At 34.4% G+C, this 144,179-nt stretch overlaps 1 protein-coding gene across 1 annotated transcript; it reads right to left on the reverse strand.

Moving 5' to 3' along the window:
* Positions 1 to 35,632: 35,632 nt before the first annotated feature.
* On the reverse strand, positions 35,633 to 65,725 carry LOC129743468 (uncharacterized). Its single transcript, XM_055735504.1, has 3 exons — positions 65,692 to 65,725; positions 35,987 to 36,352; positions 35,633 to 35,928 (listed from the first exon to the last, which is right to left on the reverse strand). The coding sequence occupies exons 1-3, from the start codon at positions 65,723 to 65,725 to the stop codon at positions 35,633 to 35,635; spliced, it is 696 nt and encodes a 231-aa protein (XP_055591479.1).
* Between the last annotated feature and the right edge of the window lie 78,454 nt (positions 65,726 to 144,179).

A 144,179-nucleotide genomic window follows, 5' to 3' on the forward strand; every position in this document is an offset into this window, starting at 1 on the left:
TTGTGATTTAAAAAAACGAACACACACATATAGGATCTCAGTGAAACTTTTTGTTTCATTGAAAAGATCTAATTTACTTAACTCTAAGGCGTACTTCTTTCAAGGATATGTTGGCTAGCATCTTACAAATGCTAAAACCACCAGACCATGTTTATATGCTCCAAAAGGTAGAACTATACATGAACTCGTAGGTGAACTAAAAGCATTTACGTAAGACTTAAAAAAATGAATATTTTTAAAGTTAAAAGAGACTTGATCCTTTACTAAAGATTGAGAGTTAATCCTAGGTGAAAAATCAAGTGAAATCCGAAAATAAAAGGACCATTGACTTCTTTTTTGCCATATTAGTTCTTATTTCAAAGTTTTTAAGTATCAGACAAAGATAATTCTAAAAGTTTCTATACTACCCTGGAGTCATTACATACTTAAAGGCGCAATATTCTAGTTTTTAGATAAACACAGATAAACACAGATAAACAGATAAACACTGGATGAACATTAGTTATTTTTCAGATATTAGTAATTTCATGGTATGCGATGATCACGATCACCATGACCATCACTATGTGATGATCATGATCACCAATGTACAAGATCCATTCAGAAGAAAAATAGGGGAGAATGAGGATACTTGATCCCTGGGGATACTTGATTCCTTAGCTATATCTCGAAACTGGAATGTCTTACAAAGATCAAATGTTCTTGTAGTTAAAAAAAATTGAACAAAATAATTGTTTGAGTAATTGAACTTTGTTTGAAAAATTTCACTAAATGTAACTTGAAGATCTTTTTTCATCACTTTAAAATGTTCTTTACATAGGAAAATTATGAAAAAAATATTTGTTCAAATGTATCAATCGTTCGAGCGTGAAATGAACTTCATAATGCCATATTTTCAAAGTAATGGAAAACTCTCAACTTTTTTCAGGAAAAGTTTTCTAAAATGTTGATTATGGATACAATTGATCCCCTAGAGTTGGGTACAATTGATCCCCCCTTCCAAACGGTATATTATTCTTCTGAATTGATCGTTATGATGGCTGATTACGAAATTACTAATATCTATCCAAAAACTAATATTTATCAAACAATTGTCTGAAAAATAGAGCAAAAATAATTAATTTTCTCTTAATTATAAAAAATAGCGCCTTTAAGTATGCAATGTTATTAGCGTTGAGACAAAGTTATAGAATTTTCTTCTTATGTCTGCTATAAATTGTGAAATGGGAACAAACATGACCAAAATAGTCAATTAACATTCTATCTTGGGGTTTTGTTTGATTTTTATACATGGATTAGGGCTTCCTGAATAAAAGATCAAGTCTCCTTCAGTAGGGGATCAAGTCTCCCCTAACTTCAGAAAAATCGCAATTTTTTTACTCCCACGAAAATGCTTCTAGTTCATCAACGGGTTCAAGTATCGTTCTAATTTTTGGAGCATAGAAACTTGAAGTTACAAGCTGTCAGAAAATGTCAAAGACGGCGAGTTGCTAAATTTTTCCAAAAAGATATGGTGAAAATAAGAAAAGGGGATCAAGTATCCCCACTCTCCCCTACATATTTTTGGATTCTTAGAATCAATAATTATTATATCCATAACATACATTTTGGAAAACTACTTGAAAAATTGCATGTTTACTATTGCTTTGAAAATATGGCATAATGAAGTTCATTTTACACTCTAACGATGGACATATTGGAATAAACATTTTTATGATAATTTTCCATGTGAGAAACATTTTAAAGTTATCAAAAAAGATCTTCAAATCACATTTTGTTGATTTTTTCAAACAAAGCTCAATAACTAAAACAAATATTTTTTTAAATTTATTGAGATAACACAAGGTTGCCAGAATTTTTTCAGCACGAATCCGGGCCGGACAATCCGGGCAATTTTCTTAATAAATCTTAGTAAACTCCGAGCATTTCATCTCTAAGTTGACGTAAATTTTTTCAAAACCCAGAAATTACTCAACAAAAATCAAGATAAAAATATTGGAGATAAAACTTCTTTCATCAAAATTTATAGACAGATTTAAAATCGTATTTAAGGCTACGAAAAATCTTGTCAAGACTATGTTTTGCGAAATCTGCTAAAAAATTTTTCATTCGGTGACAAAATAGAAAAAATTACAACACAATTAATTTTTTTTGTTTGATTTGACAAATAAAGTGAAAAAATCCAGACAAAATCTGGGCATTTTTCAATGAAATCCGGGCATCCGGGCCGGGCCGGACTGTTCCCAAATTTTGTAACAAATATCCGAACCAACTCGGACAAAACCGGACAATCAGGCAACCTTAAGATAACAGCATTGTTGTTTTGTTCTGTTTGGCACATTTTTCTAGAACATTTGATATTTGTAAGAGATTCCTTTTTGGAGAATAGATAGCGAAGGAATTAAGTATTCCCAGAGATCAGGTATCCTCATTCTGCCCTAAATATTGTGTGGATTTTTTTTTTAAATTAGATGTTGAATTGAATTAAATATTTTCGTTTGAGCTTTCATCATGTCGTTTGCCATAAAATTAAAAAAAAACAGTTTAATTACAATTAATACAAAAACTGGCAAAAACTAGTCGCAACTCTCTTCCATTTAGAACATTTGTAATCTGGACAACATATTCTTTATGTGAAATACGAATTTTAAAGTTGTTTTGATAACCTTTGGAGCAGTTTTCTGTGAATTCCTAAGATGTTTCATATTACCTAATGAAAGCTCACGCGAGAACTGAAGATAAATACTTATAAGTGTGTCGAAGTTTTTCCTAAGAATTTTTGCTTCAGAACATCAGTTTAGAGGTGCTAAAAAACAAGAAACCAAAAAAATATTCGTCGTGATAAATTTATGACTTTATGAAATTAGGTAAGAAAAATACTCAAATGCGTTCTGAAATTCTGATGAATCTCAAATGTTTATAAAATAAAGCAAGAATAACATAAAAAAGCAGAAGAATAATTTTGAAAATGTACTCAAAAACGACGAAAAACAATTCAACTTCATAAAAAAATAAACAAGACTAGAAAAGACAATGAAATATTTTAAAAATACTTGTTACAAAAAATAGTTCAATGTTTGTTTGGTACATGATAACAAATTTAAAAAAATACTAAAAATTATCAAAAATTGATGAAAATATCGTTAATAATATTAACGATGGTTTGTTATTAATGATAAATAAAAAAAAAGTTGATGAAAAAATCGATCGATTTTGGCACGGTTCGATTTTGGCAACACAATCGAGTTTTGGAATGTGTTGCCAGAAACAAAAGGGGCCAGTACCTTAACTTCTCTTTAGAAACTTTCAAAATATTTTACTCAATTACGTTACAAACTGCTCGTTAAAACCTTATTGTTCAGTATTTTGATTAAAAAATAAATAAATACTCAATTCAAATGTTATTTCATTGGACTAAACCTTCACACATGAATCATTATTATTATTATTATTTAAACAAATTATGCCTTTTTTAAATGCAGGATACCGAAAATGTGATTAAAAAAATTTGCCACCAAAACCCCTCCGACCGTCCTAGCTAACAACTTTAATTTTTTTGAATATCGATCATGATATTGTGCAACACTGGTTTTAATAGACATTTAGGTTTATTTAAAAAAATGTTTTGATTATCAAGTTTTGGAACTTAACTTCTAATTGATAGATTAACTGGTATAATATGCAACCTGGCGTCGGAAATTAAAACATCACCCCATCCTTTACCCTTCCTTTTACAAACATTAATCCTAAACCCCATCCCCTATTCCTCCCTTCTCCTTTCCTTAGAGACAGTTAACCTTCCAAAGCCGTTCGCCAAATATCCGTTTCGGGGAAATTTGAGTTGTAGTTTGATTTCGTTCTCGTGGCTGTAAATGATAACCGAATTTTATGATATTATATTTATTGTGTAGGTAATTTATTCTAATTACTCAAAATTTCAGAATAAAGTCGATATGTATTACCAGGTTATCAGAAACTGGTTCAGAAAGTAAAAAGTCCGAAAGAACAATTCTAGTTTTGAAATACTCATAACTTCTAACAGCTTTTCTGTATTTAAGTATTTCATTGATGTTCGAAATTGTCAAGAATTCATCTATCCGACAATATATAGACATGTTGGGGTTCAATGACAGTTTTGATCACTATCTCAGATCTTCCGGTAGAAAAAAATCTTACTTAAAAAAAACGACATCCAATTTTGGCTTTGCTTAGCTGTATTTCATTTCCCAATGAACCGATTTTCAAAACTGAAATTTTAACATTTTGTCGTTAATTTGATCATTATTTTCATAGAACATACTTGGTCTGTCAAAATACCCAGTTCTTCTGTATATTAGAATGATGATGGAGTGGTTTGAAATGAGCGTTTCGGGTCATATTGACCCGAACAGCTTTGGAGGGTTAAGAGAGTTTAAAATTTAAGTAGCATTTTAGGAAAAGCAAACACACACTACACTAAGAATAGTATCACCGTTTAAAGACAGTCAACAGTTTTCAAACTTCTTCAGTCGTAGTAAAGTAGTAAAAAAATACCCAAAAACTGCAGTATTGAAAAAAATTTTAACTGCATAAAATGAATATTCATCGAACAAAACCATTTTTCAAATGGTTAAAGCAACACACGCGTGGAAATATATACAGATTTTGCATTTTTATTTTCCTCGCAAGCTTTCCCAAACTTTCGCAAAGCCTACTGCCAAATCCTCCCAAACATGAAAAGAGGCAAATCAGGAAACTTTTGTAATCTAATACACTTTCCCGTTCAAAACTCGCTACGGGTGTCAACCGACCTGTCCACATATACCAATTCCTAGATCCAATAGATTTTTATCTCTTTCCAAGACATGTGAAATAACAAAGCGAATGTGTCCCAAGCCAAGCCCGTCGAAAACTTTTCTGCCCTAAACAAAGAATGTCGCCTAAACTGTTTTGCATTTTTTCAATATCCCCATGCCATGGAATTGGTTTTCGAAAACTATGAATGAAAAATATCGAAGCTCGAAACCAACAGCGGCGGAAAGTTTTTCGACGGCGAAAACAGAAAATACCTGCAGTTGATTAAATTGATTCAATGGAAGAAAGTGGAAAACTTATCCTTCGGCGAATAAGAGGTTCGAAAAATAAATTTCAAACCACCAACAATTGGGAGCGGTTTTATTGAGACGGATCGAAGTTTTGATTCCTTTTTTGGTCCCTTAGGAGAAAAGTTTTCCTAGACTCTGGTTGAGGAAAAGTTTTTTGAGGTTTGAAAAAAGGAATCGAAAACTGCTGAAACCATTTCATAATTTTAAAGCCATGAGGCAAAAGCGTAGTTAATTGATTGGTTTCGAAGTGTATGTCCCCGTGCTATTCATTGAGCCATCTTCATTACGGGTTGTCACCCTCTGCTGCATCCCCTGCAGGCAATTATAATAATTTGTGTAAATTGCATTAAAAATTCCATCTAAATTATCGTAATTAACCCCACTCGTTTCTCTAGTAGATCATTTCAAGCTTTGGCATGTGCAGATGTGGATTCATTTCAATTAAAATAACTAACTACACAACCACATATCCATCCGGGGTGGGTTTTTCCTTTCCACCAAATCCGCCATATAACACATGAGTAGATAGATGTAGGATGCTGTAAGCCAACTTCATTGCAGAAAGATTCTGCAAGGGGGTCTGGATGAATGACCCGGTTCAAAGTGCATCATCCATCGTAGGTTTCCATCATTTTCCGGTCAGTCGACGAAGGCATGAAAACGCGCAACAAACCGTGCACAAAATGATGGGGTCCATTTGTAAGCCAAACGAAAAGTGAATGGAAAACCTTTTATTTTTATCCTTGGCGAGTACTGAATAAAGCAAAATTGGATGGTAATTTACTAGATTGGCTGAAGTTTTTGGTAAACTTCAAAATTATGGTCTTTGGGATGAAACAAAACTTAAATACTATCTTAGATTAAAGATTATTTTTTAATCGGAAAAAATAACTATCAATACATTTCGAAATAAAGTTCCCAATCTACAAATAAAAGCCTCGTTAGCAATTTATATGCATGGTCGTTTGAACTTCATAAAAGGGAACAAAACATATGTTAGTGAATGGCTACTCCGTGTAAAGTTTCGAAATGAATGATTTAAGTTTGTTCCGCAAAATGATCGGATCCGGATGGAGGAACTGTCTGCATATCCTGATTTCACAGAACCACCACTGCTTGTAGGAATTCCAGCTACCAGTTAAACACACAGGAATATGTATGCCCATTCTACTGAATAACATCAGTCTGGACCGCAGAATTGTTTCCCGTTTGGAGCCCTATTCGCTCTTTGGAGTTTTATACTCCATCCCGATACGGTTTTACATCAGTAAATCAAAGCTGAATTGCTACTCAAAGCCATTGCGGTTTGGTTCGGTATTTATTAATTATGGTTTATGACCTCCACCACTTGTGTAGACCATCCCTGAATAAAGATATTTAAAAGGCCATGTATTTTTCATATTTACTTAAAACTAATGCTAACTCAAGTATAAAAACAAAAAAAAAATGATGGTGAGAAGAGGGGAAGGGGGGCGAGACTAATGAGAAAATGGGGTTGAAAGTCAAGAAAAATCTTAATATGATGATAATTTTCATACATTCAGTTAGAAAAATGATCTCTAAACGACTGTCATAGCAATTGCTCACCAATGTTGCGTGCGACTGAAAATTATTGTCAATTTTCAGCTCCCACACGTCTCAAAATCAGAACTAACCTAACTACAACTATTACCTGGAGAGCAGTTTAGCTTGAAACTTATCTGGCTGCCTGCCTGGCAAAACCACCTAACAACCGCAGCTGATTGGGCTAGTAAACAGAAATTTAGATCCTCATCAAATTGTCACGCAAATGTGCGATGAAATGGCTGCACGAATTGACGGTATGCCGGTGAATTGTTTTCATCTGAAAGGGCACAGGCGGTCGAAAGTTTGTGATATTCGTCACCACACAAGTATAAGAGAAACAGCAATGAATTTGATTTTTTCTCTTCGAAATATTGTATTTATTTTACTAATATGGAAAGTATTTTGCTACCATTTTCCTGAAAATCACAATATAAAAATACGCCAAATTTATGAGATGAAGATTATTAACCCTAATCCGCTCTTGAGTGTCAATATGTTACTATTGGAAGATTGTTGGCTAGTTTCTTTATTCGGGTGCATCAAAATAGAAAAAATCTTCGAGGACCCTCAATAAATTATTGAAATCTTTTTTTACAGACGCACCTTGAGAGCCCTAGAAAAAAATCATCTTAAAAGACCTAAAATTGCGTTAAAAAAGAATGGAATCGCATACAAACATCCGTCCAAAAAAGAATGAAATCGTTTGTTGGGTGTAAATGAACCTGAATTTCAACCCGGCACCATTTTTGATCACGTTTATCGATTTTGACGAAACTTGGCCTGTTATAAGATCAAACATTTTTACATCTTTGGACCAAATTTCAAGGTTTTTCAATCAAAATTGTCGAAGATACAGCAAATTTAGTGAAGTAAGTCTTAATTTCCCTTTTTACGGAAAAAGCTCTATCTTTGTTTCCAATCATTCTGAAGACTTCCAAATTTGTAAAGTGTTAGTTGGATAATTGAACTAGATTGTGTAAGATTTTCATGAAAAATTATTAACCGAGAGAGAAATGGAAGTAAAAAAAGAAGTGAATGCGCAGCTTCACGCGATTTCATTCCTTTTTGAATGCAAATGTAAGTGTCAATTTCACACTCCTCGCTTAAAACCGCTATATATCTCTTGTTTCTCAACCGTTTTTTACAAAATTTATAGATAACGGATTAACTTTTAAATTTTGATTTATATGAAACATACTTCAAAAAGTATTGCAGCCCTTATTGGCTTTCTGGTGAATGTAAATTAATTGCAAAAATATTGCGAGAATACATTCAAAATCCAGTCTAAGAAAATCGAAGGAATTGCACAAAGGTTCGAAAAACAGCTTCCTTTGAAAATTCGTCAAAATTTCTGTGTTTCGTATTTTGAGAATCTAAAAATAACATATTGTGCCAAATTACGTCATTTTTTCAATCCTCTGTTCCAAATTCATCTGATGTAATTTTGACCATTTTGACGGTTCATTGATTGAAAAGTACGGTTTTTGCACCACTTTTTTTACATTTTTGTTGTCATGATCTTAAAAAATAAAAAAAAATTGTATCATTGTGTGCAACGTACAGTTTCTAACTTCTGACTCTCTAAAAAACTAAGTGAAATTGTTTTGAGCATTTCTTACCTGATCTTTTTTTTTTAGACTTTGTATAACACAAAACTGAAATTTTGTTGCTGAATATTGTAAAAAAAACATATTTTGTAATAATACAAGGTTTCCGAAACTAAGCATTTTGTAAAAATCGGTTGAGAAACAAGACAAAATGGTTTTAGTCATGAGTGTCAAAATGACACTCCAGAGAGTGTAACGGGTAAAAATTTCTGAGACGGATGAGAGTTAAGCCAGTTAAGCGTCGAATGTTGCCCATTTTTTCAAGTTCTTGAATTTATATCGGTAAGCAGTTTTGTTTTCTACTCGACTTTGCATAATTTGTAACGCAACACAATATCTGTTTACCCCTTCGGATCTGATTTCTCACAAAAAAAGTCTTAAATTTGGAAAAAATTACACGGAAACATAAATGACAAAATATAATTGAATAAGGTGGTTGTAAACTAGGTCAATCTAATAGAAATTCGTTGCAGCATTTTTGCACCATATTTTTACTTTTCAACATTAAAATCAGCACTTTTTGAAATGATTTGTAATCGTTTGGCTAGCTTAGCTTAGCTTGATTGACTACTCACATCCACCTTAAACCGTAAAATCCGAAATGCTGTTCTACTATAAAGTTGTATGAAAAAATGTTTGTATGAAAAAAAAGGTTAGATTTGTTGAAACTTTACATGTTTAGTTGAGTTGAGTTTTCAATTAAGGCAAAACGGTAATATTCAAGGAAAAATAAATTACATATAGCATTTTGAATCCCACGATCGCTGGTGTGGCTCAGTTGAATAAATTCCACATCGCCAATGGTTGCTACTCCGTGATTGACCGAGGCCATCAATTTTGTACAAGGGTCAAAAGAATGGTACTTGAGATTAGCCCATTCTCAATGTACAAAACTTATGCTCTCTCTACTTTTTGAAATGATTTGTAATCGTTTAGGATAAAAACTCGTTCCGGAACCAAACAAAATCAACAAAGCTATTGTTTCATAGATGAGGCATGCTCATTTTGGTGAAACTTGTAAACTTATCCAATGCAAAACTGTCTCAATGGCTTAAAAAAAGTTTTAGGAATGATCATTCTAATGCAACAAAATTTGATACCTGCTCACTGGTCGGTGATTTAATCAGATCAATTTGACATTTAAGCGCTTTTTTTTGTTTTTTTTCTTTTTTCCACCCATGGGTTGTAAGCTGAAAAATTTAAAAAATATGAAAAAAAAACAGTTCGCAGATGGTGGTAAAATTTGAAAAAAAAAAAAAACAACAGAGCACAACCAATCTGCTGAACTACAAAACAATTCAGGTATCAATCTATTAAAAATCAACTATTTGAAATTTTTTTCGTTTTGTCCATAACTACTTGCTGTCTTCTAAAAGTGGTTTGAAGGTTAAAAGTCTTCGGTTTACAATTTTTAACAGTGTTGCTGGAATTAATCAAGTTTTTTTTTTTTTTTTTTTTTTTTTTTTTTTTTTTTTTTTTTTTTTTTTTTTTTAATTTCTTTGTTTGAACAGCTCAGAGATAGAAAGTCGGTAGTCGCGAACGGTCGTCATTCATTTGGTTGCGCGTAAAGTTTTGTGATTTCTTAATAAAACGGTCGTGGGGCTGGGTTTAAGTTGTGACTAGTGATGTCTAAAGGGACGAAGGCCTGGAAAATGTTATAGTGGGTGGTGATCTGCGCTGTAAAATAGATATTTCGGTGTTTTAATCAGTCGTTTTAATTAGCCAAGTGAAACTAAAATGGCTACCTGGGGTGGAAAATGGGAATAATGGTAGTAGTGTGGTCTATACCAGCAGCTGGAAGAAGAGCAGCTACCGGGGATAAAATTGTGTAGTGTGATAGATTCCAGTAGTATGTATTGGAATGGATGATGGCCGCCGAAAAACAAGAAAAAATTGGGAAATTCATCATGACAAGACGCCTATGGAGCTCGGTGAGATCAATCCAATTATATTAACCTTTTCTTTTTGTTCTAACTTGTTTCCATTGCATAAGCCAAATCTAGGTTTTGAATTCTAACCCTCTACATACACAAGTTCGAAGAATGATTAAAATTTTTCCTCTCTCGATTTCTGTGGGAGATCGTAAGTAGTTGTATTTGTTTAATGGTACCTTTCAATGCTTTCAATTTGCCTGAACCAGTAGCAATGAAACGAACCATGAATCGGTCGCTCGAGTTAATATTTTAAAAGGGACAAAGTCTCGGATTTTTAATTTGTTTTATCCATGTTTTCATTCATTTCAACCTATATATAGACTTATAGATGCGTCAATCAATGTGCGCATTCACAAACTATGTTTTATTTTTGTGTTCCAAAATGAAGTGATTGCTGATTGAAGTTTTCTTTCAGTTCACACTAAAACTGTTGATCAAATTAAGATTGAACGCTACGTTATTTGTCGTCCGGAATTTTATTTTTTTTCTCTCAAGTTGCGCCCTTTTTAATAATGGTTGAAAACAGAGTGTCAGAGAGAGAGTTGTTTCCGAGCCTACTGGTGTGTGTGTGGTTTTGCTGTAGGAAACCTCATTCACATTTAATTTGTTTTATTATCCACACACTCACACTAAAAGATCTGTTCCGCGAAGTATTCATGAGAATCAAACCTGTGGTCTGGGGTAACGGGAAAGATAGCATACTATATCAAGCGATGACTGGGGGAGTTTGATGAGAAATATTTCAACACCACGTAATATTAGATCCCCAATATATTTCGATCAAATTCAAATTTGTAAAATTTGATGGTTGGACAATGAAATTTGTCTCAGTAGGAACAAAAGAGGGTACTTAGCAGTTCTTTTTTGCTTGGGAGTTCAACAAGAGGTTATGTTTTTCTTTTAAAAGCTGTTTAGCTATCAAGCTGATTTGGCAATTAGAATTGGTTTTTATATCATATACTCCTGGAGGAAACAACACGCAATCAAATGGTGAGATTCTTAATCAAGTGCCGTTACGGAGTGTGATGGATTTCAATTAGATGTATTGGTATGAATTGAGTTGCGTTCCACTAACACCACTAAAGAGGGGGTGTAATAAAATTTATGCGAACAAAACTTTCCACTGTGTATGTGACCCAAAACTGCGCCCCGATGCAGTAGTTAAGCTAGTTCAAACCTCGCCAATTATATGGGGGTTTGAGACAAACTGGCGGTTTACTGGTTACAATATAGTACATTCGCAACAGAATCTTTTTGCAATAAATTTGCTTATAAATTAAGTAACGACCAGTTATATCAAGAGTAATTTTTATAGAACACTGACTTTTGGCCTTACAGTCCGTTCAGGCGAGCAAATTACGAAATGCAACATATGATTCACTATGCTCAACCTTTTCTGAACCATTCTAATTTTGATCTCTAAGAAATCATGTGAGTGTGTGACATATAAAATAGACCGCAATTTCACATACGCACACCTCTACATTTGAGAACGGTTTCATTACGCATGCTCACTGTATGACAGGAAAATGTAACGGTACAGAACTGTTAATAAATTCTTATAAGAAAAACTCGGGTGTCATTTACTCGATTGAATTATTCTGTCAAGACACGTGGCACTTCCAATCGTGGCAGAAAGTCGGTAGTCGCGAACGGTCGTCATTCATTTGGTTGCGCGTAAAGTTTTGTGATTTCTTAATAAAACGGTCGTGGGGCTGGGTTTAAGTTGTGACTAGTGATGTCTAAAGGGACGAAGGCCTGGAAAATGTTATAGTGGGTGGTGATCTGCGCTGTAAAATAGATATTTCGGTGTTTTAATCAGTCGTTTTAATTAGCCAAGTGAAACTAAAATGGCTACCTGGGGTGGAAAATGGGAATAATGGTAGTAGTGTGGTCTATACCAGCAGCTGGAAGAAGAGCAGCTACCGGGGATAAAATTGTGTAGTGTGATAGATTCCAGTAGTATGTATTGGAATGGATGATGGCCGCCGAAAAACAAGAAAAAATTGGGAAATTCATCATGACAAGACGCCTATGGAGCTCGGTGAGATCAATCCAATTATATTAACCTTTTCTTTTTGTTCTAACTTGTTTCCATTGCATAAGCCAAATCTAGGTTTTGAATTCTAACCCTCTACATACACAAGTTCGAAGAATGATTAAAATTTTTCCTCTCTCGATTTCTGTGGGAGATCGTAAGTAGTTGTATTTGTTTAATGGTACCTTTCAATGCTTTCAATTTGCCTGAACCAGTAGCAATGAAACGAACCATGAATCGGTCGCTCGAGTTAATATTTTAAAAGGGACAAAGTCTCGGATTTTTAATTTGTTTTATCCATGTTTTCATTCATTTCAACCTATATATAGACTTATAGATGCGTCAATCAATGTGCGCATTCACAAACTATGTTTTATTTTTGTGTTCCAAAATGAAGTGATTGCTGATTGAAGTTTTCTTTCAGTTCACACTAAAACTGTTGATCAAATTAAGATTGAACGCTACGTTATTTGTCGTCCGGAATTTTATTTTTTTTCTCTCAAGTTGCGCCCTTTTTAATAATGGTTGAAAACAGAGTGTCAGAGAGAGAGTTGTTTCCGAGCCTACTGGTGTGTGTGTGGTTTTGCTGTAGGAAACCTCATTCACATTTAATTTGTTTTATTATCCACACACTCACACTAAAAGATCTGTTCCGCGAAGTATTCATGAGAATCAAACCTGTGGTCTGGGGTAACGGGAAAGATAGCATACTATATCAAGCGATGACTGGGGGAGTTTGATGAGAAATATTTCAACACCACGTAATATTAGATCCCCAATATATTTCGATCAAATTCAAATTTGTAAAATTTGATGGTTGGACAATGAAATTTGTCTCAGTAGGAACAAAAGAGGGTACTTAGCAGTTCTTTTTTGCTTGGGAGTTCAACAAGAGGTTATGTTTTTCTTTTAAAAGCTGTTTAGCTATCAAGCTGATTTGGCAATTAGAATTGGTTTTTATATCATATACTCCTGGAGGAAACAACACGCAATCAAATGGTGAGATTCTTAATCAAGTGCCGTTACGGAGTGTGATGGATTTCAATTAGATGTATTGGTATGAATTGAGTTGCGTTCCACTAACACCACTAAAGAGGGGGTGTAATAAAATTTATGCGAACAAAACTTTCCACTGTGTATGTGACCCAAAACTGCGCCCCGATGCAGTAGTTAAGCTAGTTCAAACCTCGCCAATTATATGGGGGTTTGAGACAAACTGGCGGTTTACTGGTTACAATATAGTACATTCGCAACAGAATCTTTTTGCAATAAATTTGCTTATAAATTAAGTAACGACCAGTTATATCAAGAGTAATTTTTATAGAACACTGACTTTTGGCCTTACAGTCCGTTCAGGCGAGCAAATTACGAAATGCAACATATGATTCACTATGCTCAACCTTTTCTGAACCATTCTAATTTTGATCTCTAAGAAATCATGTGAGTGTGTGACATATAAAATAGACCGCAATTTCACATACGCACACCTCTACATTTGAGAACGGTTTCATTACGCATGCTCACTGTATGACAGGAAAATGTAACGGTACAGAACTGTTAATAAATTCTTATAAGAAAAACTCGGGTGTCATTTACTCGATTGAATTATTCTGTCAAGACACGTGGCACTTCCAATCGGTACGCCTTGCAATTTCAGTTTTCAGTTTTAAGTTTGTGCGAGTTGAAAAAGAGTGTTTTTGGAAAATGGAAGACATGGAAACCTTTAGTGCAGTGGTGTCAAATGGAAAGCACTCCATCACCTATGTAAGAACACCTCCGGACGGAAACTGTCTGCCTGCTTCGATAGTTCGTAGACTGGAAGGTACGTAACTCTTATTTTAAGGTTAGTTAAGAAATTCAACATCCGGTTTCTAATCTCAAATTCATAACCAGGATCGTCATTCGGATCTGAATTACATATTCAAGCTGTTCGGGAACTAAGGCGTAAATGTGTTAACCACATTCTACAGAATCTCAACGAATTTTATTATATGTTGCTCAATGAAATTTGCGAGTTGGAACATTATAGAATGGAAGATGTTCCGTTGAGTGCTCAGGAGGAATTAATCAATAATTACATTCAAAATTTATTGAATGATCACGCATGGTGTGGAAGTGAAACAATTGCAGCAGTGGTTCAAATTTACAAGGTGAACATAATTGTTTATACCACAGATTGTGATCCGCTGTGTTTCACAAATGAATTGGCATGCAGAACCGTTAATTTATTTTATAGTGGTGAAATAATAAAAAACCATTATGATTTAATTGTGAATGTAGAAAACATGGGTATGATGAGCTATGATAATTCGTCCGTAGAAGTTCAACATTCCTACATTCCTTTGATTATCAATCGAACCCCAATATTAGTAGGAGACCAACTATTTTCATCACTCATAGCAGGCATTAATGAAAACTCCATTAACTCTTGGCATTATCAGATCCTTATCCTAAACCTTAGAAGAGCAACCATAAAAGAAATATCCAACAACATGTCAACTTATTATCATCGCTTCGAAGACACATACACCATGGAATTGTTTTCAGACATGCTGACGCACTGGAATGAGGCTGGTGAAATCGTTGATATCAATATCTGCTATGCCATAGCGGAGATAATAAAGTGCAATATTATAGTGAAAAATACTGCTCATCAATCCCTAAGGAAGTTTGCACCCTTAGCAGGTAAAGCTGGGAGAACGCTTGTGCTAGAGGCAGATGGAGACAAATACCGACTAGGGGACATCCTCCATTGTCAGCTTGAGACGAATTCGCAGTGCACATCCGAAACAGTATCCAAGAAATGTATTAACCTAGGGAAAAATGGGTAAGTTTTAAAGACGGCTTCAAGAATGAAAAAAAAAAAAGAAAAAAAAAAGAAAAAAAAAGAAAAAAAAAGAAAAAAAAACTTTGAAAAATACTACTAATTACTGTTCAATCCACCTTTTATTATATGTTCTCATGAATCAGATGTCAACCGCTCGCGACACAATCTGGTAAATGTGTTGTAGCAACCATCAATGTACGTGGATGCGCTACGCACGACAAACGAATTAATATCGATGCTGAACTCAGAAGAGATCATGTGGACGTATGCGCCTTACAGGAATCCCGAACAGCCTGGAGTTACTTGGAAACAGAAAACTATACATGGCATTTAAGTCCACCAAAAACTAAGACCAGCCACCGGGGTGTTGCGGTATTAATAAGTAAAACATCAGGCATAATGCTCAACACATTCCGTGCACACTCAGAAAATTTGTGCTCGGCATGGATTGAGAAAAATGGTCTTAGTTTCGTGCTGATTGTTGTTCACGTGCCATCGGAAAATGGTTCCCCTGAACTTTTTGCTGAAATTTCCAATTTGATCGCAAAAATTCCATCCGACAAAGAATATGTTTTGGTTGGGGACTTCAATGCTCGTATTGGGAAGAACCAAATTCATCGAGAGTTACAGTGTCATGTTGGATCTCAACTTCTGCACGACGAGAGTAATGAGAATGGCCTATTTTTGATCCAATTTGCATTAGACCTTGATCTCAAAATTGTTAACACATTTGCGAGGTTTAAATCGGTCCTGAAGACATGGAGTAATAGCAATACATGTTCACAAATTGACCATATACTACTGCCACGGAAAAGTGTAATGAAGGACCAAGAAACCTGCACAAGAGCGCATGACACTACCAATTTTCTATCAGACCATCGAATTCTCATCACTGTAATGCGATCTACAGTCTACAAAAATAAAGAACAAGTGTATCCCAAACCAAACAGCATAAAAAACTGGAACATCAAACTGTTATCAAGCTCGAAAAATCAAAAGGATTTTTCAACAAAAATTCAAAATTTAATTGGTAAAACCAATTTGCCAGATAACATAACTGAACGCTGGAATATGTTGAAAACAATCCTGGAAGAAGCAGCCTCGAAAGCTATACCAAAAAATGAAAAAACACCAATGTCCTCTACTGTGAAACGATCATTCAGAGTTCTCCAAAGAAAACAACACAGGAAAAACATGTTTCCAGATGTGGAAAGATTTACCTTGGAACTACGTTGGGCAAGGCACGATTTCGAGCAAGCGAAGTTAGAACAAACGTGGGAGATGTGGAGAAAGTTTTTCGGAAATATTAACAGTATTGACCCTTGTCAACGCATGAAACAAACTTACGTTTTTCTGAAAAGTTTCCGTAAAACGACAACTCGCAAGAAGAAAAATTTGAAGATAAGTCAATATGAATGGATTGAATCCTTGTATGAGGCTGTAGTGGAGAATCAACAGCTATGTGCATTGGATGAGTCACATACTCTTGTGCTTGGGCCATCCTTGAGCGAGATGAAGGCAATTCTAAACCGTACAAGAAACGGCACATGTCCTGGGCCGGATAACTTGAATATCGAGCTGATCAAACATGCACCAGATGTATATCTGGAGGCTCTACACAAACTCATTCAAGATTTTTGGTTTTCCAACTCTCCTCCTGACGGTTTCATCGAAACGGCACAATTTCCTATCCCAAAAACAGCTTCTCCAAAATCAGTTGATGAGTATAGGAAAATAACTCTTTGCAACGCAATCTATAAAATTCTTGCAAACTTCATGCTGGAAAAGCTTGATTTTTACATGGAAACTATTCCATCCTATCAAGCTGCATTTTTGGCTAACCGTTCTGCTCAAGATCACATTTTTACATGTAAAAGAATAATGGAGGAGTATTGGAACAAAGGAACAAAATTATTCGTTTTTTCGTTGGATATCAAACAGGCATTTGATTCAGTAAGCCATGCGGCTCTCGTAGAATCTCTGACGTTTTTTAAGATACCAAACTATCTTATCAATCGAATCATGTTTTTGGGCCTGTCGGAAAAAACACACATCATATGGGGGCGCTGCAAAACACCTTCGGTGACAAAAGGAAAAGGTGTTAAACAAGGTTGTCCGCTTTCACCACGTCTGTTCACAATAGTCCTTCACTATGTTTTGATAAAGCTGAAACAAACTTTTCCACAAATATCTTTTGGCCTAGAGGAATGCATTTCACTTCCTATCATCCTCGCGTATGCAGATGATATTTTGATACTCTGCGAAAGGAATGATCTTTTGGCTCAAATAGTAACGGAGCTTAAAAGACTGCTAGAGTGCGTGGGCCTCCAAATCCATCCAAATAAATCTGAACTTCTGATTCGTGATCCGTTTCTAACGAAAACGGCGGTTGAGGAGCTTTTCAACATAGGTCCCTTGAATGTTATGTCATCAAAAGTGATTCGCTATTTGGGAATCTTTTTGACAGGTACCGTAAACTGGGGGAACTTTGATCAGCGGGGTAACTTTGATCAACATGAAATTTTTGCACATAATCATTATTAACTAAGTAGGAAGTTAATATATCTTAAAACTGTTTACTACGTTTGAAAGCCTGTAAATTAAGTTTCAAATAAGAAAAGTTTGGTTTTTATTATAAGATTTTTTATGTTAGGTAAAATATAATTTGAAAATCTTAAAATATCTGGTTTTTTGAAGGCTCACAAACAAACATCTCTCCTGATCAAATTTAAGCGTTTAGGGGCAAATGGATTGATTAATGTGAAAGTTCAACTTTTTTCTTGGTTAAGGTTAAGTTTCAGAGTTATTTTTATGGTCATTTGATGATAATTTTCGGATATTGAAAAAAACAGTCTTTTCCATGAAAAAGCCCGTATAGAAAAAAATGACTAAAAACCCTATCAAATGGTTAAGTTTGAAGGAAAAAAAAACATGGGAACAGTACGAGGACTTAAGGAATTTCATGAAGGTAAAATTTTATTTTTTTTTAAGCCAAAAAATATTGAGAAATGTTTAAAATTTTTGCCCCTAAATGTATGCAGCAACATTGTCCATCTTTCGAGTATATTTGTTTTTGAAAGAAAACGTTGAAAAATTCAATTGAGTCCAAACAAAAAATTACTGTTATCGATGTTTTGAGCCATCTGTGCTTAATGGCATCAAAACAATAAATTTGAAAATGTTGAGATACATAAAAACCATTGTTATCAAAGTTACCCCGAAACTCGAAATCCGGTTTTGTAACAAACATTTAATTATAACCACCAATGTCGTTTGAATTTACTGCTATCAATGATCATGTTTAATACTCCTCACCTCAGTAAGGGTTTTTAAGCTTTTAGGTATTACGAAATGGCAACCTCTTCCAAAATATTCAAAAATGAATGAAAAAAGTGATCAAAGTTCCCCCAGTTTACGGTACACTGAACCGCCCGGAAAATGTTCAACGCCGCTGTTTTCAGGGATTGAGGGCAAGTAAAATGCTACTTCCTTTTATACAAAAAGCTAAGCCTCCATGGAACATAATACGGCGAATCTACGCTACTGTCATCGTTCCTACAATTGTGTACGGACTATGTGCAATGGCGTTGACAGCAAGTAATCGGCGTAAGCTGCGAAGATATGAAAGGAGAATCATCCAAGAATGGTTTAAGGCAAGCGGTGGAAAAGGGGACGTTTCTACCAAACATCTGCTACAACGTAGAACTATTACAAAAAAGATTAAAGTATACAGGATATTATATTGGGGTCATATCCACCGAAGAAGTGAGAATCATCTTCTTCAAGCTGCCTTAAAATTTAAAATACCTGGCTCTAAGAGATTCTGCCGCCCATGTGATACCTGGTTAACCTCACTAGGAAAAGATATTCGTTCATGCGGAAAAACTACTGAGGACTTCGAACACTTGTTAGAAGATCGCGGAGCTCTACAAAAAGAAGCAGTTAAAATTTATTTAGAACGAGAATTCTCGGACAGCGAAGTGTCGGATGTGGAAGATGCGACTACCGAAACAGATTCTGGAAGTGATGTAGAAGACAGTTGGATGAACATGCATCTGGACGATGGATAATTTTCTCTATTCGATTTGTTTTACCTATTAACTACTCATTATTAATATAATTAAGAAGATATGTTTGCATTTTTATAAAAGGTTTACAATTAATTTTTTGATCAATTAGGAACTCTTTTTGTTAATGATGACAAATGTAGGAAGAAAAATAATGTGTGTTTATATGTGTATGTATTCCTTTTGGCGCTGAAATCTCTTTGAATGGAAATATTCTAAGGATTTCGGACTGTATTAATAATTTCTCTTCTTTTTCAAATCTTTTCAAAAGCGAGCAATGGCGCTATAACCATGGTCGATGACCCGAGATGAAGGTACAGGGATCCAAAATTAAACAGTGTATGGTGGTCAAAGAAAAGTTTCTTTAATTATTGTATTGTTAAATTTTGGACTTTATGTAGAAAAACCTCATTTCCATCCCCTGAAGGAAGAATCGCAAGGCCCAACACCAAGGAGCATAGAAATATCTTAGCATCTATGCTCCCAACGAATTAATATCAAATAAACATGGGAACGTATGGTACTGTTGTCCACGTTTCTTCCTCCCCTGGTTCCAGTTGTCTCTGCGTCCAATACTGCACAGTGGGCCCGGCCTTGATAAGATGAATAGTGAATGTATTTTTGCTATTCACCGGGATGCTGACAAGTTCTGGCTGTGTACGTATCATAAGCAAGCATAAGCATTTCTTTGTTTGAACAGCTCATACCTTGAGACTTTAAGGGGCCAAACTGGTTTAGTATATTTGCAATTGCTTGCTTAGGTCTAGATAGTTACTTTTTGAAGAGAACAGGAAATAAATGGGGAAATGTGAAAATGAAAAGAATTATAGACAAAGATCATAAGCTTTTATTTAGGAAAACTTATACAGACCCTGTTCGGTTTTGGCAACATGCCCGAAAATATTGTGTTGCAAAAATTTAATGTTGTCAAAATTGAACTTTTTTTTCTCAACTAACAACTCTTGAAAATAATATTTCGTTATTTTTAGATCCTTTTAGGTCATTTTTTTATTTTATTTGTCATGTTTTTAATGAATCAACACTTTTCTTGTTTTGTATAGAGTAGTTGTTTTTTGTTGTCATATTTGCTATTTTTGTCATTATTTTCAATTTGCAGTTGTTTTTTTTGTCATTTTTGATTGTATGTATGAAATTTTCATCATTTTAACATTTTTCGAAAGCTTATAATTTTTTTGCCTAATTTCGATTTTTGTTGTTTTATTTTATCACCTTTTAAGAACATAAACATGTGTTTATGGTGTTTATCTTAACTAAATTGGTAATTTTATGATGAAAACTATAAGGCAAGCTTGTTTCCAAAAACCGTTCAATATTGGCAAATGTGTCAAAATCGGATGTTGAAAAAAATGACAAAATGTAGAGTAGTTTTCCTCGAGCAATTCAAAAGAAAATTTTTATCTTAAAAAAAAACAATTTCAAGTTGTCAATCCAAAATGTGATATTGTACAGGGGGTGGAAGCAGTGAAATAACGGCTCTCAAAAGCTTCTATATTGCTAAGGGCCACCCTTATGAATGTATTTGAATACTCAAATAAGCAGTATCTTATAACTGGATCTGTTGGTGTTATTATATGGTTTAATTTTATTGTAAAATTCAGATTTTTTTTTGTCAAAAATTGTGATCAACATTGTGTAACATTTCAAAATAAAAATTAAGAATATAATATTTCATACATCATTAAAATTGATACTCAGAATAATAATTTTCATGATTTTATTCAAGATATAAAAAATTAAATACAAAACATTAACCATCCAAGACTGTTTGTAAAATATCCGTTTCGGGGAAATTTGACCAGCAGTTTGATGGCGTAAATGTTAACCGACTTTGATGATATAAGATTCATTGTGTAATTTGTTCCAATTATTTCACATTTCAAAATAAAGAAAATATATATTACCTACCAGGTTATTTTTTTCCTTTTTTTTGGAAAAACCTACTAGGTTATCAGAAACTGGTTTTGAAAGAAAAAAAATTCGAGAAAAAATTGTCTGAATATACACATAACTTCCGACATCTTTGCTGTATTTAAGTACATATTTTATTGATTTTTGAAATGATCAAGAATACTTCTTTTTATCGATGTATAAATATGTTGGGGTCCAATGATAGTTTTGATCGCTATACTTATAAACATGAAATCCAACTTTGGCTTTACCTCACTGTATTTCATTTTCAAGAACCGATTTTCTAAACTTTAATTTTAGTTTTGCGATTAATTTGATTATGATTTTCGTAGAACATATTTGGTCTCAAAAAATCACAGTTCTTCAGTATATTTGAACGATGATACGGATGTTTGAAATATGCGCTTCGGGTCATACCCAAGCAAACAAAAGTCCCATAAAACAGGTACAAAAATGCTTCTTCTTGATACTTTTAAGTTCCAAAACAAGTCTTAACATCTTCTATTCAGCTTCCAAAAAAAAACGTAAAATGGGCAAAAAATTCTCTCTCTACCCTTGGCATCGATTTATATCACTTTCTCATGATTATACACACGCCGGTTTCAAACTCCACAAATTGCTTAATTGCTTCTTTCTTACATTTCCTACATGTATCGCATCAGAATGGTAACTCAAGTACCAAATTACTTATTGAAAAAAAAACTTGCCCGGCTTGGGATCGAACCCCGACCTTAGTGATGAGAATCAAACACGGTACCACAAGACCACGCCTACATGATATTCTAGCTGAAACTAAAACGCGAAATGGTTGTGGTATTCTGATCTGAGTGTGTAGCCTATCTGACTTCACCTGTCAATCGGGCAGCACTGCGTCGCCGACGGGGCCTTCGGGGTTGGGCAAAATAAGTCACATATAACGTCCATATCAATCACTTTTGCAACTTTCAAGTTCATTAACGAGTACATAAAGTCCACTCAAGGGAATTGGGCAGTTGATTCTCTGTGGCAGCAAAAATATATCTTTCAAAGCCTTCATTCAAGTAAATATGTGACTTTTGGTTGCTTGAGTATTGACCCGAACAGCATTGGAGCATCAGTGCATTTATAATTCACTTCGAAGTAAACAATAAACCCTTGCACTCAATTTCGCTGAAAAAAATCTTACAAAGTTATTTAAAAAAATAAGTTTGTACCTGTTGATTCTATGTTACACCTTTATAAATGTTTGCTGGGAAGGTTGCCAGATTCTCCGGTTTTATCCAGGTTTGTTGGGATATTAAATACAAAATTTGACAAAAGTGCGGTCCAGTTTTTCCACTTTATTTGCCAAGGCAAACATATAAATCAAATTGTATTGAATATCTTTTCGCTTTTCGTCCACTACGAAATTTTTGAGCAAATTTTATTAAAATTATCATTGAAGGTTTCTTAAAAGCTTGAAATACGATTAAAAACTACTGATGAGTTTTGATGAAAACAAATTATTTTTTCGAGTTTTTTTTCCTTGACTTGTGTTGCATTCCTGGGTTTGGATAAAAATTGCCCGGATTTTTAGTCTGCAATAACTAAATCATAGCTCAGATTTTGCCAGGTTTTTAGAAAAAAGCCCGGATTTTTCTGGCCCAGATACGTGCTGGAAAAACTCTGGCAACCTTAGTATATAACCAAGGAATTATCCAGATATTTACTTTGTTTCCAAATTAAGAAAGGACAGTCTTTTATATGCACACAGCTTTTAATACTTCTAAGTAAGTGCTTGCAAAATGGTCATATTTTCTTTAAGTTTAAATTCTCGTTTTAATAAATTGAACCTCGCAATCTGTAAATACTTAAATGATAAGATTAAAGATCGTAGATAAAGACATTACATTGAAATTTAGAAATGAAAAATAAAACAGATCCATTTAAGTTAAGAAAGTCATGTTAATGGGTAAGATATTAAATCCAGAACAAAAGATCCAAAATAAACTGAATTCAAAAACTTAATCAATTTCAGAATTGCCAATGAGGACTCATAGTTGATCGTAATTCATGAATATAATAGGTAGTATATATTGAAAAAATCCACCATACTGAATGTCAAAATGTTCGTTAAAAAAAGCTTGAAAACGTCGCTTCTACAGTTATTTTTAAATTTTGAAATCCCGTGAAAAAATACTCGAAGTTTTTTTTAAAGATATCTTTCTATCGGTGTTTTTATTTCACCTTTTTTAGTTTAATTCAGTGCTATCAGTCAATTGGCTATTATAAAACCATAGCTCAGTTGGCAAGTCAGTTGCTTCCTGAGCCGATGTTCGTGGGTTCAAGCCCAAGAGTAAACATCGATAATTGATGTACCGGATAAGTTTTTCAATGACTGTCCGCCAACTGCACCGTTGATATAAATTGCGAATGACATAATATAGATGTTAAAACGACTATAAGCGAAACAAAAAAAAAATATAAAACCAAAAAATATATAAATTTTATCTCATTTAAACAATAAAAACTCTTGAAATATAATTTTTTACATATATTGCTTAGTTAAGGGTCAATAAAGTTATTTCCGTTGAGTGTTTGAATCATCTCACAAGTAACCACAACATTTTGATCGTTGATGTACACGCCCACACCTTGACAAACTGTAATGAAATAGTGAATGATAAGAGACCGAGACCGAAAACAACTAGCCAGCATGGGGGGCATAAATTGATAATTTTAAACACTTTGCCGCACAATTAACGACACTCACCGGTTGACATCTCGCTCGACACCGACCGTATGCTGCTGTTTGTTGGATGGCGGTCATGCGATTCTCATCACATTGACTCTCCCCCATTAATGGGTAGTAGATCAGTGGCAATGGAAGGTGGTGAAGAAGCAAGTTGGGGTTGGGAAGACTCATCCTGTGTGTGAGCGTAACCATACATGTGAATATTACATGCACATTACACGCTTTGATATCCCGTGACATGGCGATGCCTCAACTTGGCGATTGTTCCTAGGGTTGGGAGATTTTTTTAGGAGTTGATGGAATACAGAGAAGAAGAAAATATGGGTTTTCACTGTTTGGTTGCAAATTCCAGATGAATATTTTCTATAACACACATCTTAAGGTAAAAAGTTTTTGTAAACATTGCGACTTATTTTGAATAACAGAGCTTGACAATGAATCTTCCATACAAAATGAAGAACGATTAACGACAGTTTTACGTAGTTGTTGATTGAAATGAGTGCTTCGTTCCGCGAAATTTCTTCCAACTCTCCAGGGATCGACGCCCTGCGAGCAATGTTTAGACTGAGTTGTTTTTATTGTTGTCGTCGGGGTTTGTGTTTTTTGCGGATGAGCTCAAATGTATAAAATCAAAAATTTCACGCAAATTACCGGCAGTCAGTCTCTCGGCAGGCAGCACCATTTAGCAACCGATTTACCATACAGTCAGCAGACGGTATTCGGAAACTCAAAACAAAACCCACCCATCACACGGTCTAGAACGGCAAAAGGGGAAGAGATCAATGCCATGTGTGAAATTTCCCACGGGGCAGTCCTCAACCCTTGCTTGTGCTTCATGAGGCGTGTCATCGAGCGTTATCCAGAGTACTTAGCTAGATAATGTCTCTGAAATGAGCGTTCTTACTCTTTCCCTATGATTTGATACGCTCGCTCCATCTAATGGTTTCGCAATTTTATTCATATAAATTCCGGCATATAGCGAGCTTGTAGGTATCTTCATATGATATCGAACGAGCTACCGTCTGATGCTGTGGCGTGTGTAATTCATGAATAAATCAGGCTTGTCACTGTCAATTGCGTAAGTGGCACTTGTGAGAGATGATGATGATGATTCCTAACTGTTGTTCTACTCACTCGTACGAGGTAGTCGGAGACTGGCAGAGCGCCCCAAAATGATGGATGGATTCCCCGAAGGATTCCGGGAGACAACGACCGGGTGGAAATTGATTTATCTGGTTTTCGGAAAACTGACAAACTCAGCTTAATCTCGTGTCAGCAGGATTTAGGATTTTTTTTAAATAAATAAAAGACTTATAGGGTGTCATATGGATGTTAAGATTTGAAACTACATTTAGCAATTTTGAGAACAAAGATTTGAAGCAGGTCTTGCCGAAATTTAACTATTATCTCAATCCAAACCCTTATGCTTGTTATGTGAAAAAAATTGATTGCATTTTAATTGAAAAACAGAGTTTTATAACTCCTTTTATTGAGCGATTTGCAATAACATCACGTATCCTCACGAATTAAATCCTAACCCCTAAAATCGAGGTGAGTTTATTTCACCAAACGATTACGTGGCGACTCGCATCGTTGCGCTTGGATCACGGCGCTTGGTCCAAGATTTATGTTATTAGGTTTTGTTCATGGGAAGTTAATAAATTTAAGCTTTTTTCTTATTATTGAAAAATAAAAACCTACAAATAGACCTGTAATTTACTGAGCTTTCCGGCCAACGAGTTTTTCCTTCTCCGCCACACACCGGCCCAAATAAATATAAAAGCGAAAACGTGTGCGTACAATTTCGGTTTTTCCGAACGTGACTTTCCTTCATTCCCGTTGGTTGGCTCGTGTGGATTTTCCAGCGGATCCACATGAAACGACCGGTGTGAATTTTCCCCATCTTGCTAACATAAACACCACCACCGAAATCTGTAAAAGCACAGCGTGAAGTGGTCCAAATAATAACAAAAGTTTTTATTATACCTATATAAAAAGGTTTTTCGGATGGTTGTTTTCTTTCTTCGTGGTGCCGAAAAATAAAATCAACTTTTTGTATTGATTCGGTAAAGTCTAATGTGGGATGAAAGTTTTCGAAAACTCACGGAGAAAGTGCTTCAAAATTTACTAGGAAGCATTACGATGGATTAACTAGCCTTCCGGCAGCAGCCACTTTACGTCTGAATATCTGCCAAGTAAATCTACGGAAAAACTCACTTTGAACGTTGATGCTTTGGGAGTTGATAGCCCAGATTTTCAATTTTAAAACAGAAGGAAATTTTATTACAAACAAGAAGAACTATAGAAAAACATTCCTCATTAAAGTCATGTTAAGAATCTGGAACACAAATCACAAGATAAACTTTTCCAAGAACGAACCAACTGGAGAAGTATAACTCGTTTTCGCTTAAAAGATTCTAAACATCTTAATAACCTGTGTATTCAATAATCCAAGCATTATTTTTTGCCCTTTCCCATAACACAGCCAAGGTGAAATGGTCCTGCATTTACCCACCTTCTGGTAATCTGATTATTTTTAAGATTGCATCTTAAAATGTATTTAAATGTATAAGCAGCATACAATGAAAAAGATCGAAAACAATTAATTTAAAAATAGGCCGGAACAGATTCCAAATCCTCTATTGTCACTTGGAGTAGAAACATCGAGAGGAGGAATGATAAAAAATAATGATAAAAAAAAACATTGTAAAAAGCTGCACGAAAGCTTGTATTTAACCAAATTGCATTCCTTATCTGTTGAAATCAAAGATTCAACACAGGTCTCAGTGGTGGAAGGTTAATTCTTATTTGCTATCTCAGTAAATAAGTTTTTACAGAGCTACATTCTACTCTAGCGATCGTCAATACGCGAATTGCCTAGTCGTGAGTTTCAACACCTTCCTTCAATTCGCAGATTGAGAATGTTGAAAAAAATCATCGATTGTTGAGCTCTCCCGTAACATCAATAACTTCTTCCAGCCTTCTAGCGGAATCTAGTTGCGTGCTACCCAAAGCGTAGCTGAATGTCGCCAAAACAACCTTCCCCAACGAGCCAGAATACCCTTCCAGCAGTTGGGTGCGAGTTCACGCATACTGACCGCAGCGTAGCACCACACCACGAAAGTATCCCTCTCGGTGGTCATCTGCTCCTGGCTAACCAACAGCTGGACCGATCGATGTCTGCTCTGACCAATCCTGGTTTCGGATCCAGCCAGAGTCTCCTTTTCCCGGCCGTCGGGAATGTATTCTCATGCTACCAAAGGCAGTGTCGCGACCAGTGACCTGGAGCTTTCGTGGCCTCATCGCTGGCTATCCTCTGCGCTGTAGGTCCTATGTGGTTGGATCACCTTACAAGGCTGACCATAGCGCACAAACAAAGCACGAGAGAAACCCTCCCTTGTTTCAGCTCCACCCAATCGTGCCGGAGTGGATCTTCGTGCTAAACCATTCCAGTAGCGGATCTGGGACTCTTCCTGGTCGACCCTCCTTACCGCAAGGTTTAAAATTGAAAGTACCCCTCTCATTTGCTCGTTTTCCAATTTTCCAGCTGTAGGTATCTGGGCATATATCCTGTTGTTCAGTGGTGGAATAGAGATAAACTTTATTTGCTATCTCAGTATGCTTACAAGGTTGCATTCTACCCCAGCGATTGCTACGTCCACCAACGATCGTCAACACGCGAATTGCCTAATAGTGAGTTTCAAGAATATCATTGCACAAAAAAGGCTGGCCAATGGTGGATAATGTGCAACACGAGGTCCCATAGTGGTCATATTACCTCTTATTCACAACTCCTATCTCAACTTCAACCTAAACTGTTTGAGAGCTTCCCCCCTTTTTGCACTGAGTCAAGCGTTTAGATCAAAGCAGTCACAGTGAGCTTTTCTCGCAAGCGTGTGATGCAAAGCTCGTGTGCTGATCGGATTCTTTGCATAACTGTCGGCGCAAACATTTCTACTACAACGGCCTTGAAGCCACTTATACTTATATTTAATTTGCCTTTTATTATGCAACTGTAAAGAGTTGAAAACTTTTAGTATCGGCTGTTTTAGACCATTATGGAAGAATGAGCAAAGTCTTTAAGTTAAATTCCTGGAAAAAAAAAATCGACAAACTTCATTCAGGTAATTATGCTCATTTAATGTGAGAATCACATTGTCACAAGATAGGCTGTCGTAATTCTGCGTGAACTTCTCAGTCGTTTCTTATATACTATACAACCCCTCTAACTTGTTCAATGCCAACAGATTTATTTTTAAACTAAGGTTCTTAAAAATACTGCGAAAATCATAGATGAATTTTACACCAAAACGAAGCTTTTGGTGTAAAATTCATCTATGACTCCAAAATAACTCAGTCTACTGTCTCGACAGCTATATTGGCATTAGAAGGATCCAGTTAATTTCCAAGTAAATTTCGTACAACTAAAATAAACCCAAATGATACAAAATTCTTACCTAGCAATCAACTGGTGCTCCAATAAATAGTACATACTGGCCAGCCTGCTTCTAATATTAACGCGGGGTCATCATCATCATAGATCAGCTTTTTTACTGGTCGTAGTCCTGTCGCCCGGGATGCTTAGAAGACGCATGAAGTCTCCGCATTAGAAAGGATCACTTCGAGCCGGGGGGATAATCAGGGAAGCAAATAGAACTGGCTTTAGAGAAGCAACGCGAGATGCACTTTCCCGTTACAGAGATCAACGCGCGTTCAAAAAAAATTCCAGATCATCCTGAAAATCGTCTTCGGTTACCAAATCCAAGAGTTTAGACTAGGGTTACCATACGTACTCTTTTAAGAGTACATGTACTCTTCTTCGATCGAAAAATGAGCGTACTCTTCTTTTTGTGAAATGTAACGAAATGTATTTTTTGGTTGTTGAAAGACTTTTAATCAGAAAAACCATCGTTTTTCTTTCATATAGTGAAGGTTTTTTCACTTCTAATGCAAGAACTACGAAAGGAATACAAATTACAACAAATTACTTAAACATCTTGTTTAATCGAAATGAACAGAGCGCGATATAACCGCCTATGAGTATACAATCAGCAATCCATATGCACAACATTTAGGCAATGTATACTTAAATGACACGTACATAAAACAAATGCGCACATATCTTAAGTGATGATTGTAAAAGAAATGTTCACGGGAAAACTCTCTTGAAATGCATTAAATTATCTTCTCTTTTGTGGTTTGTCAGCATAACAATTAATAATGCTCTCCCTTCGAATCTGCCAACTCTTTCACTTTTTCACTTTTTTTATTTTTTTTATAATTCTTTATTTAAAACGGCTCATACGATAAAGTTTTAAGGAGCCAAACTAGTTTTCTTTGTTTTTACAATCGTTTTCTTAGCTTAGCACTTTTTTTAAAAGAAAAAAGAAGATAGAAAGGGAAATATGAAAATAAAATAGAATTATAGACGAAGATCGATAGCTTTTAGAAAATGGTAGATTTCAAACATGTAGTCTAAATCTAGCATGGTAATCTTGGCCGCAACTACACATATTGCTGCCAGCAATATCAAAACGATAGAGTACCGCGTCTAAGGAATAATGATTGGACATGAGACGGGAAAATATACGAATAAAATCCCGACTCAGGTCCAATCTATTAAACCAGGGTTTAAGGCTTACCTTTGGGATAATCGAGTGGATCCACCGACCCAGCTCGTCCTCGTCCCATTTGCGTTGCCAGTTGACAATTTTCACTTTTCAATAGCTTAAGGATATTAAAAAAAAGAACGATTTTCAAGCAAAAAAATCGACAGTTTTTTATTTTATTGAAATATTTTAGTTTGAAATTACAGTAGGACCCCGCTTATCCAAGGTAGTCGGGGAAATGACCCGACCCTGACAATAAATCTTTTTACATCTGTTCTGCATACCATCCGGGCGCACAGCTCGGAGAATATATAGATTTTGTATGAACCTGGTGGCTCGAATAACGCAAAATCTCAGGTAACAGGCGCTTGGATATGCGGCATCTACTGTATAACTTTTCTCTCGACTTTTTGGAAAAATTATCTCAATGTACTCTTTTTGGTCTCGCGGGATATGGTAACCCTAAAAAAAAACTTTAGACCCAGTGGCGTGTCAGGTTGTTTTTTGCTACTAAATAAGAGGACAAAAGCCGCAACTGAACACTGCACTGCCAAAAATCTGATATCGTCAAACGGGGCATCATGCAACAGCGGGGTTCGATGCAACATTTATATAATACCACACTGATTCAATTTTTAATTTATTATAATGAGATAAAGTTATTTTTTCATATTTACAAAATGATGATGACATAATTTTGTGTATCCTAAGAAAGTTTTTTCAAGTTTTTGATTTTCATTTAAAATTTGAAAAATCGAACAATAAATGTACAATTTTCAACATTATTCGATGCCGAAAAAAACTTTACCAGTATGACGAATTGGCTTAGTAATATCACCTGCAAACTTTATACTGGTTTCCTCATCCTATACCAACACTGTTGATGTAAAAATATTTTTCGAACGATCACTCAATTTTTTTAAATAAATATTTTTATAATTCAGTTACCAGTCTGGGGTAAAATGCAACAAAATGCAAATAAAAGAAAAACCTTGTAAATCTCATTTCCATAAACCGGAATATGATTGTTTTGCATCATGCGTTTGTCAACATTGAAATTTCTTTCTTTTAAAAATTATTTTTTAATGATTTCGGCTTTTTGAATTTTAAGTAGTATTGTTTAACCCTTAAATGTATGCAGCACCCTTATTTTCAGAAAAAATGAGAAAATAAGTATTCACAAAACAAAAAAATCACTGCAAATGGTGTTTTCATGCGTAATGATCTTCAAGTCATCGCAAATTTATCGAAAATTATACATTTTCATACTTTTTTTTTAAAATTTTTCATCAAAAACAAAGTTTGTTGCAAGTTACCCCATTTTCTGAGTAGGATGAAAATCGCATGTTTTTAGTAAATTAAAAATAACTGAAGAAACCAATAATTTTTCTGACTACGCCAATTTGATGTCCCATCAACCTTAAAACATTTGATGTATAAGGGGTACAATTAACTGCGAACATGAGATTTTTTTAGATGCCATTGAAATTGAAAATTGTTGCATGTTGCCCCAGTTGACGGTATAATAGAATCAGGTCGTTACTCCACGTTTTTGTAAAGTCAAAGATATCTTAGCAGAAACACGAGGCGGCGACCAGAGATTCAATCAAATTGAACAAATGTTATTAGTTCGTTAAGCCAACAGGAACGACTCCCACTGCAAAGTCGAATCACGCGGCGAAGATCAGTTAAGTTTGTCATAATTGTACGATGATTGCAAGATTTTGATCCAGACTTTCTCCTTGTTGAAAAATTTGTCTGGATTTTCTCTCAATGCAATGCTGCAACTTCAATCATAAACAATTAAACCATCTCGTCCGTGCTTCCGACGAACCGAATCGATTAACACCGAAACAAAGATTTCAATCGGTTGCTTCCGATCAATGACAGAAGCCTCTCTAAAGCACACACACACACAGAAACAATATCTGAGGTTCTGGCAAACTGCAAACAGTCCCAAAAGTCCGAAGAGCTGGAGCTAGAAGGTTCTCGCTCCACTGCTCTATAATTTTTCACCCAAGGATCCTGCTACCGTGTTTGCCATGTGTTCGATTCGTTGAAATGCGCTCTTCATCGATCGAACGACGGACGGCGGACGTTCCGAATTCAAACACATTCATCAGCAGAAGTAGTATCCGGAACAACCAAAGTGCAAATATTTAATCACGCATCCGGTCTAGTGAATCTAGACCGACGCCGGATTTGGCAAAGTTGCCTTGTCCTCCTTTCTCGTTCGTCCGCCCGACTATGTGGTGAGCTCTTTGCAGTAGTGGCCACAAATTGAAAATTTTGCTTTGCCCGATTCTCGATTGAGTAGGAAGGATGAAGGCTCACAATCGATCTGGCGTGGAGGCGCATATTGATTTTGACCTAATCTTGTTTTCTGGTAGGTACCAATGCATTAACTACAACTTGGTGCTACTTCTAGCTTCTAGTACAAAATCACGACTATTGCTCCTACTGGTCGATACTCTTGGATCCGATTTCTATATCGAATTTCATTTTCTATCATGTAGGGTAAGGTAAACAACATTTGAAAAATACCAACTCTTGATTTTTTGTTAATATTCCTTACTTTTATTTTTTAAGTAAAAGTTAAGATTGGCTGTATTGTTGTAGAATAATTTTCTAGTTACAAAACTTCCAGGACAGCCACCGTAGTCCGATATAGGTACAGAATGGTAGAAAGTTGCTTGAACATACAAGCCGATTTTGGCTGCTGTGCAACGTTCGTCATTATCGGCATCAGTGGAAAGTTTGATTCAACAAGCATCATACTGAATCGGTATACTGTTGATTGGGATGGTAGTGAGAATGGACTTCTTTTTTCTAAAAACAAAAAATAAACATTTTCAATGCCAAATACAAAAAATGCATAAAGTGTCAAGAAGGTGTTGTTATTTTTTAAATTTTAGAGACTCAAATCACTTTAATAATTAATATTTGTCATTTTTGTAATTTTTGTTATTTTTGTCATTTTTTGTCATTTTTGTAATTTTTGTAATTTTTGTAAATTTTGTAATTTTTGTAATTTTTGTAATTTTTGTAATTTTTGTAATTTTTGCAATTTTTGTCATTTTTGTAATTTTTGTAATTTTTGTAATTTTTGTAATTTTTGTAATTTTTGTAATTTTTGTAATTTTTGTAATTTTTGTAATTTTTGTAATTTTTGTAATTTTTGTAATTTTTGTAATTTTTGTAATTTTTTGTAATTTTTGTAATTTTTGTAATTTTTGTAATTTTTGTAATTTTTGTAATTTTTGTAATTTTTGTAATTTTTGTAATTTTTGTAATTTTTGTAATTTTTGTAATTTTTGTTATTTTTGTAATTTTTGTAATTTTTGTAATTTTTGTAATTTTTGTAATTTTTGTAATTTTTGTAATTTTTGTAATTTTTGTAATTTTTGTAATTTTTGTAATTTTTGTAATTTTTGTAATTTTTGTAATTTCTGTAATTTTTGTAATTTTTGTTATTTTTTGTAATTTTTGTAATTTTTGTCATTTTTGTCATTTTTGTCATTTTTGTCATTTTTGTCATTTTTGTCATTTTTGTCATTTTTGTCATTTTTGTCATTTTTGTCATTTTTGTCATTTTTGTCATTTTTGTCATTTTTGTCATTTTTGTCATTTTTGTCATTTTTGTCATTTTTGTCAGTTTTGTCATTTTTGTCATTTTTATCATTTTTGTCATTTTTGTCATTTTTGTCATTTTTATCATTTTTGTCATTTTTGTCATTTTTGTCATTTTTGCCAATTTTGTCATTTTTGTAATTTTTTTCATTTTTGTCATTTTTGTCATTTTTGTCATTTTTGTCATTTTTGTCATTTTTGTCATTTTTGTCATTTTTGTCATTTTTGTCATTTTTGTCATTTTTGTCATTTTTGTCATTTTTGTCATTTTTGTCATTTTAGTCATTTTTGTCATTTTTGTCATTTTTGTCATTTTTGTCATTTTTGTCATTTTTGTCATTTTTGTCATTTTTGTCATTTTTGTCATTTTTGTCATTTTTGTCATTTTTGTCATTTTTGTCATTTTTGTCATTTTTGTCATTTTTGTCATTTTTGTCATTTTTGTCATTTTTGTCATTTTTGTCATTTTTGTCATTTTTGTCATTTTTGTCATTTTTGTCATTTTTGTCATTTTTGTCATTTTTGTCATTTTTGTCATTTTTGTCATTTTTGTCATTTTTGTCATTTTTGTCATTTTTGTCATTTTTGACATTTTTGTCATTTTTGTCATTTTTGTCATTTTTGTCATTTTTGTCATTTTTGTCATTTTTGTCATTTTTGTCATTTTTGTCATTTTTGTCATTTTTGTCATTTTTGTCATTTTTGTCATTTTTGTCATTTTTGTCATTTTTGTCATTGTTGTCATTTTTGTCATTTTTGTCATTTTTGTCATTTTTGTCATTTTTGTCATTTTTGTCATTTTTGTCATTTTTGTCATTTTTGTCATTTTTGTCATTTCTGTCATTTTTGTCATTTTTGTCATTTTTGTCATTTTTGTCATTTTTGTCATTTTTGTCATTTTTGTCATTTTTGTCATTTTTGTCATTTTTGTCATTTTTGTCATTTTTGTCATTTTTGTCATTTTTATCATTTTTGTCATTTTTGTCATTTTTGTCATTTTTGTCATTTTTGTCATTTTTGTCATTTTTGTCATTTTTGTCATTTTTGTCATTTTTGTCATTTTTGTCATTTTTGTCATTTTTGTCATTTTTGTCATTTTTGTCATTTTTGTCATTTTTGTCATTTTTGTCATTTTTGTCATTTTTGTCATTTTTGTCATTTTTGTCATTTTTGTCATTTTTGTCATTTTTGTCTTTTTTGTCATTTTTGTCATTTTTGTCATTTTTGTCATTTTTGTCATTTTTGTCATTTTTGTCATTTTTGTCATTTTTGTCATTTTTGTCATTTTTGTCATTTTTGTCATTTTTGTCATTTTTGTCATTTTTGTCATTTTTGTCATTTTTGTCATTTTTATCATTTTTGTCATTTTTGTCATTTTTGTCATTTTTGTCATTTTTGTCATTTTTGTCATTTTTGTCATTTTTGTCATTTTTGTCATTTTTGTCATTTTTGTCATTTTTGTCATTTTTGTCATTTTTGTCATTTTTGTCATTTTTGTCATTTTTGTCATTTTTGTCATTTTTGTCATTTTTGTCATTTTTGTCATTTTTGTCATTTTTGTCATTTTTGTCATTTTTGTCATTTTTGTCATTTTGTCATTTTTGTCATTTTTGTCATTTTTGTCATTTTTGTCATTTTTGTCATTTTTGTCATTTTTGTCATTTTTGTCATTTTTGTCATTTTTGTCATTTTTGTCATTTTTGTCATTTTTGTCATTTTTGTCATTTTTGTCATTTTTGCCAATTTTGTCATTTTTGTCATTTTTTTCATTTTTGTCATTTTTGTCATTTTTGTCATTTTTGTCATTTTTGTCATTTTTGTCATTTTTGTCATTTTTGTCATTTTTGTCATTTTTGTCATTTTTGTCATTTTTGTCATTTTTGTCATTTTTGTCATTTTTGTCATTTTTGTCATTTTTGTCATTTTTGTCATTTTTGTCATTTTTGTCATTTTTGTCATTTTTGTCATTTTTGTCATTTTTGTCATTTTTGTCATTTTTGTCATTTTTGTCATTTTTGTCATTTTTGTCATTTTTGTCATTTTTGTCATTTTTGTCATTTTTGTCATTTTTGTCATTTTTGTCATTTTTGTCATTTCTGTCATTTTTGTCATTTTTGTCATTTTTGTCATTTTTGTCATTTTTGTCATTTTTGTCATTTTTGTCATTTTTGTCATTTTTGTCATTTTTGTCATTTTTGTCATTTTTGTCATTTTTGTCATTTTTGTCATTTTTGTCATTTTTGTCATTTTTGTCATTTTTGTCATTTTTGTCATTTTTGTCATTTTTGTCATTTTTGTCATTTTCGTCATTTTTGTCATTTTTGTCATTTTTGTCATTTTTGTCATTTTTGTCATTTTTGTCATTTTTGTCATTTTTGTCATTTTTGTCATTTTTGTCATTTTTGTCATTTTTGTCATTTTTATGATTTTTGTCATTTTTATCATTTTTGTCATTTTTAATTTTTGTCATTTTATGGCTTTCTATTTTTATCTTTCCTACGTTAAATATTTTAAAATCTTAGTTCTGAGCACACGAATTTTTAAGAAATAATAAATATATCAACAGTCGGTTTTTGTGCTGATTTTCGACACAATTTTTATTGAACTCTTGAATCTTTCGTTTCTTTTTTAAGTACTTGGGAATACGTCCTCGTATTTCAGGCCTTGGAAAATGGCAACATGAATTTTGTAAAGGGTATCCGATACATGTTGTGAGATTCTGGGTCTAACTCTGTCCAGAATGAAACCGGGATTGAGATTGATGACGTCATTTCCAAGTTTGTTTGCCGCTTTGTCTCCACCAAATAGACCCGTCAGTTTGAACTTCGAGGGGCCGAACTTGATTCTGGTTTCAACCGTTCCGATTTTGAGTAACCCTTGGGGATCCTTCAGGAACTGTACTCGGATTTCTGCCTGGGTATTATCTGCAAATAAAAAAAAATTGTACCTTGTGTGGAATATTTGACTTGAAATTTATATTACTTAGATCAACAATGAAATTTCCCTTTCCAGTCAGAGGGATGACGGAAATTTGCGTATTCAGGTCGTATAATCCAGACACCATCAATTTCGGAAGGTTCAGTTTCAGAACGTAGGGCGAGTAATTTGGAATTACTTGAACGACCTGGAAGCCCGAAATGCCCTTGATGTAGGTTTTCGATAAGGTCAGCTTGAAATTTGGTGGCTGATCACAGTTCAAATTGTCAATGTAGTAGGGTTCCAGGGAGGGGAATTGACGACCATCGAAGAATCCCGAGGAAATGTTAGCTTTGATTCCATAGATAATACTGGTTACACAGGCAGCATAGCTACGCGGCTCGGCCGATTGGCATTTTTGTATTCCACCAGCTGAAAATATTTGAAAATGATTATATTTCTGAAAAAAAAAAATCAAACGAAAACAACTTACGAAGATCAGCAAATGCAACCTGGAAAAAAATCACTCCAACTATCCCAAACAGTAACAGCTTCATATTGTTTCAGCTCCGCAGGCACAGGACACAATCCTAATGAGCAGCAAAAAACGGCGGGCTTTTATTGGATGGCGCTATCAAGTCGAAGCGAGTAGAGAACGTGCTAAGCTAGCCAAAACTTAAGCTTGCGCAACTATTTCATTCAGGTCAAGTAACGCGATCGGATATAGAAACAGCGCCGCATCACGCACCTAGCATGAATTGTTTTTCTTAATTATGTTTCCGTCAAAGAGCCACACGTTGATTAAATTGGTTGTCGGTTCGCTATACATATTTATTTATTTTTTACCATTTCGTTTATTTGAAACGGCTCTGACCGCTTGTTTTAAGGAGCCAAACTCTTGTTTTTGTATTTACAATTCAGAAAAATTTTAGGTGAACAAACAATTGAAGTTTAGATAGCTGCTGTTGTTCGTAAAAAATAAACTAATAAAAATTCATATTTAGATTTTGACTTTTGGACAGGTTTTGGGTGAAATACTCCTGAGTTAGCGATTCAACTAGTGAACCTTACCTTTCATTAAGCAATTCAGAACATTGCTGTATAAAATGTCCAAAACTAACGAAAAATTACCTTAAATCAACACTAATGGAAAAAAACATTGAAAGAAACGACATTAATAATTATTTATTTTTGGTACAAAACCAATTTAAAATAGTTGAGAAAACAACTTAACTGTTTGGGCTTTGTTTTACAATCAAAAATATCTTTTATATCGTAAAAGAATTCAACTCAATCCGAGTTACTTTACCAGAAATATTGAGGTCGTAAGATTTAAAATGTACCACAGCATCTTCATGCATATACAACCATCTGACAATGTATGACTAATTTGCAATCGTAAATAAAGGTCTTCCACTTATTCCTTTCATACTATCGAAGAATCGTTGGTTCATGAGAATTTGTGCCACAAATCCATCTGTTATAACAATCCTTTCTTCCAAACTGTTCGACATCGATATCTCGATATTCAACGAATCCGACAGACAAACATTTCTTGGTATGTTTTTCTTGCTGCCTAGAAATTAGCAATTCAGAATTGAAAATTGGAATAAACTCATCTGAAGGACTCCCAGTTTCCAGCATCAATGATCCGAGTACCAAATTACAGCCGCAATCCTCGGTAGCTCCATAACAGATGTGTTCCTTTCCCGAGCTTTGATCTCCGATATCAAAAGTATACTATTCAATGCATTTGCAATAGGGGTTCTTTTTTTTTCTTTACTTCAGGTGATCTTTATTCAAAAGTAAACTTTACGCATTTTCATTAGCATCGTCAATGAGAGGATGTCTTTCAACCATATCAAAGATTTTTTTTTTCCTAAGAAGGGTTCCGTTGATGATGTGAAAAAAGTTTCTGATTAAGAAATTTTAAACTCATAACAAAACCATCTGCTGATAATCTCACTTAAAAAAGCACTAAAATTATGAAAACCACTTCGTAAACTGTGATTCAAACAAAGCTTGTAACATATGTTACCAAAATTGAGCAAAATGATACACAAATGTTTTTGTTTCGCAAGGAAAAGTTATGTAAGCTAACCTCAATTCGGATTGAACATATTGTGTTCGTCGCTGCTCAGGATTGTTAATTCATATTCCAGAAAAAAAATCCACCCACACGTCTGATGGAGCGCACCATTCCAATCACCTACAAATGGATATGAATCCTTTGTCTGGCTGAATATCAGTGCGTTTCGCTGATTTCCGTCACAATTTTCATCCCCGAATTGGGTGCTTCTGTTATAATTTTTCACGTGCCAACGAGCAGCACAACAGGCGGCTTCTCAAATTTCGGCTTCAGGAGAACGAAGGGGTTTTGGTCCCAGTTTGGAAAAGGGCGCTAATTACTTGCATGAAACGTGCAATGAATTTTACATTGCAAAGTGAGAAATTGTTTCCACTTCTCTCGCCGTTTCGCGTATGAATTGCTGACCAGATTGCGAAAGTGCGAAAACCCTTCTCGGTCCATTTTGGCAAAATGAATCCGGATTCAGGCTGGGGGCACCGAGGCAATTAGCTTAAACGCTGCCCGGTAAAATCCCAAAAGTGTCGGATCCCATCAACGTCATAAACCGATCATCATTTATTCACCGGATGGAATTGGCAGCGAGATCACAATGTTTGGAGTTGTTTTTCGGCAGCGTAACGCCATCGCATCGCGTGGGTGTGTGTTTAATTGGAGTGTACAATTATTGTTAAGATGGCAAGAGTGGGAGGAAAAGCGTGTCCCCAAAACAGGACCAGTCAATACCGGACAAGGGAGGACGATGCGGATTCAAGCGCTTTCATAATTTAACAAGAAGAAGGTACCAACGCAATCAGCTTAACATGGAAGTTGAATCCAGTCGAGCAAAACGGTTATGCAATGTGCATCCATCAAGTTGCTTTCCATCAAGATGCGGGGAACGTATCTAATCTTTGGACAGGAGCAAACAGTGGGTTAATTTGGTTTCAAATTTTCAAGTGGAAACCAAAGGTACACCAAAAAAAATCATTCTAAAATTAATTAGTCTTTAACATTTTCCCTTGCCGAATTTTCTTTTTATTAATTTCAATGATCATTAGACTGCCCCAAGTTTGTATGGAAAATTTAAAGCTTGTGAAATGTTATACGCTGCAGGCTTAAATTGATCCTATGCCTAGTACAAGGTCTCATGCTAATTTTGGGCCAGATCGGATCATGGAAAACAGTCGCTTAACGAGCCTGAAGTTTGTATGGGATTTGGAGACATTTTATTTGGGAGGAACATGAAAATCCAGTTTTTCATGAATAACTTTGGTCCTCTTCGGCCGATTTCTTTCAAATACGGTTTTTCTCAAAGCCAAAACTATGAAAAATATTTCATCCGAAGACTGCATTTCAATTCGACTTATGATAAAAAAGATTTTGAAACTTCAAAAATGGGGTATCTTTTTTTCAGGGTGATATTCATCACTGTAAATGCTGCGTCAAAATGTTCGAAGCTGTGTCTCCCATTGATAGTGATGAATATCACCCTTAAAAATACAACTATTTTTTTAAGCTTAATTACTTTTGTGTCTTAACTTGAATCGGAACGCAGTCTTTTCATAATTCAGGCTTCAAGAAAAACCGTTTTTAAATGAAATCGGCTGAACGGGCCCAAAGCTACTTATAAAAAACTGGAGTTGCGTGATTCTCTCGAACAAAATGTTCCAAAATCACATACAAACTTTAGGCTCGTTGAGCGACCCCTTCCCGTGATCCGATCTGGCCCAAATTTGGCATGAGACCTTGTACTAGGCCTAGAACCAACTTAAGCCTGCAGCGCATAACATTTCACAAGCTTGAAATTTTCCATACAAATTTGGGGCAGTCTAATGTAGATTTATTTTTGGAAGAACTTGTCAGGTGGACTAGTTTACTTATAAGTGGCTTTACTTTACTTTAAAGTTATTCCAGCATCCACGTATATACCTGGCCAGCTGGCAACTGATTGAACATTCTTACTATATAGTCAGTTAAATGAGGAAACACATCGGCTCCTTATGGGATTTGAACCTAAAAGTTTTCTTGCCGATACCGGGAATCGAATCCAGTACGGCGCCCCATGACATCAACTTATGGCTTCTAACGATTAAATCATCATTTTGTTTTAAGACTTTTAAAAGAGGGGAGGGGGGTAGTGCTACGCTCAAAAATTTAGTAAAAAGAAGCGGTGTGTAAAAAAATTTACCAACCACCGTTTTAGCTCCACATTGTCAAATTTCACTATTACAGCCAACTGTGCAAAGCAATAAGTTTTCAATAACCAGTACACGTATCACTTTAATCCATATTCATACGGCAAAAGGCAATGGATGGATATCAGCCAGCCAGTTGTTGTTTCTAGTCGAAACGCTCTTGAGTATTTCCAGTTTGGCAGCAACATGATTAAGAAGGATGCAGCATCACTTTCTCCTTCCATTTCCTTCGTCGACAAAGTTCTGACCATTCGTGTTCACTTCAATGTTGAGTGCTTCACTCGATTGCTGCACGACGGACGACCGACACGGATGGATCAATTCAATTTTGCTATCCTTGAATATTTTATTTGTTAATTTTGTATCCGGATAGGAGCTGCTTCGTTCTAGGACCCATGCATTCAACCTCTCGCACGAGATATGCGAAATGTCCTTCCGTTCTTGACTGTCACATGTAGAGTGGATGTCTGGGAATATTTCCGGATGGTTTCGATACGAGTCTTGAGAACAATAACAAAAACAAGTGCTATTAAACTTTCTTTCTACCTTTCCCACCCAAATGGTTTATCTGCTGGTCAGGTTGCTTCACCTTGATAACAAATCTATTCAGATGAGATTGCAAACGGAAGGACTCGAAACATGCCTGTTTTGTTTTCGAAATGCGCCATATGGGTTGTGCAGATGAAGGTTTTAGCAAGATTGGCCTGATGTGACACTATCGAATTTGGACCGACTTTTCTGATACTCAAAAATGACAGTTTTCACAGTCGAGAAAACATAGATTCGATTATAAAAAATGAATCAGAGTAAATTGATTAAACATACCGTAGGGAAGATTCGAACGAAATTTTTTATGGATTGTTCAAGAAATCGTAAGACCGGTTGGAAAAAGTGGCATGCCAAGCGTTTTTCTTGTTATGTTGCTTTCTGGGGCATGATTGACCCCACTGAGCAACAATTACTGTCTCTATTAACACGATATCATCAAAAACTTTGGATATCGAGCTTACAAACAGCTGTCGAATACAACCAGTAACCAAATTGGATTTAATAAATGTATACAAAAACATCTGAAAGTTTATATAATCAAACATATACGATTTCAGGTGCAGATAGTTCGAATCTAGGGTGGCAATTAATGGTATGGAAAAATTTTCTAAACCCAACATGAACGATTGGTTGCTTGACTAAAAAACGGATCTGTGTAGAATTTCAGCCCTATAGGGAAACAAGAAAATAAAAAAAAACAAAAATGACAAAAATGACAAAAATGACAAAAATGACAAAAATGACAAAAATGACAAAAATGACAAAAATGACAAAAATGACAAAAATGACAAAAATGACAAAAATGACAAAAATGACAAAAATGACAAAAATGACAAAAATGACAAAAATGACAAAAATGACAAAAATGACAAAAATGACAAAAATGACAAAAATGACAAAAATGACAAAAATGACAAAAATGACAAAAATGACAAAAATGACAAAAATGACAAAAATGACAAAAATGACAAAAATGACAAAAATGACAAAAATGACAAAAATGACAAAAATGACAAAAATGACAAAAATGACAAAAATGACAAAAATGACAAAAATGACAAAAATGACAAAAATGACAAAAATGACAAAAATGACAAAAATGACAAAAATGACAAAAATGGCAAAAATGACAAAAATGACAAAAATGACAAAAATGACAAAAATGACAAAAATGACAAAAATGACAAAAATGACAAGAATGACAAAAATGACAAAAATGACAAAAATGAGAAAAATGACAAAAATGACAAAAATGACAAAAATGACAAAAATGACAAAAATGACAAAAATGACAAAAATGACAAAAATGACAAAAATGACAAAAATGACAAAAATGACAAAAAATGACAAAAATGACAAAAATGACAAAAATGACAAAAATGACAAAAATGACAAAAATGACAAAAATGACAAAAATGACAAAAATGAAAAAAATGACAAAAATGACAAAAATGACAAAAATGACAAAAATGACAAAAATGACAAAAATGACAAAAATGACAAAAATGACAAAAATGACAAAAATGACAAAAATGACAAAAATGACAAAAATGACAAAAATGACAAAAATGACAAAAATGACAAAAATGACAAAAATGACAAAAATGACAAAAATGACAAAAATGACAAAAATGACAAAAATGACAAAAATGACAAAAATGACAAAAATGACAAAAATGACAAAAATGACAAAAATGACAAAAATGACAAAAATGACAAAAATGACAAAAATGACAAAAATGACAAAAATGACAAAAATGACAAAAATGACAAAAATGACAAAAATGACAAAAATGACAAAAATGACAAAAATGACAAAAATGACAAAAATGACAAAAATGACAAAAATGACAAAAATGACAAAAATGACAAAAATGACAAAAATGACAAAAATGACAAAAATGACAAAAATGACAAAAATGACAAAAATGACAAAAATGACAAAAATGACAAAAATGACAAAAATGACAAAAATGACAAAAATGACAAAAATGACAAAAATGACAAAAATGACAAAAATGACAAAAATGACAAAAATGACAAAAATGACAAAAATGACAAAAATGACAAAAATGACAAAAATGACAAAAATGACAAAAATGACAAAAATGACAAAAATGACAAAAATGACAAAAATGACAAAAATGACAAAAATGACAAAAATGACAAAAATGACAAAAATGACAAAAATGACAAAAATGACAAAAATGACAAAAATGACAAAAATGACAAAAATGACAAAAATGACAAAAATGACAAAAATGACAAAAATGACAAAAATGACAAAAATGACAAAAATGACAAAAATGACAAAAATGACAAAAATGACAAAAATGACAAAAATGACAAAAATGACAAAAATGACAAAAATGACAAAAATGACAAAAATGACAAAAATGAAAAAAATGAAAAAAATGACAAAAATGACAAAAATGACAAAAATGACAAAAATGACAAAAATGCCAAAAATGCCAAAAATGACAAAAATGACAAAAATGACAAAAATGACAAAAATGACAAAAATGACAAAAATGACAAAAATGACAAAAATGACAAAAATGACAAAAATGACAAAAATGACAAAAATGACAAAAATGACCAAAATGACCAAAATGACAAAAATGACAAAAATGACAAAAATGACAAAAATGACAAAAATGACAAAAATGACAAAAATGACAAAAATGACAAAAATGACAAAAATGACAAAAATGACAAAAATGACAAAAATGACAAAAATGACAAAAATGACAAAAATGACAAAAATGACAAAAATGACAAAAATGACAAAAATGACAAAAATGACAAAAATGACAAAAATGACAAAAATGACAAAAATGACAAAAATGACAAAAATGACAAAAATGACAAAAATGACAAAAATGACAAAAATGACAAAAATGACAAAAATGACAAAAATGACAAAAATGACAAAAATGACAAAAATGACAAAAATGACAAAAATGACAAAAATGACAAAAATGACAAAAATGACAAAAATGACAAAAATGACAAAAATGACAAAAATGACAAAAATGACAAAAATGACAAAAATGACAAAAATGACAAAAATGACAAAAATGACAAAAATGATAAAAATTACAAAAATGACAAAAATGACAAAAATGACAAAAATGACAAAAATGACAAAAATGACAAAAATGACAAAAATGACAAAAATGACAAAAATGACAAAAATGACAAAAATGACAAAAATGACAAAAATGACAAAAATGACAAAAATGACAAAAATGACAAAAATGACAAAAATGACAAAAATGACAAAAATGACAAAAATGACAAAAATGAGAAAAATGACAAAAATGACAAAAATGACAAAAATGACAAAAATGACAAAAATGACAAAAATGACAAAAATGACAAAAATGACAAAAATGACAAAAATGACAAAAATGACAAAAATGACAAAAATGACAAAAATGACAAAAATGACAAAAATGACAAAAATGACAAAAATGACAAAAATGACAAAAATGACAAAAATGACAAAAATGACAAAAATGACAAAAATGACAAAAATGACAAAAATGACAAAAATGACAAAAATGACAAAAATGACAAAAATGACAAAAATGACAAAAATGACAAAAATGACAAAAATGACAAAAATGACAAAAATGACAAAAATGACAAAAATGACAAAAATGACAAAAATGACAAAAATGACAAAAATGACAAAAATGACAAAAATGACAAAAATGACAAAAATGACAAAAATGACAAAAATGACAAAAATGACAAAAATGACAAAAATGACAAAAATGACAAAAATGACAAAAATGACAAAAATGACAAAAATGGCAAAAATGACAAAAATGACAAAAATGACAAAAATGACAAAAATGACAAAAATGACAAAAATGACAAAAATGACAAAAATGACAAAAATTGACAAAAATGACAAAAATGACAAAAATGACAAAAATGACAAAAATGACAAAAATGACAAAAATGACAAAAATGACAAAAATGACAAAAATGACAAAAATGACAAAAATGACAAAAATGACAAAAATGACAAAAATGACAAAAATGACAAAAATGACAAATATGACAAAAATGACAAAAATGAAAAAAATGACAAAAATGACAAAAATGACAAAAATGACAAAAATGACAAAAATGACAAAAATGACAAAAATGACAAAAATGACAAAAATGACAAAAATGACAAAAATGACAAAAATGACAAAAATGACAAAAATGACAAAAATGCCAAAAATGCCAAAAATGACAAAAATGACAAAAATGACAAAAATAACGGGGACACTTCTTATTTTGCCCAGCAGAGGTAATGAGATCGAGACTCAGTCACTGCATACACATTATATTTTATGTGGGCTAGTGTTTTCAGCATTTGTGAAGCTTGCTTTTTTATCTTTAAAAGATGCGCTTCAGTGCTAAGTTGAATTAATATCTATTCAAAGGAGTTTTATCGAGATTCTATAAATGTTTGTTCGTTAAAAATTAAAAAGATTATTATTGTACAAGGTATTCAAGAGAGAAAAAAAAATCAAAAACAGTAAAATTGAAAGTCGTATCAATAAATGCAAAGTTTTTTGAGCATACGTCATGGAATATTTAAAAATGTGTTTCTATTAAAATCAATTTCATTGGGAATGAGCACGAAAAAGAAATCCAGAATTTTTTTTTTTTAAATTCATGAATTAAAAATGTTTCACGATACTTAATTGTAATTTTTTTTCATTTATTCGTTTTTGACGATTGAACAGTATTCTGAAACCTTAGCTGACATCCTTCTCATTTGAAAATATTATTTTTAAGTTACATATGATCCAATTTCAAGATTAAACCCCAAGTAAAACTAAGTTTCACAATTTGAAACTAAAAGAAAGCTTCTAATTATATTGTTAAGAAATACTGTTTGTAATTGGTATGGTACTTGTGTCAACTTCACTAAAGAACTTTTCAGTATAACTGAATATTCAGCTATCAATCGGATTACAAAACAGACGACAGACACCCTTGTCGAAGTCATAAATTCCTTTTCCGGTATTGTTTTACTTCTCATTCAACCCCTTTTTCCCGATTCATAGAAGTATTTGCAGAATCAATCGAGGATCTAACGTGTCAATATCGGCGCTTTGTAAGAAATGCTTTCGAGCAGCAGTAGCATCAATAGAATCAACAATATGAAATTTTTCCTCCCCCATGTCAAGGCCCGACAAGTCAAAGTGCCAAACCTTCAAAGAAAGAGGCCCCAACACCATTTGGGTGGTGCGGGGGTGGAGCGCTATGTCAAAAGCTGATCCCGGGATCGAGATACAATGTGCAAGTGTGCAAAAGAAGCTCAAGTTGACAGCACCGATGGGGAGAAAATTTCTTTCGCTTTCGATTGATGTCGGTTCACGTCTCAAAACTACACCGGGCAAGGCTGCCGATGCTTTTTTTTGCTTCTTTTCCCAAACGCAATTCTCCGGAGATGAAGGCAAAAGTCTAGGTCCGATTTTTTCGGTGCAGCTGAACGGTGCCAGAAAAGTGTTATGTTACGTTTTGCCATTATTGAGTGATTTTGACTGGAACGTGTTCTTGAATGAAAAAGGAATAACTTTTTTTTTTATGAAAATCTAAAATACCGCCATTTTTGTCGATTTTCGTTTTAAAAATATGTGCTAAATATTTTTTCACAAATTCTACATAAGTTAAACTCATTTTTTTTTAATTTGTTAAACATGTTTTATGAAAAATTTTATTTAAAAGAAATTGTATAATCAGTCAAATAAATATAAAACAATTTTCATACATACCCGACGTTTTTACATTCTATACGGCTTTTCAAGGAATCCAATCATGTTCGAATGTTTTTTCAAATACTCATAAATTTTAAAATAAAACTTGTATAACTTAAAATTCTCAATTACGGAATTTTACCGCTATATTTATAAAACGAGTTTTTGATATCTTTATCAGCACATGAAACATAAAAGTTTAACTTTAAATCTTCATCTTCTTCAACGGTCATTACATGGAGAGAGAAAATTGCCACTGCTTAACAGGTTCAAACTTCGTGTTTACTATTTGTTTATTTTGCTTAGCTTTTGGCCCATCATCACCGAGCAAATGAAGCTTAAACCCATAGCAAGTAGTAGCACTTCCTGCCGTGCTCGGGAAATCCTCACGAGAGGAAAAAGTCTACTTTGCAACAGATTCATGCTAAATACTGCACAAAGAAAGAATATGGCGTGATGCTGCGAGCAACAGTCGAGTATCGCATTGCATCCAAAACTATTTTGAATACTAACGTGCATACATAGACACACACAGAACCTAGTTTAGCATACACATACCTATACACATAAACCGGGGTGCAGTTATTGCGGAGCCCGGAGTGTAATTTTCATTTTTAATGTGCCTTTTCCGCTTTTTCCGATATCCGTTTCAGCAAAGCAAACCGCGCGCTTCCCGGGGAAAGCTGGGATTGCTCTGAAACGCGGAAGACAAAATACGCTGAAGATGTTGCACGCCCGGTAGGGTTGCCAATTTTGTGAGTATGAAATCTCCAGTATCAAAATGGATGCGTAAAACCACTCTGTGGTAGAGCTCCATAAAATAGCTAAAAATGCGTTCCAAAATAAATAAAATTGCGCAGAGCAGCGCACAAACTTCCAACTTTGTCAGTACGCCATTTCTCTCACAGATGATATTTTTTCATGAAACTCTCACACAAGATTCACAAACTCACCGAGAAAAGTGGATAATTTCGAGGAACAATTTGTGAATAACCGTTCAAAACACTTTCAAAAAATGACTTGATGATTAAAGGGAATAATTAGAAAGCCAAAGTCAAAATTTGAGCTAAATCTGATAACGGAGGGGTTGCACTGAATTTCAAAGGTAAAAGGGATTCTGAGACATTGTGTTCTAAAGATAAAAACTGGTTTTCAATCAAATATTCATTTCTTTACCAATCGATTGCTTATTTATGTTGATTTTACCAAAATTTTCATAAAGACTAACATTCCAGCTGAAAACTGTAGCTCAATTGGACTTAAAACAAAAATGTTATTGTGGTTCAAAGATTATATTTTGGTCGCAAATTGTCTCAGAATCCCTTTTACTCTTGATATTCAGTGCAAATCCTTTCCGATATAAGATTTATCTCAAATTTCTACTATAGCCTTCTGTTGAGTCCCTTAAACCATCTAAGTCTTTTTTGCTAGTGTTTTGATGATAAGGAGGTATTGATAAGGACGAATTTGGCAAATTTAATTAAAAAGTATCCTTAATTGTGATTTGAACCGTAAATAGCTCTTTGCTCGGTGATACCAAAACATACAAATGTATAAATTTTTTGAAAATTTTAGTATCCAGAATTTTTTGAAAATCAAATTATTATAAAGTAGATTTTTTTTTCAAGGATCGCATTTGCGGAACCTCTAAACATGATTTTTTTTTAGTTGGCCCCATCGAAACTTTGTTCTCCACATCCTATCCTCCAGATTTCCAGACATTATGTAATTTTGGAATACCGTTATATGTGAAGAATAATGTGGGGTTCAACGGGTTCAACACGAACGAATGCGTCGAATGAAAAAGAGAATATTTTACGCAACTCTTTCGTACCTACTCCTTTCACGGCCACATCTGATAGCTCAATATTCTCACGAGAAAATTGCGTCCGAAACGTTGATTGGAAAATTCTGAGCGATGCGAATTTACGCAGGTCTATTCGAGAGCGCAAGCGGCTCGGAAATTGCGTTTGCGTCTGTGGAACATTAAGCGCGCGCGACTCTCTTTAGCACACCGAGTGTGTTTCGTGTTTAAGGGCCGATTGAAAACTGTGTGCGAATAATTCAGTCAATACAATGGATAACCTACAGATTGTTGCGCGCAATGAGCTTAGGGGAGGATTATTAGGATACATGATGAATACCTAAGAACTAGTAAACTTTGCCTCAAGGTATAAGCCGTATCAAATAAAAAAAATACAAAAAAAACTAGTCAAATTTTGCAAAAAACGTCAAATCAAAGAGCTTTATGCGAAGATTGTTAAAATGAACGCAGGAATATTCTAGCAACTAGTGGCACTTGTAATTAAGAAAAATTTACCATGAACTAGAGAATTTTCGTGAAAAACGCAAAGAGCTTTACGCAAGGATTGTTGAAATGAATGTTTGTATATTCTAGCTACTAGTAATAATTACCAGCACTAGTAACTGTGAAAAATTTACCATATACTACTAAATTTTCGAGAAAATGGCCAAATTAAATAACTTTGACCTTTTTCGCTAAATTTTACGAGTTCATGATGAAAATTTCATAGTTTCTAGTGCTGGTAATTAATAATAGTTGCTAGAATATTCCAACATTCATTTTAATAAACCTTGGGTAAAACTTTTGATTCATGGTACATAAATATTGCATATCTACTAGCTACTATTACCAACAGGTAACGTAACTTTCCAACATTGATTCGTTTAATCCTCCCATCAAGGCCATTGCTCGCTACTATTTGTTTCTGTTATTCTACTATCCTGCCGATAAAATTATACACCCTGATTTCTCAATCGACCCACGGCAAACACGAAACACAAGGCCCATGGCCACACGGACTCGAATGTGTGCGCAGCTCGGTGACGAAACGAGAGCCGCCTCGGATCGTTCGGAGAGCCGCCGCGCGCTGCATTGTAAGCAGCTCTGTGAGCCAAAAGTGATTCCTCGCACGCCGCTCGGTTAGGACACGCAGTGAGCTAGCCGTGCGTGTTTGATTCCGCGGCTCTCGCAGATTACGGATAACGTAGCTCGTGGACGAGAACGAGTGTAAATATTGAGCGAGTGTGTTTTTGTTTTGAACTAGATTGCGTTAACGATCAGAACGCAAACGATGAAGAGTTTCGCTCGAGAGAAAAGGTTTGCCTATTGTGTGCGTGGCTAAATGAATGCGTTTCGTTGAACCCTGTATGTGCTTACTATGTTTTCGGCGCATGGTCTTCAGTTGGCAAAATGTCCGTCAAGCAAGAGGAATTCCGTGGAAAAATTCTGCACTTGCACCAAGAATTTCCCTTCTGTCGCGTTATCAGGTAGCAACAGAATTGGACTTTACTGTTATGGATTCTGAGACATGTAGGTGTAAAGAAGGAGCTACAAGAGAGAAATGAAGACAAAATTATTTGTTATTTTATTGACCACATACCTTATTCTCTATACATCCCTATTTTCCAAACGTGTTAAACCTGTGCCCAATCGAAGCAATCGTAAAAAGAACAATTAACACATTTTCCCTCTCTCTGAGCACCGGTTTCTCTCATTTAAACTTAAACCTTCTAATTCTCTCTAACAAATTACCACGAATTCAATCATTGGCAGCAAAATTTGTTTGATCATTGACGATGATTCTCCGTTTATCTCAGTCCCCTGGGTAAAGAGTGCTGCTGAGAAAAAAGAGCTTGTGTATTTTTAGTAAAAACCCATAAGGTTTGACTGTAGTAGTGCTTTCTGAAGTAACTCATTCGAAGAACGTACCTACCAATACATTTGAGAAAAATATTGAATAGGAATGAGTAAAAGAAGAAGAAGAAGTTGAAAATAATACCGTTTTTGTTTATGCCGACTGTTGCACTAGTGTTGCACTGGTGCACCACTAGGTGCTGTCAAACTGTTTGTTCATTCGGACGGTGTTGCACTGATTTTGACCTGGTGTTGCACTGCCATTGGGCGGTAGTGCCCCGAAAATTTGGTCAGTGTTGCGAGAGAGCGTCTGATTGAGTGAGGTAGCAATACACTGGCGACAATTTGTGTTTGTTTTTATCGGGTACGGTGGAACACTGAACGAGGGGAGAAAACAAATACGGTATAAGACACAACCCCAAGGTTTACGTAGAATTACGACATTTTTATTTTCTTCTATTCCATTTCACGAAAACTTATTTCGAGATTGTCGTTTGTGAATTGTGTTGATTTTTATATGCAGTTTTATGAAAGTTTGTATGAATGAAAACTCGAAGATTTATCAGTGAGTAAATCAATCATCAATCATAAATAGTTACTTTAATTCAAGTTCATCTTATTTAATCCTGTAAGTACCATGTAAAACAATGAACGGCCGCTAAAGTGTCAACTCCCTAAACATTGCTACTCTATTTATTGCAAAAAAAAATAAGCGAAGCTCGAATTCGCATGTGTTTAGTTAGAAAATTACGGAGAAACTAATCGTATTCCTTCAATTTTTTCTTTTATTTAAAACATAATTAAATTAAATGATTATTCAAAAATTCGATCCGGGCCGAACCGGGCTTTTCCCAATATTTTCTTTGAAAAACTGGGCAAGCCCGGATTAAACCGGGTAATCTGGAATGCCTCAACCATCACTCAGGGTGGAGTGTTGCCGAATATTCAGGAAGTTTTCCCATTTTTTAACTTACCCAAACCGTCCTTTTTAGGACGACAAATAATTTCATAAGTTATTTTCATTAAAATGATGAAATCAAGACAACCCCTTATTCATAAATTAATGGCCCTGAAAAGGGCCGTTTGATTCAATAGAGCTTGAGAAGAAAGCTCAACGAATTCGACGAGCCAGCTGGATGTTTTCGACATGATGCTCCATACACTTGGCGTGGATGGCGCAGATATTGGTGTCCTCGAACAGTCCCGTTCTTGAAGGCCTCACTAGCTTCCTGCAGTGCCATAACAGCCCAATTTGAATAACCTCTCTTTTATAAACTTGTGGCCCTATACAATACAATTAATTTTTTAAATACGATAAATCTATAAAAACTCATATCTATTTATAAAAACTTTAATTTGTACCTATAAATTTTTCTAGTTTTCAAAACCTTATGTCATGTAACTGAAATATTTTTTTCAGATAATATTCAGCTACAACTATTTATTTTTACGACAATGAAAGTCTAAGAAAAATAATCCGAAAAATCATGCTTAAAAAATAATCGAATTAGAATTGTAGTTTGAAGGGAGCGATGGAGTTCTTGTCACCTTTCCACGTCGCGGAGCACCACAAGCAATGCAAACATCCTTCTCTTATAACAGTTTTGCATAAATATAAATCTATTTCTTATGAGATTTCTGCAGCATTCAGTGGGTAGGAACGACGGTCCGAGGAAAAACCAACCAACTAAACTATAACCCAGCCAAAGTTCCGGCAACAAGGCTTAACTTCTTTCCCTGGCAACAGCAGCAACAACAGCAAAAAACGATAGAAAGTAACTACAACCTAGTATCTTCGAGGTTGGTTTCGGTTCTTAGTCGCTATACTTAGTTAGTTGCTGGTGTGAGAAAATGTGCAACGGAAAATTTTTGCACCCAGTAAATAATATATGGCCAGATGAAAGCATTAACGGGGTAGAGTTTTGGTGCTTTTCCAGTGCCGCTGCTGTTGTTTGGTTTGGATGCCTGGAAAAGCTGTTGGCTCAAGTCAAATTAAGAACCGAGCGCCAAATGCGGGTTGCGCTTTGTGAGTGAAAAATTGGTTGCCCCCGGAAGCTGACTTTGGGTTTTGAATTTTGAAATTCATTTCAAACTGAAAGTCAATTTGTATCAATCGCAGCTGGAAGCTGAATGTTTTATGTGATGCTGAGTTGAATTATTTTGTTTCGAATTCTTCTATACAAATGGTAGTTTTTCATCAATAATTCTATCTTGTTGCTTAATTTCCTGAAAAAATAGGTATCTCAAACTGTACGAAAAAAATAATTAAAAGTAAGCACACAATTGTTTATGAAAACACAAAAACTCAGTTAAAAAATCTCCACACCAAGAAAACAAAAACCATATAAATTTGTTTGCGGAAAATTCGCAGGCTGGTTATGGTTATCAAATTTCTGAGAACCCATTCAAAACGGCAATTCAAACTAGGCGAACCCTTTTCTGGTAAGCCAAACTTTGCGCGGAGATATAATATCATTTCGCTCGGATCTTCTGTATTTGGGGCTCGGAACTTCCTTTGGGGAAATGCAATCTCACTGCTGCTGGATGGAAGGTTTGGTTTACATGGAAACATTGAAGTACCATTTCCCTGGACGCAACCCGGAGGCAAATAAGAAAATATGAATAATTTATTTGTCTGTTTTTTGGGGCTGGCTACTCACACTCAATATCGTTCTAAACCACCATGGTATAAAATTTTAAATGAATAAAGTTTCCACTAAAAAATATTTATCTTATGGGGGAAACACGTTACTCACACTCTAAATCTTATCTCAAAGCATAAGGAGGGGACTAATTTGCCTCGATATGATTACGAAATGTACCTTACACTAGATACAAGTGCTTCCTGGAAGAGTAATTTATATTGCTCAATGGAGATTACAATGCGATATTAATTGTCATTTTTTGACCTTGGTGAACCACCAAAAAATTTAATATATTTTTATGATTTTATCTGGGTTATTCCGGATCTGTTTGCTTTATTTGGCAAACCCAACAAAAAAAAATCAACTTTTGGTGCAAAACTTCCTTATTTCTGAACACAAAATGAAATTTTCTGGCAAAACTTAATAGAAATGATCATGAATAATTTTTGGAGGCCTTAAAAACAAAAAAGTTACAGTTTTTTATTTCAATTTTTATTGAGTCATTTCTGGGTTTTGACGAAATTTGCCGGGATATTGCCCGGCTTTATGGTCGTCAATTATATATTCATATGCCTAGATTTTGCTAGGTTTTTTTTTATAAAACTGCCCAGATTTTTCCAGTTCGCATACGTGCTGTATGACAAATTGTCTGGAAGCTTTTTTTTTAGAGATATGACTTTTGGCAAATAACGAAGCTGCATTTCAAGTGCCTAACGTAAAAATAACTAATGATAAGATGAAAAAACTTTCCAGATTCAAATCTGGCATCAGATTTTGTCTTTCTGAGACAGAAAGTAAAAAAATATGTTGTTGTTTACATCAAACACTTATTGGAAATCAATACATCTTATATGTTTAAGTATAAAAAGCAATTTCTGAGGGTTTATTTGTTTGTTAGTTCGTTTGTGAGTTTGTTTTCAGTAGACTTAGCCGTCTTAAGAGTTAGAGAGTTGACATTTGACATCGATGTTCATTAGGACAAGTAATGATGAAAAATGTTTTTAGATTTTCGGATGACCCCTTCTGAAGGTCATCCATACAAGACAAATATTGGTTTCGCAATATTGACATTATTATACATTGCATTCTGATGAAAACTTGCCCATGAGCTTCATAAATTTTAAATTAATCAATAAATTAATCGAAATAAATTCCCCACCCTCTACCCTTCCCAATGCGGGAAAGGCTAACGGACTATACCATAGAAAAATCTTGAGTATCTGAAAAATGTCACATGCCACATTGGCTCCATTTGTTTGATAAGAATGAAAATATTTCGATTTATGCAATTAAAAACCGGTAAGGGAGCTCTTCTGTCCTTCACATCCTCCAATGCTAAAATGAAGTGGGGGTCTCTAATAATCATACTCAATTTTTCGTACCCGAAAACCCTTTCATATCAAATTTAATCACAATGGTTGATAAATTTACATGGAACATTTCCTACCCTCTCCGCACTGCAAGGCGTAAGGATCTATAACAATCGTATAACATATCTCGTACTCAAATATCTTCCTATTCCATGTCTGATTCCATTTGCTGGTTTCGTCAACATAAATTGATAACTTTTGCTTACAAAATTGTTGGGGAGGATGGGGAAACTTGATCCCCTTTTTTTATTTTCATCATATCTTTTCAGGAAAATTTAGCAACTTGCCGTCTTTTGCATTTTCTGACAGCGTGTAATTTCAAGTTAATATGCTCCAAAAGTTAAGACAATATCTGAACTTGAAGCTGAGCAAAAAGCGTTTTCCTGAGACTAAAAAAATTGCGATATTTTTTAAGTTACAGAAGACTTGATCCTTTACTAAAGCTTAGTTCTTTTAGAAATGGGACATTTACGAATGCCTGTATCTAAAAAACCATTCGTTTGAACGAAATACTTTCTATGAAGAAAAAGAAGGTAATGTTATGAACTTTTATGAAAAAATTTGAAAAAAAATATTTACCGTTTTTTGTTAAAGAAATTTCTACTTTATTCGTGGTATCTCCCATTGGCCGGCGCACACTTTTTTCAGTCATGGTATTGATCAGTTTCTCCAACTTATACTTCGTAAAATTTATATTTTAGGTAGCTTCACCCTCCTTCTTCAATTTCTGATACTTTTTGGTCCAATTCTTCTCTGGACACTGGAAACTGGAAGCATTTTAGTGGATACAGTTGTTTCGAAATGAACAAATTTGAATATTTTTGACCACATTTTTGAACGTTTTTTTTCGGTACCGGTTTTTCAGCTTAAGAGCTTTGGAACTATCAAAAAATGGTTGTTTGAGGTTGGATTTCAATGAGTCATCACTAGGCAACACTTTCAGCTTATCGGAGAAAATTGTTTTGGACGTTTCAGCGATCTACCCTTAGTTTTTCGTTTATTGAAAATTAAAAATGCTGGTATGAGACTCGACTTCCTTGATGAGCCTGAACCGTTGTTGCCGATCATGTGCTTCTCTCCAATGCTTGATTTGAACTTTGTGGACATTATTGACAGTGTTTGCATACTTATCCACCACAGAAACTCAGTAATTCTTTGAATAATCAACGGTTTTGTCAGCTATCAATTTGATAATGACGTATTTTCAAGGAAACTGTGCAAAATTATTTTTTTCTTTTTCTCTTGCATCGTACATATCTCAAAAACGCGTAAATATTAAATTTTGAAAAAAATAGGTCAAATAGTACTTTTTACAGGCAACAAAATGCTGTCAAAGTTTTCAATATCCAATAACTAGTTAACGAGCTATTGGCAAATGAAAGTGTCCCATTTCTAAAAGAACTAAGCTTTAAAGGAGAATTGATCCCTTATTCAGAGTGCCCTGACCCTTGGCAAAAATCTAATCCGTTGACTATTTCTTGCCATATTAGTTATCATTTTACAGTTTGTAAGTATCAGACAAAGAGAATTATAAAAATTTGTATTCTACCCTAGAGTCATTGCATACTTTAAGGCACAATTTTCTAGTTTTTAAGATAGATACAGTATTTTTAGCCCTTTTCAACAGATAGTGCCTCGATAAACATTAGTTATTGGTCAGATTTTTGTAATTTCATGATAATCAATGATCACGATCCAATCAGATGAAAAATACAGCTTTTTGGACTTCAGGGATCAATTATACCCATAACATACATTTTGGAAAACTTCTTCTAGAAAAAATGAGAATTTACTATTGCTTTGAAAATATGGCATTTTGAAATTCATATTATACTCTAACGATGGACATATTGGAATAAATATTTTTTTTTTATTTTTTCTTGTGAGAAACATTTTAAAGGGACAAAAAAAGATCTCCAAATCACATTTTGTAAAAATTTTCAAACAAAGTTCAATTACTCGAAAATGATTTTTTTTTAATTTGCTAAGAACAGCATTGTTGTTGTGTTCTATTTGGCACATTTTTCTAGAACATTTGATATTTATATGACATTCGGGATTCGAGATATAGCGAAGGAATCAAGTATACCCATAATTTTTTATAATTTTGTCCATTTGTTAGATGAATTCTTGGATTATTTAAAAAAATTGTATGGAAGCCCTCCACTCCCCTTCCTATATCGTCAACCCTATGCTTCTACTGCAAGAAAGGAATGATTACAAATAATTAAGGAAATATTTCTCGTATTGCAATTTTTGGTGCAAATGCAAATTTTGGTTCCGTTTCTTGATTAGCTGGTTAGCTAATGCAAAAACTTGTTAGAGAGTCCCATTTCCTTTTCTATCCCTTCATTGGATGAAGAGATGAGTACTTAATATTCATAGAAATATTTCTTATTCTCATTTCCTTTTGATGCCAAATTTGGTTTCATTTGCTCGATAAATTTTTAAGTTTTGCAAAAATTGTATGGAATCCTTTTCCATTTATATTTCCCCGCTGAAAGAAATGATCATACAATCATTTCTCGTATTCAAATACCCTCCCATGCCAAATGTGGTTCCATTTTCTTTATTAGTTCTGAGTTTTAAAAAAAATGTAAGAGAGCCCCTTCTCCCCTTCTTTTTTCCCGACGGGAGAAAATGAGGAGTAGCAAATCATCATAGAAACTTTTCTCGTACGGAAATACAATCCCATGTCAAATTTGGTTCCATTTACATGCTCAGTTCTCGAGTTAAAAGGACTTATTACTTTTATATGAGAGACCACCTCCCTTCTTCCAGGAAGAGAGAGGGATCCCAAACTATTATAGAAATCTTCCTCGGTCTCCAATACCCCCATCTACCAAGTTTCACGCAAATCGGTTTAGTAGTTTTCGAGTCTATAGGCCGTCTATTCATTCACGGAGTTTTTCAAAACGGAAAATTGATTCCGGGATTCAAATTTTGAATCAGACAACAGAAAAAGGGGTTGTTTCTATAAACTTTTTAATGCTGTTGCAATAATTAGGTTTCTATTCGAGACGAAAATCCATGCACGGGAGTTTTGAAGGACGAAGGATCTATTCCTGATTTCCAATTTCATATCAGACAACACAAAAAGTTATCGTTCATATTACTATGCATCAGATTAAGACAAAAATTCGTACACGGGAGATTCTTTCCGACGGTCTATAAATTTCTTATTTAGAATTTCAGTTTGGCAGACAAGCAAATGGGTCGCTTCTAAATACTGTTAAATATTTAAAGCAATTTTGTCATAAAAATGTGCCACAATAATCAATCCAATACAAACTCCTCAGTTTTAAAGCTTGAAACGAAACGCAGTTCGTACGGGATCAGCTAGTAATTTTTAAAAATGGGTTTAAGGTTTTATCTGTACATCCTTTATTATGAGTAATAACGTTTCTCTGATAAATCATTTCACACATTTTTGCAAAAATATTTCACACATTATCGGCAAATATTTGGAGCTGTCAAACCGATTTGTGATTTTTACACACCATGCAGATTCGAAATTTACACATTATCCGGTTCAGTCTGTGTAAGATGAAAGTGTGTGAAATCACACTTGTTGTTTTCTCAATCAATTGGTGTCAGCCATATACAAACTACGTCGAAGAATTTATACGGCTGAATCGTCGTAACGAATTGGAGTAAGTTGGTCATTATTCAAACATGAACCTAATAATTTATTATATTCCTTTTTTCTAGATTTCTTAGATTCAGCCCACTGATTGCTGCCTGTGCCAATGGAGAAATTGTTCGGCAAAAACTGAAAAGAAGTTTCCTCACAAACCGAAAAATGATGAAAATTTTCAGTTTTATGAACTACCAGCATTTCATTGGGTTCCAGGCATGCTTAAAAATAGCGGCCCTCTTCCATATTAATTCATTTTAAACATTTTCCTTTCCAAGCGCTTTATTATTTCACACATTTTCTCGTTTTCAACGCTTCCTGCATAATGTGTGAAACGCACACACTTCTTTTCCTTACAGGGTGTTTTACATTAATGTGCAGCAGTACGTACACACATTTAATGTGTTGGTCTACTGATTTCCAAAATGTGTGAAATTTCACAAACTAATGTGTGTGATGTTTTGTCAGTGAACGCCACGGTGATGCGCAGAGATGCCAGGTGGTTTTGTCAAAAATCAGGACACAGCGTTAAAAAAAAACAGGATTTTTCAGGACACCACTAAATTGATGAAAATAACACGCAGCACTGCTTGGATTGCATAACTAAAGGCGAAATACAGGTGCTGAAGTCGCCTCAAATTATATAACTGATGCTAGCAGAATCTTGGCTGGCCTTCTGTTAAGTTTACCATTTTAATATCATTCTAACCAAAGATCATCGGATAAACTGGTTAAACTATTTAATTATTTATTTGACAATCATTTAATAATAAATTAAGTAATAATTTAGATATTTTTAAATAATCAGGACATTTTAAGCGTAATTTTTCAAAAATCAGGACATTTTAAGGGTAATTTTTCAAAAATTAGGACGGCCTCTCGAAAACTAAGACAAATCCTGATAAATCAGGACACCTGACACCCCGGTGACGGGATTTTTTTTTTTCGAAAATTGACGCTTCGTTATTGCAACATTTTTTGTTGTTGTCAAGTTTGCAAAAAAATCAGCTCAAAGCAAGTTTTTGGGTTCAGATTTCTGGGAGTTGACGTACAGTCATTCAACTAAAATTCAATTTCTTGACTTTTTTCTTTCAAACTGCAATATTTCAAATACGGCAATAAACTTTTGTTGAAAGATCACTGAGAATTTATAAAAATAAAGCAAACATGAGTCAAGTTTTAATGGAATCAGAATAAAGGCGGGTTAGATTTTGTAGAATTTTGAACGAATTTATGTACAAAAATAATATTTACCGAAATCGATTTTTCATCCATACTTGAATTGAAATCCAAACCAGAGACTCATGAATTCTAATTTCAAAATTTTAATGATCCATTCAACCAAATTTTCTTGTCAATTTCACCTTCAACGAAAATTTATTTCATTGTTTTCTCATGCATCGTTGAAATTCAATAGAATTCGAGGTTTTTTGTCCAGGAATTGAAATTTTTTTCCTCGAGTAGTTTTTGATTCCCATTGAGAGAATGTCTGAAAACTGGAGAAGTTAGTTTTCAAGGAACAAGGATCTCTCGGTAACCTTTTTGTAGAGCAAAGCGTTTGGTCGTTTGTTATATGTATGTATATTGTAGTTTGAATAAAAGAACTTTATAAAGTCTAATTTTCATAGAATTGATGCATCTCATGTTACTTGAGAAAAATTTATTGTCATCAGATAATAGATAGAAAATCAAATCTTAACCCTTCATTTCATGATTTTTTATTTTTTCTCGAAAAAATCGACAACTGGAAATAAATGCTTATTCCTAATTTCTTTTGCACTAATCATAGTTTTCGCACAGGAACTTCGCAAATCTAGATTTCTGGACACCGGAAAGTTTAGAATTTATCTGGGAGTAGTTATGTATGTTGGTTTTCCACCATGGGTGCACGGATTCACCGCAGTTTCTGCCTAAGTATGTGCTTACATGCATTCTTGGACCGACCCCATGGCTTCGTATGTAGGTATATTTTGGAAGAACGAGTCAATCAGGTTACTTAGAGGTATTCCGGCATCCGCGCATATACCTGGCCAGCTGGCAGCTGGTTAAACATTCATATAATCAGTTATAAGAGGAAACACATCTTACTTGTCGGCTTCTTATGGGATTCGAACCCAAAAGTTGTCTCGCCGAAACCGGGAATCGAACCCAGCCTGGCACATCGGAACCAGACTCGCACCAGCTTATCCACTAGACTACAAAGACTCTCGAGAAATTAACTAAGAGTAGTTATGCGATAATATACCACCTACTGAGGAAATTATTCCTTACGTTTGCTTGAAGGTGCTAAAAAAACGAACACACACATATAGGATCTCAGTGAAACTTCATGTTTCTTTGAAGAGATCTAATTTACTTAACTTTAAGGCGTACATCTTTCAAGGATTTTATGGCTAGCATCTTACCACCAGAACACGGAAAGAGCACTATATGTGCCGTGATCGGGATTCGATCTCATGGGCTTTGGCTTAGATGGCTGGAACGCTATCCTCTAGGTCACGACCGGCGGCAAAATGGAAAGCTTCTTACCTATACAACTTTTCTGAACATAACCTTGAACAAATCAGCACAAATCAATTCCAAAAACGTATTTAAATTTGTTCTGATAAAGATTCTTAATCTTAAATCATACCATAACTATATGCCAGTTTTAATAAACAAACTTGAGTATTGAAGAGCAAAGTCTCAATTTAGTTTGAAGGAATGATCCAATTACAAATTACATTAAACTATTACATATCATTTGTTGGCAAAATTAAAAGAACAATAAAGATTTCTTCGGAATGAGCATTAGAATTTGGAACATGATTCTAAAATTAGAATTCAAACTTGAAATCAGTTTAAGAATAAAAAAGAAATAAAAATAAAACTAAATTTGAGAAAAAAAAATTTCAATTTAAAATCAACTTCCAGAGCTTCCAGGAAAAGGTTGAATAGTATGAATAAAAAGCATTTTTCGTTGATTGATAATAAGAAACGGCTCATACTTTAGTAAAAAATAATGAGCATTGTAATTTTCAATCAAATCATTCACTCATCTCTAAGAAGAAAAAAAGGCAAAACAATACTTCAAACCTCGGTTATCGAATGTTGGCAGATAGTACTGAATTTTCAAGTGGAAAAATAAAAAAAGCGTATTCGTTGTTTGTTTTAAGATTTTTAAACTCTCTGGATAAAGCCCCGTACTTGAGTTTGAATCACGTTCAATATAATAGAACTTTTGAAAATTGTTGTATGCTTATTTTGCAAGTTATGAAGGAATCCTACATTTTTTTAATGTGTTTTACATACGCTGAATTACAAATCCTAAATAAGTTAATTATTCGGACCCGTCCTAGTTTAAAGTTTGATAAATTTTGAACTTTTAATAATATTTTTCTAGTTTTGATAACGGTTTAGAGCAAAACTTTTATTTTTTTCACCACGGGGGCCCTCTTTATTCAGAGGGGGGGGGGTCAATTTTTCTCATCCCCCCCCTCTTAATACGGCCTGAACATGATAATTAATCATTAATAACGTAAACATTGTCATCGGGAAACAAATACACTGTTTAACGATGCAAGTTTCGAAAACACACTATGGAACCCATATAACTAGCTAGGGTACTACCGTTGCATGGTGTTGCAAATTTGCAACAGTTATTGAAAACCTATTATATCAGAGAAAAAACAAAAAAAAATCTCAAATTTTGTTTATTATGTAAATTACTTTAGTGGGAATACGAAAATATTTTTTTTGAGTCGAAAAAAAATTCTCAATATGAATTACACTAGGCCAAATATTTGAAAAATTAGGCTTTTTCCACATTCCATATTTTTCAGATTCAAGTGGGTTTTTTTTTGTTCCTTTAAACACTAAAAATATTTTTTTTTTAATTGAACGTGATCTTGAAATTAGAAATATTATTCCCATCGAAAAAAAAATTTACTTTTTAGCTAAATGTGAAGTTTAGAACAGTTTTAATTAATTGTTGCATATTTGTAACTTTATGAAACGAAGGGTTAAAATATAAAATTTTAAAGAAATGTTTAAAGTTGGAGATATTTTTGCGTGCCCCCATACTTTCATTAGGTGTTTCAGATCTGGCTCCAATAATGAGTCCAGTTCCAAACCAGGAACAGTAGATTCAAAGTTGGAAATATAAACACTTTCAAAATTTCTTTTTTTTTTTTATAAAGAAGAACTCAATATGTTTATCATTCCTTATCTGCAATTGCAATTAAAATTTAAACATTATTTTAAAGTGTAATCAAAGCCTTCTGAATTCAAAACTTGTGCGAAAAAATAATCATAAATTGATGTTTGTGAAAATTATGTTTCTTGAAAAACATAAGTGCCCTTGATGTTTGAAAGAGGCACGGCAATTCGGCTTATTCAAAGGAAATCCCGTAACCAGCAGAATCAATTTAATCGAAAACCAGAAATCGCTCAACTGTTGATAATTGTGCACACGCGACAATATCCGGAAACAAAACAGACCTGGAACCGAAAACGGAAGATATTTTTTACACGATATCAAACGAACAACGAGCTAATCAAGTTAATGCATTTGATTAGCGGGTTATTAATGATTCTGTTTTTTTTGCTGACCTAGATCCGCTCTAGAATGTTTGCACTTAGCTCTCAACCGGGGATTCAAGATCAAAGCATCATCCTTTTCGTTATCCCATTATGGAATGCGTACACCAAACATGGTCCAATACGTGTTTCTGGAATCTGGGGTGGTTTTTTGGGTGCTGTTGAGAGAACTTCTTTCATCCGAAGGTATCGGAATCATTGAAAGCAATAAGCTAATTGAAAAAGGTTATTACCAAACAAATTGAAGATTGGATTTTAGCATTTTAAACCCAGTTGCGTTCGTCCAATCATTAAAAGCTGATTTTTATTCTTTATTGATCTTTGGAAATCTTGAATCGAAGTTATATCTTATTAAGTTTAAATTAGAAAAACTTAAAACGTGATTATAATCACGATTTTTCAACAGCCTGTCTATCACTAACACAATTACTTAACTCACTTTAATTTTAAATTTGAAATAATAAAGAAACAAACGAGTTCTGCAGCAAAGGACAAAATGATGAATGAACAGAAGAAATCGCGACCCGGAAAGGAATCCAGAGGGTCGTTAAAGGTAATGAAAATATATGATAATAAACGCGCCCATCGAGGGTTGGGCGGAAATTTGCTTCCCTCTCGTCTTAAGAACGTCGAGCAGCTTCCTTCCAGAAAACAACCGAGACATGCGTTGCCTGGCTTCGCAAATCGCAGGACCAGAGATGTAAATATTCAATTTGCTCAAATCGATTCGGTAACGACAACCGGCAGCCGTGAAGAACGACTGCACACAAATGAAGAATAAGGACGACTTTTCCTGCTGTTGGTCCTGGTGTGTCCTGGTCCATTGCTTTGCTAGCTGTTACATTTCGAAGGTATTCTTCCTTAGGATTTTTCGAGCCAGAAGAAGTTCGATCTTCCGAAACCTTCTTCCTGTTTCTGGTGAGATAACGAGTGTGATCCCATCCATGGTCGGGCTTTCTCTATCAAGAAGGGGCGACTGACTGCTGCTCTTTGGCTTTCGGTAACGCCAAAAGTTATGCAAAGTACTTCGTACCTTTTTGCTGCTGCTCAATTTTTCTTCCTCTTCTTCCATAATGGCTGGGCTCAAAGGCAGAAAAAAATGCATCACCTCTATCTGCTAAGAGGGGACGCAAGAGCACGAAGCAACACGTTTTGCATAGTTCTAGGAGCAGCTAGGAAAGGGGATTACTCTTTCAGTAAAAAATAAGTAGAAGAAAAAATGGGGCCCCTAATAAGACGAAGTGCTGCTATTGGAAAGACGGCAAGTCACGTCAGGCTTAGAAAAAGTATCCCTCCTGTTTTTTATTCACTCAATACATGAGGGTGATTCTGATAGTAAAATTGAGGGGTTCATTTAGCTGCTCGCGGAAAGAAAATAACCGTGTAGGTATGGTCTGCTTACCTTCAAGCGTCAGGGCAGGGTTTAAAGTAAATTGAAAAATGGATGCATTATATGCGGCATCCCTCCTACGTGGTGTAATTTGGATGCTGGGGAATTTTTACCCTCTATCCGAACGAAATCGAGAAAAGCCGTGGTTTTGCTTTCGTATTACCCGAGCCTGGCCCGCCTTGAAAAGATGCAAGCAGCGGAAACATCAAAGGCAGTTCCGGCTAACGAGATTAACAGTTTTATAAATACGAAACGCGTGGCTTTTGGGTAATCACGAAATTGCTCCAATAACTGGCTTTACAGCGGGAGCTTCGATAAATGTTATGTTAAATCAGCATAAATTTAAAACATTTCAATTTTAAATTCAGCAATTTGTAAGCAGAATATTTAAGCCAGAATGTAGAATGTCAATTTTGACACATTTGAGACAATTTCTTCAAGATAAACATTTTCTTTCAAGGAAATCTGAATTGGGAGCACATAATTGGTCATAGGGTCTTTGTATACAAGGAATACAAAATCAACAGCATTCTTACAATGGGACGAACACAAAGATAGTGACTATCAACTGAAGCTGTAAATCGAGTAGATTTTTTTAAACATTTTAAATGGTTTTTTACAATAACATTTAGGCAACTTTTAGGATTTTTGCTTGATAAATAAAAATATTTTTGCATGTTGGGAACCCGTAGGACATGGTAATTTTCGAAATATTTTACCCGCTGTGTCGTTTTATCCGATTTTCCCCTAGATTTAACACCTTTTGCATTTGCGCAAATGATAAATATAATGCACAAAATTAGGATTAAAATATGTACTGTACATCCCTTTTTTCTGCAATTTTCTACAGGAATTTCGGAAAAAAAATCAGGTAAGTATAATCTTCTAGGTATAATCAGTTCGAAATAATCTGTTAGAAGCTCCAACAATGTAGTTTCACCTTTTCACCCAAGAAGAAAGTTCAATTTAGCTCAAAAGAAATGAGGAGAAAATGAAAACGGCTCTCCTCATAATAAAAAGTTAAACATAAATAACCGCACATTTCATTAGCACCACTTCCGATTGCGAGCAGGTGACGCCAGCTAATTTTCGCTCTGTCAGTTATTGTGCCAAATCTGACAGTTTGCAAAGTACGTTCCGCACAAAAGTTGTACACAAACTTACAACAAATTTGATGGCTGCCGGTTAACGTCCTGGGAGAATTTCGCAGAGATAATTGAATTCTTAATTACCATCACCATCAACTCTTGGCTAGGAAGCTTGGCTTGGTCGTATTACCTACACTCCGTATTTTTGCTGGCACGATTCATCGACCGGAAACCTCAAATCTAATTCCGGCACCCGCAAATCAGCTGTCAGGGCAAGGCACGATGAAGTCTACTACATACTACAAAACCCCTAACACCTGAAAGGAATTTTGTTGAATAAAAGCCGGTTCATTGGCCTGTTGCTAGAATTATCCGTTGCCGATGGTTAATTCCCCGAGGAATTCCGCTATTTCCCCACGCTCATGGTCCTTTTTCCCAACCCAAATAATCATCCCCCCACACCAAGATTCACCGGGCTGGTTGTCAGCTTATCCTTCCACCTGAAGGGAGTTCCGAAAAATTCTACCGTTGGTTATACCGTAGAAAAATAACAAAAGCCGGCATATCCCGGAAACGACATGTGATTGTGCGTGTTTTGCTCCAGAACGCCAGTCGGTCGGTTTAAGAAAAGCTACTCTTCGGTCTGAGAAAGAAAAAAAAGTTAATTACATTTTTAATCCTAAATATCGGGTGGAAATGTGGAGTTGCAAACTAACGAATAGACGAACGTGAGCGCCAGTCCTGGAAACGGAACCTGGTAACGGACATGCCATCGGAAATCCGACATATACAACACATACAAACGTACAGGCAGTCACTTACTTGGATTCTGATCCCGTTTCGATGCTGGTGCCATGGCGAAAGTCAAGATCCGATGTAAACTCGAATGGATGCCAATTATGGATGCTTGAATTGCTACCAGTTTTTTTTAACCAAAAGTTTTATGAAAAAACTGATAATCAACGGTTAATATTTTTAACTGTAGAAATAATTCTCGACTAAAAATAAAAATACCATTGCAATCAATGCAATCAGTCAATCACTTTTTTTAAATGTTTCATTATTAACATGTAAAGTTGCTGAAATTTACAATTATCATGAGAATTTGGAGTGTGAAATCAAACTGAAGCCAAGAAACAAAATGACAAAAATAACAAAACCAATAAAATTGACAAAAATGACAAAAATGACAAAAAAGACAAAAATGATAAAAATGACAAAAGTGACAAAAATGACAAAAATGACAAAAATGACGAAAATGACAAAAATGACAAAAATGATAAAAAATAACAAAAATGACAAAAATGATAAAAAATAACAAAAATGATAAAAATGACATAAATGACATAAATGACAAAAATAACAAAAATGACAAAAATGACAAAAATAACAAAAATGATAAAAATGACAAAAATGAAAAAAATGAAAAAAATCACAAAAATGACAAAAATGACAAAAATGACAAAAATGACAAAAATGACAAAAATGACAAAAATGACAAAAATGACAAAAATGACAAAAATGACAAAAATGACAAAAATGACAAAAATGACAAAAATGACAAAAATGACAAAAATGACAAAAATGACAAAAATGACAAAAATGACAAAAATGACAAAAATGACAAAAATGACAAAAATGACAAAAATGACAAAAATGACAAAAATGACAAAAATGACAAAAATGACAAAAATGACAAAAATGACAAAAATGACAAAAATGACAAAAATGACAAAAATGACAAAAATGACAAAAATGACAAAAATGACAAAAATGACAAAAATGACAAAAATGACAAAAATGACAAAAATGACAAAAATGACAAAAATGACAAAAATGACAAAAATGACAAAAATGACAAAAATGACAAAAATGACAAAAATGACAAAAATGACAAAAATGACAAAAATGACAAAAATGACAAAAATGACAAAAATGACGAAAATGACAAAAATGACAAAAATGACAAAAATGACAAAAATGACAAAAATGACAAAAATGACAAAAATGACAAAAATGACAAAAATGACAAAAATGACAAAAATGACAAAAATTATAAAAATGACAAAAATGACAAAAATGACAAAAATGACAAAAATGACAAAAATGACAAAAATGACAAAAATGACAAAAATGACAAAAATGACAAAAAAAAAAAAATGACAAAAATGACAAATATGACAAAAATGACAAAAATGACAAAAATGACAAAAATGACAAAAATGACAAAAATGACAAAAATGACAAAAATGACAAAAATGACAAAAATGACAAAAATGACAAAAATGACAACAATGACAAAAATGACAAAAATGACAAAAATGACAAAAATGACAAAAATGACAAAAATGACAAAAATGACAAAAATGACAAAAATGACAAAAATGACAACAATGACAAAAATGACAAAAATGACAAAAATGACAAAAATGACAAAAATGACAAAAATGACAAAAATGACAAAAATGACAAAAATCTCAAAAATTAGAAAAATTACAAAAATTACAAAAGTTACAAAAATGACAAAAATGACAAAAATGACAAAAATTACAAAAATTACAAAAATTACAAAAATTACAAAAATTACAAAAATTACGAAAATTACAAAAATTTCAAAAATTACAAAAATTACAAAAATTTCAAAAATTACAAAAATGACAAAAATTACAAAAATTACAAAAATTACAAAAATTACAAAAATTACAAAAATTACAAAAATTACAAAAATTACAAAAATTACAAAAATTACAAAAATTACAAAAATTACAAAAATTACAAAAATTACAAAAATTACAAAAATTACAAAAATTACAAAAATTACAAAAATTACAGAAATTACAAAAATTACAAAAATTACGAAAAATGACAAAAATGACAAAAATGGCCCAAATGACAAAAATCTTCCATACCCTTGTAGGAAATAAGGTATGTACATAGGTATAAAGGTTGTTAATTTTGAATACCTTCATACCTTATTTCCTACATTCGGTCACTACAACCCTTATCCCAAACTTTTGACCGGAAGTGTAGGTTACGAAAGTGTTTTTTTTTATGAAACTTTCAAGGGAACATCCATAAATGACGTAGCTTTTTTTTGAGTTTTTATAACCCCCCTAACCCCCTCGTAGCATTTCGTCACAAAGTCATAGACCCCCCCTAGATAATAACGTAGCTTTAATTAACCCTCCCCCCCTTTTTAAAAATCGGTTTTCAATTTTTACTTTTATTATCAGCATTTTGCAAGAATTATACAAAAAATAACGAAAAAAGGGAAAGAATTTAAAATTGGAAGTTTAAAAAAGCATATCAATTAGTCAAAAAAAAATCAAGCTACCTTTCAACAAACAGGATAGCTAGTAAGTATTCAATCAGTTGCGTCGGTCCAAATTATCTTCATTAGGGATTCAAATGAAATCGTTGGGCAGCTTTCCTCCATCGTCTGTTCGGCTGGAATAATTGCATCTGCGATGTCAGCTGCCTCCACATACTCTCTATCGCCCTTCGGAGTGATGACCAGCACTTCTTGTCCTCTTTTGCCTACAATTCGCTTTGGACGAATCTTTCTATCCGAGGCTGGGGCCTTGTGGATTTTGCTATGCTCCTTTGGAGAACATTTGAAGCAAAATATAAATTGCATTTCTTGCATGTACGCTCCTTGATACGCTTGAAAACAGTCGGGCAGTAGGAGCCAAAAGCTACATGTTCAGACTGGATTGAATTAGGCATAATTTTGCTCAATTTTGATTTTTTTTTTCGATATTTAATTAAAGCTACGTAGCTTTACTTGAACCCCTACCCCCCCTCTCGTCACACATCGTCACACAAAGTCAAACTCCCCCCCTCCCCCTCAAATGCTACGTCATTTATGGATGTTCCCCAATGTTTTACGACTGCTAAATCAAACATCTAGGTACATAATATTTAATTTTTCAAACTTGAAAATTTTCTTAAATATGATCCTCTACACAATTTAACTTTTTTTCTTAATTTCAATGATTTTATTTCTCTCCATTTTGTAATTAACTACTGAAGCTTCAAACCTTATCTAGTATATCTTATATTAAGCCTTGGTTGAACGTTTTAAAATTTGGCCAATTAACCGATGGCGGTACCACTAAATTATGTAAACTTTAGCTTTAATGCCATGCCAGGTAATGGTTGGTTACTTATTCCGATAAGCATTAATGTCAATAACAAACTCCTATCAGTTGACTCACATCAAAAATCGCCATCAGCAAACCCAAAATGACTTCCTCTCGGCTGCCATTCGGATTCATACCATTCTTCAATTCCCCAACCCTCTGGCGCATCGATTGTTTACCCTTAAGTCCCAGACGGTGATGCTGCTACCCACCATCTTTAGAACCTATATCGATATGCAATATCCATTCTCTCCGGACAATAAAACAAACTTTAGCCATAAAATCGTAACGGCAAAACTTGCTACCCTGACAAATATTCGCATTCTAACCCCACTCGAAGGAGCTCAGCTAGTTGAGTCAGTATTACTGATGGGCGACGACAAACAACTTTTGTCGTCCGTCGAATGTCCACCCAGCTTCCGAAGATTTTTGGGCAGATTCGGAAAAACAGGGTCAACCAGAATAAATTCATAAATCCATCAGGGCGAGGGCACGACAATGATATCTGATATCTCGATTGAAAGACACCGGATCAAACCTCGTCGGGCCAATTTCAGAGCCGCAAAACATTTTTTCGAAACTTGAGCGCTAAGGTTTTACAAACGGCATAACTGGTGCTTTATGCCCAGTGGAGAAAAACGCAACCACTCCCTTGGGTGTGCTTGATTTAAACGTTTTTTGGCCATAAATTTTTAGAGGACTAATAAAAAAAACTCACCCGTCTATGTACTGAATGAACGACGGATCTGGATCACCTCCTGAAAACGCCTAAAATGCTGCAGCGCGGGAGTACTTTTGCGTACGAGCTCAACAATACCAATAAGAAGTCTTATCTCCCCTACAAATAGGTCTGTCTGTTTCTCTCTTCGTCGTCGGTTGAATTCAAACTCCAACTGCAAGAGGAGTCGGAGATTCCTATAGGGATTCTATCGAAGTAGTAGTTTTCACCCCGCTGTTGCAGGAAAACCACGACACGAGTCCAACAGGATCTAAAATTGGATATTTTTCTGAGGGAAAAATGTTACAAATCGGTTGGTGGGAGGAAAAGGAAAATAAAAGAACGAAAATCTAATTCTCAAACACCGACTCGATGTTTGATATTTGTCTAAATGCAGGCGATAAACTAGAACATCGCAAGCTTATATCGGTTCTATTGAAAGTGTATAGGGGATACTCGGGGAAGAAAAATTAAGAATGCGGTCTGGCGTGTGTGGGTGGATTTTATTGACTGCGATAAGGAAGTCGAAGGGCCACACCGAAGAGAAACGACGTCAATGAGAAACTTTATCAACTATGAAATTTTTCTTGTTGTCGAATTGGCTTTTTTCTTTCTTGGAAACTAGGGGAGAGAAGGACTAATCTGACTTCTGTAGATTGTTATCCTTTGGCGTGCTCCAACATCCAGGGATATGAAACGAAGGGTAGATGCCAATCTTAAGTTGATATGCTTTAAGGAAAACAACAAATAATGTGATTCATTTTTACACAAAAAAAAGCACAAATTCAACAATCAGCTAATGCTTGCGTTTGCATTATTTTAATATCATGTAATCTGGATTTCAAGTATTATGGATTATGTAATTATTTATATCTTTTATCATATCAAAGCGTTCGAAGTCCATTTGCTCAATGATAAACTAGGTCAAGGGCGGCCAAGATTTTTACCAAAATTGCCGTATTTTGATGCTAGCGGATAGTAGAAACTAAATTTGTCTATGACAATTTCGCATCATGCATTCGCCTGTGGGACAAGGTTGCCGAAATCACAGAAAAATCTAAAATTTCACAGAAATTTGAGCCAAATTTCATCACAGAATCTGTGTCACAAAACACAAAATTTTTGGAATATTCACAGATTTCACAGAATTTTAAAATTTTGGACGTTTTTTCAAAATTATTTTTTTTATGTTAAATCAAATTCATAATAATTTTCTTTGAACTGGACAAATATGATAAAATTGATAATATAAATTGATTTTTCTTAAGTAAAATGTAAAAAAAGATGCAATTTGACATGACTTTTGAATGAAACTAATGAAAAAAGCATCACAGAAAATCGTCACAGAAATTTTGGAAAAATTACAGAAAGTCAGAATTTTTTTTCGTCAAAACACAGAATTTTTTCGGCAACCTTGCTGTGGGCCCTTTATGTACATTGTACATTGAAAATCTTGGCCACCCATGAACTAAGGGGATTATTTGAGTTTCCTATCACTTAACTAAGCCTTCCTTGAAATTGATTAAGTTTTATGAGAAATACGTTGATTGCGGCGTAACAGTTTGCCTGTTAACTTTAGTATTGGTTACAGAGAAATGACACATTTTTTTCTGAAACCTTTGAAGTGTTCAAAAAATATCGATTCCTTAAATCGGAAGATTGATTTTTTTCTTATAAATTTTAAGTATAATTTATTTTGCATCCTGTTTTTTTTATGAAAAATCTAGCGTTCCTCAAAGAACTAATTTTACAGTAGAGTTCATTAAAGCACTCGATTTTTGAATCACAAAAGTTGAAAACAATTTTTGTCTTAGCTGGTTTTCAAGTTTATAAAGAAGCAATTAAAAATTCTATAGGATCCCAATCTCAATCAAACATATCTTGATTCATCTTGGGGCTAAATAAAAGATGAAAAAAAGACGTTTAAACTTTGAGTGGTTTAATGGCTTACGTTGGGGTGAATGATTTTGTATTGGAAGTCTTTGTGTTAATATGGACAATAGAGTGCTCCAAATTATTATGGTAAATTTGAAACCAGTGGAATGCTATGCCCTGCAAGCTTATATTGGTCTTTTTTAGGCCTAGTATTCCTCAAGTTTAAACTAATATTTGATCCGAGAGACCGAAATTCGATAATAGTTCAGATGAAAAAAAATCAAGCTAAAAAAATGGGATAACATTTTTAAGGGTGGTATTCATCACTGGCATTGAGGCATCAGAATGTTCGACCGCCCTGAACGGAACACATTAAATTGAAAATGCTTGCCTGTTCGTCAAAAATTCACCGACAGTTTTAAGATATTTTAACTATATACTTAGTAAATGATGATTATTTGCAAAAATTTCATGTTGATCAAAGTTCCCCCAGTTTACGGTACTCAAAAGATGGACAATGTTGCTGCATACATTCAGGGTCAAAAATTATATACATTTCTCAATATTTTTTGGCCAAAAAAACAAATAAAATTTTACTTTAATGCAATTCCTCCAAATTTGTTTTTGCCGACAAATTTGCAAGAAAATTTATGATTTGGCAGGGCATTTGCAGCTGTGGCAAAAACACGAAAGTTTTCGGTACAATCAAGATAATGACGTTGGAACTGTACCAAAAAGAGTGTCTCTAAAAACGAATTTTGATGTTTTTTTGACCCCACGACCATTCCGTAACGTTTTGGCCAGATTCAACAAACTGTCACTACAGCAAAGTCTCTCAAGAATGGTATGCCGAAAAAGAGGATCTGTATGTTTCGGAAAACCTTAACCCACCCAACTGTCTCCAGTTCCACCCTATTGAGAAATACTGGGCAATCGTGAAAAGAAGACTCAAGGCAAAAGAAAGACCTGGTGGAATAAGATAACTTAACCGACTATAGATTTAGCTCCCGCCCCTCTCGTCAAAGTTGTTTCCCATCATCCAGCTTTAGTGGCCTCAACCGATGTCACTGACATTAACGCCCCCGTAGAGGAAACTGCTTCTTTCTACCAGGACTTCAAAAACGTCGACTACGAAGCTATCTCACTTGTTCTGGATTCTATCGAATGGGAGAAAGAGCTCGATCTTTTTAATCCCAATGCTGCCGCTGCGACTTTCTCTAACATACTGAACTACATAATCGATCGTCATGTTCCGAAACGAAGCTTACCGTCCAACCCACGAGCTCCCTGGGTCACTAATCAACTGCGACAATTGAAGACGGCTAAAAACCGTGCTCTTCGATACTTCAGCAAGCACAAGTCCCTCTGCACAAAAGAAGAATACCGCAAGCTAAACACGGCATACAAAAAAAAGCAGCAGACGTTGCTACCAGAACTATCTCCACCGGCTACAGCGCAATTTTAAGACCAACCCGAGATCTTTCTGGAAGTACGTCAAAAATCAGCGGAAAGAATCCGGGCTTCCGTCTCAAATGTTCTTGAAAGACCACACAGCGAACACCAATCCTGATATATGTAATCTTTTTGCTGAGAAATTTTCAAGCGTTTTCACAACGGGATCCATTTCCTCAGAACAACTGGATACAGCTGTAAGAAATATTCCACCTCTTGATTCTTCCTTAAGCCGTCCCAGCTAACATGAAATCGTAATAGAAATGATAATCCAAATCGAATATTTAGACATTTTCAATAACTATCGTATACACGTTTGTATTGACTGATTTTTTATCAATCATTAACGACAAGTTTTGTCCAAAAAAAAATTGGATTGGATAGCAGTTCAGTCAATTCGTAAATATGTCTCCAAAAAGTTGAGAATATGCTCATTCAACATTTACGATTTGAATGAACTGATTTACGATAAATGGGCGGTCCTTCAATTGACACTCTCTCCGGTATCTTCCTTTGACCGGTTCGTAGAAAGAAAATTTCACCTATAGAGCTATAGCGAATACCATACCAACTGATGAGTTGGCATCGTGGTAAGATACCGGACTACGAACAAGGAGGATTGGTGTTCAAATCTCGGACGAGGAATTTTTTTTTCGTTCATTTTGCTTTTTGTTGGAAAATTGAATCGTTAGAATCTTGTCCTTGTAGATATATCGCCTCCACTTTTGTAGCTATATGCTATTTTGGTAAGTTTAATACAATCTTTTTATCTGGTATATTTGTTTGAATAACTCTGTTGTTCCTACGTTATACCTTCATAAATGTTTGCTGGGGTATTTCATTCGATGACGCAGCCATTCTGAAGGCTACAGCTAAGCTTAGAAATTCATCATCTACGGGTCCGGACGGGATACCAGCTATTTTCTTGAAACGTTTCATGCCACATCTACTGACTCCCATTAGGCATATTTTTCGAGCTGCGCTGGACTCCGCAATCTTTCCCTCGCTTTGGAAAGAAGCTTACATGTTTCCTGTTCACAAAAAGGGAGATAAGAAAGATATAGACAACTATCGTGGAATTTCAGCTCTCTGTTCGATAGCCAAACTGTTCGAATTGGTTGTTCTGGATCCGATTTTCTCGTCCTCGAAGCAATACTTTTCCAACGATCAACACGATTTCTTGCCAAAAAGATCCACGGCAACAAATTTGCTGACTTTCACATCATTCGTGCAAGATAACTTTGCCATGAAGTCCCAAACTGACGCCATCTATACTGATCTGTCTTCTGCTTTCGTCAAAGTAAATCACGATATTGCATTCGCAAAACTCGAACGCTTAGGATTCGGTGGATCCCTCCTGGACTGGTTTTGGAGCTATTTAACAGGACGAAAGTTATCAGTGCAAACTGGAAATTACTTTTCAAGATAGTTCTCCGCTTGTTCAGGTGTGCCCCAGGGAAGCCACTTGGGACCGGTAATTTTTGTCATCTATTTTAACGATGTACTCACTCTCTTGGACGGCCCAAAATTGCGTATGCCGACGACCTCAAACTTTTCCACACCATCAATGGCCAAGACGATATCGATCTCTTGCAAAGGCAGTTCAACACCTTCGCTCACTGGTGTGACACCAACTGCTTGCCTCTGAACCACAGCAAATGTGCGGTTATTTCATTTTCTCGCAAGCGGAACCCTCTTTGCGCAGAGTACTCTCTCGGGAACGAAACCATCGCGCATCGCCCGGGTGGAACACATTAACGATTTGGGAGTTATCCTAGACCATCGGCTGGAGTTTAAGACTCATACGAATTACATCGTTGATAAAGCATCTAGAAGTCTTGGCTTCTTATTTCGCGTAACAAAGGAGTTTAAAGATGTGTACTGCCTAAAAAGCCTGTATTGCAGCATAGTTCGCTCAACTCTCGAATATGCATCTGCAGTTTGGTGCCCATTTTACCAGAACGTAGCTGAACGAATAGAGGCTATCCAGCGGCGCTTTATACGGTATGCCCTGCAACACTTGAACTGGTTGGATCCGTTTCGTTTACCCAGTTACGAAAACCGTTGTCGCCTAATTGATTTAGACACGCTTCAAAATCGTCGAAACGCTGCACGTGCTTTAATCGAAGCAGATCTCCTTGCGTCGAGGATCGACTCTCCTACGCTGCTGGAGGCTATTCCCCTCAGTGTGCAGCCCCGAAGATTAAGGAACCAAAATCTGCAGCTCTATGTTCCCATCCGGCTGAATAACTACGGAGACAACAGCGCTCTAATTGGAATTTTGAGAATTTTCAACCGCTTCGCTGAGTACTTTGACTTCGACGTTTCAAGGGCTACTTTCCGAAGAAAAATTTTAATGATTTCGAGAACTTTGTAGATTTAAGTAGTTTTTAATTTATTGTTTAATTAGGTTATCATTAGGATCAACATGTGATCCGTTGATGTTTTACACAAATAAACCGATGGACGAAGAAGGTGTGCGCCGCTTAATGAGCCGTTTTTCAGGAATAATTCGAGAATTCCTTCGAAACCCGAAAGATTTTTTTTTCTCAAAAGTATTAAGACAATGCTACATTTGTAGGAAAGACATTCTGGAATCCAATAATAAATAACTGCAATACATGCAATTCTGTACCAACACGTGAAAAGTATCTATCTTCAAAAGTAAACAAAAACCATTTTCAACACCTCATGATAGGCCAACATTAGCAATACTTAACGGTAAAACCCTTTTGAGAAAATAATATTCCGTTACATTTAAAACTCAATTTGAGTAAAGGATCTTTAAACATTCTAAAACCAATACTGACATCACATTGATATACCTACACCGTTTACTTCGGAACAATTTTTCACTACTACTCCGCAAACAAACTCAAAATAAACAATTTGACTCTTTATTTAACATAAAAACATAGCTACAAATGAATGCGAGGTTAAACTTTAAGCTAAAAATAAGAAAATAGCAAAGGGTGTATAAACGGGTTAGACAAAATATTATGAGAGCTAGGATATATCTACGATAGCGCGTTGTTTTTTCATGAAAATTGATATTCCTCTATTCTATCATAATGGGGAAGCTTTTAAAAATCGTTTGTCTTCCATAAAAAGCAAAAATTTTAGCGACTTAAAAAAGGTTGTATTTTTTCAAACGCGTTTTTCTTGATTCGCCATATCTGGAGATAGATCCTTTTCATGTGTTGGTACAAAATTGTTTTTGTTCCATTTTTGTTCCAACTCTATATGAAGCAAGCTTTACTTGAAATAGGTTGAGAACATTATTTTTGGTTTCTACAAATTATCGAACACTGTCTCAAACATTGAGGAATAATTAATTTAATGCAAAACAATTTTTAAATAATTCATTTGACTAATCTTATAAAGTACAACAGTTAGTATGTGTGTGATTGTTGTTAATTTTGTTAGATTTTGAAATGTAAGGTAATGTGACGGCCATAGAAAAAAGATTTTGTCTATATTTCCGTCTTATTTCATTATTTCTTCTGCACATTTTCATTTATTCTAAAGTTCTCAATTTTTTTCAAAAACATTGCCTAACTATTTCGTTTGCTGAAGATTGAAGAATTTTCAAATCCATTATACAAATTCGAATAAAAATGTATAGAATTTTTTTCAGAAATGTTTATCCAAAATACATGTAAGTATTTTACTGCCTTACAAAGATTCTGTAAGAATCGGGAATAAAAAAAAATTGTATTAAACTTTCCCCCAAACGAGTGACTCAAACACCTTTCCATTTCTATTGGAAACAACCTCCCGCCGGGGTGCTTTCTTCCGGAACGAACGACGAAATTGGAGTTCATCATCATCATCGTCATAATCTTCGTGTGCATTCTGTGTATTTTTGTGCGGAAATGAACGACGGCGCAGGGGGGTTGAAAGCTGGAATATATAAGAAAAAAATGGCCACGAGGGAGTCTGACTGGAGGTTACCATCCTCGTCGACCATCCAACGCATTTTCCAACATTGAATGGTGAGACACGCGTAGATTCATGATCGATTTTTGACTTTGTTTTTTTTTTTGCTTTCTTACAAGCGATGAAGGGAGGGGGGATGTTAAAAAGTTCCCCTTTCAAATTAAGGACGTTATGGTTGTTATTCAAAAAGGGGGAGAACGTAGAGAATGTGTTTCGGAAGAAAAATTTTGTCAGTCAAATTATCTAGAGGAAGAAGGGAATGTTTATGTTTATTGAATACTTAAAAAAGAATAGTTAGATTAAAAAGAAAAGAAAATGAAAATTTTCAGAATTTTTCAAATCATTTGGTTGTAAAGCTTGAAAAATCCGGAATTCAGTTTTTGCAATATTTTGAAATGGACAATCTACTAGCAGGTATGTACCTCGAAATCGTTTTCGATTCTGAACTCATTCCACTGTGTTTTGTTTTTTCCCCAACAACCGAAAATTTACTCTAGGTTCTATACCAACCCTTATGCGGGGGTGGATTTTGCTCCAGGCTGCACAATAATGGCTCCGGAATATTCACACATGAATGACTTTTTATGAAAAGTCATACATGAATGCGGAAGAAGAGGTCATGAAAAGTGGAAAGCAAACGTCGTCGTGGGCTACAATGTAGCGCGTTTCTAAATTGCAGTCTATAAAAATTTTGCGCCAGATTCCTTTGGGCAAAACCTACCCGTCGAAGAGAGAAAAGAATCATAATATTTGGGGTGGACTTTTTTTGCGCCTTCTTACCTCCGATCTCTTTGTCATTTCCGACTTTTATCGAGCTGAACAGCAAAAAAGGGGGATGAACATGTTGGTTCATTTAATTTAATGATATAAACATTCCTGGTGCATGCCGCTAACAAATTTAACGGCTCGTAAAACGGGGGCCTCCTGGAAGTATTTTGTGCATGAATGAACACCTAAAATTCGAAGAAATTACTCGAATTAAATTTTCTGTTGGGATTTTCTGAGAATGAGATATATACCTATTCCTATATGTTTGATTTTAAGAAGCCTTGAATACTTTTAACACAACTTTTTACTGCACTTTTCCTTGCTTTTCAATTATGAATACATTTATCCAGTTTGTCAATGAACATGAATTCAGTTTAGTAGATCTTATAACTGACTTGAATTGAGTTTAAATGAATTTTAGCATCAAATAAGAAAAGTCCTGGTGATTTTTTTTTCTTTTCTTACGGGTTTGCGCCGGGGGTCTTCAGATCTTCCCAAAATGGATTACGAATTTTTACGACTTTAAGACACATGTATTTCTTCAGATTTCTAAAAAAATTCTTTTTTCGAGATTGCTCGGGTAGATTTTTTGTGTCAATAAAATTAAACCATATTTCAAAGCTAAATAACTCTGTTATTTAGTAACCTTAAAACGTATAATTGGTTAAAACTTAAAGTCACTTTTGCTTCAAAAACTCTACAATGCACGAAACAATAGTTTTTCTTACCTGATTTCATATGTACTTTTTTCCCATGATGTGAGAAGCGCGCACCTGTATATATGTTTGCAGTTGTTCAACCATAGTTTGTTTTCGATGTAAAAAAAGAGATTTGTTGTCATAATTTCTTCCAAAACTCTTAAATTCAATGATTATTAAGTAGAATATTCGATGATGCAGACAGTATTTTTGGACGCAATGTAAAAGCTTATTTACAATTGTTCTCCTTATAGGTCGTTTCTTGAATTTATTTAAATATTTAAATTGAAAATCTGATAAAATTTCAATGCGTTTTTATGTACTATTTTATGATTTCGTTTGAAAAATATCAGAGATATTAAGCTTTGCAATATGGTTTTGATTTATTTACAAAAAAAAAATCCAACCGAATTTAAATAAATGTTTTTAGAAATCTGATACTAAACTTGTGTAATTAAGTCGTACAAATGAGCCCAATTTCGAATTTTGGGAAAGATCAAAAGACCCCCGGCACAAATTGTCAGATAATAAAAAATCACCTCCTATCTAATTTTTAAATAATTAACATTTCTTAATTTCTCAATAAAGTGAAATGGAAAAGGATGCAATTCCTTGGAATTCTTACAAGGCATTCTACCAGCTTATCAGGTTTGTTTAGGAGTTTCTGAAAAATATTTATTTGAACTACAATTGCAAATCTGGTGCAAAATTCGAGATATAACTGATTCAAACTGTTTTTTCTACATCTTTTTTTATTATTCAAAGTATGTAAAACCGCTTACTTTGTTCCACGTTTTCTTTAAAAACATTTTGGCATTTGTATCCCTCCTTTTATGCGAAGCGATCGATTTTTTTTAAATTGTTCTTTAATGGATAGGAATACACTTTTCATATTTTTGGTCGTGTTTTGAAGTAACATTCTTAGAAATTCATTGAAACTGAGAAAAATCTACTGTCAAAGCTATTTTACTGTAAAAAGAACATAAAAAATCATAAAAACTGCTAGACATAGCCAATGAGCCTGTAGGGTTTTATAACCTTGGCAAAAATATTTCATGATATTATTGAAAACCCTAGCAAGCAAAGACTGCCTTCTTTGAACAATTTACAATGGATTCATATTTTTAATTTTGAAATGGCTAAAATTTTTCTGATGAATTACTGAGGTCCTTTTTATATCTGCAAAAAATAAAACGTGATAATTGGAAAAAAATATTATTAGATACTAACTTCATTTAAAGGTTATTTGAATTTTCTGGATGAATTTAAATGCAAATATTTCTCTCCCATACAAATTTTCATACAAAATTGAAACGCGTTGCGCTAATCCAGGAATCTACCAAATCCTCTAAAATTTTACACTGATTTTTGGTAACTCAAAAGGCATAGAAAAACATATGGGAAAAAAAGTAAATTGCAGCGGTCAAATATACAGGTTTATGAGTTGTATGACGACAAATGACATTTTAAGGGGGGGGGGGGGGGGAAGGGTCTAACACTTTCAAAAAATCGATTTTTTTATTTTTATATTTTCTTATTGTAAAACATTTCAAGAATGCTGTGTCAAATTTTCAAGTCAATTGAAGAAAAACTGTAGAAGTTATAGGCCTTTATCTCCTCCTATCTAATACTGCAAGAAAGCAAGAGCAGAAACTTCAAACGCGTTTTTCTCGAAAGCACATTTTATAAGTCCGTGGACATCATCATTTGAAAACTACTTATCCGATTCTTTTCAAATTTGGAACATATATTCTACATATAAAATACCAGACCCCAACGTTTTTCTTTTTTGATTTTTTTACTTTGGAGAGATTTTACAGGCGGATTTTTAAGTGAAAAATCGTAGTTTTTACTTCAAACAGCCACAAAAATTTCATAAAAATATTTTTAAGTTAAATGAAAACGTTGGGGTCCAGAAAAACATCTATTAAAAATATTTTGCTCTGATTTTTTGACTTCAGATGATTCTGTGCTGAGATACAGTGTCCACCGCAAATCCTGTTTTCTAAAAGGCATCCTCGATAGTGCTCCGTCACCGGCTCATTTTTCAATATTTTTCTACGAAAAAATTACTAAATGTTCTTTTAACAATGCTTTGTATAATGCAAAAAATTTTAATACATTTGTTTGAACGATAGCTCTAGAAAAAAATCGTGAAAATGGTGTTTTTTTTATACCCGTTAGACCCTCTCCCCCCTTAAAGCAACTCATAAAGAATGGAAACTGAAATTTTTCAGAAAAATTCTTGTAAAAACATTTCTTGCTTTCAAAGACGTCTGGAAATCTTAAAATCTTGAAGTTGTTCAGAAGTTTCACTGCTTTGTAGATAGGGGAGAATGAGGATACTTTATCCCTGGGGATACTTGATTCCTTAGCTATATCTCGAAACTGGAATGTCTTACAAAGATCAAATATTCTAGGAAAATGTGCCTAAATGAGCAAAATAACAATTCTTGTAGTTTAAAAAATTTTAACAAAATTATTGTTTGAGTAATTGAACTTTGTTTAAATAATTTCACAAAATGTAACTTGAAAATCTTTTTGCATCACTTCAAAATGTTCCTTACATGGGAAAATTATGAAAAAAATATTTGTTCCAAAATATCAAACGTTCGAGCGTAAAATGAACTTCATAATGCCATATTTTCAAAGCAATGGAAAACTCTCAACTTTTTTCAGAAAAAGTTTTCTAAAATGTTGATTATGGGTACAATTGATCCCCTAGAGTTGGGTACAATTGATCCCCCTTCCAAACGGCATATTCTTCTTCTCAATTGATCGTTATGATTGCTGATTACGAAATTACTAATATTTATCCAAAAACTAATATTTATCCAACAATCGTCTGAAGAAAAGGGCAAAAATAATTAATTTTCTCTTAATAATAAAAAATAGCGCCTTTAAGTATGCAATTTTATTAGCGTTGAGACAAAGTTAAAGAATTTTCTTCTTATGTCTGTTATAAATTGTGAAATGAGAACAAACATGACCAAAATAGTCAATTAACATTCTATCTTGGGGTTTTGTTTGATTTTTATAAAAGGATTAGGGCTTCCTGAATAAAAGATCAAGTCTCCTTCAATAGGGGATCAAGTCTCCCCTATCTTCAGTAAAATCGCAATTTTTTAACTCCCACGAGAATGCTCCTAGTTCATCAACGGGTTCAAGAATCGTTCTTATTTTTGGAGCATAGAAACTTGAAGTTACAATCTGTCAGAAAATGTCAAAGACGGCGAGTTGCTATATTTTTCCAAAAAGATATGGTGAAAATAAGAAAAGAGGATCAAGTATCCCAACTCTCGCCTATAGAATTAGAAAGAATACGGGAGAATTTGGGCATTCAAACTAACAATTCCGGCACCGGGTTACAGGATCAGAACTCGAGTCAACTTGTGGTATAGAACCATTCTAATTATAAGGATAAGGTATCAAAATCTGGTATCAGAATCTGGATTAAAATTCAACTTAATGAACTTGGATTCAGCATCAGGATTAAGGATCAGAATCTTGGATCTGAATCTGGAATATGGGATAATCCAGAATAATATTAAGGATTCAGGATACCGATCCAGGATCAGATCCATAAGCAGGATCAACATCAGACTCAAGATCAAGATCCGAATCAGAACTAGAACCGGGGGACAGAAAGTAAATTAGAAAACCAGAGATCAAAATCAGAATCAAGATTTACATTAGACGGCTGCAAAAATGACAATTTGCTTCCATATGTTTTTTGTTGTCTTTTGGGACACCAAGCATCAGTGTAAAATTTGAGATGATTAGGTTGACTCCTGAATTAGCGTAACGCGATTCAATTTTGAATGGAAATTTGTATTGAAGAATTGCGAATGCAATCATCCAGAATGTTCAAATAAGCTAGAAATGAAGATTGCCTTCAATTATTGGTTTTGCCTTTTCTTAAACTCCTGTTTTTGGTAACGGTCTTTCACAAAAATAGTTAAAAATAGTTTTTGAAAAAATCTAAATTTAATGAAATTTTTTCAAAAATGGCAGGTTTTGCTGGCTAGAGCTTTCATAAATTTTAAGAAATGTTTTTGTCTAGGTTAAATGAACCAACAAATTTATTTGCCTTGCAAAGCATTATTTTGCGATTTTCTATTCGCATCCTCAGGTTAAACAGCTTTTAAATGAGTGGTCAAAAACGCTAAAATAAAAAAAAATTGCCTAACTATCTTTTATATCTGATTTTTTTTCAGTTAAAGGATTCTTGATCCTCAATTCATTGAGCTCTGACCCTAGGAAAAAATCTAGCATAATCCAAAGATAAAAGGTCTGTTGGCTATTTTTTGCCATTTTAGTTCTCATTTCACAATTTGTAAGTATAAGACAAAGTGAATCCTAAAAATTTGTCTACTATCCTTATGTCATTGCATACTTTAAGGCGCAATTTTCTAGTTCTTAGAACTATCCAGTATTTTAGGTCCTATTTAACAGTTAATTACTAGATAAACATGAGATATTGGACAAATATTAGTAGTTTCATGATAAGGCTATGATCAATTAGAAACCGGGCAGTTACAAACGTGTGTATCTTAAAACCTATTCATTTGATCAAAAAACTTTCTATAGAGCAAATAAAAGAAGAATTCTAGCTATGTTAAGAACTGTGTAGTCTGTAGTATGTGATAATTTTGTTATTTTACATTAATGTTACTTTTAAGTCTAATCATTAGGATCAATACGTGATCCGTTGATTTATTAACAATAAATAAATAAATAAATAAATGTGTTAATATGATATTTAATATAAAAATATAAAAACAATATTTCACCGTTGATTTCATGAAATACTCTTACTTTATCATAAAATCTCTTTTTTATCTTTACACACTTTTTTCAGTCATATATTGATCAATTATTTTTACCGCAGAAGCAAAACCTTTGCAAAATCATGATATTTTACTCATATTCACCTGGAAAAACTAATTGGAATCTGGTTGGAACCGTTTCATGACTAGACATCTCGAAGAACTTGACTTCCTCAATTCGGTTTTAACCTGAATTTCTTTGTCCATCAGAACACATCTGTCACATTACGGAATAACCGGTTGCACAGATTGCGATCCATGGAACTGTTCATTTTTAGTTATTTTCTGGGTTTCTACTAGACAGGCAACACTTTTTGCCTGCTGGAAACAGATTTACTATATATTTAGTTAAAGGGTCTGCATTAAGTTATCCCCAATAACCATAGACTTTTATCCATAGTTGAGATCAAGTGTTCCACTACGATTTTTGGTTTGAACTTCGTGAGCATCCTAGAGTGGCTTCTAATACCTCCTAAGCATTTGGGCTATAAACAATTCTGGAAAAATCAACAGTTTTCAAATCAACAATGAAGAATTTCCGAGGCGATCGTGCAAAATTATGTTTTCAAATCAACAATGAAGAATTTCCGAGGCGATCGTGCAAAATTATTTTTAACATGTCTTTTTGCATCGTAAATATCTCAAACACAAGATAGTTCTTTTTATAAACAACACAACGCTGCTATATTTATGCATATCCAAGTTCTGGTAAAATAGCTATCACCGAAATAAAGCGGCCGGATACTAAATGATCATAGCTAAAACCAATGATGACGATCCATTTGAAAGAACAATACATCTTTTTGAACTCCAGGGATACATGAAGCCAGGATTATTCAAGGATTATTATTAAGGATGCATAATCCGGGGTAATAATCAAAATGTTGCACCAGAATCAGGATCCGATATTTTCACTCAGGATATAAGACAAAATTTTAAAAAAAAATTCGTTTAAGGGTAAGAATCTGGACCCTGAAACAGGATTCAAGATAAACGATCAGAATCAATAGTCAATCGCCAGGATCAAGATTTAGATCAGAGTTTCAAATTTTGGACTAAGGTTTAGGGTCAGAATTCAAGAATCCATGATGACAAACCAAGATAAGGGTTCTGCATCTATAACTATGATGAAAATTAAAATAAGGATCCATGATCAGGATAAAGATCCACGATTTGAGATCAGTATTCAAAATTTTAATCCTAGATCATGAACACAAAGAAGGATCGGAATCAGTTCAAAATTGATATCTACTAAGAAAAAGAGGTAAGTTTAGACAAACTTTGTTTTTACTGAAAAATCAAATTAAAACGTTTGAAAATTTAAATTTTTGATATTTTTGTGATTTCATGACGCATAAAGCACCAATTGCATTTATATTAAGTTAAATTTGAATTAAATTTTACACTCTTTTTCTGTCAAACATGTTTTAAAGAAAATGCATAAGAAAGCTGCATACATTTAGTGGTAAATAATAGTACAAAATTAATGTTTGAATGAACGAAATTTGAAAATTAACAAATGCGTGATGCAAAACAATCGTGTTCCAACATATCGAAACGAGATTTTAAAGGTAAATCTTTGATTTGCATTATGCAATTATTAAAACATTTATTTAAAAAAAATTTTGTGATTGTCTAAACATATTTTTACACCAACAATGTTGGTAAAGGATAATAAAAGTATTATAAAGTTTGTAGGTGATATCATTAAGCCAATCCTTCATACTGGGTAAAGTTTTTACGGCATCAAAAAATGCTAAAATTTGTCAATCTATTGCTCATTTAAAAAAAATGAGAATAAAAAATTTCAAAAAACTATCTCACGATGTGAGAAACTATGTCATCATCATTTTGCTGACATTAAATGATAACTTTATTTCTAGGGACGAATGCCTCCTGTGGAGTTAAAATCCCTTTAAAATAAACAAACAAACATAACTTTATTACCTTTTATTAAAACAAAAATTGAGTAAGTGCTGTGATAAACAAATGTTGCATCCAATCCTGCTGTTGCATGTTGCCCCGTTTGACGGTAGGTTTCAAAAAATCAAAATATGTATAACAAACAGCTCTCAATATCATACAATTCAAATTTTTTGGATCACTTTCTAAGTCGAAGAATTATCAAAAAATGTTTGAATTTTATTTTCATTTTAAAGAAGCATAGGCAGTAATGAGCATTATGATTGCCATTATTTTGTAACACTAAATCATTCCTCCGGAAGAAAGCTTGAGAAATAAGGAAAACATTTTTTTTATTATTCTCTTTAAAAATATGAAAGCTGGTAGCATTGTGCGGATTTGTGAAATAAGGTGAATTTTTACAAGTTTATATTTTTTTTATTTAAAAAAAATAAAGTTTGAATTTTTTTTATTTAAAAAATGATTCCAAAAACCTTGTTGAATTTCAAGTTTTAGCTTTTTAAATCAAGTATTTTTTTTTTAAAGTTTTATGATAAAGTTGACTTTTCTTATTTTAAACGATTCTTCATTAATATTTCAAGTTAATCAAAAATACTTTTTTTCCTAATTCCTAAAACCTTTATAATCGAATCATGCTTAAGCTCCAAGCCAGCTTTAACAAAATTCCACGTTGCTGAGCCAGTGATTTCATTTGGCAGCACATTCTTGCTCCGGGAATTAGGTTAAATCCACTAATAGGAGTAATTGAAAGGTGGCTGCCAAAATGCTGTCCTTTTTATGTAACCATCGTCATTCGGGGGGACAGATGAAATGGAGCCCGGTATCATACATGCGAGCATCCGTCCCGAGGGAGTAAGATCCGGATGAGATTTTTCATATGCACTTTCAGCGATAGTCACACAGGATTGCGTGTGAGCATTCGCAATTCGCGATGCAAATCTCCCGGGAGTTTCGCCTAATTCACCGGCGTTGGTAAACTGTGCTTACGTAAGCTGAGTTGTCAACATTTTTCCACCGTCCAACGATATCGCTACTGGAAGGTGGAAAGCTGGATGTTGTCGGTTGAACCAGGCCAGGACACAGCTTCCGTCACATGCCTTCCGGGCGCTCAAAAACGGAAACGGAAGAAGCGCCAAAGCACGCATAGCTTTCCTGCAAAATGCGGCCTTCCGCTGATGATGGTTGATGTATTGAAACGGGACTAGATTTGGACCCACCTAGCTGTGAATATCGAAGGGATGCTGCAGATACGAAAATATGCCAAACGGAATCACCAGTTTTAGGTGTCCTATTTTCGAGAATGATGCAAAAATGTAGATTAATGGTATTATTGTTGAGATTGCCAATGAGCGATTTGAAAATTAAACGATTTCAGTAGAGAACAATGAAATTTGATTTGAATATTTTCGGATACTTCTGAATCATTACGCCCTTCCAAAATCCATGTACCGGATGTTATCCTGCTTAATCAAGCCTTACCCAACAGTAAACGCCAAATTGGTAACATTCCGTGTAGCCAACCGAATTAGGACTTCAAAATCACATTTCGCGATAGCCACCGGAGATAATAAATGTTATAACGGTTTTGACCGTCGAGTAGTGGTTTGCACTTCCTTCAGGAACTGTGCGGCCAAGCCGGATTTGCATTGTGTTTTGAAGCGCCAAGCCCCAAAAGGATGGGTAACGGAAAATCGCACATAACACGTGCTACAACAGGTAATACTGGCATATTAGTTGTTGGGTGGCATCAGGAGAAGGAAATTCAACCGCAACGAATCTATAGTGCAAGACCTCTCGGACAAACTGGTAAACGTGAGCTGGCCACAGTTAGTTTTGTAGGTGGATCGAACACGTTTCCATTCCAATACAATTCCAAATCTGATTAATACCTTGGCTTAAGTTGATTGGGCGTATGGTCACGTTTTATCTGTATAATCGAAAGTCTCCGGGGAACTAGTGAAGCTGTTTGGACAATTCGATTGTTGCTTCAACAGAGAGCATTAGAGCACTTTCGAAAAAGTGTTTAAAATATTTCAAACTCAATAGATACGAGACAATCAGGGTCCGATACAAAAATCTTATTCTCTTATTCATAAACTATGTTCAAAAACATTTAAATTTTCTATAGATGAATGGTTTTTCCAAAAGTATGTCAACATTCAAGAGTATTTTTTATATTTCGCTGAAGTATATGAATGTCTCAAAGTTTCCTTGATTCTCAATAAGCGATTAAAGCAAATTTCTGCAATATTCTACTGCGTACGAGCCCATACATGGTCTCGATTTTTTTTTTTTAATAATTCTTAGCTTGATTGTAATTAAAAAAAAACGAAAATCAGGAGCTATGAAATCTTTAAAATAACACTGACTAACATGATTTTATAATAAATATTTTGTAACATGGTTCATTTTGCCGGTGATGAAGTTTAATGCAAAAAAGCAAATATGCAAATGTTTTCCGCAAATCATCTGAAATTTTGAACTAATATATAAAAAAGCGGGAAGTGCGTCAAATGAATCTATTATAGATAAAATTTAAATTTTTATATTTTGAAATGAGAATTCGAATTGAAATAAAAAAATATGGTAAAAGCTAACTATCAAGTGAATTCCAGAATAAACAGAATTTGGACTTAGATCAAAGTTTTCAGATTCAGAAAAAAATTCGAAATTCAATAAATCATTATCCGGAATTCGATCAGCATATAAATCTCAGAATTGCCAAGGAAAGGTTCAGAAAAATAAATCATGAATCAATATTTTCTGCAAAATCCACTGAAATTCAAATGAAACTAAAACTTAAAAAAAAAAACAATACCAAAAATACACAATAAATAAGAAAATTGATTTCTAACACCATTTTTTTACTCATGATTATCACACATACCCTAAAAATTCAAAAATTCTTCTTATAATAAAAAAATTAAATTACGAAAAAAAATCGTAATGAAAGTTTCGAATCAATGTTATTTGCTGTAAGTCATAAATATATTTTTATAAATGATGTTCCTTATCCTGAATTAGAAATTTGCTTTTTTTTTTGTAGCGGCCCACCACACTCCCCCACACCAAAAGGCTCAATTGAGCCTCCTGGTAATGGACGCTACTGTTCTCAGCATGTCTGGCAGCAACAGGCATTAAAAAGTTATACGCGAGCAAAATTTAACTCATGCTGAGAACGCAATAATAGATTATTTAATCCGGGAAATGTGACGATACTAATTAAACTAACTGACACCATGAATCTCAATGGAAAGAGATTTCCTTTTAAGAGATTCATGTTAAAATTAAATTTTACTATTCTTTACAACATCAATAAAACAAATTTACAAAAAAAAATTAAATTAATAAATTGAAAATAAATATTAAGCAGCCTAGTTTTCAAATTTGGAATATATATTTCCGAAACCTAGATTTAAAACTAATCTTAATGAAGAAATAAATGTCATATCAGGTCAAAAATAATCCATGAAAAAAATGAGTTAGGAAAACGATAGTAATTTTAAGGTATTATTCATCTTAAACTACATTTCTTATCTCATTTTCAATTCAAGGGCTTATTGAGGAATTACACCGTAGTATTTCGAATTTGATCACGATTTCAAATTAGTTGATCATGATGTAGTTGATAAATGAATTTAATTTAATACAATGAAAAAAAAAATTTCTTCAAGAGTGCCAGTGATCAAAGTGAGAGATACAAAATAAACTTCCGGTTTTCAATATAAAAGGCGAAAAAGTTTTTTTTTTGAAGCTCAAATCAACAACTTAATATATTTATAATTATAATACATCATGTTCAATGACTGACAAAGTATTTGTTATGTCGCGAATGATGAAAAAGAAACTGACATTAAATAAAAATAAGGAATTCAAGATTATTTGCAAACATTGAATGCACAAGGCAAATGCAAATTAAGTTTAAACTTTAATAACTTTGAATCATTTATCAAACTTTTTGAAAACTTATTAAAAAATCATGATCGATTCAAATAACATGATTTAATATAATTAAAACAAGTGATAAATTTATAAATTTTCAATCGAAGTTTTGAAGTTATAAATTTGAAGCTCTGAAGATTGTCACATTCAATTGAAATATTGTGTCCTGGAAAAAACAGAAGGTTGAAATAATAATTTTCTTATCAAAAATTGAGATTCAAAGACTAATGTTTTCATAGCTTAGCTTAGCTTAGCTTGATTGACTACTCACATCCACCTTGAATCATTGAACCCGAAATGCACCTTAAGATGCCTGACAAAGAATTTAAAAATATTCTAGTATACTTTGTGATTGATTTTTAAATTTGGTTTAAATTAAGCTTGCCAGATTGCCCGGTTTTATCCGGGTTTGCCCGGATATTCGATGCAAAATTTCGAGAAAGCCCGGTCCGGCCCGATTGCCCGGATATCGTGAAAAAGTCCGTATATTGCCCGGATTTTTTTACAATTTTCACAAAGCCATCAAAAAAAAAATCAAAGTTTTTGAGTAAGTTTCAGCAGAATCGATAATGGTATGGAAATTTTCAACGGTTGTTTCAAATAATTTCGCTGATTTAATTTTATAAACCTGTAAATATTTAAGTGTTCCAAAAAGTTTTTGGAAGTCTGCAATAACATGAATAAAATATTAAATTCATATTTTTTTGCATTTTTTCATTGCTTTTATGTATAATAACACCTAAATATTGCCCGGTTTTTGGATTTGAAAAATTGAAATCCATGCCCGGATTTTGCCAGGTTTTTTTGAAAAAATGCCCGGAATTGCTAGGCCCGGATGGGAGTGAAAAAAATTCTGGCAACCTTAGTTTAAATACAAGTCAATACATTTCGGATTCCAAGATCGCAGGCGTGGCTCAGTAGAACGAGTTCCACATCGCCAATGGTTGCTACTCCGTGATTGACCGAGGCCATCAACTATGTTCAGAGATCAAATGAACGAAACCTGGGATTGGCTACACATTCACAATGCACAAAACTGATGCTCTCTCTTTGAATATCAATAACGGCGCCGGCCACGTCCTAGTAGTCAATAGATAGGTTAGAAAAAAATAGAAAGGGATGAAAGAACAACTTTGTGCTTAAGGACCGAGGTCACCTCTGCATCCTAGCAAATAAATTTTTAGATTGGAGGATTGGTGAAAGGATATGATTAGGAAACACTTTTGACGAGTGTCAATTTTGTTATACCTATTCTCTTGTTATTCTGTTGCTTCCAAATGAAACTCCTACGTTTGACGAAAACGTTTTTTTCCGGGAAAGACCAAAAATACACATTTTGTATGCCAAATATTCGTTTCAATAAAAAAAAAAATCTATTCCTGCTTTTATACAGGTAATATGGTCATGAAAAAAGAGATACAAATTGCTAGTTGGCTTGATGGTATTTAAGTCAATAATCAATTTCAAACTGAATTATTTAAACTAGTTTAATTGATGCAATATTTTAGAGTTTATAACGAACTTCCTAATACAGTTATATTTTTGATCTACAAATGTTGTGTTTTTCGGATTTATCTATTTTAAAATTGAAAAAAACAATGGCCTTGATTCAAGAATCACACTTACGGTCCTTTCATCAACAAAACCATGAAAAGTGTTCGTAGATAAGCAACAAAAAAAACGTAATTTTTCATTATTTCAAACCTATTTTTGCGTTGTTAGAATGATTAACTGTTTCCGGGGGATGGCATAATTTATGATAATAATTATTAGAGAAGCTTTGAGTTTCTGATCATTATCATTTTGCTTTTCATTCTAACATTCAAAGGCTAATGTTTTCATATCACAAAAATTCAGAATTGAAAAACAAAGACTTATTTAAAATATTTCTAAATATTTTAAAAGTTTGACTACAAAATTATGTAAATTTATTTGGCAACTTAAAAAAAACCTGCACCTAAAAATTCGGTGAATTTTTTTGAAAATGGAAACAAAATAAGAAGATGAAAAAGATAAGTTTTTGAACATTTAAGAAGGATTTTTATCCAATGAATACGTCTAACGTCAATTTTTCTATGTTTGATTTGGTAGATCTTACAGTCGGATCTTTTGAGAAAATTGGTCTACCACCTTTAGTTTCGGTGATATGAAGTTTAAAACTTTTAATATGAGTAAGTTTTAACTGAAATAAATCATTTATAACTGGTCAACTAACATTATCTTTATTCAAAAAAATCTGATTCTGAATTTTTCTTTTCTATTATACCTCGTTTAATTAAAAAATATTATTTTGATAATGATGACGCATGATCAAAAAACTGTAAATTTTGCAGTTTTTATAAACTTCGAAAGATACCATTACAAGTATGTCTGGCAATTCTACAGAAACTAAAAAATGACTTGATTTCATGTAATTAATTAATTGAAACCTGCTAAACAATTGGATTTATGCTTTTGGTATTTAATAAAATTCAATTTGGTTTATAACTTCTTAAAAATTTGTAAAATGGGGAAAAGTAAGCAAATAAAAACATCTTTAACTTTTTTCGCAGAATTCAAAATTACTTGAAGTCTTGTTGAAAGTAGATGATTTATTTAAAAAATTTATTTAAAAATGTTACGTTTTTGGTTTAAATTATTTTTTTTTCAAAAAAGTGCAGAAATTTCTTAAATGATATTTCAATCTTTTTTCAAAAGTTATTTCTATAATAAAAGCTCAAAGAAAAAATGCACAATTAGATTAAAGGCACTAAAATTAGTCTAAATTTGATTTTAATTGTTTGCACCTCGGAAGAATATCAACTTCGTGGCCATGTGTTATTTTTCAAAAGCCTTTTTTACGTGATGTTGAGCATTTAAAAAAGAAAAAAACACAAAATTAAATTGAAACTGAACTCAGTTTTTTAAACAATATCTCGTATCAGCTTCATATTTGTTATGACATAAACGTTTTTTTGTAAATTGAAATTTTTAGTAATAGAGTAGAACATCGTTGACCATCGTTAGTGGTAAACACCCGATGCCTTCAACTTGTTAATGTATAAAGTTAGTATTCCATAAATTAATTTTGAAGAAATGATTGATTTCAAACTTGTTGGGGTGCGGTCCAAACTCTGCTTGTGTGACTGCAGTGGACTGCAGTGGACTGTATGGGGGAGATATTATTCCTTGGGGGGCAAACCTTCGGGTGCTGGTTGGGTTGGGTATTACGTGGTGGGTGTTGGATTGTCCCTTGTGATATCAATCTTTACTCCAGCGGTGGTAAGTAAAACTCCGATCGTTTACTAATAAGGCACACAATTTTTTCACCGCAAGAAGTACACATTTATTTTAGCAAAAAACACACTACTTTCAAACAAAAACCACTTGACGGCACATTTCAAAAATGTGCAGATACAAACATTACACTACCCGTTAAGTTCGCTGAAAATTTCATCAATTAACATTCATACATTCAAAAGTTATTCACCAAACAAAGTGTTGCATTTTTTTAATACACTCCTCATAATTAAAAAAATTGAAGCTTTTAAATAAGAAACTTAGAAACTTGGTTTTGCAAATTTATTTTCTAAGAAGATTACATATTCAAAAAAATATTCAGAATCGAAAAAGAATAAAAAACTTTATTTCCAATATTTAAAAAAATAAAATTGTTTGATTATAAATTGCGGTTAATTTATTTCAAAATTTCAACAAACTATACTTTAAATTTGGTAAATTTGTTAAGATAAGCTAATATAATGAGAATGATAATAATAAATACTTCTTTCCATTCGAAAAACTTATTTGTAGAATTAAATTGATAACTCAAGAATACGGCCTATTCGTGCATTTGATAATTTGGTAGATTTTGGCGTCCTGAACTTGAATCTTTACACAAATTTTATATATCGCCTTTAGTTGTGGTGATATAGATTATGAAAGTTTAGAAAAGCAATGAATGTTGGGTGAAATCAATCATTGATAACTGATGAACAAACCAATCTACATAAGGAAAAAACCTGATTCTGAATTTGTTTTTTATATTGAATTTAATAAGGAAAAATATTTTAATCATGATGATGATTAATTAACTATAAAAGTTTTATTCTTCAGTTTTTTTTAATATATTTTGGAAGATCATTTAGCAAGTTTTCTTTATTTAAACCTATTTGAGGAAGCCGGCAAAATGAATTGACTTTTGATTCTAAAAATATCGAATGGTCAATTTTGGTTGAAACTTCTTTAAAAATCGTTGAAATTCCTTCATTTCACAAAATGTGGAAAAATAAACAAATAAAATTTTCTCTGACTTAATTTGAAAACTTTTATTGTAGTTTTTTTGTGATAGTTTAAACTTTTGTCAAAGAAGTGTCGACTTTTCTTTAATGGTCTCTATCTTAAAACATATTCCATATTTGGACTCAGGACACCCAACCCAATATAATAAAAGTTAGCTCTAAAGCTCTTTGCACCTTGGAAAAATGTAAATTTTGTTACCGTATGTAATTTATCAAAGCTCTAAGAATGTGGAGTTGCACATTAGGAAGAACAAGACACACCAAATAAAAATGAGTCTGGAATAGATCTCTTGAAGAATATTATATATTTATCAAAAAATTTGCAATCAAAATTTTTGATTGGTAGAGATGGTTGCTTTTAAATTCTGAACTTTTTTGGTTACACTTTTAATAAAAACCAGTTCTAAAGTTGAGGTTGGGTTTTTGTGTTTATTTAAGTTTCAATTCAAAAGGTTTAGGGGAGAAGGAGGATACTTGATCCCTGGGGATACTTGATCCCTGGGGATACTTGATTCCTTTGCTTTATCTCGAAACCGGAATGATATGCGATATAGAACAAAACAACATTGCTCTCTCAATTATCTCAACAAAGTTTAAAAAATTTAATTTTCGAGTTATTGAACTTTGTTCGTAAAATTTAACAAAATGCGGTTTGAAGATATTTTTTTCTCCTTTTAAAATATTTCCCTTATGAAAAATCTATATCTTCAATAGCTTAGCTTAGCTTAGCTTGATTGACTACTCACATCCACCATTAATCATTGAGCCCGAAATGTTATATATTTTATGAAATCATACATACTTGATTGACTGTTAGAATTAATTTAAATTAAGGGAGTAAAACAAGTCATATAGATTAAATCTGTTTCAGAATCGAACATTTCGAACTCCATCATCGCAGGCGTGGCTCAGTAGAACAAGTTCCACATCGCCAATGGTTGCTACTCCGTGATTGACCGAGGCCATCAATTTTGTTCAAAGGTCAAAAGAATGGTATCTGGGATTGACAGCACATTCACAATCCCCAAAACTGATGCTCTCTCTTTCAACATCAATAACGGCGCCGGCCACGTCCTAGTAGTCAAGAGATAGAATTGAAAAGAGAGAAAGGAATGACAGAATAAATCATGCTTTAGGACCGAGGTCACCTCTACATCCTAGCAAAACAATTTTTGTTGGGAATATGAGTTCAAGGATATGATCATGGAGACACTTTGACTGTGTTGTGATCATATGTTGAAATTTTTTTCTATTGTTGGCCTCTAAATCAATTAAAATGAATCTCAGCTATGTTATTGAAGTGAAAACTATCCAATTTTAACCAAATGATATCTCTAAAGAGGCATTTTTCTTAAAGCATTGATCTTTTTATATACTTATATACTTTAGTCAAGATAGAAATCTGACTTTTGTTGTCAATTTTTAAGCTCCATTTAAAATTAAAATTTAAATCAATTTAAATATTTTTAAAACTTTATCCATATTGCAATCACAAGACTTGTTTGCTAAACTAAGGCCAGATAATTTGAAATTAAATAATTTTCTCAATTTTTGTTTTGCCCAGGCTAAAGAAACTTAATCTCATTTAAAACAAAAATCTCAATCAAAAATTTTAATTGTGTAAATAAATACTGACAAAAAAGAGTGAAAAACTCGGATATATGACAAAACGCTAACAATAGATATGCAAATGAAAGATACGGCCTTGATCAGGCTTATTAAAGTATATTTGTCGTGGAGCGAATTAACAGGTTACAGAAGTAGACAAAAACATGGACTTAGATGTCTTATAATTTGGCATAAATTAACCCTAATACGACCGATGTTTCCTCTTGTCGATACAAGTGGAGGGTTTTCATTTAAATAGGCTTTTTAATGATTTTTGGATGAGTTTAGATTATAATTTCTGAAAGCCTCCGAAGACTGGAACGAAAGCTAAACTTTTTACCTACTGATAAACATTAACATGAAATCATATGGTGGAATCTTCAACTGTAGGTACAATCGATGGTGAACAAGACAGTAAAATAAAGTTAACCAGAAATCTCACAATAAAATATCTGTCTAAAATATATCGACGAACTTATCGATGTTTTACGACGAAAGTTTTTCAAAATTGAAATTGGCTTTGATTTTCAAAAAGCTCGCCTCTTCGCGGTAACAGTCTGATGGTAGCTTCTCATTAATGTTTTGTATAATAAAATTGTACTTAGCTGCCTGATTTACTTCGTTCATCTTCGTATCAAACACGGCTTCATTACAGTTGATGGTCGGTTGAAGGGCGTCCCAAGATTACCTTTTTTGAAAAAGATTCACAACTTTTCACAAATTTTTCAATAAACAAAATTCAGCTCCAAATTATAAAACTTCTGTCAGCTTCGGGCACCGCCTACCAAGTCTGAAAAATCTATGTCTTCAATATATATAAAAAGCAATTTCCGTTTGTTTATTTGTTCGTTTGTGTGTTTGGCATCAATAAGCTCAGCCGCCTTAAGACTAAGAGAGCTGAAATTTGGTATAGGTGCTCATTAGGACTAGGATTGATGAAAAATGTTTTTAGAATTTCGGATGACCCCTTTTAAAGGGGGTCGTCCATATAAGACAAATCTTGTTGCTATATTGACGTTATTGTATATCGAATTAAGATGAAAATATGCACATGAGTGTTTTGAAGGATGGGCATTTGTTTTCAGGTATCAGATTTTGTCAGATTGGTCAGCAAAAGTGGTCGTCCATATAAACTGTTCACTGTTTTTGCAATATTGACTGTATTGTACATTTGATTAAGATGAAAATTGGCACACGGAAGTTTTCAGGGACGAAAAATCGATTTTAGGTTTCAAATTAGTTTTGAGGGGTTGACAAAAGAGGTCGTCCATATTGTTCACTGCTTTTGTGATACTGGCGTTATTGTTCATTGGATTTTAATGAAAGTTCACGCATGTGGGTTTTAAAAGACGTGTAGCCAATTTCAGGTCCAAAAAGATAGATTTTTCTTCTGAATGGGTCGTGGTCATTGGTTATCTCGAATAAATAATATTTTCCCAATAATTAATGTTTATCCAGTGAATATCTGTTAAATAGGACTCAAAATACTGTACTTTTAAAACTAGATTGTTGCGCCTTAAGTATGCAATGATTCTAGTGTAGTAGATAAAATTTTAGAATTCTCTTTGTCTTATACTTACAAACTGTGGAATGAGAATTCATAAGGCAAAAAACAGTCAACGGATCTTTTATCTGGATTTTGCTAGATTTTTGCAGGGCATCCTGAAGTAAGAATCAAGTCTCCTTTATTAAAGGATCTAGTCTTCTTCAACTTGAAAAATATCACAACTTTTTCGTCTTACAAAAATGCTTCTAGTTCATCTACGGGTTAATGTATCGTTCTAATTTTCGAAGCATGTAAACTTAAAATGCTGTCAGAAAATGCAAAAGACGGCGAGTTGCTTATTTTTCCAAAAAAAAAAAAAAAATGATGAAAATAAGAAAAGGGGATCAAGTATCTCCACTCTCCTTTATTGAATTGTAAACCTTAATATACAATTTAAAATAAGTATCAATGTGGAAACGTTATATTGTGTCTAGACAAAAAAAAAACATCTAAAATGGTTATATATCCGAATAACCGTTTGCCATCATTAACTCCAAACCGACCATTTTGTCACTTATACCCCTTTGGCTTTGAGGGTCTCATATGTTTTCTAAACATTATTCAGCTACAACACTACATTTCTCTGTTATTCGAAGTAGAAGAAAAAAAATCCGAAAAACATGCTTCGCTAAAAAGACTGTAGATCAGTTGAAAAGCGCTTAAAAATTTTCAATAAGAGTCCAAGAAGACTGAAGTAAGAAGCTTTAAGCGGATATATGTGGAAAAAAAATTATGTTCATGGACACAAAAATGTAAAAAAGTTATGTTAAAATCACACTTCTATCAAGGAACTAATAAAGTTGTTCCAATTTTATCGGCAGAGTGAAACAAAATCAATAATAAATAATCATGAAACATACATATTTCTGAATGCTAAAGACAGTTTTAAGGACACACTTGAAGTTTAATGAAAAATAAATTTCTAACGAAAATGTGTCTAAAAAGTGTCTTTCGACGACTTTCCTTAAACACAGGTTAAATAATAAGATCCGAATGCTTCGACGTTTCATACTCCCCATCCAATCTCCCTCCCCACAATTAGTTTTACTGTCATGGCAAGGGCAGGACGAAGAAAGCAGGAAAATAAAACTTTCTTTAATTACTATAATTGTTTTTCCCCACCTTTAGGGAGGTAGAAAAACCCGACCCACAAGCCCGTCATCGAGAAGTTTTCGAAAAACATGTTACCTTGGCTTGGGTTTGGGAAAGTTAACGAAACAAGGTTTCGTTCAGGAAAATACAATTGCGGTGTTTGATTTCTTGCTAAGTTGATTTGCCTGGGCGCAAAACAGTTGTGAAATGTTTCTGGAGCGCGCGAGAATCTCTTCTTCGGAGTGGATAATTCAGTTATGCAACTTTTCTGAAAATTAGAGAGGCATGCGGGAAACGTCTTTCGCACGCGAAAGTGAGTTGAGAGCGTGAGGATATGATTGCTGAGTATTGAAATATTTATTCTTGATGAAAAACTTCTTGGACCTAAATTTTTGGATAAGTAATCCGAGATGCATTTTCAAGATAGTCTTCAAAGAAAATAGAGTGATGGAAATCGTGTGAGTTATTACCTTCTTAAGTGTTCATGTCTAAGGATCATGCAAAATGCAGTAATTAGCATGCAGATGCAATAACATTCAAGAACTTTTTCTGAAAACATTTCAGTGCGATAACCAATCAAACACTTCGCCACTTACTGGTAAGCCTGAGTGGTTGTTAAAAGTTATTAAGACATTTAAAACCGCCCCAAATAGGTGCACGAAAAATCCGCAGTCACGACAAGGTTAGAGGGCATCAAATGTTACGTTTTAACCTATTTTAAGTCGTAGAAAAACACTAACATCGAAGCGATATGATTGCTTTTTCAACACGGTACTACAATGCATCAATCTGCAGAGTTGTGTGTGCATGAATGGATCTAAGCTTACGGCATAATAACGCAAGGCAAACATCATTTATGCCTTTCCATGTTCAAAGCTGCCCTCATATTTAACATATCTACTGGTGGTAAGTTTTCCTGGCACAGTGAGGATGCCCTCATTTCCCAGCAGCGCGTTCAGTTTTAATTGAATCGTTTAAAACTGTCAAAACTACGTTCTTGCGATTATTGTTTTTTTCATCCATTTCACTCTCTTCCCCCAAGTCATGAGCAAACCATGAACAGCAACAGAAACTAGTTCGAGGAAAGTGGAATACGTTGTTTTAATAAAATAATGGCATAGTGAGGGAGGAAAATCCCTTCCTCTACCGACTTTCGTCCTCATCCAATTTACTGAAAAAAAAACTCAGCACATGGATCGTACGCAGCAGCAGCAAGTGCAAAACTTTATAATTCCTTGGGTTCTCGTTCCAATTGTTTTGATATTTTTCACTTTACCATGTGCTGTGTGCATGCCAGATTAAGTGATGACACATTGTTTTATTTTCTTGCGTGACTGCTCGTAGAAAAACGGGGGTAAGCATGTTTCGTTGCGTGATCGCCGATTGGGAAACTTATTGCGTGGAATCGAAATTTTGTGTTTTAGTTTTTATTGGAAAGCTTATTTGTAGTTTGTTCGATTTGACGAAAAAGGCTTATATTAATGGAAGATACAAAAGATTTTTTTATCGTAATGGGGGGGATAAAAAAATAATACGAAAAACAAATTAATTGGAATAGATTGCACGAAATCTTGTATGCAACAAAATTGCATGCTATATCATTGCGCAAAACCTAAAAATCAAGTTTTTTTTAATCGAAAAATTCAATTAAATTAAGAATACAAAAGGTGGAATGGCTTCATCTTCCAAAATATGTTTTTGGTCTAGTTACAGAATACTTCAAACTTTATTTGTTCCCACCTTCGGATATTTTGAAAATTTTTAAATATTTTCATCATTACCGGCAGTCTTCACGAAAACATGTACCGAGTGCGGACTTGAGTGCGGAATACCAGGCGCAAGTTTTCTCTGAACTTGCACACAACCTTGTGCTTGGGTTTAGCTCGAACCTAAACTCGAGCACTTTTATTGTACCCGAGTGCGCGCCCCGATGTTCGTACCCTGGTTCGCTTCGGGTTCGTACCGAGTTTTGTACTCATAGTGGTTGGCTGAGCTGAGATTGAATGTGTCTGCCTGGGTATGCATGGGAGTTGAATGCCAGTTTTCTTCAGTTAGTTTATCTATCGTTTGTGCGTATGTTATTCAATTTCACTGCTGTTTTTTGAGCATTTTTGGAGTTATGCATGGGGTTGTAAAACCGAAATATATAAATGGTTGGTTTTTGAAAATTTTTGATAAAATTTTTTTGTCCGTTAGCAAGAAAACGAAGGAAAAAATTGGCCGAAAATTTGTTTGTCTGGAACTAGACTGTTTTTTTTTTCAGAAAACCGGATTTTATGAAATATTTGGGAATTGCCGTTTCAACTCTTGCTCTGCAAACCTCATGAAACAATATTTATATTTATGAGGCATTAAAAAATGCAAACAGAAAATGGATAAACTATCGCATGGCGAGTAGAAAACAAATAAAACTATGCAAAATTTAAATGATTAAAAATGAAAAAAAAAGATCAAATTGACAGGAATGGAAAACGGCCAAAAATTCAAAACTTCAACGATGACAAAAATATTAAAAATGCCTAAATTAAAAAAAAAGGATGAAAATTAAAAAAAAGCCAGGAAAGGACCTTCCAAAGCTGTTCGAAAAACATCCGTTTCGGGGAAATTTGAGTTGCGGTTTGATGGCGTTCCCCAGGCCGTAAATGTTATCCGAATTTTCTGATATGATATTCATTGTGTAGGTTATTTATTCAAACTACTCAACATTTCAAAATTAAGTCGATTTGTATCACCTGCTTTTAAAAAACTTGAAAAAAGTAAAAAAAAAAACAATAATAATTTCAAAAAACTCATTACTTCTGACAGCTTTGCAGTATTTGAATGTTTCATTGATGTTTGGAATTTTCAAGAATACATCTATCTGACAATGTTTAGATATGTTGGGATCCAACGAAACTGGGATCTTCCACTAGAAAAAAAGTCTTACTTTAAAAACGACATCTAATTTTGGCTTTGCTTAGCTATATTTAATTTCTCCGATGTTTTTAAATTTAATTTTAGATTTTTGTTGTTAATTTGATTATCATTTTGACAGTACATACATGGTCTTTCAAAAATCCCAGTTCTTCAGTATATTGGGATGATGTTCAAGATGTTTGAAATGTGCGCTTCGGTTCATATTGACCCGAACAACTTTGAAGGGTTAGAAATGATAACAAATATTTTAACTATGAAACTGACAAAAATGGAAAAAAATAAAACTCATAATAGTTTAGAAGATTCGTTGAATAGATTTCATAGTGGTAACTTTCCACCGGTAAGATGTTGAAAAAATTTAATACCTCTTTTTATTGTACACCTATAAAATTGAGAATTGCATACAATTTCTTTTATTTGTTCTTCAATTAATTCGTTATATGAATTATAAAAGCCCTGTTAATACCAGGACAATAAATTGTTTTACAATTGTAATTCGCATCATCTATTTATTTATTTTTTTTACACAATTACTTCATGGAAAGATTATGTTCATCATTCTCAATAGTTCATAATAAGCCGTACTAGACTTTTCGAGTATTTTTAGACTGAATTAGTCGTACATGAAATAATGTTTTTACCGTCTTTCAAACTTCGTTTAAATGACCTTTATTTTTAATGTGATACCGGGCTCTGAATCGGAGATTTTTTTTTTTGTTTCGATTATAGTCGTTTTACCATCTTTCGCGACTTTATCAACGTTGCAGTTGGCGGATCGTTATTGAAAAACTATACGGTACAACTGTGTTCGATGTTTACTCTTGGGCTCGAACTCGCGGACATCGGCTCACGAAACAACAGACTTGCCAACTGAGCTATATCACAAGCCATGAATCGGAGAATGAAATTTTAAAAAATCTTAGTAGAACAGTTTTTAAGTTATGCTCAAAATTTGAAATTTTGAAAAAAAATTCAAAAGTGCTTGTACTGAAATTAAAATATCTCTTTATGCAAAACGTGAATTCGAAATCTCTTATTTGCATATTTAAGGTGAATAAATTTTCTATCGATCATGCAAACTTTATTTTTGAGTATGATTAACAGTATTGTTGATATTAGTAACTTTATGATAGAAAAAATTATAAAAAACGCATTTTAATAGAGAAAATTTTGTTTCAGCTTTAGTTTCAGACTCGAAGGTAACATGTTAAAAATTTTCTTTTGTACTCAAATATCAGTTTAAAATAAAGATTTCAAGTGGTTGTTTATCATAATCGCTTTAAAATTGAAAACGTTATGGTTACTTTACCATAACAGGAGATTTTGCATTTTTGAATAATTTGGCAAACCACGGTGTACTTATCATAGTATAGGAAGAATAAAACATGGTAAATTTCACTCGCTCCAAGTCAAAGTTAAGTATTAGTGTACCAGAAGGCCACATGTCAAACTTCAGATTGATCTGACCATGGAGAGGGCTGCTTGAGTCTGAAACGTGAATAGGATTTTGAGGTATTTTGTTTGGGAGGAACAAAAAATACTGGTTTTTCATTAATCACTTTTTTCTTCTCTGGCTGGTTGCTTTTTATGCATAATTTTCTTAAAGCCTGGATTTAGAAAAAATATTTCACTTGAAGACTGTAATCCAAATGGAATTAGAACAGAAAAATTATTGCGATGGTAACATTCTTATATCGTTTGTTTTATACGGAACTTGAATGTTGATATAAAACAAAGATTTTAGGTTCTTATTTATCAAAAATCGGTTGAAAGTTGTAGAAGTTATGGTCAAGGTTGCCAAAATCACAGAATAATCAATAATTTCACAGAATTTTGAGGATATTTTCGTCACAGATTCTATGTCATAGAACAAAATATTTACAGATTTTTGATATTTTGAATACTTTTTCAAACTAATAAATTTTCATACCAATACTTACTTTAGATTTCTGAATCAAATTCACGAAATATTATAAAGTTAACACTGTTTTTTTGATTTCTATGATATTTATCGTAAAAATAAGCATATGCCAAATGTTTTTCAGTGAAAATCGTATTAAAACATCACAGAATCTTGTCACAGAATTTTGGAGCCAAATCAAAGAAATATAGAACTTTTTTTTCAAAAACACACAGTTTTTCCGGTTATGGTTAATTTACGTAAGTAATATTAGCATAGGAAGAATAAAAAATGGTAAATCTAACCAGCTCCAAGCTAAAATTAAACATTACCTTACCAGAAGTTCACAAGCATAATTACGCAAAATCTGAAGGCGATTGAGCCTCACGCGTGAATGGAATTAAGGAATATTTTGCTCGGAAGATGCACACAAATCAGATTTTCCATTAATAACTTTTTCATCCACTGGCCGATTGATTTTTTTAAATAATTTTTTCAAAGCCTGAATCAAGACAAACATTTTACCCGAAGACAGTATCACGATTGGAATTGAAACAAAAAAGTTACCTAAGATTCAAGCGCTTACACTTTCTGCATTTGATTCCGTTTCCTGGATTCTGAACATGGATGCGCGCACACGGGTTCGCACCCGAGTTCGAGCACGAGCTCGAACTTGCACCCTACACTTTGATTGCGGTGAGTTTAAATGGGTGCGTGTTGAACTTGCGCCTCAAAAGTTGTGTGCAAGTAAGTACAAAAACTTGCGTGCACTTCGCACCCATGTTGTACCGTGAAGACTGATTACCGGCAATTTATATTTTTTAATGCTTAGTTGTACTCTGATAAAACTTTCAATAAGCTGAGTTTAAAAACGCAACCAGGTTGAGAATTGAAGTGTAGTGATGATATCCAATATGAAAACAACCGAAACATTCGTTGCCTGGCTTCGCAAATCATAGGACCAGAAATGTAAATATTCAATTTTCTCTAACCGATCGGTAACGACAACAGGCAGCCGTGAAGAACGACTACACACAAATGAAGAATAAGGACGACTCTTCTTCAGAAGCATGCAACCTTATACAACTTCTCTATAAAACGTGTAACCAGCATCCTTTGGCTAAATGTTAGTGAATCTCGAGATTTTTTTTATAAGATTTAAGCTTTTTTTGCCTTGAAGAGATGAAAGCTTAAATCTGATCTTAAAAGCTTAAATTTGAGAGATGACTCCACCAAGGTTGCCGAAATCACAGAAAAATCTGTATTTTCACAGAATTTTGAGTAAATTTTCATCACAGAATCTGTGTCACAGAACACAGAATTTTTGAAATTTTCACAGATTTCACAGAATTTTTGAATTTTCAATGCATTTCCAAAATTATAATTTTTTTGGACAATATCTAATTTAGATTTATTACTTGAAATTAGAAACGTATGATAAAATTGGTAATGGTAATTGATTAAGCCAAACTAAAATGAGAAAAAACCCAATTTATTACGAATTTTCTATGAAATTCAATGAAATAGCATCACAGAATTCCATAACAGAATTTTTGGGTAAAATCACAGAAAGTCAGATTTTTTTTTTGTCAAAAACACAGAATTTTTTTCGCCAACCTTGGTCTTCACACGGTTGTATAAGGTTGCAGGCCTCTGCTATTCCTGCTACTGGTCCTGGTCCTATGCTTTGCAAGCTGTTACATTTCGAAGGTATTCTTCCCGAGGGTTTTTCGATCTTCGATAGTTCGATCTTCCGAAACTTTCTTCCTGATTCTGGTGAGTTAACGAGTGTGATCCCATCCATTGTTGGACTTTCTCTATCGAGAAAAGGCGACTGATTGCTGCTCTGTTGAGGTGATTAAAGAATGTGAAAAATAAAAATGTTTGCAAATAAACATAGTAAATATGAGGCAACACTGGAAGAGAAGCAAAAAGTGTGAGCAAAAACATAAGTTAGTTATCAATCTATTCTTGTGATCGACAGACGTGTGGAGTAAATCTCTGAATTAAGATTTATAAGGATCGTGAAATCAATTTACAAGGTTGATGTCCAGATTGTTTGACAATGGTTTTGGCTACGGTTAATAAGATGTAGCGACTGGAAAAGCGTAGATTATTTGATCCTCCGGTAATCAAGTCGGAGAGACGGAAACCGCAGATTGATAAGGTTCCTGCTTTGATTATTTGTTCCTCCAGTGAAAAATACGGACCGATTGATAAAGTGTATATTGTTAAGTTTGCTGCTGATTTTTTTTTATAAATCGGTCTTCCGGTGGAAAATACGGAATTGCTGTTTGATTTTTTTATTTGTCCATCCGCTGGAAAAAGACGGGTTGACCTTTCGGTGGAAAAAAGGCGGAATAGCTTAGGAAGCGCAGATTTTCAAGGCTCTCAAATATAAGATCACCGACCGGAGCTATAAGAAACTTGCTGATTATTTTACTGAAGCTTGATACAGAGACTGCTGCTGGTGATTAGTTGTTTTGATTTGACCTTCTGTTGGAAGAAAACGGATTGACTTAGCAAGCGCAGTTTTTGAAGCGGTCGCTGCTATTTGTTTGTTTGTTTGTTTGTTTTGACTTGGCCTTTGTGGGGAAAAGACGGATTGGTTTAGGAAGTGCAGAGACTTTCAAGGCTGCCGCTGCTGTTGTTTGTTTGTTTTGATTTGGATCCCTAGTGTAAAAAGACTGATTGGCGCAGGAAGCGCAGATATTCAAGGCTTTCAAATATAAGATCACTGACTGGAGCTATAGGAATCTAGCTGTTTATTGTACTGAAACTTGATACAGAGACTGCAGATGCTGATTGGATGTTTTGATTTGGCCTTTCGATGGCAAATGACAGATTGGCTCTGGAAGCGCAGATTTTTTAGGCTGCTGCCACTGTTTTTTTTTTTACTTGGCCTCCAAGGAAAAAGACGGATTTGTTCAGGAAGCGCAGAGTTTCAAGACTGCTGATGCTGTTTGTTTCTTTTAATTTGGCCTTCCGGTGAATAAGCGGCGTGCCTTGAGAAGTGCACGTTTTCAATGCTGCTGCTGCTGTTTATTTGTTTTGATTTGGATTTCTGGTGTAAAGCGCAGATTTTTAAGGCTGCTGCTGTTCGATTCATTTGATTTGGTCTTCTAGTGTAAAAAGACGAATTGGCTTAGGAAGCGCAGATTTTTAAGGCTACTGCTGTTGTTTGTTTTTGTTCTGCCTCCACCAGATGGATTGGTTTGGTAAGTGCAGAGCGTCAAGACTGCTACTGCTGTTTATTTGTTTTGATTTAGCCTTCCGGTGGAAAAAGCGGATTGCCTTGGGAAGCGAAAATTTTAAAGGCTGCTGTTTGTTTGTTTTGATTTAGATTTCTTGTGTAAAAAGACGTATTGGCTTAAGAAGCACAGATTTTTGAGGCTGCTACTGCTGCTAATTGTTTTTTTTTATTTTTTCTTCCGGTATAAAAAGACAGGCTGGCTTAGGAGGCGCAGATTTTCAAGGCTTTTAAATATAAAGTCATTGACCGGAGCTATAGGAAGTTAGCTGTTTGTCTTACTCAAGCTTGATACAAAGTCTATTGATCATAGTTTGTTTTAATTTGACCATTCGATGGAAAAAGACGGATTGGTTAGAAAGAGCTGATTTTCAAGGTTGCTGCTGCTGTTTGTTTGTTTTGGCCTTCCGGTGGAAAAAGGACTTGAGATGCGCAATATTTCAAGGCTGCTGCTGCTGTTTGTTTGTTTTGGTTTGGCCATCTGATGGAAAAAAAACAGATTGGTTTAAACTGTGCAGATTTTTAAGTCGGATTGGCTTAGAAAGCGCAGATTTTCAGGGAAAAAGAACGGATTGGCTTATAACGTGCAGATTTTCAAGGCTGCTGCTGCTGATTAATTGTTCATCCGTTTAATAAGAAGCAGGGACTGGGCGAGCGAAATTTGCAAAGGCTGTTGCGATTGTTTTTCAATAATTTCGGTTCTGGCAGTAAGATGGATGGCTTAAAAATCGAAGTTTTTAGGATTGCTGCTGCAATCATCATGCAACACCAGGGTATATGCGACATTTCTATTTCACAACACTTGACAAATTTTTATTTTAATAAAATGTTATAAAGCCTATAATTTAATTATAACAATATAATGATGACATAGTTTCCAACATCGTGAGAAAGTTTTAGATTCTCGTAGAAAATTAAAAAAAACTAGCAATTAACAATTCTCTCATTTTTCGATGTCGTAAAAAACTTTACCCAGTACGACGTACTGGCTTAATGTTATCACCTTCGAACTTTTTTTTGTCTTTTTTTATCCTCTACCAACTCTGTTGATGTAAACATATTTCTCGGACAACAAAAATTTTTTTAAATAATTATTTTCATAATTCAGTTACCAGCCTGGGCTCAAAGGCAAAACAAAGATTCTCCTTTTAAATCTCGTTTCCATCTGCTGGAATATGATTATTTTGCATCACGCGTTTGTTATTTTCAAAATTTCACCAATCCAAACATTCATTTTTAAAATTTCAAGTAGTAGATTTTTGGTAGCATGTTTAACCCCTAAATGTATTCAGGACACCTATGTTTTTTCTTTACAAACGTTTTTTACAAAAAAAAAATGAAATTCAATTGGAACAAAATTAAAAATGACTGCAATTAGTGCTTTATGCGTGATGATAGTACAATAAAAAATCAATAATTTTTAAACCTTGTCACTTGATTTCTCATTAAAAACAAAGTTTGTTGCAACTTACCTCATTTTCTTAGTAGGGTGAAAATCGCATGTTTTTGTTATTTTAAAAATTACTGGTGAAACCAAAACTTTTTCTGACTATGTCAATTTGACAACGTCTGAATTATCTGTGGACATTAAGTTTTTGGAAGTCATTGAAGTTGAAAAGTGTAGCATGATGCCCCAGTAGACGGTACTTTAGAAATGCGTAACGCGTATACGTAAAAAGAAGAAAATACAACTATGTAGTTCTACTCAACCACATCTGCCGGCAGTTGGAAGAAATCGTAACCAAAAACATAGCGACAGCAAAACAAAAAATTACTGTTCGTATGATTGTGAAAACCCCAAGCACCGATATGATTCCATTCTGGCTTCTCACCCTCGGGTCATTCAATCATCCGTAGACTCGGTACCTACCCAGTAGTTGTAGTACTATGCTATGGCTATCGGACAAGAAACAGGACAGAGACTGAGACCGGAGCAAAAAAAAATGAGCGAATCCATGATGTGGCATAGCGAAAGCTACATGCACCACAGTGCTACGGATTGTTCGAACCCGTTCCCGGGTGCATTTATGAACTATGCAAAACCCCTTTCAGCAGTGGACCAAGAATCCTAGCATTTTTTTAAATTTCTCTCCATATCGGAACGAACATATCGTCTGGTATGCAAGAATGGATCGCCCTAGCGTCCCTGGAAGTTTTTCCCTTCGGAAACGGTTCACCCAAATGTACACCAAACTTGTACCCAGAGTTAAAAGATAAACAAGGAAAATATAGGAAAACGCTTTCCTTTCCCTGAAGAACGCTTGGAGCGATGTTTGGATACCGAAAAACATCATATGCGAAAATTCTCTAGGATCGACAGGAAAACAACTAGGAGAAAAAAAAGGTGCACCTCAAAACACTTCTGGTGGGCTGAAGGCTGAGACTGGCTGGCTGGCTGGCCTCTGTGTTGTGTCTGAAATATTGAGTGACTTTAGGGGCAGCCTCACCAAGAGGTGATTCTGATTTCCAACTTGGAATCGAGAATGCGTTTTCATTCAATCAAGGGCGGGTAATCATTGGGTTTTCCAGTTTTGAGGCGTGTTTTTTTCCTCAAATAATATATGATTTTCATCTGGGGCAAAATGGTTCTAAGCGATGAAATGTTGATGATTGATTTTCTCTAAACTTTTCCAGAGTAGCAGCTTATCATTTACTATTGCCATTCATTAAAACTAATTTTATCAGCGAAACAAGAAATGCTTGGACCGAATTTTTATGACAATGATCATAAACAACTTTTATGCTAAAACTCTTAAGTTTCCGATGAATAAAGTAATTTCCATTTTCTCTCCACTGTTTTCATAACTTGAAATAAGGTGAAAAATCCTGATCGCAATTCTGATTCCGATCCTGATCCCGACCCTGATATGGAACCTTATCATGATCCTCTCCCTGAAACCTTATTCACTGTACCTTTTCTGGTCCTTTCAACAGATAAATTCGATATCCCTTAAAATTTTCCAATGTGTAATGTGTAGTGGTAGATGCAACTATATCTGTATCTACTACTTCATAGTAGTTGGCCCGTTTTGAACAAAAATTTTATATGTGATGATAATGCTTGTAAATTAAATCTACCCGCTCATTTTTACCATCTTTCATTTCTTCTAACTTTCAATCCATCCATAAAAATTCATAATCTTAAGGTGCCCCTACTGAAAAGGAAACATCACTAACCAAGTTTATATTCTGAAGTATAAATTGCTATTTATGAATAAAGCTTGCGACGCCACTGATCAAGGATCAAAACAATCTAGCAGAAGAATTGGCAAATAATGATTCGAGGGCCCAAGCATGTGCTACGATTCACATGTTCTTCAGAATTTTTTGCTAGGCTTGTTCCCTACATGGCCTGGGGTATCTAGGAAATGAGAAGAATTTTTCAATGTTTCTTATATTTTGACCTGAACGGTCAGCCGTCAGGACGGTAGAGGTTGTTGTCCATGTTCTTGACTACATCCTTTGGTAAGGGTGACTGGGAAAATCAAGCAACTCTTTCACCCAACCCTTTTTCGGCAAGAGAACAGCCTTTTTGAATATAAAATTGCAAGGAACAGTATTCTCTGAATTTCTATCAAAGTTCAAGATAAAACGTTTTGGAACAGTTACAAAATCTAAACGATTGTTTTAAAATGTGTTATTAAAGCACTCTGCCCCAGAATACCCAACGAAACCTTTTCCGTTGCGTTTTGGGGATTCAGATTTGGCTTCAAATTCTATGCATGAATCCTGCAACCAGCAACAGTAGCGAGCTGGACATTGACTTCAAATCGACATTCACCGGGGTGACGGAAGTGCTTGGTCCTTTACCCGGTTTGGTCGATGGTGGTGCAATATGGACGAACGTTCCTTTTCCGGTCCAGTTTGGTTCCATCAGTCTTGTGTCACATTGCTATGTACAACACTCCGTCGTTGTAACCGGAAAGCATTCCGGTGTGGCCCATTACCGTCGCACGAACGAACGATACGTCCAAATATATTTTATTCAAAGCTAAACACAGGAAAACATCTTTTATCCCAGGATGCAATCGTTTACATTTGTCACGAGTTTTGGTCCGCATGAATTTTTCATGCAATGAGAGATAATCGCTATGACATGTTCACTTTTTCGGGACGAGCGTACGATTCACTGCTTATCTCTCGAAACTGTAACCAGATGCAATGAATTCAGATGGACTTGCTTCTGGATTTGTTTTCCTGTTGGTATTTATTAGAAGATGAAAACGAGTTTATTTAAGAACTTAAGAAAATAATATCATAAAATTTATTTTTTTTTTCGTAAAGGAGATTGGGTTATCGTGGGTTGGGTTATCCTAGGACACCTCTAATATCTTGGATGTATGTTGAAATAAAAATCTCATTCCAATTGTTTTCGTCGTCGCTCTTCGTAAGCATATAATTTTTTATATAAATAGACTAAGCACGATTTTACACGAACAGTATAATCGCAATTTGGGAGCATATCTTTTTTTTTACTTTTATGTTCTTCAATCGTAGTCTTGTGATGGAATTTGTGTTCGAAGACTGCTCATTATCTTCAGCACAGACTGATTGCGATGATTTTGATAACTTTTTTTGTAAAATCTTCAATCGGCTTCACATGTTCTCTCAAATACTATTGTGTGAGGGCATATTATGTTTCAATTGGTCTTGTTGAAGTTTGGCGGTTTTATCTCATTCGGTACGATCTGGACTTTGTAGGATGGATATCCAGCCATCGTATCCTTTGAAAAGAAAACTGATGCCAAATCCGGCAAAAACAGATCTGGGTGATCATAAGAGTGCCCCAAATGACCCAACTTTTGAAAAAGTTTTGCCCTGCAGGCTAAAATTGAACCTAGGCCTAGTACGAGATCTCATGCCAAGTTATCGGATCACGGGAAATGATCGATCGTTTAGCCTGAAGTTCATAAGGGATTTTGAGACATATTGTTCAGGAAGAACATAAAAAACCACTCTAATATGTGTAAACACTCTACTTGGTTGAATAATTCAACTGTATCAAAGCAATCGAATGATTTCCTTCAACTCAACCACGGTAAATGAAAAGTTCAGATACCGGTTTTTCGATAACAACTTACTATCTTCTTTAGTGAGCGTTTTCGATTCGCTTCGAAAACGCTCACTAAAGAAGATAGTTAGTAGCTATCGAAATACCGGTATCAGAAATTTTCTTTTACCGTGGTTGAAATAAAGGGAATCTTTCGATTGCTTTAATTCAGATAAAAAACAATTTTTCAACAATAACTTTGGTCCCCTTCGGCATATTTCTTTTGAATGTGGTTTTTATGATAAATAGTTTATTTAAAGACTGCATTTCGATTAGAGTTACAATAAAGAAGTTATTAGACTTGAAAATGGGCTTACTTTTCTTAGGGTGATATTCATCACTTCTCACGTGAGCTTTCGTTAAGTCGTATGAAACGTCTTCAGAATTCACAGAAAACTGCTGCAAAAGTTATCAAAAACATTAAAATTTGTATTTCTCATATGGAGTATGTTGTTCAGGCTACAAATATTCTAAAGAAGTTGTGACTAGTTTATGTCAGTTTTGTACTTATTTTTGGTAATAGAACCGTTTATTTACATTTTGTTCCATACGACGTAATGAAAGCTCATGTGAGACTTGAGGCGTTAATGAGGCTTCAAAATGATGGACCGCCCGACCGGAACACTCAAATTAAAATGCATGCAATTTGGTCAAATAATGACCGATTTTAATAATTTTTGGTGCTTTAGATTGTAAAATCCTCAGATTTTTCAATTATTTGGTTGTGGATTATAGTTAGGAAAGTAGTTCAGGCGAAAATGTAGGGGAAATTTGGATTCAACCTTTTTAAACCCCATTTTTTCACTGAAAATTCGCAAAAGCTAGTTTTATGATTTTAAACAACTTTTGTAGAGCGAAATACTTTATACTTGTGAAACAAATAATGAAAAATTATGTTGTTAAAATGCATAAGCACAGGGGCTAAGCCACAACACTTTCAGCTCTTCAAATTTCAATACTTTTCCTAAAATTTGAAAACATTTGAGACTTACTCAAAACTGTATTTCTATATAAATCTTGTTGAAATAAGTTAATAAATAACTGAGTTAATTCAATTAATACGAAAAGTAAATATGGTATAGATTTGTACCCTTTCAGGCGTTTCATCATTTCAATCAAACTTGGGATATTTTTTTCGCCAACACAAATCAAGTCACAAAGGTTGTAACTTTCAGACGTATCAGCCGAACAAAAGTGTTAGATTAAAAAACACTTAGACCAAGGATTTCTTTTGCTTCTTAAATGATAAGGTCGGAAAAATATCAATATCTTTTTTTGTCACCCCCCCTTCGAAAATCCTGAAGTGGGGAATAATTCAAGTTCTAGGTATTTTTATGAAAAAAAAAAGTTAAATTCTTGTTTACAAATATACATGTATTACTGTTGCCCAATTCGTTTCAATTTATTGATAATTTAGATTAGTTTTTAAAATCCCTCAACTCTTCGTGATGCTTCAATTCCAAATGACAAAAGAAGGATTTCAAATATGTTCCGGCCTAATTTTTCGAAAAATTGGTCCACTTAAATTTTATCTCTGATGTTTAAATTCCCTCTTTTTTTAAATCGAAAATGAAGGTTCATTGATCGTTTTATTGTGTTTTGATTCAAAAATGTGTTTTTTTCTTTTTGGTGTGAATTGTGTTGAAGTTGAAATTGCTAAATTTGAGTAATTTATTACATTTTAAAAAAAATTTTGATTCAATAATAAGGCTGCCGAGCATGTTTCGAAAAAGGTCAGTTATTTGTCATAGATTTTTTTTACATGAATTATATAGGAAAATGCCTTTTCTTCAGTCTTATAATGTTTCCGGAAATGGTTGAACTGAATGAAAGTCATGATCCTTAGCCCCTGTGGTTATGCAAGTTTAAAAAAAAATAGTCAAAAAGTTTTCCTCAACGATAAAGTTATTCGTTCAATTAAAGTGGTTTCAAATCATTAAACTATTCTGTGAGATTTTGAGCGATAAAGATTGTCTTTATAATGGAAAGTTTTCCCCAAAAAAAATATAATGATCACAGGAAAAAGAAATCAAGTTGTCCAAATCTCCCCAACATTTTCGCCATAACATCTCTACGAAGTAACTTGTGATTACTATCCACAACTAAAGATGTGAAAAAATATAACGATTTTGCAATGTAACGCAACGAATCTGGCTGAAATCGATCATTACTTGACGAAAAGGCATGCATTTCAATTTGAGTGTTCCGGTCGCAGCGGTTTGATGCTTCATGATGAAAATCACTCTTAAAAGAGTTAGCCCATTTTTGAAGCCTAATAACTTCTTTTATTGTAACTCCAATCGGAAAGCAAAATATTGTCATAAATAAGGTCATAAATAAAGTCATAAATCAAAATATTTGTCAAAATATTTGTCTTGTCGAGCGACCACTTCCTGTGATCCAATCAGGCCCAAATTTAGCATGAGATCTTGTACTGAGCCTAGGATAAATTTTAGCCTGCAGCGCATAATATTTCACAGATTTTAAATTTCTCATACAAATTAGGGGTTGTCTAGTGTTCATGCTTTTAGATCATGGGCAACAGGAGACGGTAATGGTACACTCAGACATAAACAGCTATATCAATTGCGTCGGTAGTCACAAACACCTCGGAAAGCATGCCACACTAACATATACATAGCTTGCCAAATAATTGCCTTTCATAGATTTTATCGATTAAAATTGATGTCACTGCGATCGCGTCAACACTTTGGCCATCCAAACAGTGTAATACTGGTCACCAGGAATCGTTTTGTAATCAAACTTGCTGTAGGTTTCTTCGTTGATGATTGCCCACACCGACTCCTCTTCTGCTTCTTTCTACTCTGTGTATGTCTCTAAAGCAAATCTTTCCTTAGCACGATGGACGATGTTGAGAGGGGATTCCACTTTTTGGCCACATCTCGAACTGAAGCAGTCTTCATACTGGCGTAAGCACCCATGACTTTCCGGTCCAAAATGTTGTTCACCGGATCTTCTAGGGAAAAACTTTTTATTTTCACGATAATTATGAAAACTGAGGCTTACGATACACAGAGTTTTAATTTTGAACTGTAAAAAATTGCACACAGCAGAAATCAGATGTTCAGATGTCATCCGAAATGATCAAGGTTGTATAAAAATCGTGCTTAGTCATAATGATACACTCTATAAATATTTGCTTATGATTATTTTTCTTGTCTTGCCATTCACATTAATAAACGAATTTTCCAAAGAATATGAATAGGTCCCAGCAAACATTTTTGTAGGTATATTTCTCAACAACTTTGTTATACGTTTCATATACATTACAAAATGATCGTATGAAACTCGAAAAAACAGCATTTACCTACCAAAGTGGAGGCAATATACATACATAGTAAGAATACAAGAGAGTACAAGTTTTTTCTCTCAGCGCATGCGAACCGTTGCCAGCGACAATATTTGCTGCTTCTGCCATTGGGCAATTCTTGCAAATACACCATCTGATTTTTATCAATCTGGTTGCACTGCTGGTCGCAGAGAGAACATCAAAGCTGTTCTCTCACTTGTCTCACGTGGGAAAAAAATGGAACGAAATCGTCTCCAAAATCTGCAAACTTGGCTGACTTTTTATCATATCCGATTTAAACCATTTATTCCGAGTTCGAGTAACGATTTTTACGACATTTTATTTGCGTTAGTTGGAATTACGATTTCAATAACGTATTTAATGACTTGAGTTATCATTTTTAATGCGATTTCATGTTTGTTGGGGTAACCCATTTAAAAATTATATATTTTAATTATATCATGTATCTGGCCAGCCTTCACCACTTTCTGGATACTGGGTTCGCCGTAGAGTCGCGCGAGCTCGTGGTTCATCCTTCGTCTCGATGGTTCTTAAAATTCGTTGCTCGAATATTCCGAGTGTGTGCGGGTCCTCCTCGAGCAAAGTCCATGCTCGTGCCCGTAGAGAACAACCTGTCTAATGAGCGTCATGAGCCGGTTGAATTTCGTGCGAGGGCTGAGTCTTCTCGAACGCAGTCGCTTGTGGAGTCCATAGTAGGCACGACTTCCGCTGATAATTCGTCTATGGATCTCACGGCTGGTGTGATTGTCTGTAGTCACCAGTGAGCCGAGATAGACAATGTTTTCGACTATCTCCAGATCGCCGCCGTCGATCGTAACCTTGTTATTACTGGACAAAACGGGTTCGGTTGGTCTTGAATACTTCATGTTGGACGTATTAATCATCAACACAGTCCTTCCTACTTCGCGTTTCAGTTTGCAGGAGATGATCTGCCGACTATGTCAATGTCGTCGGCAAAGCAGATTTTTTAACTGGTTCTGTTGAATGACACCTTCCAGCGTCACGTTGAACCTCATGCAGGAGCAGTATCGTCTAGTCTAAGCCTCCTGCGTGATTCGGAGGATAAGAGAAGTCTTGAATAAATGAACATCGAGTACAGTAATATCTCCGAAATATCTTAGTTTTAAACTCAATCGCCGAATATTTGGAATGAAAATGTGAAGATAATAATTGGGCTTTATCAGCTGGTGAAAGCGAACATTTAAAAAACGGAAGAACTCAACGATAATCAAAAAAGCATATCATTAAACCATGATAAGAATGAAAAGTTGACCTGCTGCTTAGCCAGGAAACAAAGCAGAAAATATATTCTTAATTCCCACATGGTTGATGTTTTCGATAACCAGCACAACTTTGAATCACGAGCATTATAAAGTTTGCTTATCGCAAATCGCTCGTAAAACATACCGATGTGTTAATTGTAAAAGTTTTCATCGAAACCCACCCGCGTTATCTGTTGTCATCATCGCGTGGCTTCGTCGACGTCGTCATCGCCAAGAGGACCCACACTCAGATAGTGGCTCAAGATGGCGATAAACTAAATTAACCAACAACGGGGCTCATCGCACAAAGGCTGATAAATCCCGGGGAAACAATAACCGAGGAAAATCTGGCGGAAAAAATCTTCCCACCGCACCACCCAGTTAGCGCGTTTGGCATGCTTGGAATAGCGACGACACAAAAGAGCGAGGAATCCCGGCGCGAAGAAAGGGAAGGTGTCTAGGCGGCAGTTTAATAGCGAACACTATTCTCCATGCTAAATTGAGTTAAATTAATAAATTTATAGCTTCGATCCTAACTAGCTCCGCGGCCAGGCGCCCTCGAATGGTGGAATAGGAATAACCCCGGTGTGAAGCACATTTTGACCTCCATCCTCCACCATCTCGCCAAACACTTTTTACACCACTCGCTGGGCGATGATATCGCGTCCTATATGCAAACGAGAGCCGCGTGTGGCATTAATAAAATATGTGTGAGTATTAGCGTCCGAGCGCTCATAAAGCATAAATCAACGAGGACGGGTCTGCCTGATTGTGGAATAAGCATAATATCGAAAGCATCATTGGGATGGCGCTCGCGAGTCGCGCTTAAGTTCTCAGGATAGACTGTTCTTTTATTTTGAAAAATTCCTACCTCCAGGATCCAAACGATCAACTGGAGGGCTGTTAATGTTAGTTCTTGGCGATTGGGGAGCTTTCGTTGTTTGTGGGACACATCAATAATTTGTTTGAAGTTTAATCCGCGTGACACAAGCTGCTAATTGAAGCACGGATGATCAAATTATCGGGTCCGCTTTCCACGAAACAGATTAAAACAACGGGCATACTTTAAAAGTGGTTTGATTGGTTTTATGATCGATAATGAGTTCACAGTTCATTTAGGTTCCAAACAAGGCCCGTGCGATGGACCTCTTCATTGGGGTGAGGAGGGGGCGTAGGTATTTCGAATTTCAAATTTAGCTAGGAATAATAAAAAAAAAACTAAAAATGCACAATAATTAAGAAAATTGATTTTTCAAACAATTTTCCCACTTAAGATTGTCACATATACTTAAAAAAATTAATAATTTTATTTGAATATAAACAGATACAAAGTTTTAAATCGGTGCATAATGGGGAAAAAAGTCTACAAACCGTGAAGAAATCCAATATCTTCCCTCCTACATGAACCAAATCCATGAAAATGCATATATTTTCCATTAGTGAAAATGTCCGGAAAATCGAGGGGGCATAGTTTCAGACGCCACGAGCTCACGAACGGAGAAACAGTGCCTTTTAAACCCCCAATTCCCCTACTTTGTAAACAATCCAAAAATTCTGATTAGGACTAGAAAAATTCAAACAAAATTAGACCTATCTTGTGTTTTTTTTTTACAAAGTCTTCATTCTATTCCTCGGAAAAAATACTCTACAAGATAAAGTTCATTTGATTCAAAATTTCCAAATCCAAAAATGCTTTTTTCTCATTTATTTGAAAAATTTAGGGGAATTAAGGGTTAAAAAACCTTCACTGGATCTTTAAAAACACATATGATTAGTCTCATTTGATTAAAAAATTTCAAATCCACACTTTATTAAAAATGTTGGAAAATTGAGAGTAAAAAGGCCATTACTTCATATTTCAATGCGTGCGGTGGCTCAAACAGCCTTCATATGATTCCTCGTAAAAAGTCATACAAGAAAGGTCTATTTTTATTCAAAATTTTCTAGTTCAAATAAGTAATTTTACTGGATTGTTTACTAAATATAGATGAATGAGGGTTTTAAAAGTGATTAAAATCACCGTGCGTAAGCTCGTGCGGCTTCTGAAACTACAGTTGCGTTCAAAAAAGAATATAATCGTCTGTTGGGAGATAATCAACTACATTTTCTGAATGGAAACCATCGTTTACAATGTTTTCTTATTTCTTTTTTTCACAAAATCAAAATGTATAACAAAGAATGTTGTAAATTGACTTCATTTCTGCTTTGTTTAGGAATATAAAGTGTTTCAATAGAGTTAAAAACAAGAAGAACAGAGTTTCAGAAATGTTCTACTCAATAGACTGATATACAAATTTGATACATAAAAAGCTAGTATTACATTCGTTCTTGTGTTTAAATACCAGCTCTATTGGAACAATTTCTACTTTTTAACAAAGCAGGAATGAAGCTTCCATCAATTTACATAATTCTTTGTGATAAATTTTGATTTTATGATAGAAAAAAAAACAAGAAAATATGTTTTCCATACAAACATCCGTCCAAAAATGAATGAAATAGTTCGTTTTATGATCATAAACCTCATTTTCTACTCGGCACCATTTTTGATCGCGTTAATCGATTTTTAGGAAACTTGGCCTGGTACTAGATCAAACATTGTTACATCTTTGAACCAAATTTCAAGATTTTATAATGGAAATTCCCAAAGATACAGCAAATTTAGTGAAGCAATTTCAAATTTCCCTTTTTACGGGAATAGCTGTATCTTTGTTTCCAGTGAAGGTAAAGACTTCAAATTTTGTAGAGCGTTAGTTGGATAGTTGAACTAAATTATATGAAAATTTCATGAAAAAATATCAACCGAGAGCGACATGGCAGCTTGTTAAAGTTGGAAGTGAGTGTGCAGCTTCACGCGATTTCATTCTTTTTTGAACGCAACTGTATGTCCACTCGATTTTCCAGACACTTTCACCAAAGGAAAGTAAATTTTTATACAGACTGTTTATGTATGACTGGAGATAAGGAATTTCTTCGTGGCTTGTACACTGTTTCCCCATTATACGATGCTTTTGCTGTTAAATTATTGGTTATTATTTTTTTTCTTATTCCAAATTAATCAAAATAAATATTAAGTAATCTAATTTACAAATTTGAAATCAATATTTCCGAAGCACCAATTAACGAAGAATTAAAATTTTATATAAAAAAGGATTTGAAGCTTCGGAAAAAGAACAAGTGCACAGAAGTAGAATACATCAATCCGAATTAAAGAATACGGCAAATGCGCCAACATCGTTGTTTCTAGAAAAAAAGAGTGTTAAAGTTTCAGCTTTCAGCAAAAATATTATTTTGTTTCCTGATTCTCTTAAACCAAAAATCATTTATATAACTTTTACAAATAAAAAGTAAGTATTCGAACATACATTTTCACCCAGTTGATAACTCAGTTTGTTTAAATTTGGCGAATTCACTCTATTCAAAATTTGCTTTCGAATTGATAATTTTTAATAATTTTTTGCGGTGTTTTTTTTGCGGCTTGTAGTCATGTTTTTTGCAATTAACGACGATTCCGTTATTATCTATTCAGGAGCCATAACAAACTTTTCAAAGATTTATTAAAAAACTATGATGGGTTTAATAAGGAAGATTTAAAACCATAAAAATAAGAGATTTTTTTAAAAATTAAATTCATAAATTTTCAATATAAAGTTTTGTTGATTATGCAATTTTTTAATGACTGGTTTTAATGAACCCTGAATTCGCACTTTTTGTCGAAATTTGCCTTTCCTCTAGTTTTGTTGATAAAGCGTTCATTAGTTAAAAAATAAATCAATTTAGATGAAATCAATCATTGATAACTGATGAAACAAAAAACAAAAACGGATTCTGAATTTGTTTTTATTAGAAATGTACCGAATATTTGGCCGGTCGAAAACTGTCCAAAATCCTCCGAATATTCGGCAGAATATTTATTTTTAAAATTTAAACAATAACAGAGTTATCAAATTTTTCAAATGATGTTGGATAATTTAAAAAATAATCAAAAGTATTGTTGAAAAAACTTCACAATCATCAAAAACTTATGATTTCAGTCAAAACATCTTAGGTGTATTCGTGTACCTTGCAGTGTAGATCGTACAAGATCGTCCAAAGATCGTACAAGTATCGCTTTATAGTTTGATAATCATTCATTCCAGATTTTCTTGGCTTGCTCATAAATCCAATCAAGAATTCGAGATGAGTCAAATCTTTCCGGGATGCCCAGATATTGCTTAAAACCTTCCGGATTTCTTCAGGTTTGATCAACCAAATAACAAACTCAGATTTTTTTAAAGTTTTTATTTTTTGTGTACATAAACGTTTTTAACTAATTTTATCACTGCTGCTGTAATTCAATGATATTTTTAAGTTTTAAGTAATTTTTTCCCCTTTTTTGTTTTAAAATAATGTCTAGATTTTAATCAGATTTGCGATTTTTTTTTAAAATCGTCTTGAACTTCTCGACCGTGTTGCGGTAGAGGTAGAAAGTTTGATACGTTTAAGGTGATTCAAGGTTATAGATAATAGATAGTTTTTAACAACTATTTTGAAGCTATCTTGCTCTAATTTGACCTTTATCTTATTCAATATCGAATATGAAATTTGAACTCTTTCCTTCCCAAGAGGTACTTCACGTTTTAAAAATAGTAATATCTATTCACCACTAAAGTTCTAGAACAAAAGATGCATTATTTTAATTTACTTTCATGATCCAGTTGATAAATTTGGGTTTTTAGGTGGATCATATATGCTCCATTGGGAAGATAACAACACAGAGGGTGCAAATGAAGAATAAGAAATAACGGCAAAAATACATAGAATTTCATCACCTCATTGATCACAAACTGAAACGTTCCGATTTTGTGAAATATTTCTTGGGTATATCCAGCCCTCAAAAGTCAAACTATTGATATTTTTGTAATTTCCAGTTTTGCTTTAAAAATGGCCGCCATGACACTTTTCGCCAGAGAAACAAAACATGAAGTTTTTCGAAAAAAAATCACAAATGTTTTGAGACATGTGGTCATTTCAGTAAATAAATACCTATCCTGAAGAGAAAAAACTTTTGACGGAATGATTTTCATGAGTATTGATAAAAAACTAAGCAAGATGAAAAGTACGTTTTGTTCCCAGTGTATCACCTGTGATCCACTTTACTTTTTCGAAAATTTATATGTTTTAGAAGAAATCTAAGCAGACCATCATTTGATTTTGCTTACACAAGCAATTTTCTGCAGGTCAGTATTTTTATTTGAGGATGAAAACTTGTGAAATGAATGACGACGTGATTTTAATTTAAAAAAATCCAACTTTCGCGCAGCTTTTGATCTGCCGAAAAAAAACTAGAAATCGATTTTCTTCAAATTTTGTACAATGATTCTTCATTCATTCCTGCAAATTCGATGAGAAAATTGTGTTGGTCCAAAGCGCCTAGTTCAAATGCGAGCTTTGCGAAGTTGTGGATCACCTGTGCTACCATGGGAAGGAAAGGGTTAAATTGCTTTTCACCTGTTTTGACATGTTTTTTTCCCAGATTTCAAAGCAACCCACTCTCTCTGGCGATAAACACTCTAGAAGTGACAAATAATCTGATGTCCTTTCAGTTATTGGTGACATTTAAAAAACCAGAGAGACCCCTACTTGAAAAAGATTTTGTAATAATCATCTGGTAATATCATTTGGTTGAAAATAATCGACTCAAAACATAAGCAGCAATCCAGAAAATGGAAGAAACAGAAGGAAATAGAAATAATCGCATTTGTTTTTTTTTTTTCATGAAATCCTCAATTGAATTTTCAGCCGAATATTCGTTTGGCCTAATATTCGTTTGGCCTAACGAGCCTATAGTTAACAAAGAGACGAAATGTCACGATTGGAATTTTCGATTTTCTGTCAGTGTCATTCCAATTGAGCAAAACCAAGCAATCTTAAAGGCAGCCCTACGCAGTGTTGCAAGCTTATTATTTTGGAAGGGATCGGATTGCGCCTCTTTGTATATAAAGTCTCTTTAGTTTGGCCGAATAGTTGAAAAGGTCAATATTCGGTATAGGCCGTTGATCGAATACCACTATTCGGTACATCTCTTGCTTTTATCCTTTCAATCGAAGAAAAACTGTTTAGCTTAGATATTCTTATATCAGATAAAGAATAATTTGTTAAAGTAAAATGCTATAATTTTTAGAAATTGGAAAAGATATCACTACAAGTTTTTTTTGACATAACTAAAGAAATTAAAAAAAGTTTTAAATTTGTTTGTTGATGATGGTCAAATCATTTGACATTTGATTCTATCTTTGACTATCTGAACTTTTTTTAAAGTCATTGAAACTCAGTTGACAATGCTTTTAATTCCTAGTCCTAATTATGGAACAAGAGGTAAGCAAGAATTGATTATACATTTAAAACTATTCTACTAGATAAGTATGTTGCTTCAATGAAAATTTATTGCGAAAAGAATCGTGAGATGATGTTTGTAATGCCTTACAACATTTGAACACGTGCATTGAGCCATGATTCGATTCTCGCCGCATATTTTTCTTATCAGTCCAAACCAATTCAGTTCAATTCCATGTGCTAGTTAGGGTCCTCAGTACGACTAATTAAGTTCTCTCGTTCGACCATCATCCGCACAAACAACTCCAGGCAATTCCGATTCCAGCATGAGAAATCCCGCATCGCATCTCGATTCGGCCCAAGCTTCATTTGTTGCTTCAGGGCCGGCATTTGGTGGTGGATTCTATCTAAGTATGTAGTTACATGCAGGATTTGGCCGCCACAGATTCTCGTTGAGAATGTTACTGGCCACAACCAAACCACCACGACAATTTACTCCTCTGGCGCATTGGGTCTTTTGCTGCCCGTCTCACTTCGTTCTTGGCTTGTTGTTTTCACTAGTATGTCGCAGCTTTTGTGAATAAATAAAGATATGAAACAGATACCAGATAATGGGCATTAATGGTTAATAAAGCCAGCAAGATAAATCTCGTTTTAGTGCTCGTTTAATGCGCCTCTCCTGCCAGTTACAGAACCGATACATCAAAGATAAAAATAAAAAGAATTTCTCCCATTCGATTGAAGCTGCTCTATCGCGCACTGTTTTATGGGTGACATTTAAGATGTTGCTTTTTGTGATGTTGATTAAACATGAGAGATGGCTGTTCGACAGACAAATTAACTTTATTGCGGCTTTTACTAGGCGGCCTATTGGATGGGTACCTTAAGACAGTCCTCTGTGGATAGCGGCTGGAAGAGATGGAAAAGGCGATTTAAGATCAGAGCGATTGCAATTTTTCTTGTCGTCTCCAGGAAATGTTCCGCTTTCGATTGGGATTTAGGTGGGATTCTCCATCAGTCGTTTGGATTCAGATGATGCTGCCGAAAGCACCCACAAATCAATAAGCATTTCCATGTTAATGCAACGAATGGCAAACAATGGGTAACAAATTTTAAAAGTCAGTCCAAATCCTTGTTGTCGGGGCACTCATTCCAGTTGCTGTTGGATCCGCCAAGAATGAATGTCAGCAAAAATTGAACGAATGAAAAAAAAACGTCCATTTCACCCTTTGGGCAGCCTAAAATATACATCTTTTGTTCTATCCGACGTTGGGAGCCTAAGGTTTCGATCTGAAAGGGCAAAGAACGATTTCCGAAAAGGCGAGCGCGTTTTGGGAGGTGAAAATCCTTGATTTGCATACAAAATGCTCATAAATAAGACCGAACGGCATCAGCAGAAGGAGAACTCAGTCAAAAAGTTACTCCTAGCGGAGAAATAAAACAAAGCGATCAGTAACGGCCCTGCGAGATCCGTCGTTTTCCTAAGACTTGGTCTCGATTACGTCGTCGTTTGGAATCATTCGACCGAGCCAAAAGCGCAGAAGTCAACAGTTTTTTCGAAGGAAATAGGTTTCCTCATCCATGGCTCGATGGCAACTTTTGACACCGGCTTTGTTTCTTCCTAGAGATATTTTAGCCCTTTTTCCTGCTCTAAAATCCTAGAATGTGGAACCCGACCAGAGAGATTTTGACACAACGAATGCGAACCGGGAGACCCAGTAAATCCTGACCCCGGAAAGAAATGAACGAACTTACGACCTGTTGGTGGTAAACTTTTTGGCACACTCTGGCCATTCTATTCTGGTTGTGGGTTAGCGCGAATAGACGGAACGTGCCTGTTTACTAAAAAATTTCCCAAGTATGGCCATAAATTCATTTGGTCAAGTAGTACATGACAACACAGCGATGGGAGGTATAGAATAATAATGGCCTTATGAATAGGAAACTTTATTTGTCAAACGCAGCTTAAACAAGCAAAGCTGTATTTTTCGTTTTTGTACGCAATCATACCTCGTTTTCATCGAAGAGAATGAAAATTGATGATGGAAAAACGAAAAAAATGCTTAGTTGAAAATACGCGAAATCCACGTAATGAAATAATTTTGTTTTCTTAAGATCAATGGAAAGATCCTATCATGCTTGAGTAGGTGAAATAGCATTTCGAACAAGTGAAAACGACTTTATTGAAGAAACATCTGTCGACACTAATTGGAATATAAGAAATTGCATTCACATTTTCTGTTTTGCAAACCGTTGAAACAAGTCCCCCCTACAAATGTAACCTTGTTTCCAGCATCAAAATCTATTTCACTGATGATACTCTCTTAGGTTGATATTATTACCGAGAAAATTCACTTTTCAGCTGCCATTTTCTTCAGTCGCATGTATGCATGAAGTTCACCGAATTCGTTACCATGAGATATCCCGTGTGTGTATGTGACGAAGTGATGCAGATAAAAACAATGTCGTTGATGTTCCGTAACAGTTGATTACCTTTCATTCAATTTGAATGAAACGAACATCCCATTCAACAAAATGTACATATCTACGTTAGGGTGGCAGCCAAATGGGTCATGTCGAGTTTTCAAAACCGACCATATAAATACACTAAATTTAGAGTTGCCCAAAAAACTGACCTGTGCAAAATTTCAGCTCAATCGGACTTGATTTAGGGATGATATCTGAAAAAAGAGTTGAAATCGACTATCTTGGACTTTAGTAAACCCGTCGTTTTTCGTAAAATTCCCGGGAGTCCCAGAAAGTCAATTTTTGGCCAAATTTTTTTTAGAGAGCACCAGATCTCGATGTTTCATGCTTTTCTAAGTCATTTGGTATCATCAAAATTAAAGTTTCGAGTCCCTGTTTTGATGATTTTTGAAATGATGAAGTCGATTTTCAACAATTTATTCTTCTATATAACATTAATTTTGATGTTTTGAATATTTTTAAATCATTTGGCTTCAAAATTAAAATTTTGATTTTCCGAGTTTTCTTTGGGCCACCCTTTGGTGATTTTTGAGAGTCAAAATACCGAAAATTTAAGCGTTTGAGGCATCGCTACATCAAGTCCGATTAAGCTAAAATTTCGCACAGGTCAGTTTTCTGGGCCAATTTTCAAAATGTATTTGGTGAATTTTCAAAATGCTATCATGAAATTTTCCCATACATCCATTGCCACCCTAGCCTACGTACATTCGAACATACTCACAGTTACTTGGGGCCGAATTTTCTTCCTGGGATTGCATTGGGGATGATGCGAAAGTGACACTGCATCACGCGAGGAATACGTAACACAGAGATAGACAGACAGCCAGCCAGGATAGAACTATTAATATTGTATTTTCCGTTCCAGTATGCCGGAACTTATTGTCTTGCCATTCCTCGCTATGTGTATTTCCTTGAATATATTTTCTTCCAGTTGGGAACTCAATTTGCCATTTTTCCATGGTAACGTGCATTTCTGTCTTAGTTTTTGTTTGCTTCAAGAATGTAAGTACAACAATAGCGAAAAAATGCTAGTGCACGTGAAATCCCATCTGAACTAGGAAAGTAAAAAAAAACACATTCAACTGACGTACCTATCTGGCAAAGCAATCCTTTATCTTGAGATGGTAAAAATGTGCTACTCAAATTCAATAAAAGTATGTAGGTACATATATGATTCATCTGCTAGTGAGACAGAGTTAGCTTAATTCCGAACATTTTTCAAACCAACCTAAATGTTTCAAAACTCAATATTCTGACTGTTTTTTTTTCTATTTTCGAAAAATTCGTTAAAATATTTAAACAAGTAGACGGATTAAACTAAATTTTATACTGCAAAAACTATTTTTCAACATCCATTCACGTCCACGTCCATGTCTATTTAAGACCAATGAAATGAAGTAAAAATCGACATCTCTGAAAATTTACCACATTATAGAAGAGACTCTCCCTTATCCAACGCACTATTCAGAAGAAAAAATGAGAGGGGGTCTTAGACAACTTTTTTTTGAAGATTTCCGTAAAAAATTCACGGGAAAAAGTTTCAAGTTTTCGCTTATTATTTTTCCAAAGAATTTCAAATTTTACATTTTTTATCTCAGAAGTGTAAAGATTCCTTAAAAAAATATTACAACTTAAAAAATTTCATAAAAATGATTATTGATTAAATTTGTTTTGGCTAAAAGGATGCATTGCAAAGAAAATTTTGAAGTAATTAACTGGCAAAACTGTAACAAATTAACAACGCCATCACAAAGCCAAAATAAAAAAAAGAGAAAAAGAAAGATAACACGAAAGCCCCTCCTCTTGATGGATTTTGATTATTCCTGCTTCTAAAGGTTTAAATGAGAGGGTTCGTTGGTCGACTCGGTTTTATTCTCTGTTTGCCGTCAAAATTACAAATGAAAAATCACATAAAAAATAATCAAAAACACAAACTTCAAAACACAGAAGGAAAAGAGATGGGAATTCCAGCAAAAAAAAAAACAGATCAGACGTAGCTGGGCTTCGATCTGAGTTTGGACCCACCATTATTTAATTTTTTATTTACATAGTATTCCGTCTAACTACATAACTTGACGAACATAATTCCTAAAATTCACTCGGTCCATGGCAACCGTTCTCCAATTCCTCGGGCACCCCACGTTCGCCAGATCATGCTCCACTTGGTCTAACCACCTCGCTCGTTGCGCCCCCGCTCGTCTTGTTCCTACCGGATTCGTAGCGAACACCTGTTTTGCAGGACAGTCGTCCGGCATTATCGCAACATGTCCCGCCCAGCGTATCCGGCCAGCCTCACCACCTTCTGGATACTGGGTTCGCCGTAGAATCGCGCGAGCTCGTGGTTCATCCTTCGCCTCCACACTACGTTCTCCTGTACGCCATCAAAGATGGTTCCTAACACTCGTCGCTCGAATACTCCGAGTGTACGCAGGTCCTTCTCGAGCAATATCCATGTCTCGTGCCCGTAGAGAACAACCGGTCTAATGAGCGTCATATACAGGTAACACTTCGTGCGAGAGCTATGTCTTCTCGACCGCAGTTGCTTGTGGAGTCCATAGTAGGCACGCCTTCCGCTGATAATTCTCACGGGACATGCGCGATTTGAATGAACAATTCACCCGAAATTCACACACAGTACTGCGTTGCATCCATTGTCGCCTTGATCAGTCTGATCAGCTTCCCGGAAAAGCCGTTCTCGTCCATGATTTCCCATAGCTCGTTACGGTCGATCGTGTCGTATGCGGCTTTGAAGTCGATGAATAGATGGTGCGTAGGGACTTGGTGTTCCCGGCATTTTTGGAGGATTTGCCGTAATGTGAATATGGTCCGTCGTTGACCGTGTAACGTTTTTAGGTTGCAAAAGGAAAGGTTCAATCAGCTAAACAAGGCTTAAAAAAACTGTTGGCTTAAGCGCCAAACCTTTTTAAAAGATTTGCCAACACTTCGTTAAGATGCCCGGTGGCTAGCGAGAAGTCGTGGATCCGCAGCTGGTTAATAACACTAGTTCAGCTTGAATTTCACACCCTATAATCACAATTTGGGATAGTGTTTTACAAAATTCGTTACTTGGCCAAATAAAAAAAAACCCCACCACGTGAGCGCTCACGGTACAACCGGATCGTCAGGATTGGCTGCCGTCGACTGAACCGGATCGAAATGTTCCTCCAAATCAGAGCAATACAAAAAAGCCACTGGTGTTCTGAAGAGAACCAACGGCTGATTTCAGTATCGCACATAACAAATTATTGGTTTCTGACTTACGTGGCCTTTTTCGTAAACCTGCTCCGGCTGGCGAGAGCGATCAAAGCTCCTAGCTGGACCTCTTTCGCTTATCCAGATGGTGGCAATGAAAATTGCCGTTTCCGCGTATAGCGGGCTAAGTGGGTGGAATGGGTTCAACACCCTGATCGCTCCCCCACTCCTCGATCCCGTGCCTCGTGCTGGACCCAGCGCCTTGGGTGGCGAACGGCCTCCGAACGTCCCACACGACGATTACCGGGAACTGCACGGCAAACAACGATGGTCGAAGTGGCAGAAGTGGTGGCACAAATTAGCAGCAGTACACTTACTTTTCGGTGTGACGACCGCACGGGAGAAGGCCCAAAAACCATATGAAGCCGGCCGGCGGCGTCTCCGCCTTTTTATAGCTTCGCACCTCTTGGAGTTTTCAGCTGACGCTCGGATATTTTGTTGCTGACGCTCCAGGTTTTTCGCTCGGGGTGTTTTCGCTAGTGTGTTTAGTGTGTTTTGGAATGTGATTTTGGATGAGGGTGCCTAACCAAAGCGGAACTGCAGATAGGAATGCTACAACCATCCCTCCATGAAGCCGGCCTGATGACTTCCCACGAATCTGGTTGCTTATGGTGTTAGGCGGGGGAGTAGGATTCGAAACAGCACTTTTTAGGCAGCATTGAGGGCAGTGATCGCTCGGTAGTTCTCACAGTCCAATTTGTCGTCCTTCTTGTAGATGGATCATATTACCCCCTCCTTCCATTTCCACTTCCACTTCCTCCAGTAGTTATTCTATGTCCCAGATCCGGACTATCAACCGGTGTAGGCAATCGGCCAACTTGTCCGGGCCCATTTTGATGAGTTCAGTTGCGATACCATCCTTCCCAGCCGACTGGTTTCTATTCAGCTGGCGAATGGCTTCCTTCACTCATCGTTGGGAGTGGCTCCTCTACGTCGTTGGCTACGCCGGCGATGTACACCTTCACCCACCGTCTTGATCTCCTGCATGTGTGCCGTTCAGGTGTTCATCGAAGTGCTGCTTCCACCTTGTGATCACCTCACGATTGTCCGTCAAGATGCCTCCGTCCTTATCCCGGCACATTTCGGCTTGCGGCACGAAGCCTTTGCGGGATGCGTTGAGTTTCTGATAGAACTTTCGTGTTTCTTGGGAACGATGCAGCTGCTCCAGCTCCTCGTGCTCCTTCTCCTCCAGACGGCACTTTTTCTCCTGGAAAATTCGGACTCGCTGCCTCTTCCGCTGTCGGTGATTTTCCAAATTTCGACGGGTGCCTCTTCGCACTATTGCCGCCCGCGCGGCATTCTCTTCGTCCATCACCCTCCTACACTTCTCATCGAACCAGTCGTTTTTTTAAATTTTTAATAAGTTATTTTCCCCAAGTTCAGACTGTTTAAAAAAAAGCAATATTTTTTGGATTTAGAAAAATCATGGGGAATCGTGGGCCACTAAAGCCAAATTGACCAAATAACATGCAAAGTTAATGAGTTGACCCAAAACTATGATTTCATAATTCACTTCGTTATTTTAAAGCAATTTCAGATGATGATATAAAAAAGAGAGCTGTGTATGATCGAATAGATTCTAAAACCTGGCTCGCGAACGTTTTTGCAAAATTCCTTATAAAGGATGGACAAAATATTTTTCATCACTCATCATTTGGCATGAGAAAACTTTACAGATAGAGAAAACGTATTTTAAATTCTGAACGTGTATAAAAACATAAAAATATAGATGGTTAAAGATGTGTGGCCCACAATTCCCCACAAGCTATGATTTGCAAATTGGTTGCGTTTGTGTGACTTATTGATGTTTCATCAAAAATTCCTTTTCCACGTGAAAGATCATGACAAAACAAAGATCATAAGCGTATGAGCATATTTTTGTTATGAACTTTAGGTTCCACATCGATGCAATTAGCGGATGTATTTTTAATTAAGAAAGTAAATTTTTCTAATTATTTTTAGCTTGATAAATAAAAGAAGCATATAATGCGTATTTAAGTCAACAACATATAGAAATATATGCTCACGCAAAGCGACGACGATGACAGTTGTTTCGAGATTTTTATCTCAACACACATCTGAGATATTAAAAGTGGCCCACGTTTCCCCATGGCCCACGATACCCCACTCTCCCCTACTACGTACGGCGATTCGTTTGCCGAGGCCGTTTTCGTCAGCTTTCGGTCAGCTGGTGCGCACTGAACCTTCCAATAGTTGGTTTGAAATCCTCCTTCTGGCCGACCTGAGCATTAAAATCCCCGATGACGATCTTGATATCATATTTTGGGGAATGGTCGTATTCACGCTCAAGCTGCGCGTAAAATTCGTCGTCGTTACCGGTACTTCCGAGGTGAGGGCTGTGTACGTTTTTAGAAATTTAGAGATCGGCAGTTTCATGTTCCATGTTTCCAATCGCTAGTCCCTTTTCGTCGCGTGGGTCTTTGCCGATTTCCATCCGAAATTTGTTGTTCGTTGTTCGTTGCTTATGTTTTTTGTAGTCACGGGCTCGCAAGGCCGCTGCTAGCCCTACTATCTCGCAGGAGGACCGTAGTGATGTTGCTGTTTTGGATCCCGAACACCACCAGGACGTTGTTGCACTCCGCACGCCGCCCCTGACATGGAGAACAGACGCGTATGAAGCGCCCTAACTCAGTTTGCATGCGACCAAAGCATCTACCGGGGTAGGGTACCCGATCTCCGCTAAGGTTGCTTGCACCACAGCTAGCACCATGGAGAGGTAGAGAATCGGAGTTTTAGACAAGAGGTGATATGGCCGCTACTCGAAGGTTGGGTGTATGGGGTCTCGAGTTGCACATTGTCTACAGTTCACTAGCCAAGTTGTTTGGCTAGATTATGTTGCATGGTTTGATTATGTCACATAGTCGAATTATGTTGCATACTCTAATTATGTTGCATGGTCGCTTTTTGTCACATGGTGGATTATGTTGCTTGGTCTGATTATATCACATAGTCGAATTATGTTGCATGGTCGGATTATATCACATGTTCGGACTATGTTGCAAAGTCAGATGATGTCAGATGTTGGATTAAGTTGCATAGTCTGATAACGTCACATGGTCAGATTATGTCACGTGGTCAATTATGATGCATGGTCAGATTATGTCACGTAGTCGATTATGTTGCATGGCCAGATTAAATCACATGGTCTGTTGCATGCTCAAATTATGTTGCGTGACTAGATTATGTCACATGGTTGAATTCTGATATATGTTTGAAATTTGTCATACAGTCAGATTTTGCAATTTTGACACTGTCACATATTGACCTTGTTGAGAATATACCATAAGTTCATCTATTTTATACGAACTATTCATTGACACAAAAAAATGCGTAGTTCTACGTTTAGTTGTTGAAGCTAAATTATTAACTTCTCATTTTTTTGTTTAGGAATGGATCGCATTGGAGTCATTATTCCTATTTTTAATTTTTCAGAATTATGAAGTACATTTTTTTTCACGCTATTGGCATCTGGGTTAGACCAGCATGTTCTAAAGTATTGTATAGAAAAGTCAGACAAACCCGAACAATTCCGCGTAAACTAAAGTGTCAAGCAAAAGAAAATTCAATTTGGACTTCATAACTAGCTTGGACGAGTTTACCATCTGAATGTCTCCACCAAACTAGGCTTTTTTCATTAATTAAATAAGTTTAACTCAAATTCCGATTCAAAGTTTGGTTTTTAGTCACTTATTCTCCGTCTTAGCAATAACTACATTTTTAAAATACTGCAATAAAAGAAACAAGAGCGTTTTCGATGTTTTTCATGATTCTTTTGATAAATTGTGTTAAAAACTTCCGCAATCCGGTCACAAAATCCAATTGTCCTCCTTAACCAGATGTGCTGCGGAGCATGTTAGCAAAAATTTGTTACCTAAGAGCCAGTGCAAATCCCGGTGTTACACCTGGGAGATACCCGGTGACAGTGAACACGTGAACCTGAATGGAAAACCCCACTTTCCACATCAACATCCAGGCTAGGTGGAAATCTCTGCAGCCTGCAAAGGGAAATACACACTCTTCCAGGAAAAAAAAAGAAACAAGCACCAACGATACACGTACCTAACTGGAGCTGCGAACTGCGGACGCCATTCTCGCTTGGGTTCCAGATTGTTAACGTCTGATCCTGGACGTTCCTGTTTTTTTTTTATCCGAGCCTTCCACGACTAAGGATGCTGCTGACTTGAATTTGCAGCTTCTGGGCTCACGGAATTACTCGAGTCGAGCTGGGTGTTTGTGCCATGCAGTATATGTACCTTCCTACTTTGGGTAAAGAGTTTTTGATGCTGAAATAGCCCGACCGGAAAGTGCAAGAAAGCGTGATAATAAAATAATAAGCAAAAATGCTATCACTAGCTGGAGTATAACGTTGTTGGTGGAGACCCAAAGGCAAAAACTTTACGGTAGGCTTTCATGTATCCGTGGATTTTCCCGTTCTCTCTCGATGGTTGACAATTCCACAAGAGCTCCGTTGTTAGTACTGGTTAGCTGATGCAGTGGGATTTGAGGAATAATAAATCATTTTTGTTTCTTTAGAAATATTGTTGATATCCAAAATGTTGTTGGAAAAAAACATACGTACTCGACCTTGCATTTTTACAAAACTTACAAATTATATTCCAAAAGCTATTGAAAGATGTTTTATTGAATTTCTTTACTCTACTCGCTCGTGCCAAATTAGATTTATAAAAGTTGCTATACAAAAGGTATAATATGTCATCTTGGTTGTTCCACCCACAGACACACGAAAAAAAGATATGACAACAATATTGCTTTTTTCGCAGGGACCTAAGTAGAAAGAATGTTACCCGGTAACAACCATTTCATTTTTTCAGTCACTTCCGCCCGGAGCGGCTTTGTTGGCTATCCGAAAGAAGAACTCCAACGAAGAATAGAACTTACTGATAGGTGGCAATGGTCACGAAATAGTTTTTTTTTTCCTTTCTACTAAGCTACCAGCCTCCAACCATAAAAGCAGAATACTTACTGGACCACCACATGATGTCGTTGGCATTTTGTGAGCCTATATTAGCTTGCTTACGATTCGGTATGAAAACGTTTCGCGCTGCCATCTTTCACATTTTTCGCGCGAAAATTTTATTAGATCCATTCTGCTGGCTTTGGACGTTCGTTCATGACGTCGTTGGCCAACGATAGCGTCCGTACGGCCTCAGGACCTGGAGAATTCAGGAAATTCCCGAACACAAAGGTGCCTTCTGGGACTTTCCAACGAGCCAACCCCGAGATAGAACGTGACGATAGGTCTAATATGAACGCGTTTTGTTGCAATTTCGTTTTTATTAAAGTTCATTGTCGTAATAAGATTAGAGATAGCCCGCGAGAGGCTCGTTGCAATAGCCACAAGGTGACGGTTTAGACGACGAGCTTTGCAATGTTGTTTGCAGTTTCATCGTTTGGCTGACGAGGAGAAGTTAAATGGCGCTACACAATCATTTTGTTGAAAGAAATTAGTCAAAGAAGTCAAAGGAAAATGGATAAAATTAAAGTTAAAAAATCCTAAAAATTGAGTGAATTACTTATTCAATTATTCATTCATTCATTCATTCAAACATTCATACATTCATACATTCATACATTCATACATTCATACATTCATACATTCATACATTCATACATTCATACATTCATACATTCATACATTCATACATTCATACATTCATACATTCATACATTCATACATTCATACATTCATACATTCATACATTCATACATTCATACATTCATACATTCATACATTCATACATTCATACATTCATACATTCATACATTCATACATTCATACATTCATACATTCATACATTCATACATTCATACATTCATACATTCATACATTCATACATTCATACATTCATACATTCATACATTCATACATTCATACATTCATACATTCATACATTCATACATTCATACATTCATACATTCATACATTCATACATTCATACATTCATACATTCATTTATTCATTCACACATCCATTCATTCATTCATTCATACATTTAATGTATGAAAATAAGTCATATTATCATTGCCCAAGTAACACAAATCAAGCTAACTAGAATTATAAAGTTATTTTTTATGGTTTTTTTATAGCATTTTCCATCCCGCTAGTTATAAAATCATTTTTGTTCACCAATGAGCCCAAAGTTCCAAAGAAATCTTCGATTGGGCGACACTGAGACAGATTTGTCTAGTTGTGGTTCTTGGGTAAAAATGGGATTGAATGGGTATTTAAGAAATTGTTATTTTTACTGCGATGATACTTTATCCGGCCACAATACGTATTGTCCATCTGCATAATGTTTGTGTAGAAACGGCATCAAAATTTCTTCAAACATTCATTCTGGTACACATCTTGATTGATAGCCAAACCAGACGGCTTGAACCATGGCTGAAAACTCAAGGAATTGACAAAGTTCATGTTAGCAAAGTATTTTAATGTTGAACTGCATTTAGAGTGATTATGCACTATCGGTTATCTTATCGCAACACGCCTACAAATTTCTTTAGAGAATCCTCTCAAACATTTTGAAGATTCACATTCAAAAATCTTTATGAGAGCTAAATAAAAAACAATGAAAATCCTGACATACTTAAGTTGCAATACGATAGTTTACGGAAATTTCTTTCTCACCCTGCATGATAATCATCGGATAATCTTACTTTCGATGCGAGGTGCAATTATTAAAATAAATTGATTCGTTCTCAAGACATGTTTATCGATCAGTTTAAATATCAGTACAGTATGTTTTCTACATTTCCTGCAAGCTGTCCTATGTATCTCCTCTACAATATTCAGCCAAACAGTATGCTTGACTAATTTTTTTTTCAAGAGACCTTCTAGCCTCGTCTTTCAATTTCAAGCTGTCCAATAATTATTTACTCACTTTTTTCTATTCAATTTTATTGCCAATCTTATTCATATCTCAAGTTTTAATCCGTTACCTTGTTGTTATTTCAATTCAAAAATGCTTAACGTATTTAATCGATCTTTTATCTCGACTCGCAAAGCATTGTGTACTCCTACCTCAAGCTGAACTTTAAATCTGCTTTATCACTAATTTTTTTATTCAAATCACATGAGATTTTAAGGAAATATTCAATTTTAAAGCCCTAAACACTTTCGATACGTTTCAAAATTCGTTCTTAAATATTTTAAGCTGTCCTTCCAACTCGCTTAGTTCCCAATGAGATGAAATATTCAAATTGTCTTTTCAACATGCCTTTCAATTTATGGCTGTCTTATCAACATGACTGTTTTTTTTTATCAAAACGTTTAGGCTGCCCACTAGGGTGGCCCAAAATTGTACTATGTCTGGGATTTTGGGGGCTCAAGCTTCAAACGATAGCTTAGGATGTAGGGGAGATGAGGGCATAACGAGCACACAGGGCATAATGAGCACTTCACTTTTCTACGAAAGTACGTATTTTCTTAAATAAATTTTCATGAGGATTTGTTTCGTACTTCCTATAGCATTAATTTTTCACAAAAACAGGAATATTCTTATCATCTTTACAGAGATATTTGAAAAAAAGTGCTATGTTCTCAAGTAACGATAATATTATAATTTTCGAGCATCACGAAATAAGCTCTTATGATCTTAAAATCACCTTGATCTATAATGTACGCACTGCAACATGATGTACACAGTGTTTCTCAATTTTTACCATCATAATTTTTTTTTGATTTTTCACTTTTATCAATTTTAAAACACGTTCTTACTTAAATTTGTTGACTAGGGGCATATAGAGCACCATATTATCGAGGCATAATGAGCATTTTCTGCCGTGGAATCTAGCAGCGAATTAAAATTGAATTATAGCGCCACACCTTGACTAGTTTTCATCCGACGATTTAGCCTATTGGTAAGGTGTCGGAGAGGTAATCAAAAGACTAGCGTTATATTTCTGTTCGAGGTGATTTTTTTCCATTTACAATTCATGATCGATTTTTTTATTGTTACATTATATGGCTATTAGCATCATCCTCCGAACAAAGCACATAATGTATGAGCGTGCGTGAATTGTTTGTATTCTACAAACAGACCTAGATTATCTTGTTATTGCTTTGTTTGATGAATCTACGACTCACCTGACTTCATCGAATTGAATTCGCTGCTAGATCCCCCGGCAGAAAACGCACATCTTGCACTGATTAATGGTGCTCATACTGCCTCAGGGGGGGTTCTCATTATGCCTCTACAGTGGCTGGTTTTCAGCTTTTGGCAAAATTTTTTAAAATGCGTTTTTTAACGTTTTCATTTAGTTTTTCACGTTTCAGCCCGTTAGGGAATAGGCTTTTCAAGTGTCTGAACACGAAACAATAATGTAACCTCCATATTATAGCTATTTTCTATGGTTAAATAAGCGTTTTCCTTAAGGTGGCCATTATGCCCCCATCTCCCCTAACAAACAAACTTTTGTAAGGCATCGACTCAGAAAAATGATGTTTAGAGGTCGCACTGGTTCGATTTATGGGAAAAGGCCATTTTTTTGACATTTTCTCCTAATAACATTTTCAGATCTTGAAAAAGTTTCAAACATGTGTCTTTGATATTTTTTTTAAATTTTCTTCATAATGTAAATTTTAAACTAAAAATTTATTGGGACTGTTTTGGACTCTCAATTTGTATGCATGACTTTTTTAATAACGCAATACTATAAATTTTTGTGAAAAAAATTTACAATTTACAAAACAGTCTACTTTTTATAAGAATTTTCAATCAACATTGAATTCAAAACATGCGCAACGTTATGATGTGAAACTTTGCAGAAGAAATTGTATAGCTATTACTTGTCGTTAAATAGTTATTCAAGTTTTTCTTAGTAAAAAGTAACAAATTTCAAACTTTTGCTAAGACTTGCTTTATATTATGATGTGGATGAGTTTCGAGCATTCTAAACTTCTGATATCAAATTTTTTATCCTTTTATCGATCCTTGAATCAGCAGAAACAATCATGACTAGTTTCTAAATTTTTATTTTAAATTTATTTAGTGGTTGTAGCCATAACACATTCACCAAACCGTCACCCAATCAAAAATCTAGAAACTTGGAATGGTTCTTTCTGGTGATATAAAGATCGACAAAAAGATGAAAAAATTTGATATCAGGAGTTTATTCGGTTCTTAGATTGCTCGAAACTCATCCTCATCATAATATAAAGCATTTCCTTGCAAAAATTTGTAAATTGTGACTTTTTCCACAGTGAAACTTGAATTACTTTGAAACGACAAGTGATAGCTATACATTTTCTTCTGCAAAGTTGCACATCATAACGTCGCGCATCTTTTGATTTCAATGTTGATTAAAAATCTTAATTCAAAATACACTTTTTTGTTAATTTTAATTATTTTTTTTTACTAAAATTCATAGTATTGCGTGATTTAAAAAAAATCATACATACAAATTAAAAGTCCAAAACAGCCCCAATAAATGTTTCGTTTAAAATTTACATTACAGAGAAAATTTAAAAAATATCAGAGACACATGTTTGATATTTTTTAAAGATCTGAAAATGTTATTAGAACAAAATGACGAAAAAATGGCCTTTTTCCAAAAATCGAACCAGTGCGACCTCTAAACATCATTTTTCTGAATCACCGCCATATAGAAAATTGTTTCTTACACCCTTAGCTATCATTGAAGCTTGAGCCTCCAAAACCCCAGACATAGTACAATTTTGGGCTACCCCACTGCCCACTCTACTCGCCTTTTAATTTATAGCTATCCTTTTAACTCCCTCGAAATTCTTAACAACTCCTTAGGGCTGTCCTCTCAACTCGCCTTTCAAATTCCAAGCTGTCCTCTCAATTTCTATCGATTTCTTCAGGCTGTCTTCTCAACTCGCCCTTCAATTTCAAGCTGTCCTTTCAAATCGCTTGAATCTTTTATTGCTTTGTTCAGGCTTTCCTCTCGACCCGCCTTAAAAATTTAAGCTGTCCTCTAATCTCGCTTGAAATTTTCGTCAATATGCACAGTTGAGAAGACCTCCTCTCAACTCGCCTTCCAATTTCAAGCTGTCCGCTCAACTCGCTTGAAATTGTTACCAAAATGCTCAGATTGTCCTCTCAATTTGCCTTCAAGTTTCAAGCTGTCCTCTCAACTCAACGTTCAGGCTGTCCTCTCAACTCACTGGAAATTGTTAACATAATCAAGCTGCCCTGACGACTCGCTGAACATTACATATTTATTGTATTTTCAAAGCTCTCTTCTCATCAGACTTGAAAATTGAGCTGAATTATTTTTCTTCGGATTCAGTTTCAGCATTATTTCGTTACCCACTCATTCGAATAAAACTGGCTATTTATCCCAAATGGCACGTTTTATTTCTTCCCTTTTGACCAGAATTAGCTTCCGAAAATCCTCCAACAGCTTGCTTCTTTCTTGAATAGCTTCAAATATGGTGGGCAATCTAATTACTCATTTTTTTTTTTTTTTTGAATGGGTAGTTAATAAACTGTTTGGTTTTCAGCCTCGTTTGATGAAAATTAGTTCAACGTGAATCGCGTGTGTTTTTCTTTTCTCGTTCCGATTTTTTCCCTTATTTCTCATTGTGAAAGTGATGGGAAGTATTAGAGAAACAGGAGATATTAATGACAGAAAGAACATAAGCCGGAAATATCATAAATTTCTCGAAAAAGATACAACGGCTCACCAACAGGACTTGAACACGCAATTTCCGCTTCAGTACAACTGCTCGTAAGCCAATTTAACTACGGCAAACGTGACGGAATATGCTCCAGCATGCGTACAAGTCGAGTGTCGAATAATATTATTAATGAATAAAAAGTGAAAGGGCTCAACTTGTAGCAAAAGAAATTGTTGCTTGACGCCATCATTAATCCAAGTTGGTGGCTTTCGGTTTTCTTTTCAAAGCTGTAAATTCTGAAAATCTCATGAAATGTTTACAATCCCTAATTCATTTCATTTAAAAGTCTGTCCTCATTTACTGATGATTTATCGATGTTTAAAAATAGGTCATAATGACGTTTCTAGGATTGGACCAAATAGTCAGATTTTAGCTTTATTAGAGTTCTGGTGATGCATAGATGCGCTTTAACTTTTTATAAAGATTAATGCTATAGTCTTAACGAATTTGTGCTGACCATGATAAAGCAAAAGTTGTTATTTGTGTTGTCACAGTTCCATACGGTCACGATTTTTGTCGGTGAATTCTCGGTAAACAAGGGAACTGGATTACTTGAGCCCTTTTGGGACAATATAATTGCTAAGCACTTATTGTTGACAAACATGTTGAGTTTAAAATTCTACATGAATAAGCTGTTGAAACTGTTGAAATCAATATTTTCGAGTTTCTTCTAACTCCTACTTCTTCTTAATATCCATAAATCCAGTATTGGAAGATATTGTTTTAGCCAACTTACAACTTTCTAATATTATCATTTACTTTTATCTATGAAAAAGTCCTCCCTGAATTTAATTGCTTTCTCAAACCTCGGAATCTAAAAGACTACTTATTTCATCACGCCGATCCTGAGATATGAAAGCACCCCAAAAGTGTAGAAATCTCCATCATTCACTCCTAAAAGGTAACCGCCAGATACAAGAATCGCTTCAACTTATCTGCACTCTTTCTATGCGATCCAAATCGAGAGCGAAAAAACAACCAGGGGTCGTAAAGTGGCCACTTGAAAAATGTGATAATTATTCATATAATTTTACACAGGACGACCGTTTAGGACACGACGCCAGCTCACACTCACTACTGGTAGCATCCTGCGAGCGTTTCCATCGTCCGAGGCCGATGGTTGGATGCTCCGTCGAAGATGAGTTTCGTGTACGGCTTTTCACATTTTTTGTTTGCCGGTTGCAGCTCTTCAGGGGCCACTTGACTGAGGCGATGAAAATGACGACGACCACCCGGCCAACGAGATGTTGACACGGAGGGAAGACGAGTTGTGCCACTTTTGTGACTCTTTCGCTCTGGTGGAGGGATCATGGCCCGATGCTGCTGTCTTTGAAGTATTCCGATTGCCTTACAGCAAAATGCCGACGTTTATGCGATAAATGATGATTCTCCGGCTAAGTGGAGACATTTTTGGTTGGACTTACGACACCGACGCCAACATAGGGTTTAATTGATTTCAAGTGGATTTTGGTTATTTATTATTGCTTGCCTGCTGAAGTCAAGGAATTTTAACTTTCAATTTAACGCGATAATCCATTTAATGAGGTATTTTTTTCTTATTTTTAGCATTGTTCTTGGTCACGATAAGATTTTTTTATTTTTTTTAATAGAGGTTCATGTGGGACTTATATTGTTCGGAAACGTTAGTTGCATTAATTTATTTTTCTCTTATTATTAAAAAAAAACGATTTTTCTCCACTTCCTTCTCGCTCATTCGCTTTTCAGAAATGAAAGTAGTTTTGGGTGTTTACCTTATTTTTGATTGACATATTGTAATTCTTTATATCTCATTCAAAAGATCGCAAGCGAAATTTCCTTTGTATGTTTTTGACTAAATGTTTATGTTCAGTTTATATGACTGAAGCATGGATTAAAGTTGGGACATTTTTCAAAAACTGCACTCAAAATTCAAACCCAATCACCTCAGGGTGAGGTAGACCAAATTTGTGTTGCATTCGAATCCTTTTAACATATTTGTCGATTCCATTCTTATGGCCGGCAGGGTATATGGTCGATTTATCAAAATTTCCTTTTGGAAAAAATATCTACAACGAAGGCGCGCTTGATATAATTATATGAATTCATCTTCCATTATATATTTTATATATTAACAACTCGCGTTTGTTAATTTGCGTAGATATCAAATTACAAACCTGAAAGAAATAGAAATGTAATACTTATGAAGTGTAATAGTTTTAGTTCAGAAACCGCTATATTTCATTCATATTTTGATCATTTGCAAAAATGTTACAAACAAGAAAATATGAACTTTACAGAAATATTTTCACTGTATGGAGATCCTCGAAAAAGTGTAGTTACTTAATATTTCATAGATTTGAGGAGCTATATTCAGTTTATTATATTAACTCCTCATAATTTGATCTTGATGATGTCTACAACTAGTTTAAGACATGAAAAACGTCAAGAATGGTTATTGCTCATGAAAATGGCACACAAAAAAGTATTGATCTGTTTTTTAACCATTCAAAAAGATCATTCGTTTTCTGAATTCAAATTATAGAAGATTGGTTTGTTCTTGCATCATGGGCAATTGAATATTTGATAAATTCACTATAGAAATAAGCAAACTCATTTAATTTCTCTAACAATGGGATGTTTTAAGATCAAACTGTTTCAAGATCTCAAATAAAAGCTTCGAGAAAACACGTTTCAAACAGGCCTGAATGTTTAGAATTCCATATATGTAGATACCGTCAACTGGGACAACATGCAACACTTTTCAATTTCAATGGATTCTTTAAAAATTATTTTCACAGAATATTTTACCACTTTTGCATAAAATTTCTAAGGTTCTGGGACATCTAATTGGCCTAGTCAGAAATATTATTGGTTTCTTTCGTTATTTTAAATTTTCAAGAAAATACGGTCTTCACCTTTATTTGAAAAAGAGGTCACAAGTAACAAACTTTGTTTTAAAAGAGCAATCTAGTGAAAGTTTTTTTTAAAACAACCATATTCCAGAATATGGAAACAAGATTTACAGGGTGCCACTTTAATTACCATTTATTTGCATCTTTCTTCAGACAGGTAACTGAACTATAGAAATATTTATATTTAAAAACATTGATGATTAACCGAAAAATATTTTTACACCAACATTGTTGGCATGAGATAAAAAAAATCTTTTATTGACATCGAAACAGGTTGAAATTTGTACAACTTTTGCCCGTTTTTCTTCAATTTTTTATGAGAATCAATAACTTTTAAAAACTATTTTTAAAGTTTTTTTTGTCTACGCACACCAAAGGTGGTGTATTTGGTTTGTCTGTCTGAGTCGCCTGATGCCAATCGAATTTAAAAGGTTTGGGTTCAAATGATAACGATCAAAATAATGCTTGAGGAGAATCGACCCTGCAATTTTAAGCAGCTTGTCCGTCGAAAAAAAAAATTGGAGATTGTTTTCAAAGAAATATACGAAAAATCTTATATTTGCATTGAAATATTTGATGAAATAAATCAACATTTAGGAAAACCACCTAACGTTCCAGTGAGAGACGTGCTAGCTGTGATACACAGCAAAAATTCAATCGAGCAAATTTACATCGAATGCGATGCAAATTATTGGACCATCGCTTTTAACGCAAAATTAGGTTTGGTTTTAAAATTTACATCGCTAGTTGTAAATTTACAAGCTCTGAAGACGACGAAGCAATTTAAATTTAAATTTTATTTTTTGTTTCATGTATTCTAAATTCGTGTCTTTTTGAATGTAAAAAAACTGCCGGAAATTCATTTTCACTTTTTTTTATTTGAAAAGTTGAAGAAATGGATACAATGAGCATATAAGATAATAAACTTTCTATAATTTCTGTTTAAGTTTCTATTTTATGCTTCTTCAGAAAAAAAAAAACAAAACACCTATAAATAGCTTACTGTCGACCGGTCGTTGAATCCTGCGCATAAGCTAGCGACCGTGGTCGGCCGTCTCCCGGTAACGGTGCATGTGAGGATGATTGAGACATCAGCTAGTCCATCGGGATCCTTCGATTGTTGGGCCGTACTCCGTACCGATAGGTTTTTTCAAAGCAGCTGCTGCTTTTGCCTGCGAGGTCAGACCGCGTCGCTCACGGTGCTTGTGAATAGCTTTGGCGATCCAGTTGATCTGGTATTCCCGTCGGATGTTGCATACGTGATATTGATTATGACCACATCTTGTTCATCCTGGACGATTTAGTTTGTGTTTGGATACCGGGACCCCCGAGGCACACACTAAAACAGCTTCTCCAAAATTGACACCATCGCTCTTCGGTTTAGCGTTGGCTAAACCCCCGGCGCACCCAAATGCGGAAGATGAATTTTAAGACCATTCAATGTCACTTTTAAAGCTGCGATGTAAAATAAACATCGAATCACACTGAAAATAAAATCTTCCTTATTGAATTTAACTTTAAATGCTATTCGATGCCAATTTACGTTTGAAAAAACTTATGGTTCCACATGTTCACATCGTTTATGCAATTACGTGCCTTGTGAATTTATTTATTTTTTTCTGTGTAGTTTTGGACTACATGACCGAAAACTACTTTTTTTCAAAAAGCTATCGATCTCCGTCTATAACCATATCTTATATTCATATTTCCCTTTATGTCTTCTTTTTTCTTTAATAAAAAGTGCTGAACTAAGAAAATAATTGTGAAGAACAAAAAAAAGAGTGTAACTTCTTAAAACTTTAACGTATGAGCCGTTTCAAATAAAGAATTATAAAAAAATCAACATTAAAAATATTCAAAGTTATGGTTTTATTTTAATTTTCTTGCAACAGTGACTAGGCTCTTATGTAACAGACTGTAAAGGATTTATTTTTCGAATTTGTTTCATTTAAATTTCAATTATGATTATTTTTACAAACAATTTATTTAAAGAAAAAGAAACAAAACTTCAGAATGATATGTAATTCGTTTAATTTTTTTAACGAACAATCAGAAAATAATTGACAGCACTGCTGGGTGTCTAGTTAGGTATTGCATGACTACTTTTCAAGCAACACCACGCTAGGCACCCAACAGTGATGTCAAATGAATTGATTGTTTTTCAATATTAAAAGACATACACAGAAAATTTTTGCCTCGATTTCTAGCAAAAAAAAAAAATGCTGGAAACTTTCAGAAATCCAAATTTTTGCTGGAACGTTTTCTAATTGTTGAATTTGGATTCGGTTGTGTTTTTGTCATTTTGCTGAAAAATAAGCAATCGGTTTTCAAATTTTTGAACTTTGCAGAAATTGATCTAGTTTACTGGATAATCAGCAATCGAGTTTTAAAATTGGAGTCTGTTTATTTTCGTACGCTGAAGGAAGATTAGACTCCATTTCACGAATTTTGGTTAGATTAATATATATTTTTTTTTCATTTTCCTCTATATTCTAGCAACCAGACATCAAGTCAAGGGTGAGTTTTTGTTGGACAGATAGAAATTCCATAGTCCATTAGTATCTTTACTAATCAAACCTTTTTGTTACAGGTGTTTCAGGAAATAAATAAATTCCTTATTGAAAAAAGGGAAAAAATTATTGTTTTATTGCTTACTTTTATGCACAGCCAGTCAGTATTAAAAATTTTATTTTGAATTAAAATGTAAATTTGATACTAAATACAGTCTGTTGTGTTGAAAGAAATAGCTGGTTCCCGTGATCTGGAAAATTCAATTAACACTCAAAGAATTAACCATAAGAGGATTTCAAAAAGATATTATTTGATTAGATGATTTCATCTGCCCGCCCTCAGTTACAAAGTAAATTTTTGCATCGATTTCAGCAAAAAATTGCTGGAAACATCCAGCAACCCAAATTTTTGCTGGAAACCAGCAAACATCCTCTGTCTTTTTCCAGCACTTGATCTGAATTGCGTGATCTGAAAACCAGTAATCCACGGTATAAATAGACAAGGTAGGCTTCTCACACGAGTAAACAACTCGTTCGAATGTAAACAAGTGACGTCATCACTATCTTCTAATAGCGTGCAAGGCAAAAAGCTGCGCACGTAAGATAATGCTGCATACACCGAGGATCACTAGATGGATAATAATGACGAC

The sequence above is a fragment of the Uranotaenia lowii genome, chromosome 2, assembly GCF_029784155.1.
Source record: "Uranotaenia lowii strain MFRU-FL chromosome 2, ASM2978415v1, whole genome shotgun sequence".
Taxonomy (NCBI): Eukaryota; Metazoa; Arthropoda; class Insecta; order Diptera; family Culicidae; genus Uranotaenia; species Uranotaenia lowii.

Excerpts from the sequence above, each read along its gene's own strand:
- LOC129743468 (XM_055735504.1), bottom strand. The coding sequence starts at position 65,725 with ATGGCACCAGCATCGAAACGGGATCAGAATCCAA. Across the intron at positions 36,353-65,691 it reads GAAACGGGATCAGAATCCAA|CTGGTGGAATACAAAAATGC; the intron begins GTAAGTGACTGC and ends AAATATTTTCAG. Across the intron at positions 35,929-35,986 it reads AAATTTCATTGTTGATCTAA|ATAATACCCAGGCAGAAATC; the intron begins GTAATATAAATT and ends TTTTATTTGCAG.